Source organism: Erithacus rubecula (genome assembly GCF_903797595.1).
Source record: "Erithacus rubecula genome assembly, chromosome: 2".
Classification (NCBI taxonomy): domain Eukaryota; kingdom Metazoa; phylum Chordata; class Aves; order Passeriformes; family Muscicapidae; genus Erithacus; species Erithacus rubecula.
Genome location: NC_136685.1, coordinates 68990318 through 69111128, shown reverse-complemented (window position 1 = coordinate 69111128; position 120811 = coordinate 68990318). Strand labels below are relative to the sequence as shown.

Here is a 120811-nt window from a genome sequence, read left to right as displayed (position 1 = left end):
GAGGTGGTGGAGTCACTGTCCCTGGAGGTGTTTAAGGAACGAGTGGAAGTGGCACCGGGTGCCATGGTCTAATAGACAGGGTGGTGTTTGGCCATGGCTTGGACTTGATGATCGCAGCGGTCTTTCCCAAACCAATTGATTCCCCCCCGCTGTTTGGGAAACGCCGGTTCCATCAGGACGCTCCCGCCCAAAGGCGCCGCCCGGGCCCTCTCCTGGCCCGCAGGAAGCGGGCACACGCTGCACTGCCTTTTCCAGCGGGAGAGAATTACTCTAGAACATCTCCGTAAACCTGGGCACGGGGCGAGCACAGCCCGGGCTCCACACACGCCCCACCGCCCCTCACAGGCCGGCCCGGCCGGCTGCTCCCCGAGCATGGACCGGCCTGGCCGAGCCCAGGCAGCGCCGGTCCCGGCCAGCACCTCCCGCCAGGCCCGACGCTGCCCCCTGGCGGCCCGCGGGCCCGGCGGCCGTGAGGGGACCCGGGGCGCCGCGGAGAGGGGCCGTCAACGTGTACTAAAGGGTGCGTGGGGAGAGGGTTCAGCCGGGATCTTCTCGGGGACAAGAGGCAACGGGAAGAAACTGATGCACAGGAAATTCCACCTGAAATGAGGAAGAACTTCACTGTGCAGGCTGTGGATTCTCTCTCACTGGAGATGTTCAGGAACATCTGTGAACAGAACAACCCTGTGCCAGGTGCTCTGGGATGACCCTGCTTGAGCAGGGAGCTTGGACCAGATGAGCCTCTGTGGTTCCTTCCAGCCTGACCCATTCTGTGGTTTAATGTGCAGTATATACAGCATACCCTCCCAGCAGTGCATTATTCAGGGCAGGAAGGCTGGGTGTGGGAAAGGAGCAGAGCCAGGTGCTGGGCTGAGGCTGTGGAGCTACTGCCCTTGCACTGCCGGCCTCCTGCGAGGAAGATTTGTGTGAATTCACTCAAGTACCAAGGGATGTTTACATGAATTCACTCAAGTACCAAGGGAGGTTTATGCTAATTCACTCAAATATCAAGGGAAACTGCTCCAGTGATTTTCCCAGGATGAGGCTCCGTTCTTCAGCACTGTCGCTGGGTGTGTTAACCCCTTGATTTCCCTAAATACTGGGAATTTGGCTATATCATTTGCAGTAGCAAAAGACTGTTCATGTTTTCTCGTGATCTTTTAATACCATTTTACTCATTTGTACACTTCAAGGTCTGATTGTTCAAACCACTGTGGCAAACCTAGTCTCACAAACTGATGTTAATTAATTTATACAGAAGCTTGACCCAACATTTAAAATTGAAGTATAAGTATCCCTGTACTGGGGACTCTGATGAGGAAAACAGGACAGTCAGTTCCCTGCTCTGGTTGCTGGTACTGTGTGGCCTCAGGAAAGTGGTTTCTTTTAAATCATGTTTGGGGCAGGAAATTGTTTGGTAAATGGTTCACACCCTGAGCGGTGATATGTGAAGAAAATAGTAATGCTAAGGGGTAGAAAGAGACCATCAAGACCATTTAGTCCCAACCCCCCTGCCATAGGCAGAGACACTTACGACTGTACGAGAGCTCCACCACAGCTGGCCTTAAACATTTCCAGGGATGGAGCATCCAGGACTTCTCTGAGTAACCTGTTACAGTATCTCACCACCCTCACACTAAAGAATTTCTTTCTAACATCTATCCTAAATTTCCCCTCTTTCTGTTTGAGCCCGTTAGTCCTTCTAATGCTGTGTGCTCCAACCCAAGCACGGCACATAAGGCCAGTTTATATCGATGCTGTAGACACCAGCCTGACCATAGGATCAGCCACATGGTGTCCCCGAAAGGCAGCTCTACTCAGGATGGACATTTTCCCTTGTTTGCACTGAGACCAAAGCCAGACACAGGCTGGCAAGGTCCAGTGGCCAGCCTGAGATGGCCAGACATACTGTGACCCATGCAGGCCTGGAAGGGAGGAACAGGGAAGGGGGCCAAGTCCCTGCTTCCTTCTCCCGGGATCTGCTGCCTCAGCTCCCGTCCCGTCCCAGGTGGGTGTCTGCCATCACTGGGCAGGGCAGGGCAGGCTCAAACAATCAGAGACTTGTTGGCGTTGGATGGGACCGCTGGAGATCTTCCAGTGCAGCCCCATGGCAAGGCAGGGTCGCCTCGAGCAGGTGACACAGGAACACGTCCACGTGGGTTTTTAATGTCTGCAGACAGGGAAAATCTGCAAGTTCCCTGGGCAGCCTATGCCAGTGCTCTGCCACCCTCGACGCAAAGTTCTTCCTCACACTGAGACGGAACTTCTTATGCTTTCAGTTATGGCACTGCTCCTCGCTGTCTCACAGGGCACCACTGAAAACAGTCTGGCACCATGCTCTTGGCACCTGCCTTTGAGATATTTATACGCATTGGCGAGAACCCCTGTGTCTCCTCGGGCGCCATGTCGGCAGTCCCGGGCCCCCTCCCGCGCCTTCCCCGGGCCGGGCGGCGGCAGAGGGCGCTGGCCGTGGCGGCCGGGAGGAGGCCGGCAGCCGCACCTTATCAGCGCGCCGCAGGCCGGGCCGGGCCCGGGCGGCCGCGGGTTCCCGGCCGCCGGCCCATGGGCGGCGGCGGCGGCTCGGAGGCGCCTCCTCCTCCTCCTCCTCCCGCCGCAGACCCCGCGCGGCGGGGACCTGCGACCGCAGCAGCAGCTCGGGTGCCGCGCCGGCCGCATGGCGGGCTACGCGCCGCGCCTGCCCTGGCTGCTGCCGCTGCTGCGCCGGGCGGCGCCGCCCCCCTGGGCTCGGGCGGCCGCGGGGCTCCGCTCCGCGCCGCTCCCGCCCGGCAGGTGCGGGGCGCACCCCCTGCCGCCGCTGCCGCCGCCGCTGCTGCCGGGCTCCCCGTGCTACCGCCGCCTCCTCCCCGCCGCGGCGGCGGCGGGCGGCGCCCCGCGCTCGCTGAGCTCCGCGGCGGGCTCGGAGCCGCCGCGCGGGGCTGCGGGCGCTCCGCCGCGCTTCGAGGCTCGCAGGCTGCTGGCCCTGGCGCACCCCGAGCGCCGCAGACTGACAGGTACCGGGGCCGCCCCGGGGCTCTGCCCGAGCGGGAGGGGGCGGCGGGCGCCCCCCCGGAGGGGCTGCCGGGGCCGGGGTGCGCGGCCGGAGCGGCCGCCGCCGGGGCGAAGGAGAAGGTCGTGTTTCCCTGGAGAACCGGCCCTGCTGGCAGCATCCCAGCACAGCGCGGGTTATGGGAGCGAGCCTTCCAGACGTGTGTAAAGCTAAAAAACATACATTCTTCCCCTCTTCTCACTTTGCCATCACTAAATCTGATGGTTTTTGAAGGGAAGGCAAAAGTTTTGAAAGTTAACAGAACTCGGTTCGGTTTGCTTCTGTGAGTGTTCAGCGTTGGCTTCACAATCTGCCTGCAATAAATTTGGGCCCAAGACTACATGAAATTAAGTAAAAAGGGGAACCTTTTGCACTTATTTATTTTTTTACGTCAGCTGAAATTCTCTTCCCCAAGATATTTTTTTGCCTCAAACTTTTGTAAGATGGTTTGAAAATTGTTTATTTTCTAGTGTCAATGTGTTGAAACCAAAACACCGTGGTTGAAGAAATTACAAGCTTAACACTGATACTTTCAACAGAGTATAAACCAACTTATCTTGACATTGCCTCTCGTGGGTTAATATGATAATAGCTGTTGGTAAGAAAACCATGTCAAATTATTGTGTGGTTCGGGTTTTTTTAAGGCATCTTTATTGGCAGGTAGCATATGTACTGTCTCATGAGTGAAAGGCCTGTAGCCCTCTGTCAAAATTTAGGTAGTTCCCATGGAATGTGTAAATGGTGTTTGAGAGGGGAGGTGAGGTAGGTAGACACATAACAAAGTGGTTTGTGGGAGACAAAGCACTTTGCACAAGATTTTATTCACAGTGGATATGTACAGAGTTTCATTGCATGTTGGTATTATATAGCCAACATAATTTGGGTCCAAATGAATGTTTATAGATTTTAGACTACCTGCTGGTTTTACAATGAAATTTTAAAAGTCTGTGGTTTTCCCATTTAAATTTAATCAAGTATATAAATTATTCTAAGGCTGACTTTTAGGACCCAAGGCTTCTAAATAACTGAAAATTTAATTTATTTCACTTTCCTGGGCACTTGCTGCCAGCTTGTTTATCACAGGGTATGATATGCTTGTTTGTAATTATGTTTTAAAATAGAGCAAAGTATTCTTTGTCTGTGCAGTCTGCTGATGGTTTTATCTAAGCAATCAGCTATCACAGTTACTAAAAACCAGCCATGTACATGCAGTTTTGTCTTTTGAGATAACAAAATGGTCTGAATTAAAGTTTTAAAAAACCCTAACACAACAACTTGATGATATCAAGTAATGAGGATGGAAAAAATATCGCAATGTATTAACTGCTTTTCAGTTCAGTAGGTCCTCATTCTGGGAGAGAAATGAATCCATGTGGGATTCTTCTTTATTGACATTCTGCTTAAGGGAAAAGTTGCAGTTCAGTTGTTATTAGGTGAGGTGATGGAAAAGCTAGCAAGGAAAATGCTTTTGGTCATTATAGAGTGCAGAGATAACAAATATGGGTAAAGTGCATTGTAGGTGGTTGTAGGGAAATTGCATCTACCCATTTTATCTAAAATATGTTAAAATATGTTGCATTTTGTTCCTGTTGCAGTTTTGTACTGAGTAACTAGTCCTTAAAAACCTAGTATGTCTGGGTTTTCTCCATTCAAAAAAGAGGAAGGTTAATGGTTTCACTATATGAAATAGTGATCCAAGGGTAAAATATTTAATTTCCTCTTCATATAACCGTTAAGCAAATGCTGTGAGGTCCCTTCACAGGTCTACAGGTGCTGTTTAGTTCTGCAGGAAAGTTGAGTTCTTCTGGGTTTTTTGTATTTTTTAGAACCAGTGGCTGGTAATAGGGGAGTAGCAGTACCAGTGTGGAGTGCTGTGCACCTTTTCTGGCAATCCACATGGCACGAGCCATGAGCCATGATGGTCTGTCTGCTCCTTGCAGTTGAAATTCACAGTCACAGAAGGTGAAGTGAGGACAGTGGAAGAGAGTGGGAGCAGAGGATGATTTATGAGGGAGTAGAGACTAGCTTCACCCATCTTGGTGTGCTGGGCAAGTGGTGTCAGGTATGGAGGTGAAGGTGACCTGCTCCCCTTGTGATTGGCACCAGCCTCTTCACCATCCAATGGCTCAGGAAGAACCTCTTGCAGAAGGAGCTTCTGACCCTCTGGAGGCTCCTAGGAATGAAAATAAATGTATCAAATATCATACTGTCCAAAAGAAAAAACAAGTATCAGTGTAATATGTTCCATGTCCAGTTACTTCTACAGCAGGGTAGAGCTATGAATATGTTTTAAACGAGACATGTGTGTTAAATTTTGTGGTTTGCAATTAAAGTGGTAAAAAGAATATTGTACTGTGGTACTAAATACTGTGGTGGGAATTCACTCTGTTAGTGACCGTAGTTTTGTGTAGTGATTAGGAGTTTGTAAATCCCATAATACCTCCCAGGTTTAACAAAGGAGAGAAGTAGTTGTAGGAATTCTTTGGCCGATCTGGTGTGGTCAGGTAAGGTAAACCTGCATCTTCAGTTAAATTCAGTTCCTGGGGAAGAGGGCAGGGCCGTTGTTGGAATTATTAAATCCTTCTCTGTGTGTGTGAAACCACAAAAATGCCATTTCAAAATGATCCCTTTTATATCCTCCTGGCTCCTTGTTTTCTCCCCGTGAGAATCTGTCTGTTGCACTTTATCCAAACCACACTCGAAGGAAACAATAATTGTATTGAATTGTAAAGTAAGCACAAGGAACTCTGAAATTTTTAATCCCATAGCAAAGTGTGCCCTTTCCCTGTATAAAACTTTCTGTGCACCGAGTAAGAAGATTTGTTTTGTATATGGGTCTTCTTTTAAGGGCACTCAAGAAATGTTATTTCTTAAGTTTTATTTGGTAATTTTTAGCAAGTTTGTAGTACCTGCTTTCCTATGGATTAAAAATTCAGTTAAATCAGAAGAGCATTGCCTTATTCATAATCAGATTTTATTTTAATATTACACCAGGCGATGCACTTTGATTTTTGGAAGGCAATTCTTGTGGTTTTTAAATCGTAAATATATAAGTATCGTAAGTATATACACTATATGTGTATATACTGTTTTCTGATGTGTGGTACACCAATACAATATAGACTAGGCGCTTTTTATTTTTTCTCCCCCTGGTTGGTATGAAGCCCACAGAGGGTCCAAGCAGCCTTGTAGCTTTACCACAGAGTTTTTCTGTGCCTTATTGGTGACAGTTGTGTAGTTTAAACTGGTGGTGAACTGTTAACGAAGCTGCTTGAGTAAGACATTGCAGAAACAGTAGCTGCTTATCACGGTGATCAGTTAGGTGCTTAGACCTCAATTTGCTTAGGGAGTGTTGTTGCTGCATTATTTGTATGAATTGTGGAGACAGAAGGAGTAATAGCTAGGTTGGTCTGACATAAACACTGTCTTCTATACAAGGTAAAAATAAACAAGTTAAATGTTTTACTGTTAAATGCACGATAAAAAAAAAGAAGCCATACACTCTCGTCTAAACCTAGTTATTCTATTACTTTCTAGCATTTTGTGAACTGTATTTTTTTTTCACAGTAACAGTTGTTCTTAACGTTGTAAGGAGGGTGGCTCTAAAAGGTTCTTGCGTAGTAATAGAAGCAGTGCAGATGTCATGTTTGAATTTACTTTAACACAGAAAGAAAATCACACCACTCATACCTAACCTAGAACTATAGAGAACATCATTAAATGCTCACAGGGTACTCTGGAAGAAGGTTTTTATCTTGTAATAAGTATTTGCAGAACTGACTCTTTGTAGGGTTGGTACCCAAAAATATTGTGGACTAGGGTCCAGAAAAAAGGAAATTAACTTTATTTGACCAACAAAACTAAAATTTACCAGTGCATCTTTCTCCCATAAAAGAACAACTGAAGAGTCCAATCTTTCTGAATGCACATGAAAATGTGGTTAGTTTTATTCATCACTCCAAATGACCTTGGGGAAAGCCAGTCAGTGTTAAGCTTAAAAATTCCCCATATACTAAATAAAACTGCACAGATGACTGGTAAGCGACAGGCGTTCATTGTTATGGGTAGAAGGATATTTCTCACAAATCCAAAGCTTGCTTCTGACCCACTAGTCCCCCATATTTAAAGGAAACCAGTACAACAGCTAAAAGATTTCAGGAGGTAACACTCACAGCTTATGGAATAGTAAAAACTACCTGCTGTGACCTGTTGCTGGGTTACTGTGCACTGCCAGATCTCATCAATACTTCATTTTTCTGTCTTTCATCCCTGATTGGCTTGGATGATCTTAATTCATCTGAGGTAAAATCCTCATGTATCTGTCTTCAGAACAGCCCCTCACCAAACAGACCTGCAAGTATTTTGTCTTCATACACTTCCACATGCTATACTGGGTGAGAAGGGTGCTCTGGTAAGAACCAGCAAAATTAGAAACATTCACTGTCTTGGTATTGTTTCTGTGTGTAGAAAATTAATTTGTGACTCTTTGGAGTCACTTAGTCTGCTTTCTGAAGAGAGGTTTCTGATAGCTCTGCCTAGTTATTGCTTGTGAACATCATGGTTTATCTGTTGGCAGCCTTGTTCTTGAAGGAAGCTGCAGGTCTGCCATCATGAAGCAAGCCCATGTCAGCCTTAACAGAGTCTCTTAACAGTGATAAAGACATCACTTTGTGCAGCAATCTGGATTTCTGTGCAAGTAGACTAGCAAAATGTTTGCCTAACATTTCCAAGAGGACTCAGCTGCTGCTACAGCTAACTTTCCTTGTCATTGCTCCTGCTGCCACTTTGAAGTCCTGGTTTTATAAGTTCCACTCATCTGCCTCACAGTTTCTTTATTGTCATCTCATAGCCTACAAAAAAAATTACTTACAAAAAAACATAAGGGTGTGTTTTGGAAGCTTTGTTTGATGTAATTTTTTTGGGTAACAAAGTAAGCCATGTGAAACTAATACTATAGAGTTTACTCTGACCTTTTTTTTCTATCAGTAACAACCTTAAGTGTCACTGGAGTGTCTTCATATCTGGTTGTTGAATACATTGAACTCCTCCCTTCAGCCAGTTATCAGCATGACAGCTTCTTTGAAGGAGGCAATGCAATGAGTGTTTGCTGGTTCCTATTTTTTCAACTAGTCAACATTTTAAAAGAAACAAGAAAGAGCAGCCACTTGGCAACTGTGCTATTTTCTAGTTGGTCTGCTAGTATAATCAGCATGAGAGTCTCAGTTGGAGAATCTTATTTGGCATGTGATTTGTGATTAAATTGATGAAGACATGTATATTGCTTAATTCAGTAGTTTTCCATTTGCTTTAGGTACTACTATTTGCTCTTCATTCAGTTAAGACTGTTGGAACTAATTACAGTGAAATCTGTACTAGTTTGAATGAAGAAGAGCTGAAGATAAATTCAAGCCTCTAGACAGAAAGCTATGGGAGGTTTTGCTATACAGTCCTCTTCCTTCTGTGACTATATCTGCAGTTCATATGTACTGTTCCATCCATAATGGAGAAATTGTCTGGATGAATGGAGCTGCCATGCAGTACTGTGCTTATAATCAATGCTTTTGTCCATCTCCAGCTGCCTTGGAGACCAACCAGCTTTTTCTGACAGGAAATAACCTGGGTTTTGTTGGATTTTCCCCTGCTGCTTCACAGCTTGAATACACCAGTGCTGCCAGCCTGTTAATAAGGTCATTCATGAATTTTTAGCTAATAAGGAATACCTTATGAGATACGCCTATGCATAGATCAATAAGTTTGCAGCAGAAAATTTCTTATAGTTTCTGTAGGTTCAAATTAAAGATCCAAATCCTGTATCTTTCACACACTTGCTGGCCTGACTGTAACACAAGGGAAAGATTGCAAACAAATCTTGACTTAGAAGCACAGGCTGCAGCCATGCATTGTTTGTACTCTAAATTCTTCCTTAGGAATACACAGATGTGTTTATGCTTCAGTTAAAACTGAAACAAAGCTTTCCACATGTGTATGAAGGTAGTATGAGGTATCAAACCATCTTTGTCAGGTTTTAGCAATGCCCTTACAGCAGTGTGCAATAGGGAGGCTGGCTGCTGTCTTTGTCATAGAAGTGATACAAGAAGCTCAAGACCTTCAGCACAGTATATTTTTGTCTTCAAAGGCATTATTTGCTGGTAGTTTTGCAGCAATCCTGTGAATGGCTCATTTGAGTGTGTGGTTGGTTCTTGGAAAATGATGCTGCATAAATGTCATTGTTTGTTGTGGTTCAGTGGTTTTCATATCAAGTTTGTTCAGTTTTCAATTAAGATGTGGTTTTTTCTAGCTCTCAGCCTTCCAAGCTTGGCTTGCCTTTCTAGAATTAAACTTGTTCTTGGCTCAAGAAATTTCTCTGCAAATTTAAGTCCAAAAGGCTAACTTTTGGTCCAGTGTGATTTTCATACTTTGTGATACACCTTCAAGAAGCTACATAGGCTGTTCCATGGGTGATCTTGCAACTGGAATTCATGAGCTCTGCTCATCAGCAAATGTACTTCTAATTAAGACGTACACTATTTTTCTTATAGACCATCAATAGTAAAGAGTAAAACAAAATTAATGTGTATAAAATTTATCACTTAAGAGGAAATAAAATTTGGGGTTATTTTTTGGTTTCTGGTTTGTTATCTCAAAAACAGATAACTGGAAGCTTCCATACAGTGATAATCACAAATAATAAAACCCAAACCACACAGGAGTTGAAGGTTTATGTGTGAGCATTTGTAACTCTCAATGCTCTCTAAGGACATTATCTTAAAACCTTTTTGGATGGTACTGCTGAAAATTAGACAAGAGAAGCAATTCTGGGACTGGAATTGTGTACAGAGGCTTTTCAGAGTCGTAAAATGTGCCTTCCCTAAGTTAATTTATACAGTGGCTTAAAATAGAACTGGGTGTTAAAGAGTGCTGATTATTTCAATTGGCACTTGCAAGCTTGATAGAAGTTTCAAGTGAAAAATCATTTCATTTGTACTATTAACAATCTTGTAAGTTCAGAATAACTTTCCTTTTTCTTGTTGATTTGCAGCTGCTGTTGGCTTTCTGGCAGTTTCCAGTGTCATTACCATGTCAGCCCCTTTCTTTATGGGGAAAGTTATCGACATAATTTATACAAATCCCAGTGAGGATTTCACTGACAGCCTGACCAGCCTGTGTGCCTTGCTGAGTGGAATATTTTTATGTGGTGCTGCTGCTAATGCTACTCGTGTCTACCTCATGCAGACTGCAGGTAAAAACAGAAGCAAAAGTGGTACTGAGAGTCATCTTGTTTTTCACAGAGTCAGGGTATCTAATGATACTAAACAATTCTTGGCAATGGCCAAGAGATGACTTTGGAATTGGTAGCTTTTTAATCCAGAGCAAAGGAAAACTAATAGTGCAAAGATAAGTATGCTGGAATGATTGCTCATTTTTATTTACTGTTAGGTGAGATCTTAAAGATCTCATCTATCACATCTTATCAGACTCTCTTCTCTGTAATGTGCCTTGTTCAGTGCTGTGATTTTTGTATTGTTGGTGTCTGTGTAAAGTCTCTTCTGTCATGCTTGACTGACTTATGTTTTTGGCAGGACAAAGGATTGTGAAACGTTTGAGAGCAACCATGTTCTCCTCTATTGTGAAGCAAGAAACAGCTTTCTTTGACAAGACCAGAACAGGAGAGCTGATAAACCGCTTATCTTCAGATACAGCCCTTTTGGGCCGCTCAGTGACTGAAAACCTTTCTGATGGGCTCAGGGCAGGAGCACAGGCATCTGTGGGGGTTGGAATGATGGTATGGTGGTCTCCTACTTCCTTGACACTTCTTGTAGTTTTGTGTTTGTGTCAGTTTTATTAGGTGAGTGTGAGTCAGTCCAGGAACGATTGCATGCTCTTCAGTAAAAGTGTATTTCATTGGTTATCTACAACAGATGCAGAGATTATTGCAATAGGTGACATGCCTGTAGCCAGCCACTTGATGTTTACTCACAAGCAAAATTTGGAGGATGATAGACTGACATTAACTACCGTTGCTACCCAGAGTTATCAAGCAAAATGTAGTAGGCAAATCACTGAATTCCATTCTTACTGAAGATACTAAAATCAGTGATAACATTCCCATGGTTGCAGGTAAAATACAGCATGAAGGGCCTGATAGAAAATCTTTAAAGTTAGTTGATTCTGCCTAAAACCTAGGTGGGCAAAGGCAGCACTGTATATCTAATTAATGCTGAGGATTTTTACAAGCATTAGTCTTGTAGGAACCTTGTTAATGAAGGTTTCAGTGCAGGACATCGGTTAATACTCCTTGGTGGTCAGTTGGATTAATGAACATCTGAATTCTCTTGAGGGTTTTTTTTTGTGACATTAATTTTTTTGTTCTTATGCATTGGTTGCAATTATCTTAAATGAAGGTGTAGTAATTTCCACTGTCTACTTGGAGTTAAAGAAAGACAGCAAATAGTCTCCTCATTAAAATAAGCATCTAATATTGTCATTATTAGAAACTGTTAAGAGTTTCCAATATGAGGCATTAAAGCTTTACTATTTTGCCACTGATAAGAATTGCTAATAAGAATGGCTTTCTGTACTCTCTTACAAAGGAAGTCTAAGGTTTTATCTTGCCATAGATAAAATGAGATATCTTTATATAATGTGTTCTGCTCCAAAATACAGCCATGAGATGGTTGTAAGAGGTGGACTATAAAAGCTTGCCAAGAAAAGAAAGAAGATATTATTATGAAATAATTATAAAGCCTCTCAATTATGTTGATTTTGAATATTTCTGGAGATTTTTGTTTTCAGTACAGAAAACAAGTTGAAATTAAAGCACATTAGATCTAATGTCAATAAATCTTATGAAGAGAACCTCTTTAGGTGCTTTGATGATGATTACTACAAACAGTAAGTTTTGCAGCAATAAATTAAGTACTGTGTTCCACCCATTCGTGGGTGCTAGGTGACTCCATCTGTTTGTTCCTCAGTTACCCAGAAGTACTCCATGATATTTCTCTACTCAGAGCTTCTTTATTACACCATCTATTTAATAGTTGTGAAAGCACTTTAGAAACTGTGTAATAGCTTATGTCTTTCAGCACCCCCAAGAGATTTCCTGGTAGGCCTGTTTACTGGCAGGTTAAGATGCTGACTGAGGCCACAGAGTGAACCAGTGAGAAAGCTTGAAATGAAATCCAGACGACTTTGTTTATAGTCCTTTGTTCTAACCTCCCAAACCCTGTGGAAGAATGGATATTTTGCCTGGAAAAAAATTAAAATGTGATAAATTAAAGCATGGCAGCACTAAATCCCTACTAGTTTTAGAAAAGTAGCAAGTGAAGTTGCACTTCAGTACTCTAGAGATTAAACTGAATGCTAAACTCTGACAATACCTTTTTCTTCTAGTTTTTTGTTTCCCCTAGCCTTGCTGCATTTGTTCTGAGCGTTGTGCCACCCTTGGCTGTCCTGGCTGTGATTTATGGCAGATACTTGCGAAAGCTTACTAAAATCACTCAAGATTCTCTTGCAGAAGCAACACAGGTAACCTTTCTAGTTAACTTCAAAGTTGTTCTAATGTATTTAGGTTAATATCTCTAAAGTTACAGATTTACTGAAGACAGTTGTACTGTCTGTACTTCAGTTCTGACCCTGTAGTTTTGCACCTGAGTATGAAAAGTAAATGTCAGTAATACTTACAGATCTCAGAAACAACCATGTTTCCTTTGTCCATAATAACATAATACAGAGAAACCAGGCTTTGGGAATTTGGAAATGTAAAAAATTACAATGATTTTAGGCTTTAGTTTTGTGAGAAGATAAAAAAATAAAAGCCTATGAAGTCCTGTGTCAGTTGGTACCTGGGTTCAAAACCCACTTTTCTTGGATGATGATTTTGAGTTTGAAGCTAATAGGAGCATCCTAAATATATGCTTCCTTTGCTAGCAAGTCTGTCTCTGAAATGCATCCCTAATGATTGACCTTAATGTCAGCTCTTGAGTGTTTATGGGGCCTGCTTCTTAAACATTTTCCTCAAAGGCTTATGGTGGGGAAACATTATTACGAAGCACATAAACATAATTGGGAAATCTGTAGTCAAAATAGTCACAGTTGTCAGCTGTTAGAAACTTGGGCTGTCCTTTGTAGAACTGTGCTAAAGGAAGATTCTGTTTGTCTTCCTTCCTGTGTTGGTGGGAAGCTCGTGCCTTTGTAAACCTGGTGCAGGACTTCATGTGAACAAGCAATTGTTGTGTTCCATTCAAATTTTCAGGTTGAATGGGAGAAGAACGGAGAATTATACTTTTGTACCATACTTTTACTTACAAAAGGGCAACTTGTTTCTTCTAAGACCATCACAATGTCCATTAACAACTTAGTGTAATTGGTTACAATTGAGGTATTTTAGTATTAATACTTTGCTGTTTAGAAGTTAAAATACTGAGTTGAAATGAGACATTAGTAGCTGGGTTAAATTAATTCCCAACATTGCTTTGATCAAATGAGTGGAATTGTTTTAGGAAATAACTGCAGGCTTTTTTGCATGACTTAGTATGGAACAGAATATTCTTTATTTTTTCCCTTCCCACATTGTTATTGCATATTGTGAATAGTAAATTCCCTATGGGTGTTGTTCACCGAATCTCTTAACCCTACTTTTATATTTCTCTGCTGCACATAAGACAATCTTGAGGTTTTTTTTAAACTGCCTGGGCATGCAGTTTGCTTTTAACTTAATAGAATTTTTAAAAACAGTTTGGGGTGGGGAGAGTAAGGCATGAGAAATTTTCCAGTGCTATTCAAAGATAATGAAGATTAGTGAAATGATGCTGGTTTAACTTTCAGAGGTTCTGTAATGTGAGCATTTCAAATTGTATGTCTCTGTGGATCTGTTTTGTACTTTGCTTCGATGCAGTTAGCTGAAGAGCGTATTGGAAACATCAGAACAGTTCGAGCTTTTGGGCAAGAAGTGGCTGAAATGGAGAAGTACACAAATAAAGTTGATTATGTGCTACAGCTGGCTAAAAAAGAGGCACTAGCTCGGGCAGGCTTCTTTGGAGCAGTAAGTATATTTAATGTGTTATGCAAAGTGTCAATTATTTTAAAACTCCTGATGATACTTAAAAATCTGCAAGTAAATGATTGAGAATAAATTCAACCTATATAAAACTGTGGGAAGACTGGACTTAAATCAGTCTAAATTGCTGTGAAACTGCATCTCAAGATGAACCAGTATGATAAAGGCACTTTAAGCCTCTATTTCTGCACCACACCCTATAGCTGCGGACTACTTATCTGAGGTTGCACCTTCTATTCAAGGAATTAAACCAGTGGAAACCTTCCCCTACCCTTAGCATTTAGAGTTTTGGCTCCCCAGTGAGAGGAGCATCAATGCATAGAAGGTGGGGAGTGCACAGGTAGGGGAGGGAGGCTTGGATTTTTCTGTAACTGTTTGTGTAATTGAATTCTAAAACTGGAAGATAGCTGCAGACTATCAATTCTTCCTTGGTGATGATGGTTGAGAATAATGTTGAGTGTTCCTTTCCACCTTGGGGGAAAAAAAATAAGCCAAAAAAGAGTTGATTGCTTTTTGAACTCCTCTTGGATAGTACAGTGCCACTGATGTCTGGCTGGCTTTATGTTAGAATTGTTGAATTTACCTCAGCCCTCCAAAAGCCTGGGTAAACCTATAGTGTGAGAGTTCTTTTCATTATGAGGAAAGTTCTGAAACAGCATTGTAGAGGATGAAATTTAAGATTTATGTGACAAAATCTGCCTTTTCCTTTTTCCTTAGACTGGCCTTTCTGGGAACTTAATTGTCCTCTCAGTGTTATACAAAGGAGGATTACTAATGGGCAGTGCCTACATGACAGTTGGTGAACTCTCATCTTTCCTAATGTATGCTTTCTGGGTTGGCATAAGCATTGGAGGTATGGAATGAGAAATTAGATTTTCTTCACTTTAAAACATTACAGTCATTATAGGGGTGGGAGGGAAGAAGCTCTTAAAAATCTGACTTTCTTAAAAAGTCTTCCAAATGAACTTATCAAGAAATCATAATTATTCCTTTTTTTTCTAAAGAGATAATGAAAACATTAAGCTGTAACTTAATATTAGCCTTCTTTTTCCCCAGAAGAAAGGTCAGTTTTTTCAATATGTGCATGTGACAGTATATATTACTTTAATTTTTTTAGGTCTAAATTAAGATACTTGCTGTATTGTGTAAAGCAATAAAATATGTGGGTCTGTGTTAAGCATACTCTATTTAGAAAGGCATGTAACATTTAGCTGTAATTCAGTATAGAGTGTCCTCAACTGGAAGAGTAGACAAAGTGCCAGCAGAATACTGCACTGGGTGCTAAACTACTGGCTTTCCTTACTCACTGCCTCCTCCTGGGAACCCACGCTCTGTAATCTACTGGCCCAGCAACAAGCTGTTCATCTTTTTGACAGAGCTGTCTTCATGGCAGTGTACAGGCAAAAATGAAGATAAGTTGCTCAGAAGCTCTACAACTTACTGGAAGCATTCTTCTTTAAAATGGGTCTGTTACTTCTGATAGACTAGGAGGGCGATGAAGGTTGCCTGTATTTTTCTTTTTTAAGACTAGGCCTGATATCAGGGGGAGCACAAAGATGAGCTTGAGGGCAAAATTTAACAAACCTTCTTCCTTGTATATCAAAATTCCAGTGGCACCCATTCCAACTACCAGCCCCTTTTCTTCTCTGCTTAAATCATTGAGGTTTGTTTAATGGAGATATATACCTGGCACTTTGGAAACATGGGACAAGCTAATATTAAATAAATGAAGATTAGAAGCAGTGTTAAAAATATAATTTGATGAACTTTTATTTGCAATGAAAACATGTTTTTAAATTCTAGTTCAGATTATTGTAGAATTTAGTTCTGCACAGAGCTCATTCTCATGGGGACTCTGAAGCAGAGGTGTCTTGCCACAAGAGGCCTGCCTTCCTAGATGCCTACAAGGCATATAATTCTTCCAAGTGCTAAGTCTGTATGTCATCAATACATATAGAAGTCGATGCAACAACTGTGAAGGTCACTGCATAATCTGTGACTTTGCCCCTCTTTGTTTTAAGTTTGCCATGTTTTCTTCCAAACTCAGAGCATGGGTTATGAAAAATAAAAACATTTTCTTATTTGTATTTGCTATCCATATTATATAATGGGGTTTTTTAAATGAGTGGTTGTGAATTTGCAAACCTCAGTATTTGAGATTAAAGTTTCTCTCTGAGGCTTATGCCTTCCCCTGCCATGCCCTGCTCTAGGTTTTGGTGCTTTAGCTCTTTTTTCCAAGTAGACAGCTTCTTGCCATGGTTAGTGCTGCAAACTTTCAGGTAGTCCTTAGTAGAAGCATGGTGAAACACCTTGCTCTGCAAAAATAAATAAGTAATCCATTATATATATTTATATATATTTAGATATACATATTTTTATATGCACCTTGCTTTTTCTGCTCTCCTGAAATAACTCTTAACATTGTAAGCACTTCACAGTGTCAGTATGTTTATTCTGTTGAAATTCAAAGATCATGAGACCAGTGTCTTTCTTTTGAAAGCCGCACAAAAATTTAAGAAATGGGATATTTTTTATCTATGTACTACTCCATTTTTAGTTCTGTATTGGTTTCTGTGTTTGTCAGCTGGAAAGCCCTTCAGCCAAGCTACTTTCAAGATGATTCACACAGCTGTTAAGGGCTGAAACCCAGTACTGTGTGCAGGCCTTGTCCTTAGTCTTTGCTTTCTCCAGTATTGTTTGAAATATTCTGGCATGGAAGACACATTTCTTTCCATTGTCCACTCTCCACACACCTCTCAAACATCACTTCAGTCTTAGGTTTTGTGCCCTCTCTCTACTCTGGCTGACTCAGTCAGGCTCCCCTGTAAACCTATCTGACAAGGAAGAGCATTCACAATACTCTGTTCTACTGAATGATCCAGAAATATAGCTGGTTGAATGCAAAGCCATTTTCCTAAAGTTGGATGCTATTCTCCTTGACAGGTGAATAAAAAAGGACATGCAGAAGCTGAGTATTAACATTTTCTTTTCTTCAGAGTGAGATTTGTTTTACAGATATAAGAATGGTGAATAAGGGTTATTGGCAGCTCTCAAATGAGACTAGATTGGATTTACCACATTTAACAGTTTGTTGGAATAAAAGATCCTTTACACATGTGATCCTTCAAGGCTGCTGCTGAAAAGTATAATGCTAATTTGATCTCTTCTATGTCTTCCATTGCATATGGATGCATAATACTGTTCTGCTTTTTCTTTAGGTCTAAGTTCCTTTTATTCTGAGCTAATGAAAGGACTTGGTGCTGGTGGACGTCTTTGGGAACTTATTGAAAGGAAGCCCCAACTTCCATTCAATGGTGGGTTCTTGGTTTGTTACAGTTTAAAGGTTGATTTTCTCTTATGGGTCAGCAACACTTTAGAAGGGTACATGTAACACTTAAAGGTAGTACTGATTTACATTCTTTACAAAGAAGCTAAATATAGTCATAATCCTTCTGACTTTACCTAAGTACAAAACAGATGATGAAAAATTCCTTTAATAAAAAAAATTTAAAAACCAAAAGTTTATTAGTTACTTTTGGTTTTATTGGTTTTTATCTATTTAATCCAGAATATGATTTTAAATCATACTACTTTCTAATTTATGTGACTGAGGACATGGTAATTTCTAGGTATTTGGCATTTTTTGTGGTGTCATCACTATATTCTCTTGATTCAGCTTTAGAGCAAAAAGAGTGGAAAGAAGAAAAAGTAGAGGAGGGAGGAGCTCTGACATGGCTGTATTTCCACTGAACAGTTAACCATGCTGCTCTCTAATGGCTAAGAAATGATCAGAGACACTTTCAAAATCAGGTGGTTTTCATTAAGAGTACTGCAAGCTTACACATTTCATACTGTTCCAGTGAAAATCAGCCTATAGTAAGACATGCTGATTTGAATCCTAACTTGCAAACACACAGTTTGAGACCTTTCAGCAGCAGCACATACTAAACTGAGTTCTTTAGTTGTTCTGTCATAGGTATCAGGGACTGAGGCATGACTGGGGGATAAATGGAAGTAAAGGGTAGGGCTGATAGGGGGACTTCTGCTCCTTGGGATAGTGTGGCTGTGCAGCTACAGCAGGCGTTGCTTCTGGAGTGATTTGCACCCTTCTCCTCACAGCAATACTCCCCACATTTCTTCCTTATTGGGGGGGGGCAAGATTTTATTTTTGCAGAACTCTGGTTGTTGCTGCTGACGGACATCTTGGAAACAAATAATAATTTCTTTTTTCTTGTGTCTAGAATGCAAACAAGAGACAAGTGTGCAGCTTTTAGATATTTTTACAGTGATATATAGAGGAAGGACTTGTGGTAGTAGACTTCCTGTATTGCAGTAGATTCAGAGTTTTGGGCCTTGGACAGACTGTGCAATAACTGGAACTGAGACTTAAGATAAGCGATTACTTGCTACTGTGGTAATAATGAGGGTTATGCTGCTGACACAGGATTTAGCAAATACATTTCTTTCCTCACAAGGAGGTTTAGAGGCTATTGTGGAAACATTACAGTGTGTGTATGTCCATAGGTTAAAGTCAAAGAAGGAATCTGGAATTGTATGCTCTTGCCTTTTCCATTCCAATACTACTATCATTAAACTGAAAGCCTGGAGAAAAAATGGAAACCTGAAAAAAACAAAGAGCAGGATTAGTGAAATCTTGATTGCTACTGATAGGTGTCTTTGTTTCCTATCCACAGTTACTGTTTAACCAAACATTGGTATGTGCTACCCTGTGCTGTGGCTGCTTGGGAGTTACATGTGTGCTACATCTGAAAAGAATTAAGTGTTTGATCTGTGCTTCTCCATAACAAACAAACATGACTCGGGTACTGCTCTAGCACTGCCAGTTTTCACAAAGTCTTTTGGGAATGCAGCCTCACTGTCCAATTAATTTGTTTTGTATGGGTATGTGTCACTGGGTTTTAAAAGGGCTTGAAGAAATTTTGTTTCTTTGTCTTAACTATTTATCAGCTTTTCCTAGTAACGATATTAAGATACTTGTTTAAGTCAAAAGCTGTGTTCCAGAAAGAAGCTGGTTTTATTTAACTTCGGTAGTTGTTCATACATCGTGGTTTCATTAATGGAAAATTTCAGAAACTGGAATTTTCATTTCAGTGAACTGTCGCCTAAGAGTTAGGCCTCTGATAGGTATTTGAATTTATTAAATATGATTTCCATTGAAAGGCAAAAATAAAAACCTAGCAGCAGTTTCATTCCATTAACAGAAATAAAGCTTGTTCAGAGGAGGGTGCTTCAGGTGACTTTTGTGGCTTGGTGAAAGGGCAATAAGTGATTTGCAATGTTTATCTTTGTGTTCTATGGTAGCAGGACTTTGGCCTTCACCAATGTCTTTTTATTTCATTGCTCCTAATTGACAAAGCTTAAATTGTTTATAGTATGTTTACTAATTCAGATAATTCTGCGAGAGGTGATTGTTGTTAGTAGTTAGGTATTAGCAAGATGCAAATTCTCCCTCTTGTTGTAGGTAACCTACAGGTTCAGTGCTGGTGAGCAACCTGAAATTGCATGCAGGAATGATTGGTATACCACACTGATTCACTCATGGCTGAAATATAACCACTGTGGTCCTGAATTGTGGCTTGCAGCTATCCATAGATTGAATGTGGAGATACATATTTCTATTGAATGTCTGTAAAGCAAGCTCTAGGAGAGCTGAGCTAATTTTTGTTTCTGTTGACATTTCTGTATTTTATTCTTTCTTATATAGAGGGAATTACATTAGGCAAAGACATATTCAGAGGTGCTTTGGAATTCAAAAATGTTGAATTTGCATATCCAACACGTCCAGAATCATCAATTTTCAAAGATTTCAGCCTTTCCATTCCAGCTGGCTCTGTTATGGCTCTCGTTGGCCCTAGTGGTACAGGGAAATCGACGATTGTATCCCTTCTGCTGAGGCTGTATGATCCTATCTCAGGTATGGTTTGTGTGTTGCTCTCATTTGCAAGAATTAATGCTTTGCATCTCAGATAAACCTTATAAACAGTTGGGGTTCCTGTGCTTGAGGTCCCTGTTTCCTTCTGGGGTGTATGGTTACCTTATGGTGGTGCCTGGATAGCTTTGCATTTCTGATCCACCTGTACAGCATGCAATTCCCCAGGGGTTGTCATTCTCAGCTGTTCCTTCAGACTCTTTTCAGTATGTGTCAAACACACTTGATTTCACTGTTTCCTGACTTAAGGTACTATCACCGTTGATGGCTTTGATATCCGTCAGTTAAATCCACTGTGGCTGAGGACAAAGATTGGAACAGTAAGTCAGGTAAGGAAGAAAAAAAAAACAAACTTAAGTGGATGAAATAATTTTGTGATCAGGTAGGTTTTCCTCACTTTCATTCTTTATAAAACTACATAATCTTGCTTCTTGGTGAAATTATTCCATCTCACCATAACTAGTGTTACGCATGCTTTGTTCTAAAAATAAGTATTTAGAGCTAGTTCCAGTATTCTGTAGTCTGTTTTTATGTTATCACAGAGATCCAAAATGTTAGTTTACAAGTGTGCATGTGGAGACTGGAAGGTTAATTGCTGTAAATTGTGTAATTTACAATGCTTGCTATAATTTGTTGAAGAAAGTAACAAAAATCTTAACACTTAATTACCTTTTAATATTGATGGAAGTCACACAACCATATTTTAACAGCCATTTAAAAATTGACCTTCTGTGCTCTGAGTAGTTTCCTGGAAAACATAATTATGTAATTATGGTTTCCAGGAAACCATAATTTCCACTAGGAAAGCATGAAAATACAGCACAGTTGGCACTTACTTTTATAGTGCCACCTTCCTAGCAACCTCCAGACTCTAAGTCAATGGTGTCTTGAAAATAAACTATTTCATCAATTAAAGTGTTCATTCCCTTGTCTCCCCAGACACTTCACAGTGCAATTAACTGTTAGGCTGATGTTCTGGTTAAAAGCATAAGAGCAACTGAGTGTTTGTTGCGTTTCAAAACAACTTCTTTATGTAATAATGCCACCAAAAGCTTTTTTGCCAAAATTATTTTCCTGTTGGTACATTAGCACTTTTCTTTTTGAAAGAAAGAATCTATTCCATTTAAATTATCAGTAGGAGGTCAATACTGGTATTCAAAGAACATGATTCTACTTTTTAAACAGACTGACCTTGTTTCAGACATTTTACATCACTTGTCCTATCTCACAGTTCTCTGTTGCAAGCTTGAATACAAATTTAAATGCACTTAATATTATAAAATCTGTGTAGAGGTCAAGAAAAGAATCACCATTTTTGCAAATCGTGGAATAGCTTGGGTTGGAAAGGACCTTTAAATCTCATCTAATCCAATCCCCCATTGAGGATTGCACTGAGGAGGGACATCTTCAACTAGATGTGGTTGATCAGAGCCCCATCCTTGAATGGGCCTAACTTTGAATGTTTCCAAGGATGGGACATCCACCACCTCTCTGGGCAACCTATTCCAGTGTTTCACCACCTGCATTGCAAAAAAGTCTTCCTTATATCTAATCTAAACCAACCTTCCTTTAGTTTAAAACCATCACCCCTTGTCCTATCACAACAGGCCCTGCTAAAAAGACTGTTTCCATCTTTCTTAGAGCTCCCCTTTAAGTCCTGACACCACAGTCAGATCTCTCTGGAGCCTTTTCTTCTCCAGGCTGAACAGCTCCATACCCTCACAGGACAGGTGCTCCACCCCTTCCATTATGATGATATGTGGCAAAGTGCAAAGGAAGGGCTTTTGATTTTTGAATGTATAGCTCTTCCTAAACTCTTCCTAAAATATTAGAAATTGAGAGGTATGTTTTGCCAGTTAAAAAAGCAACTTAATTTTTAATTGGTTTTCACTGTCCATTTTGGTGTTAGGGGAGATTTTTTATTAGTCTTTAATTCAGTTAACTCTAGCTTACATATTCTTTATGTGGATATTGTAAGTGGGATTTATGTTATCTGACATAATAAATAACACATGCATACAATTACAGATCTACCATGTTAGTTATGTGTTTGCATTTGCCAGGAACCAATTCTCTTCTCCTGTTCTATTGCTGAAAATATTGCCTATGGTGCAGAGGATCCTTCTACTGTGACTGCAGAGCAGATTCAGAAAGTTGCTGAAATAGCTAATGCTGCTAGTTTTATCAGAGATTTTCCAAAAGGATTTGACACTGTCGTTGGAGAAAAAGGTGTTTTGCTTTCAGGTACATCTTTATGTTGCTTTTTAAAAAAAAATTTGATATTATTGAGTGACGTAAAAGCTATTTTTTGTTGCCACTTTTTTCTCCAAGATGTAGCCTGCTGTAAGTATTAACAGAATCCACCCTTCACCTCCATTCCCAACTAAAGTACATAGGCCTAATTCTGCTCAGCCCAGGCATTCAGTTAAAATTAGTTGACATCTGTTTTCCTATTTCAATTTATTGTTTCTTTTCCCTCAGGTGGACAGAAGCAAAGAATTGCAATTGCTCGAGCTCTGCTCAAGGTAAGTCAGCACCCAAACTGGTTTATTTAACTACTTCTTGGGGGGAAGAAGGAAGGATTAACAAGGAGGAGCTATTTCAATGAGAGAGGTAGGAAAGTATTTTAAAAAGGGAAAACTGTATCTTTTATGTTAATGAAATTTGAAAGGGCTGAGTGGCTTAACTAATGACAATTTACTTAATGTCAGTGCTTCTTCCTGTCTTTCAGCCATGTTATGTTTTTTGATAGTTCTTGCCAAGAGTGATGATAAAGCATTGTATAATGGCCCACTTCCATAAGATGAGGTCAAGGATGAAGGAAGACTTTAAGAATGTAGTGCTATTAAAAGCATATATGACACGCCTGTGTTCAGATCTCTATCATTCATAGGCTAATTTTTCTTAGTTGCAATTTACTAGTACTTCAGATGCCTCATCTTAGCTTTAAGGGAGGTGGCCTGGATTTGGGACAAGGTGACATTTCAGGCACAGTGTAGTGTCATGTTTTTCTTCTAAGATTGGTATGGATCTAGATTCAGAGCAGCATCTGTGCTGCACACATTTGAGGGGGCTTCTGAGGATCAGAACGACAGAAAATCTGGTTCAGAGACAGCCACTGGGCCTTGCAGGGAGGCAGTTTGGTGCTGATGCTCAGCTGGAAGTTTTGATCCTTGCTCAGCACAGTTTACATTCATGTTAAGCCACACAGATCTCTCTAGCATCCTGGCATGCCCAGTTCTGCTAGATAAATAGGAATTTCATTATATCAGTTCTCTTTTACCACAAATGTGAAAAGCTGATTGTACTTCAAGCCATGCATTGTATACGGTTCAGGGGATTAAAGAGTTTATGTTGTGGAAGTAAAAAGGTTGTAAAAAATAAATGGGTAGTTGATATGCTGGGATAGCTGGGGGTGCAATGGAGTCCCATCTGTCCCAGATGAAGTTTAAAGCTTTTACTCTCCACTTTATCAAGGAAATTTGGGGTTTTTCTGTAATTCAGCAGCGAATTCCAAGAGATTTGAATGCTGGCTTTTTTTTTTTTTTTTTTTTTTTTTTTTTATTAATAATCTAACTGGGAGAAGTTCTAAATGCTAGTTCTTAAGTACTATGTATTTTACCTGTGAGTGAAATACTGCTTTTTGGTAGGGCTTTGATACTTTCAGTTACTCAGACAATTTTATATAGCAGGCTGACTGCAAGCCTGAGCCTCTGAAAGAGCCACATAAGAATGTAGAACTTTTGACAGTGCTGCCACGAAAACCTTAAAAATCATCTCCTGCTTTGTTTGTATATTTCAAATGGTTATCCAGGAATAATATTCTGCTGTTTTAGTTTGAAAAATTTGAAAATGGAGCAGTGTTGTTTCTGTTTTGTCTTCTCAGCGTGTAGATTTCTTACAATAATTCTTAGAATGATGCTCTTTTGATGAAGTAGGTACTCTTACTTGGAGTTTTAAGCTACATAAATCCTGTTCTCTACTGATACAAATATTCAGATCTTGTTTAATTGTTATTACAATCAATTTTACTTTCTTTTTCAGAATCCTAAAATTCTTCTGTTAGATGAAGCAACAAGGTAAGAAGAAAAAGAAACTTAGAAATTATGTACCTGTAAAACTCAGATTTGGGAACTGTCTTTCCATTCTCTCTTTCCTCTCTTTCCTCCCTTTCCTCTCTTTCCTCTCTTTCCTCTCTTTCCTTTTCTTTCTCCCTCTCACTCCCTCAGTCTCCCTCTCTCTTTTTCTCCATGTTATGCATTATCTAGCCCCTTATTGCTCTCTACTCACATGAAGGAATGTGTCTTCTAGAATGTGTGACTTGGTTAGGACACCTATAATAAAAGCTGTTTATGCAAAGCAGAAAGGATAGCTGGTACATTGTGATTTTTCATGGAGTTAAATTCATAATACGTAACATGATTTTCAAACATCTATTTAAGGCTTTTTTATATCTTTAAACTTACACCCTGGTGTAAAAGAGATAGGGTTATTTTGCAATGTAACCGAGTTGTTTTTTTTTTCCATGGACTTAATTTGGTGTTATTTGTCCATGCTTATTTTTGCATATGAGAATATGTAATGCCTAAAACTTGGATGTGTAACTTGAAAGTTCATGAAACTGTCCTGCAGTTCTAGCAGTTCATCTTCACCACAAACAGAGAGGGTTTGCAATTTTGGCAAAATAAGCCTCATGCATACAAAACCAACCTGTCTTACAGTAACAAATATCCTCCTCTCTCCCATCCCCACCCCATTTGTTACCAGTGCTTTGGATGCTGAAAATGAGTATCTAGTGCAAGAAGCTCTGGACCGGCTGATGGAAGGGAGGACAGTCCTAATTATTGCTCATCGTCTGTCTACCATTCAAAATGCTGATTTCGTTGCAGTCCTTGGCCAGGGTAAAATTCTTGAATGTGGGAAACATGAGGAACTACTTGCAAATCCAAATGGACTTTTCAGGAAACTAATGCAGAAACAAGCTTTTCTTCAGAATAGTGATACTTTTGCATTAGATTTACAATCCAGAGAAAAGAATATATTAAAAGAAAATGTATGAGACAAGGTATAAATAATGGAAACTTAAAAACTACAAAGACTATAACTTATGTTTCAGTTATGTAAAGTAAATGTTATATTTTTCCAAAATGTACAAAATATTCTTTTGAAACTTAAATGTGTTTAAACTTTTTATTGAAAGCTTTTTAATAACTATTGTAACTTTTTAAAATATCTGTCACACTGAGGTGGTTTCAGTGCATAAATTTTTCTGCTTGTGTTACTGTGAGACTGTCTAGAATCTTGTTTGTTGTAATGCAAAGTATGAAGATGTGCTCCATTCTCAAGTAAGTTCAGTATTTTAAAGGTAATTAAATGACAATCTTATCATTTTCATATCTTTGTCTTTATCTTTCCAAGGAACTTTCGTGTTTTGTGCTTGTCAGTAGTCTTAAAATGCTGGAATTCAAAAATGCATGACACCAACACACTGAAAGTTCTGTCTGACTTCCACTGCACTGTCCTACCAGTTCCTGTTTGTCCCGAAATGTGATTGTGTCCTGAACTTGACTGTGATCCCCATCTACAGTTCCTGTAGAGAATTACATATTAAAATACATTTTGGAGAGTATGAAAACATGAGTTGGAAGAAAGTTCTTTAATAAAACAAACAACCCAATGGAAAAAAGGCAGCCAAACAAAAAAACTGACTGCATAAGGACAAAGGAAGTGTATTATATATAAAGTCACATAGGAAAATCTAAAATTTGCATGTGTTTTCTTCCCTTTTCTATTTTCCCATTTCTTTAGTTTCATTTCCTTTCTAAGATGACATCCAAAAAGAACATCCTCTCCCATGTATGTTTTTGTTCTTTTTAAAGGCATATGTAAGTTTTGTACTGTTAATTAAAAAAAATTTTAAAATTCAGTGATAGAAATCATGAGTTTTGCCTAACTACTTTATTAGAAACAACTAGTAAACAACCTTCTCAAGGACAATTAGTAAAATAGCAGCATTTCATTAATTTTAATAATTGCAGGGGGATATGTTTGGCAGTGACGAGTTTGCCCTATGTTTCTGATTGAAGAGTCTCTTTCAATGGAATCTCTGAAGATGCAAAACCCCACAAGAAGATTTTAAAAAGCGAGAATCTTCCCAGGTCAGATTAAAACTCATCCATGCTAGGAAGACTTGTTGTTGGCAGACGTTATTGGCAATAGCTGACATGGCTGGGCAAGCTGAAAATCTTAGTGCTGTTAATGCCACCTTGTGGAATATAGTGAAAATATTAGAGAATGAAAAAAAATTACATCTAGGTGTGATTTTATCTTCAGGTAAAATTTGCCTAGAAGCATATGTTGTACTAAAGATATGCAAAAACTACTTCTGACCCAATGTTTAATTTCAGTGTTGACTATTTGTTAATGTACTTAGAGGGGTTTGCATCTTTAATCCTCACTCATGTAATTTCCCCTTACGTGAGATCCAACAAGCTCCTTTATTCCTGTATTTACACAAATTACTTGTAGCTGAACTGGATGAGTGTTCCATGTCTTTTGTTTATTAATTGTCCTGGCAGGTACTGCAGCTGATAGAGAAGTGTGAAAAGCTACACAAAAGCTCTAGTCCACCAAAAGGCAAATGTTTATCATAACAGGTACAGTGGTTAGCAGACTTTGAGTTAGAACCACTCAAAAAACTCCTTGGGATATTTGAGACAGTCCAAAACTGTTAGTCTCTAACTGGTATCAGTACAAATTATTTCTTTGTCAAAAATGAGATTTGAATGTCGAATTGCATCTCCCTCCTGAAGATGGAGCTCTTACAGGGGCTGGGACAGCAAAAGGAAGCCGACTAATTCCCTGAGGAAGTGTAGCTGTGTATAGATAGGGTTCAATCAGCAAAACACAAAGTTCATGCTGCATCATTTTAAATATTTTAGGAATGAGCTGAGAAGAGGAGCTTTCTGTTTTTTAAATAATTTGAATGTCACCAATTGTGAATGTTGGGAAATGGGGATGTTGTCTTGAATTTTCTTCCAGTTTTCTGTATTTTCTTGTTTGTGTGTGCATTTCCTGGTTTGGTTTAGTTTGCTTGTCTTGAAGTGACAGTAAAATTATGATTTAGCATCTTATATATAAAAAAGGCAATATAGAAGGATACTATATTAATGTAACAATATAGTAATGCTCCACTAAATTATGATATTTTGCTTTTTGCATAAAATCAAAGCAGAAGGAGTTTTCTTGAATGAAAAAGACAAAGCACTGGCACTGACACTTGTCTCATACTTCAGTCCTGCCAGATGAACCATCTCAAGTTTATCTCACCTGCATTTGGGTTCAGTAATAGGGGACCACAATCCACACAGAAAGCTTGACAGCCCTGAATCTATTATCAAAGAACACATTTTTGAGAAGTTATGCGATTTTTAAAAATATTCTATTTTTAGTTAGGTTTATTTTAACTGATTTTCTTTAATATACATTCAACTCAACTTCTTCCCCCAGAGGATGGGACATACTTACCTTCTGAAAGCTTTTCCATGCCAAACCAATGCCATTGAGCATTTAGTTCCCCTTGGAAGCTAAAATCTACTTTTATACCATAGAATAGCTGCAGTGCATGGTTATTTTCCATAGATGTGAAAGGTGCCAAGGTTTGCATAGAATATGGTTTTGTGTATTCATTTATTTAATTAATTAGACATTCTGGGGACAAGCACAGGCTATTTTAGAGATAAGGCAACTCTTAGTGGAAAATCAGTAATTCCAAATGGCGTTTGAATAGCTGCTTTTTTATCAAATCCAGCCTTTCCATGCTCCAGCGACTTAGTGCCAGCTAATCGCATGAACTCAGTGAGGAATGGTACCCAAAGCCACCCCTGTGAATCCGCCCGAAGGACCAAGCGTAGCCTCAGGAACACCTGAGCGCAGGCTCCTGTTTCCGTTCCCGCCATTCATCCCTGAGGGCCGGGCCGGGCGCACTGCACGCCTGCCGCGGGGTTTCCGCCGCTCCCGGCAGGGGCCGCTCCGCGCGGGGCTCCGCTCGGCTCCGTTCGGCTCCACCCGGTCGCGCTCGGTTCTGTTCGGCTCCACCCGATCACGCTCGTCTCCGTTCGGCTCCGCCCGGTCGCTCGGCTCTGACGCGCTCAGGGGGCGCCCGGCGGGAGCGCGGGCCGCATCCCCAGCCATGTTCTCGTCGGCTCCCGCCTCGCCGCGGACCCCGGGCGGCTCGGCCCGCAGGCCCCTCGGCAGCGCCGCGCCCAGCCCTCTCTCCCGGCCGGGCGGCAAGAAGGGCCTGCCCGTCGTGGCGGCTGCCGCCTCGCCGGTGCTGTTCTCGCCGGCGGCGCGGAGGAGCGGCTCCCTGTCGGCGCGGTGAGTCCCGCCCCTCGCCGCGCACCGGCCTGACTGCAGTTGTGAGGTGCTCGGGCCGGTGTGGCTTACACTCTAGTACTGTACATTAAAGTACTATCCATTAAAATACCGTAAATATACGGTACCACGGGTTCAGAATTATAAATACCTCTTGCTAGGTTTTGAATTCACGCGTTCCTCAACTATATCTCTGTGTTGTGATACAAGTATGATAGATGAAAATAAGAATTTCCGTATTTAAAAAGAAGAAAGCATAGTTAAAGATCAGAAATTTCACACCCATCTCTCTCCCCAGCTTCCTCTGTCTTCTCCCTTCCATATGGATCAAAACTGAGATACAGCGTGAGCCCCAGATCAGTTTCAGGCTTTATAATCTCTTTTCTCAGGAGCAGCTATTAGTCGGGTTATTGAGATAAAGAGGATCGCCCATGTGCGGTTCTGGGGAGCTTTTACTTCAAGTCTGCTTAATAATTTTTGTAAACCGGGTGTCAGGATTGTCTGCCTGCCCTGTATCAACTTTTGCCATTTCACACGGGGAGGTCTGAGACATCATTTCACTTGTGGGAAGTAAAAAGAGTACAGTAACTTCTAAGAGCAGAGAAAATTGCCTCCCTAATTGTGTTCAAAAGACAATACGGACCTATGCTGTTCCAGAGAGAGAAGGTGGGGAAAGATGCAAAGCAGCTTTTATTAATGATATTGTGAAGCAGGTGGGAAATGCAGTGTCCACAGCAAATCAAGGGTGGTAGAAGTGCTGTTGGATCCAAGCTGCCATGGGTGTTTCAAGTGTTGCACAGTGTGTACTGCCCAGCAGTGCCAGAACTAGGGATGGAAGTAGACCCTGCAGTCAGGGAAGAACTGCTGAGCTTCTTCTGTCATTGTGAATGCCTTTATTCTGTAGATAACCAGGGTGTAGAGAAGTTGAACAGTGAGTTTGTTGCAGGTGGAGTACTGCATGTTCAAAGTCAGTTATTTAAAAATAAAAAATTTGATGACAGGCTAGCAGCTTGTAAGGAAGCCACCAAATTTGCTTTAGGTGGTATTCCCAGAGGAAGCATGTTTATTTCACATTAATTAGTTTCTAAATAGATACTCATGAAGTAAACGTCTGCTGAAACTGATGAAGAGACAATAAAAAATTAATTGTAACTTTTTGTTTTATTTAAGAGCGACTCCTACTAGAGTTATCCAGCTTCCTACAGCAACTGAGACTATTAACTATGATGTTAAGGCTTTTGGATCCTCTCTGCCTGTTAAGGTTATGGAAGCCCTGAAGAAGGCTGGTGGTAAGAATTGATGTTATTTTTCTCCATGAAAATTGACATGTGAGAGAATTCTTAACATGTCATTGATGCCATTGAAATGCTGACTTTGCAAAGGAAGCTAAAACGTCTGTGCCTTGCTTTGAATCCAGCCTATTTGTCAGTGTAACAATAATTATGATAATACCCATGTGGGTGTGAATGCATGGAAATATCCTTCAGGTGCTGCTTATGCAATTTTTTGTAAAAAACCCAGGGTATAGAGAAAGCTAATTGTAAGGTTTTAGTAACTTTTACTTATTGGTGCTTTCTCACCTTTTTTACTTGTTTTGATTTTGCTGTATCCTAGAGTAGATGCTTAATTTTTTTCTTTATTTCAATTCCCATTTGTTATCTCTTCCAAAAGTGATAGTGATACAAGCCTTTGTCTGAGTTCAAGAAATTGGTCTCCTAAGCAATTTTTTCTCTGTGTATATGTTTTTCCTTTATAATAGATGTAAGAGAAACCAAATATGTCTCACTAAAATAATGTTAAAATTGTTGAGTGAATTACAAAGCTATTATAATGGGTTTTAGGGTATTTTCATTCTCAGAGGTTGATGGTTTATCAAATCAATTTTTTAAACTAGGTGTAGTAATTCAGTATTCATCAAATAGATGGAAATTCCAACATGGAAACTAATTTAATAGAAAATAATTCTTATTTTCATATAAAAATGAAAGTTTGTTGGTTTAAAGGTTACTCTGCAGTGTTATAAAAATCCAAATGCTTTAAAAAGTTACTTTTTTATGTAGTTGATGACCGGCTGAGCGTTGAAGTGGATGAAAGTGGATGGGCCTGGCTAGTTCACAAGGAGAGGCTGATTATTTGGAAGATTGGTCAGTCTGCAGTAGCTAAGGTAACTGAAGGGTTGAGATGGAAAGTCTGCATTTTATGCTATTTCAACTGGTTATGCAGTGAGGGGGTTGGGTTTTTTTTCAACTGGAGTTTGTCTGGTTTCCCCTAAAAGCAGCAGGATTGATATGAAGTCATGCTAACAACAGTAATTGAAACTCAAGCTTTTGAGAGAGATTATAATTTTTATATTCCTCTCTTCAGTTTTAGTTGTCACCTTGACACTAAGCTTAATTCTTTGTATTTTAATGGGTGTGGCTCTTAGGCTAGATAGTCTTGCTAAAGCTTATTTTGATAATTAAAATCTAGTTGATGTGTTACAGATTGATTTAGATTATTCTGGGACCCGTTTTTAATTTGCAGCAAACCCCAAAAACACAGGTAGTTTCAGAGATACTGTACATATGTTTTGCCTAGATTTCTTAGGTCAAGTATTTTTGTATCCCCTCTGGACAGTGTTTCTTTCAGGATTGTTTCAGTGACTGATGGTCAAAGAAAAACTGTAGTTACAAAATTAGTTTCTTTCAATCAGGACAATATGTGTTAATTATACAGGTCCTGCACTTAGAGAGGAGTGTCAGGTATACACATTCTGGCACTTGGAGAGATTTTCCAAGGGATTAAATTTTTCTGGTTATTTAGCTTTGAGGGCATAGGGGAGTGAAGAGCATTTCCCTCTCTATCCTGTTGGTACTTACTAAGCTTTCTCAAGCATTTCTAGTTTAATATTTTTTAGAATATTGTATTAAGGCATAGTCTAATAATCTCCAATAGTAATAATCCAATACTGTAGTGTTGTGAGAAGCACTCAGAAATATCTAGAGAAAACCAGTGATGTTTGAAAATTTGAAGATGTTCTTTAGCTGTTTGCTGGTTGTGACAACCTTGTTGAAATTGTTTAGTGACATTTTTTTGGTTCCCTTACACAGTGTCTGGGTTAGTTGAAATGTAATTTTTAGCAGGGTCAAAAAGTCTAAAGATTTTGTGGCAGAGGAATAAGTTCTTCCAGTCTCATATTTGTTATGGCATCTCTTTCTTTCTTTCTTCCAGTTATCTCTGTGCAAGGAATTGCAGCTGCCACCCAGTGACTTCCCATGGAGTTCTAGTTTAGCAGCTATATCTTGCCTCAATTCTTCAGGTGAAGCACCTTCTCTTCAGGTGATCAAATTTTAAATTTTAGTATTTAAAAGCACCTTAAGAATAACTTTTAATATGTCTTTTTAAATCAAAAGAATATAATCAAAGTATTTGAAAACATTTGTTAGTATGCTGTCTATTTAAAGGTTAGGGTTGGTAGTTGGCAGTAAGTACCTTTGAAGTAAACAAACTTCTGCTAGTCCTTTTCAATTGCACTATGTGCATCTTATAGGATCAGATTAAATAATAGTTTTCCCAAGGATTACTTGACATGCTTTCATAACAAACAAAAACACAGTAAACAGAGAGGTGTTGTGTTAGCAAACACCAGAGTGATCAAAATTGGGGTCTGACCAAGTGCAGTTTAAGTGCTGGCTGAAAACGCTGTTCAGTGAATTAATTGCCAGTGTCCATAGATGAGAGGCAAACCCCAGCACCCTCCCTTGGCTGGTCAGGAAGGTGGCACTGGAAGGACAGACTTAATCTGTCTTGATAGATTGGTTTACTAAGTGGCTTTTTGTAAGTTACTGTGCTAGTGGGTGAGGTTCCAAGATTGGTTGTGTTCTGAAAGTGTGTTAAGGTGACTATTACTATCATTCATGAAAAGAACCTCTCATTTTCAGCTTAGATTTCACTTAATATACATGATGCTCTGATAAAACTGGCTAAGAAGCTGTCCTTGGAAGTAAGCAGCAGCACAGAATATGTAATAGGATCTTTTATTTTGATCTGTTGTTGTGTTACTCTTCCAGATGATAAAAAGCAATCTTAGTATTTTGGGATTATTTCACAAAACCTGAAATGTCCTGAATTAGTAATATCCAAAGAAGTTAAGAGGAAGTAATACACCAACCCCTAATACTTTATTTATTGTATTTTTAAATTTCATTGTTCTTTAGCTTGTGAACTGAAAGTCAATGTCTAGTAAAAAATTGGTTTGTAAAGTCCAAGAAGCTCAATAGCAACTCCCAGCCACAGTTCTTCTATTGTTCTGTAATTTTTACATATTTTTTAAACTACCAGTAGATTAAGTACAATGCTTTTCTCTAAATCTCTACCTGAACAGAGCCACCATGTGATTTGATATTTCTCTTAAAGACACTAGAGCAGTTTCTTTGCTACATTGTAGTCTGCAATTGAAGTCTTCTTTAGTAGCTTTTAACTCTTGGTGTCTTAAATTCTTCACCAGCCCTTTTCTGTTTTACAACAATAGGCTGCATTGCAGCAGCAGACCCTGAATTATTAGGAACAAGAAGCATTAGGAAAATAAACAAGTGTAACATTCCCTGCACAAATTATGTTGTGCTGCAGAATGTTTTTGTGATTCAGTTTCAGGTTTGTCAGTATACATCCATATGTATTTACTACTTTGTTGTGTCTTTGTCACCCACAATCTTGATATGTAAAAGAACATGTTTTAGTTAAAGCTGCAGTCTGATTTGATATTATTATTCTCATCATCATCTTGCCTATTTTCTTCACTACTTTTTCACTTCAAGTCTCTAGCAATAATGGTTGCTACCCGTGAAGGTTCTGTGCGCTACTGGCCCAATCTTGCTCATGAAGGATCCTATACAGACACTTTCACAGACTTTGGAGGATCTCTGTGCAGTTTCCTCACAGCAGTAAAGGTAAAACAGTATGATTTATATTAAAATATAGACTTTATTCCTAATCTAAAGATGGAAAAGTACGCTCAATTTTATTAGTCTTAAATCTGCAATAAAGGTAGGGTAACACTATTTTTGTCATTACATTCCAAGGATTATGTGAGAGTTTAGTTCTGTTGTTAACTGAAACTGAGTTTCATGGATAAAAATATCACACGAAGCTAAGAAAATTAGTCTCTGCCAGTGCTAAGTACCTGTGAGATTTTTGTCTTTTTCTAAGGATGTCTTGTGTCTTGTTCAGCATTTACCCATGTCAGCTGACATAAAGAATTTGAGCTGACAGTAGAGTTTTTTGAATGTGATTTTAATTTTTTTTAATGTAGTTGCTTTCTCTTTTTGCTAGGGAGGAAGCTTTATTTTATCATCTTCCAGAGGTCAACTAGTCCGATTGATACCTGATAGCTCTGGCAAGATTCATCAGCATGCCCTGCCACACGGGCAGGGCATGTTTTCTGGAATTGGTAGGAAGGTTTCTTCTCTCCTGGGTATATTATCTCCTGGAAATGATGCTGTGGTAAGCTTGAGAAACGTTCATCTTTTTTAATTTCTCTTTGTAATTTCTTGCCTGTGTTTAGGAAAGGAAAAAGAAGAGATTGTATAGGGGTGTGTGATGACAAAAAAGACAAGACTCAGCTCATTTATGTTACTTATATTTCTTTGAAATTTGAAACAAAGGCAGAAACCAGATAAATCTGTATGTTTTGTGAAGGTAAATACTGGCTTACTCTTTAGCTCTGAATAAAAGGAGACTTTGGAATAATAGTCCTTCCTGGAGAATATGCAGTGGTTGCATGTCCTACCCCTTTCTAGTGATAGCCTCATTACTAATTGAAGAAACCAGCCTGTAGTTCTTCTTTCCAGATTTAGCACTGCCAAGGGTTGGTGATTGGGTTGAGTTTTATCGATGAACTCCACAGAGGTTGGCAGGAAGTACAAGAAATGTATTTAATATAGATGGTTTTTTATCTATAAAATAAGACTCCTCTTGAAAGTTATCATAATGCTCCTCTTGAGTCCAACTTTTGTAGATTGCCCAAGGAAGTGACTCTTCGTGGACTGAGAGTGATTTAGATTATTCTATCCAAATATTCAGGCTTTCCTTTAACCTTTTTAGCTTTTTCACTTTTTAAATACAGATTTCTAATGTTCTTTGGGATGGAGAGAGATCAAGCTTTTACATGCTAACAAGTTCAAGTCTAAACAAGTGGGAGATTGATGATTCATCAGAACGTTACATTTTCAGCTGGGATATCAACAAGATCCTGAAAGAGCATATTACAGATGCAATTTGGGTAAGAGCCAGCCTGACTGGAAAGTGTTAATCTGTTTGTTTTAATTGCTAGCATGTTTATATACAGTTACACAACAGATGTATTTCTTTTTTTTAGGGATCTGAAAGTAACTATGAAGATATTAAAGGAGGAGTAAATGTACAATACATGGATTTGCAACAGAATCGGTAAGGAAGTGCACTGGCATCTGGTAAGACCTTCATTAGTGAGATAAATCTGTTCTGTTTTCCTGCAAAAACTTCATGTAATTGCAATTTCAATTTCATTTTACTGGTGTGGAACTGTTGATAAAGCAAGCACCTTATATTAGGTAATTAGGTTATCCTGTATTTCATGCTATCATCTTTTTAGCATTACAAATCTTTTACATGATAATAATTCCCTTTGCTTTTTTAAATGTCATTTTATCAGGATTGTGTATTTGTTTTGTCTTGATTTTACAAAGACAAAAAATGAGCAAGTGTAACTTGTTCTAGCAGATGGCAGAGAATTTACTATCTCCTGCATTTGATTTAATTGCATGAAATTACAACTGCCTTGGTTCAGTTTTGTACTGCAGTATGAATGCTGTTAATAAAGAAGAACAAACAGTATAGGTTTTCTTTCTAAAAGAGTAAAAAAGATTGAACAATGCCTGGGTGAGATTGTAGTTAATTTTTTTTTTTTGAGTGGTAGTGTTTGAGCAAGTAAAATAAGTAGTAATCATCTCTCAATGGTGTGATATCTGTTGTTGAATAGTGATGGACTGGTCATGCTTGCTGCAGCATGGCATCCTGGAGATCGTCCATGTCTTGTCTACTACACTCTGATAACAGTAGAAGACAAAGGCTGTCAGATGTCTGATGATGTTGTTGTGGAGGTCACACAATATAATCCATCTTTTCAGGTATGCTAATTGAGGTTCTGATACTGACTTTAAAAAGTGTTTCAGAGTATTCCTATATGTAAATCATGTGTCAGGTTTTTGTCTAAAGGAAAATCAGTTCCCCTTGGAAGTATATATTTGTAATACTCTTGAGGAAAATGTGTATCAGCATCTCTTAATGTTTAATGCTAACTGTATTTAAAGTTTATGCTTTGCATTTTAAGTTATAAGATCTTCAAAAAGAAGTCTAATCTGACTCCAACTGATTTATTTTAGTTTTTGTGTGTCTGTGAAAGTTTCTACAGAGCAATTTTATCGTACGCTCTTGTAATCCGTCTAGGACAGATGTCAAACTCTGAGACTCTTGTTGCAGGACAAAGAATTATGAGATGTGCTTTTTGGTCCCTGCTAGGCAGCTGGCTTGCTGGGAGGGGAGGACACATGGCTGTCTGTGGAATACATTGTCTGTGCTGTGTCTTCTGGAAGCATAAACCTGGGGATTAGATTGCTTTGGTAAACTTCTGCCACTCTTCCCCCTCTCCCCAGTGTCTGCAATGGCATCTTAAAGCTCAGAGATGGAAGAAAAATATGAAACCTGTTGAATAATTAATGTGTTTACTTATGTCTCCATGTGAAATTAGCAAGAATGTTATGCATATGGAAGGGGAAAAAACTCCAGAATCTAAAATTTTAGGGCAAATTAAAAGCGATTTTGTTTAGTTTTTCAGGTTGTAAGATGCATCGATACCTCATTGTTAAAAATAAAAACAAGTTCAGGCAGCATGGATTAGCATTTAAAATTTTAAATGTTTAAGGGATTGATTATATATGTGATATTGTTTGTATTCAACACTTTCAGTCAGAAGATGAAGTGTTGTGCTGCCTGGTAGTCCCAGATTACTTCAGCCATGCTGCTTACCTTTATAAGGAAGATGAAGTGTTTGCTTGTTCCACTGGAACTGGCAGAATTTCCTTACCACAGGAAAAAATCATATTTGGTGTACAAGGTAACGTGCTATGGAGAAAAAACACATTTTGTTGGTGTCTTCCAATTCAGTATTTTTACAGTATTTAGATATCTCAGCAGTGTCATGCTTGTGCTCCTTTATTAAATGTTTCAAGGTGGGAATTTCTCATAGGTGTGTGGAGAAGTGCTGATGTGACATCCAGTATTGTTACTCTACAATAGCAGAGTAATTTCAAGTGTTTCAAATGAAGATGAAGCAGATCCCTGTCCTTGGTATATGAAAGGATGGGGGTTTTGCTTGTGGGGCTTTTTCCTTGGTTTTTCTCTTTCCTAACATTCACCATGAGTTGGTTTTTCCCTTGAATTTAACTCCGTGCCAGATGTCTCTAAGTATATTATCCATGACTTTAAAGATGTTTTCAAATACAGCAGGAATATTGGTCCTTAGGTAGAATTTTAATTAACTGAATCCTGAATTTTTTCTTCTTTTCTTCTCTTTTCTTCCTTTTTTTTTTTTTTTTTTTTAATTTTAACACTTGCAGTATCTGAAAGTCTAGATTTAGAGTAGCAAATAGTTTCACTACTTTTCTATGTCAGGTGCAGTTATCAATTGCTATTGGCTGATTAATGGCAAAAGTCAGCAACTGTCTATGAAACTCTCATGTTTTGGTTTTTAAATGAAGTGGTAATTACGTGCTTTTTTTCCCTCTCCTTATTTTAGGAGATAGTATTTTAGGAGCAGGTTCCTGTAATAGCCTTCCCATCTTCTTTGCCAAAAAAAGTGGACTCCTAACTATCTTGTCCAGGGAAAATATTTCTGTGCTTCCTGAAGACCTTGAAGATGCCCTGTCCTCTTCTATTGCTGGACCAAGAAGTGAGGTAATGATTATTTGCCTGGTTGAAAACAGGGTACAAATAAATTGGTTTTTTTAATGTAGATTTTGAATTTTCACTTTGGAAATCCCAACTTGAGTTTCTTGTTGTTTTTTTTTTTTTAATAGAGACTCAAACACTTCAGATGAAGGCAGTTTTCAAAACAAAAAATTTTATGTCTGTCAGTTTGGGTAGCTTTTTTTGTTTTACTTTGTTTCACAGTTGAGGTTTCCATGAAATTTTTTTCCTTGTAGATGTGTTGCTGTCTATCACTAGGCCTAATATAACACTATAATCAATTGTATTATTAACTAGTATTTTAGTGGAAGGCCTTTGTGTGATTGCTCTGATGAAACTGGTTTTCTTCACAAACTAGTTTCTAGTTAAGTTTGTCTGCAGTTAAACTGTTTCTGTGGATGATAGTATTCAGGAATACCTTTTAAATCCTGTCAAAAATTAATAAACACAGCTGCTTCCAGGTGGTGATTTTATTTTAAACCTGTGGCATTACTACTTAAAAAAATTGTTTTCATTTCATAATGAGGATTAATATTTGTCTTTCAGCTGAAGTTTTTATTTTGCATTTTCAGAGTCCTGCATTTGATACAACTGGTAGGCTAGAAATCATAGCTCAAGAAGATAAAACCAAATTATTGAAAGCTGCTTTTCTACAGTACTGCAGGTAGTAAGTTGCATTTTGTTTTTGAGACTTCATTTGCTGTTTTTGAAGGCACTCTGGTATTTGAGTAAGAGATTCTCTTAGGGTATTTCTGTACTATTTTAGTTGTAGATATTTTAATGACACACATCTTTATTAGGAAAATATTGAATATGCCTTAAGCTAGTGAAGAGGGATATGTGCTAGAAAAGAGCAGACTTCTGTAATCTCAATCACTTGTCACTTACTCTGTAAATTCTATGGAAGATTAACTGGCATGGCAGACTTTGGGCAGGATGATTTTTTTTTTTTTTTTAATTGACTGATATGTAAGAATGAGTGGAAAAAAATACCCTGTTTGTCAAACATTCCTGATTATAACAGTTGGAGTGTGGGGAGACATGCAATGGTCCTGAAAAGTTGAGATGAGTGATGCAAACAAAGGAAGAAAAGGAGAAAGAAGATTAAGATCTGTAGGCTTAGATTGATTTATTTAGAGGAGTTTGTTTTCAATATTTATGGATTTAAAATACAAACAACCCACAAACCCTCTTAGGACTATTCTCCTAAGGAGTGTTAAAACTTGGAAAGAACGGGTTTAAGGTAACGAGAGGTGGGAGTGCTTTTGCCATAGAACTTCATGTGAGGTAAAAGATAGTGAAGGGCATTAGGCACAGAGGATAAAGGATAGCAATACAAGATCTGTAAACAGAGACAATTTAGATAAATTCTGCAGGTGTTCAGAAGTGTCATTAAACAGAAGTGCTGCTGGCTGGAATAGCTGTGGTCTGAGAGCACAGTTAACAAACATGTCATTGAGGATGTGTACAAGGGGATTGGAAACAGAAGGAACTGGCAGCTAGTAAGGAAAACTGTGAAACAGTATGAAAGTTGGAAGTTATTTCAATAAAAATATATTTATAGGGTTATATTTATGAAACCAGAAGAAAATAATAATTTTATTTATAGAGTAGTTATTCTAATTCTTTTTTTCTGGAAAAAATAGTCTGGTAAAATGAGCAGAGCAGTCTCCACAGAACAGATGTAGCAGTGGCCTGTCCAGATGGCCAGTGAGTTGATACAGACCAAATAATGGAAGGTTGTGCAGCCCCTGGAATCGTAAAGTGTACCAGCTGTACAGTGAGCTCTAGCAGCATTACAGACCTGGTGGTCTTTAGAGGGGATAGGAAGTTCTATGGAAAGATCAAGATGACCCTTTCTGAGAGCACTTCATGATTTTTGAAGGAGCTAATAAAATCCTATGTGATCTCCTTAGAAACACATCCTGCTGGGTAGTAAAGATGGCTTGTTTTTTTAATAGAAGATCCAGTATATTCCAGTTTTTCAAAAGTATCCTTTACTTTAGTTTATCTTTATGCAATTTCTGGATGCAATGCTGAGTTGGTTTGTTTTTTGGTTTTTTTTTTAATTTGTTGGCATCTTGATCATGTAAGTGTTCAAACTGAAAGTTTCATGAAAAATATAAATACGTCCAATATTGGACTCACAATATCCCTTCTCAGTTGGAATACTATAATTTTTTAGTCATGACACCAAATCCCTGGGTTTTGTGTATATTGCATTATTCTTACATAGAAGTACAACTTCATACCTTGTAAGTCTGCGTTTGGTTACTTCTTGTTCTTTTACTAATTGATATGAATAAGAGAAGATTCTTTGAAATTATAGGAAATAGAAATATTGCATTCTATTTCCTGAAGCATTTTCCTGAGAGTTTTGATGAGCTTCACCTCAATTGCCATTAGTTGGAGTGATTGACAAAATATTAAAGCAAGCAATAGAAATGTGTTGACTTAACTACCAGATATATCCAGGCTTAGCTCTGTGTGATTAGTCCTTTCTCTTAAATAATAATAATAGTGGTAATAAAAAAAATGTGTGTCTTGACTCCTAGCTTATACTTTTTTGATTTATAAGTCGTGCAGCCTACTTGCTTTTAAAGGTTTGGAATACCTTTTATCCACAGTTTAGAGAGAGTGCCAAAAATGCTTGCTGTATATAATCTAAAGCACTTCACTTAAGTGTAAAAAGTGTACCAGAAAAGCCTGCTGAGGGGTTCTTTTTTCTATAATCCTGTCAGTTGATTTTATTTAGCATACTTTGTTTCATTTATTTCAGGAAAGATATAGTCAATGCACAAACCATGGTAATGGAGCTCTTCCCAAGTAATGCAGATCTGGATTCTGATACTGAACTGGATAGAGCAGTGACTCAGATCAGTGTGGACTTAATGGATGATTACCCTGCCTCTGATCCAAGATGGGCTGAATCTGTACCTGAAGGTAAATGTAATGTATTGGGTTTTTAGCTTTTTGGTTTGTTCTTTGGGGGTTTTGTTGTTGTTATTGTTGGTTTTGGCTTGTTTTTTTCTTTTTTTTCTGAAATAGTATCTATAATATTCTAGGTAACATTATACTTAAAGCTTTGCAAAGAACGCATAGATGTCCCTGGCCCTCTATCACCACTAGATACATTTCCAGAAAGACTTGGAGGCATCTTTTGCATCTTTAAACTTGCAGTCTGTTGTGATTAGTTCTTGACTTCATACAGTAAATGCAAATAACAAAGAAAACATATTTCTGAGAAAGGTACTTCATGCAAGGATGAGGTGGTGTCGCTTTAGTATTTCCATGATTCCTTGTAGTTTTGAATCATTTTCCAAAAAACAAATGTGTTAAGATAAATAGCTTATTTGTTCATTCTTAATCTTTCTGTCAGTGGGACTGCACAGCTTCTGGTCACCTCAGATCCTGGGTAGAGTGAGCTCGTATTCCTCTGGCTTTGGTATTTATGTCTGCCTGAAAGAGGACTAGAGAAATCGATTTACAAGCATTTGTTGTACATAAAGGAGTAAACCAGACATGTTTTCAGCAAGAAACTTCTTTGTTCATAATTTGGTGTCTCTTACAAGTTGTAATTTGAAAGTGTCCTCAAACCTCTAGGTGGTAATTGCCAGTTACAGGATAGAGGCTTAATTTGAGTTCATTTGACTAGTTACAGATGAATGACATTTCCTGATGTTGTTTATATGGGGCAGCCAGTTGAAAATTGTCTGGCATGAGATCCTCACTATTTTCTGAATCAACTTTATTTTTGATTTGGCAGCCTGTCTGTGTTTATTACTGACTAAAGCCAGAAATGAAAATTGATAGCTTCTTGGAAATTGTCTTGCTAATTTTACTCAGTGATAGCTCTTCCAAATTTTTTGTCTTGATATTATAAGCACACTTAGTTTATACAAAAAATCTGGATGAAGAGTCAATTAGATCTGAATGCCTGTTAACGCTGTAGTTTCTAGTAGCTGTGGTCTAGGGCATAGTGAATTTTGCAATAGCTAGTCCACCATGAGGATAAAAATATGAGTCTGAATCCTACTAAAACTAGAAGGTGCTCGTGAGCTGCTATTTTAGCAGCACAGTAGTACTAGTAGTTCAAAATAGTACTGGTCTAAAGATACTTTACTTCTTCTAAAAGCTTTACTTCAGCCATGATAGACTTGAAAAAAACAGATTAAAAAGAGCATGGTAAGCAATGTAAATGTGTGTGCATATACTATAAAAAGTACCACTGTGGTACCACTATAAAAACTGACAGATCAATTTATCTCAGAGGCAAAACACATAGTTACCCAGAAATAAAGATATCAAGTGCTCTGACCTAAGATTTTGTTTTATTTAGAAGCAGCTGGTTTCAGCAACACATCACTCATTCTTCTTCATCAGCTAGAGGATAAGACAAAAGCACACTCCTTCTTCATTGATTTTCTTCATCAGGTAAATCCTACTGTTCTTTTAGTATCAACACACACAGTTTATTACTTTGTCTTGATTCCTCTAGAACACTGTTTAAAGTGCATGAGGTCTTTTGTTTTTTGGGTTTTTTTTGTAAAAGGTTGGTGCATTTGAACGTCTGGGCAGTTTTCCAGTGCGAGGGATGCCGATGGCCACTCGACTGTTGCTCTGTGAGCATGCAGAGAAACTGGCAGCAGCTATTGTACTCAAGAATCACCACTCTAGGCTGCCTGAGCTGGTGAATGCTGCTATACTGATTGCATTAAACAAAAGGGAATGTGATGTTCCACCAAGCCTTACTCCTGCTGATGTGTTCTTCAGGGAGGTAAGAAGCCTGTTGTTTCTGAATTGCCGTGTAGCCTTCCATGTAGTAAATATTACAGTGCTTTGAAATGTACTTAAAAACTTTTCCCAGTAAAACTGTAAAAATCAATTCAACTTTGCACAACTACAATAGGGATGATGTGCTAGTATTTTCCTCACTTTACTGTATGTATTTTTTTTTGTCTGCGGCTGAAACATGAATTCTGACAAATTTTATTTAGCAGAAGTAAAGTTGTTACAATTTCCAACTACCTAACATGGATAAGCGATGAAAAAGACAGCTGAAATTCTCTGACACATAAGAAGATGCATACTAAATTATAATTTTTAAGGGATGAACTGAGGAATATGAAGCTTTCCAGACAGGAGAGCTGCTTTGATGAGCTGTCCTGGATGGAACTGTATTAATTCAGTCACTTATAATTTTTGTCCTCTCTAACATTAGTCAAGCTAAGTTAGCTCTCAGTTTATTCTGCGTTCCAGTCAAGTGCTCCGTCTTTATTTCTTTCTTCCTTCTTGAGAAGAACTATGCACAAAACATTTATTCTTAGGAAGGTTTTACTGCAGAGAACAATAGTTGCTAAGGGAGAAAAATAAATATAAAAGAAAACAGAACTAATAGTCTGCTATTTTAAAGCAAATGTGTTATCCAGTATACTATATCCAATAAAGATTCTGTTGCCAAGTATTTCAGAAGATGATGGAGTAATATGCCAAATGGAATTGTACAGAGTTGTCTTCAGAAATGAAGATTTTTTCTTTTCCTTTCAGATTTTAGTCCAGAAAGAATTATTTTAATAGTTTTAAGTATTGTATGAACCATAAGCTGGTGATCTCATTATGCATTGCAGTAGTTGATACCTTTTAATATTTTTGACTATTTTTGTGATTTATTCTAATGTACTTACTTTTCTATACAGCTCTTGGCTTTCAGGTATCAGCTGATAGTGGACATGTTTGTGTTTAATATAACTTTTCCTTCTGTCTTCAAGGTGTCCCAAATAGATTCCATCTTTGAATGCTTATTAGAAGAGGAGGAACAAATCCTGAAAGATATGCCTATTGAATCGATTGAGTGGGCCCAGATAGTTGTGAATGTGAATAACATCATTAAGGTACAGAACTGCCTTAACCAAGATGTTTGTGGGAGGGGAAGATAAACATTGAAGAGCACAGAACAAATGGAGTGTAGCACATTCAAGTTACTGACATGAGAAGAGTGAATGTGCTTTTCACATATCCAAATACAGCAGGAAGGAAAAGACAGCCTTGGGCAGAATTAGGGACATTCTTTTTCCTTCTGAGCCTCTGTTAAAGATAATTTAAGGAGTTGCAGCTTTGTTGGAAGTTGTGAATCATGAATATGTAGCAAAGAGTGAAGAGCTTGTGTTCAAGCTCTGAGGTTTCTTGCTCAGTGAGCATGTCCCTTTCTGTCCAGCTGAGAAAGTGGTGTAGAAAGAGTGTGGATATTTAAAGAACATTTCAGAATTACAAAAGACAACATCTTTTGTGGTCTGTGTATACAGAGGTAGACTTTAAAGTACTCACATCCTTACCTTTCCATAGGATATGCTACAAGCTGCCTGTCAGTATCGTCAGTCTAGAGCCTCTTTATATAAAACAGGAGAACTTCCAGAAAGAGAACCTGAATATATTCCATGGACAGGTGAGAAAATACTATTATAAGTTCACAAGTTTCAGAACACATGAATTTCAGTCTGAATTTTAAGCTTAATCTAAAAAGCTGCTACAGAATTGTCAGTGCAAGGAAGTGAAAATGAAGTTTTCATTTGGGGAATTAAATGGTATGCATCAGTGAACACTTAATTTGTCCAGTTCTGGTGATGTTTTTTTAAAACTTGCATTGCAAAATTGGCTATAAAACCACAAGTTTGGGAAACAAAACTAATTTCAGAATTTTTATAATTTTTCTTTTTTTAAATTTTTTAAAATTTTTTTAAAAAAGCATTGGTTCTGGTTGGCAGATCTGTGGGGTACATAACATTAAAATAAATCATAAAATATGATCTATAGTTGTTTTAAAAGGGCTGATGATTCTCTACGTGCATAAATGTGTTTTGTTTTGATTGTTTAATAGTGTGAAAAACTATCAGAGCAACTGTTCTCAGAAGCAAGCACTTTCCAGTTAGTGCTTAAGCTTCCTTGTAGCCTCTACGTGTCAGACATGTTTTTTTAGTGCTTCCAAGACAAAAGTCTTGCAATCCATATTCCTCCTCATGAAAGCAGGACCCATGCAAACTCTTCTGATCTTGTGTTTTGATGACTATATCAAAGTATTTTAATTAGGTTAATAGAAGTTGCCTTTTCCTTGTGTGTGCTCTTTTATTTTGCATAGAAATAGTGCAGGCAATTATTTTCTTCTGGAAGAAGAGCTAATGTTGGTAGTTGGCAGCATGGATCTGCGTAGTTCAGGCTTTTTGTTTACCACATCTTGGCCCAGTTTAATACCTGAAATAGATGGGAGTAGTTGTTTATTGCAGGGTGGAGTGGTGACGGTATTACTTTGGTTTTCAAGCTGAAAACACTTTTTTCCTCGTGTTGTTTTTTTAATTGCCCATAGTAATGTTTTCCTTGTGCTTTTCCATGGATTGCTGCGGTGAGTGGATTTTTGCTTTAGCGTTGCCTGTGCTGTTTTCCCCAGCCTCCAGCAGCGTCCGCGCGGCAATAGCGCGGCAGCACGGCATCATCCTGAAGGTGGTGTATCCTCAGGTGGACAGCAACCTCCGCAGCGTGGTGGCCGAGCAGCTGGTGGCACTCCTGGATTGCTTCCTGGATGGCTACGTGGCCCAGCTGAAGTCTGTGGATCGTCTGGCTGATCAGGAGCGCTACAGCAGCGTGGAAATGGAATATGTCCAGAAGAGATCCGAGCTCTTGTCACCTTTCCGTGAGTGCTCTCCCTGTTCTTTAACGCCAAGATTGAATGGTTCGTTCGATGAGGAAATTGCACCAGTTTGATACAGTAAATGGCATCCATGTGTGAATTCTGCTTGCTTTACACAGTTGCTGTCACAGTACAAGTGACAGGTTTATGATTTAATGAGATAATTACACAAAAAACAAGCAGATTACAAGTTAGCATCCATGCACTTCTTGTGTGTACCTGTTATTAGACACCTGGGTGCTTGAATTTCTGTCTTCCACCAACTTGTTACATTTTTCTGGCAGGATTTTATCTTGTACTGCCTGGCTGAAACTAGCCTGTAAATGGATTCTAAATATTTATACTGTGACAAGTTGAGATAAACTTACATGTCTGAAAGTTTGTTTGGTGTTTATCAGTGAATAGTTACTTTTTGAATACCAGTTATTTAATAATTGTGCCCACTGTTTAATGTGTTGGATGTGGTCAAGTCCTGAATGAGTAAGCCATAGAAAAGCTCCCTTTCAAAATTGAAATAGGTTGGTGTAAATGCATTTTAGTAACTTTGGAAAATTTAATTTTTTTTAGTGAAATAAAGTATATAAGTAGAGCAATCTAATGATAATTTTTGAACATTCATAGTAAAAGCTTCATGAAATTATCATTGTCCGTTTTCCTGACATCCTTTGGCTCTGTCAGCTTATAAATACATTTTATATCATTATGTTTAATATCATTATGTTCAATCTAAGGTTCATATTTCCTTACCAACAAAACTAAGTCTTCTGCTCGTTCTTACATATTTAGTTGAACAAAAAGCAAGATTCTAAGTAGTTTCTCTTCAATGCAAGTCCAATTGTCCTTATTTGTCCTGTCCTTTTCCAAAAGCCTATGGCTGCTGCTTTTTTTGCTTCGTGTATTTAAGTGGCTGTTATTGTAGATGTTAAGTCATGGGTGGAATTCCCTCCCCCAGTGCAAATAGCAGATGATGCTAACTTCCAGAGGAAATAGAAGACATGATGCCATCTAGTATTCCCTTTTTCCCTCTTGTGCTTGGGACAGAGGTGGTAGATCTGTGGGCATGCATGTGCACAGGAGGGGAATGTTCCTTTGGGAATGTGAGAGTATCTCCTCCTTGATTTCATTTTTCTGGTCTCAGACAAAGGCGAGCTTGTTTGATTAAACTTCTTTTTCTTGGTTGCTTAGTTTCCCTGGGACAGTACCAGTTGGCAGCTGCTTTAGCAGAGAAGTACTGTGACTTTGATATCCTGGTGCAAATGTGTGAGCAGACTGACAACCAGGCCAGATTACAACGCTACATGACTCAGTTTGCAGACCAGGCAAGTCTCTTCTATTTCTTTAGATAGTGTTTTATAACAAGTTTGCACCTGAAATGTTGCAAAATTTATTATTTCTTTCTGGGGTTTCTGTTGGCTTTTTTTTTTTTTAATGCATATGTAATTGTGTATACATACAGGGGGAATGTGGAAAATTGAAGTTGATATTCACTGTAAAATATTGAGTAGAGTATTTTACATTGGGAAGGCAAAGCTAGCCAGCAGAAATAAAAGTACTACCTGTATGGGCAGTGCCTTTTCATGGAACCTTTTTGTGCCCCAGACATGTTTCCTCACTCTTAACATTTTTCAGCATTTTGTGGCTTCTTCAAGTGAAGTCACTTCAAGTGACTGAGTGAAGCAAATTCACTCAGGTGCTGTTATCATTACACTGTTTTATTAAACATTATTTTATTAAACTAACATAATATAAAATGGAGAGTAATTTCCAGAAGAGATGAAATTGTTAAATGTATAAATAGAAATGTAATTAATATATAAATTATAAATATAAAAGTAGTTAGGAAGAGTAGTAAGGTAGGTCTATTGGTTTGGGATATTTTGTATTGTCCTGCTACACATTTGTTGGACAGATTTTCCACTGTCTGTTAAAATCTAGTGTAAAAACTAATTGTGCTGAAATATTAGAAAACTTAAGGAAAAGGTGCTAGAGATTACTTGAAATGTGTGGGACTGGAACAAAAGGATCTTAATTTGAGACTGGGTGAGATGAATTTGTTTAGCTTTCCACAACTATTGGGGAAAGAGAAATCCTGCAGTATACGTGTTTCTTAGTAATGAGAGTACATAAAGGTTGTTCTAATAACAAAAACTAGAAGTATCAGTATTAGACAGAAATTACTGTCGTTTCAAATAGTGCATCTTAAATATTCAGCCTGTCAAAGGTGATAAATTATCCTTTTTTTTCCCTCGTCACATGCTTTATTTTGAAGGGGAAATGTAAAACTTCCTGAAAAGAAGTTACTGTGGCAAATGTAGAACTGATTAAACAAGTCTAATGGATGGACTTACATGGCCTCTTCAGACTTCATTTTTGAAATTGCTAATGCAATTAAAATTAAATGCTAGTCTAATAATGTCCTGTAAAGCCTAAATTAAATCTCAAACAGAAATCACAATTAGTTATTTCATATTCAAGTTTTTTGAGGATAAAGTAGGGTGTTTTTTGGTCTTCAAAAGACATAGAAGGAAAGTTGCAGGTTGACTTGTAGGTAGAAGACAATGTTTCAAAACCAGTGGCAGCTGGAGTAAACTTGTTTATGAAAGGAAATAGTAAGTATAGAGGAGGCAAAGAAGCAGTCTGAAAATGAGACAAGAGGAATTGTGATTGATGTGATTTCTGCTCTTGTGTATTAACGTGAACTATTTACTTTTGGCACTTCCATCACTTTGATTGAAGGATTCTATGTTTATCAGCATCTGTTGCAGAGAGCTCATGAATGCTTTAAATCCTTTTTATCAGGACTCACATGGGAATTTTTATCAACACTATTTTGTGGTGTGTGTGTGTGTGTCTCTGGCTTTATCAAGCAGGTTCTTACTATTTTCTTACCAATTGTATCTTGTAAAGCACTTAAAAGGTGAATCAGATACTGAAGTGTAACTTGTTAAAATTTGTTCATATTTCTGTTATGTTCAGAACTTTTCAGATTTCCTGTTTCGCTGGTATCTGGAAAAAGGAAAGCGAGGAAAGCTGTTATCTCAGCCTATTGCTCAGCATGGACAGCTGGCCAGTTTCTTGCAAGCACATGAACATCTGAGCTGGTTACATGACATCAATAGCCAGGATTTGCAAAAGGTAGGGTTTCTTAAATACGGCCAGATGGAAATACCACATGTGGAATAGGTCAGGTACATATTCAAGTAGGTAATTTACCAAGTTATGACTCTTCTCCATCAAAAGACAGCATATCCAGGTGATAAGGGGAAAGGTGGCAGATAATTGATTTGGTGCTTTTGGAATACCAAAAGCCTCCCTTCAGGCACCACCTGGTATCTCATGTTAGCCACTGCACCATGTAATGGAAATTAGGGCTGCTTTTCATCCCTGCCTAGTGGCTAGTACTTTTTGCTTAGAAGGTTTGGTTTGACTATGTGATCACTACTTTGATGGAATTAGGAATTTATAGTGAATATCAATAGCATTACAATATTTTCCAGCCAGGGAAAAACTGAAACTTCTCTTTCAAGACTAAGATCTTAAAGCTGAGGAATTTGGTGGTATCATGAATGCAAAAAAGCTATTGATAACTTTAATCACTTACATTCATAGTTTAAAGTGTTTTTAATAGTAAATGGATATGTGGATGGATTAATGTGACATTGGTTTTAAGCGAGATCATTTGTTACCTTCTGGGCTTTCCAGTTATGTCCCCTCTTCTTGCTGGTCAGTCTTTCCATCCTTCTGCTAGGCTTAAAAATACATTTCTTTAACAGTTAAAAGTATTTCAAATTAAAAATGGCTTCTTTCAATCCACATTCATGTTTGTTAAACATGAAAATCATGGAAACATCTATCCTACTATTATGAACCTATTCTAGGTTCATAATGCTATATCCCTCTTAAAGAAACTACAAAGTCCCACCCACCAACCCCAACCAAAACAAACAAAAACCACTTTGAGAATATTGTAATATTCCATTTGTGTCAATTAAGATTTTCTATGTCATGGCAAAACACTTCAAAGAGGGGGTAAGGATTCTGAAATATGTAGTTTAATTCAGTGTAGATAGTTTCTTTCTGAGTAAGTGCTCAGAAACTGTTCCTTTGTCTGATTAAACAAATTCTTGCCTCTGTATTTGGTTACTGCAGCTGTTAAACACAATTCTAGTTTTTTGAATTCTCAAATTAACAGGTAAATTAATCTACATGCAAAAGCATTCTGTCAAAACATATTTGCCTGGCTTTTATTGCAAAGTACTGAATTATATCCTAAAGATACAATGTGTGCAGTTGCAATTTATCCTGTGAGAATAAGGTAGGGTTTTTTATTAGCAATTAAAAGATTTTTTAAATTATATTGTTGAAGGGGAGAGCCTCTTCTTGAAGAGTGTAAAATTCCATCAAAGAGTTTCACTTGCAAATTGTACAACTTTTGAAATGAAAGGTTATAGTACTTCAAACAAGAAATTACCATGAGACTTCTGTTCAGATTAAATTCTTGTCTGTTAAGCTTCTGATCCTAATTTTCAAAATTGTTTTCCAACATCATTGTTAATTTTAGGCTCACAGAACGTTGCAGACTTTAGCAAATATGGAGACACGATATTTTGCAAAGAAGAAAACTCTTCTTGGCTTGAGCAAATTAGCTGCATTGGCATCAGATTTCTCAGAAGACATATTACAAGAGAAAATAGAAGGTAAAAAATAGAAACAAGGCAAAGTGAAGAAAATACTTACTAAATTACTGAATTAGAATCACATTAATTTTGGAGATTGTTGATTTTTTTTTATGTTGAAGGTGCTGACTTAGGTTGGCAAGGATAAATGGGCTGATGATTTTGCTCATTTCAGGAAGCACAAGGAAGGCAGCAGGAGGCACTAACCTCAGTATTCACTTTCACATTGAATTAGGACTATGAGCATGGCAAATTTGTACCTTTCCACTAACATGTAAAATATTGGCAAAAATAACAATCTGCACCTGTACTTTGAGAAGTGGCTGAAAGTTGTTAACCATTCACATTAAATGTATTTTAATGCATCTGCATTTTATATTTCAAATGCAAGGTAAAACTTAATTAATTTCTTAGAGCCCATTTATAGAATGGCTTTCACTTTTGAATTCTTCTCAAGTCCTGAGGTTCTTAGGCTGTACAAGAAAATCCTGTAACTGTGTTGTAGTACAATAATGCAATTGCAAATATATACAGTTGTGATCAAGAAGTGCCTCAGGGTTTTGCTCTCTGTATCTAGGAGGTTACCATGACAGTGTTTCGTTTTACTCTATCTGAAATGATGTAAACAGGAAAAGTGCTTCACTACCAAATGCAATGGTTCCACTGCTCTGCCATTCATATCTCTTTGGAAAATACTGTTTGTGTAGCACGTGTGCTGTGATTTTGAGAAAAAGCAATTTTGCACTACTGGTTAAATTCTGGCCACCAGGGGGAAGCTCAGGAATATGACTCAGGGTTGCTGCTCAGGATTACTTCTGTTTATCTGCATGTTTATCCATCTATGTGATGAATGATTCTTAAATCCCATTGAAAAAGAATGGCAATAATAAGATTAACTAGGTAGGCTTTAAAATTTATTTTTAGCTCATAATAATAATAATGATGTATTATCTGCCTTTAAGTTGTATAGCGTTGCATGAAATATTGAACTTTAGGTTTGTTTTTTTATCACTGTGAAAATGCCTATGCTGATGTGAAGACTCTCAGCTTTAAATAGGAAGATTTAAAAATGGCAAATGGGATAATCAAAGCTTTATTTCAATGGGCTAAAGGACTTTCAGAATTTGTTCTGGACCTCATTCTGCTACACATTTCTGTGTGGCACATGATGGAGTTTTTAAAGCTTAAACTCTTCGTGTATTACTTCCCTATTGATAAAGAAAGATTAATTATTTCTGCCACATTTTGCTTATTCCTCTAAACAGATATAATGCTCCACAGAATTATTTTCCGTATTCTGACATTCAATGGAAGATGGTGGGAAGGGCAAGGTTTATATAGTGTGGTTGATATTATTCCATTTTTAATATCTCAGATTAGCAAGTTTCTGATCCTAAAGCAGCTCATACTGGCAAGTATGAAACAGTCAAGAATTGAACAGTTCATGAGATGCAACATGTCCATGGCACAGCTCCTTGAAGTTGCAACCAACTCATTTTCCTGTGCAGTCCAACAGCTTCTGTCCATTTCTCTGTATTAATTTTGAAGTTTTGGGGTAAAAGTAGAGTTGTGCATTTTCATTACACTGGGAACATGAGTGGAAAGTAAGAACTAGCTCCCTGGGATGGCAGTATTGAAGTGGAAGTATTTCTTTGGGAATGTGGATGAGAGTCCAAATAGAATGCTTCATAACAAACGCTTGTAGGCTTGAATAATATTGTGACTTGACAGTTATTGTTGTGCCACACAATTTATTATTACATTTTAATAACATGAAACATTCATTTCCTTAAATGACTACAAGAAATATCAGAGCAGGAGCGCTTCTTGTTACATCAGGAGACACTTCCCGAACAACTCCTGGCAGAGAAACAGCTGAACCTCAATGATATGCCAGTGCTGTCTGCATCTCAGCTCATTGATGTAAGTGTCCCATATTTTCGTCATTACACAGGTAAACTTTCAGTATGTTTTCTGCCCCTTTGTGATAATATGAATGAGAAGGTCACAGCTGCCTTTATTCCTTATATGACTTGCTAAGCACCTAAAGATCTGATGTGTGAATTAGTTTAACTTCATTTAGTTTCTACCAGCAAACATCAGAATGATGGGTTTAGTCTCAGCTTTTTTCTGTTGAATGTGTGTTCTGGAGTGCTGCTATAAGAAAAAGCAAATCAGATCAGTGCCAGAAGTTGATTTACTGGTCTAAACCAGTTTTTGGATGTGAGATTGTTTTTACCTTCCTTTACGTTCTTGGTAGGGCAGAACTTGGAAGGCAGAATGAACGATTCTACCTTAGTGGAGAAGGATGCTGCAAGATAGAAAATGGAAAAGTTCTAAAAGCAGGCTTTTGGTCACCTGTTGCAAAGAGGCACCAGAAGTCTTGCTACTTTTGTTTTCTTTTACAAAAATCCAACCCATAACAAAAATAAAAATCTGAACTGTTCCAGCACTAGGATAAGTAATAGTGCCTTCTGCTATCAACCAGGAGCCGGTAGCTGATTCTGCCTTGTTTGCCACATATTTTTATCATTCAGTGATGCACACATAAAAAATTCCATGAATAACAGCAATATATTGTAAAAAAGTCACTTAGGTCTGGGTGGGTTTTTTTCTGTATTTTTCTTTAATCCTGTGGAAAATCAGAAGCTAGCAGGTAAACAAGCATGCTTGTTTGTTCACATTCTCATAATTTTCTGAGAACTCTGCTAAGAGCAGATTGTGAAGTCCTTACCTGTGTCTTAAAGAAAGGCTGTCTGTGGGATTAGGGAAGGGTGGAAATGTCAGTCAGGACTTGATGAGTGCTAGCACCACAGAAGTTTTCCTTCTGAGTTCTCTCTTATTGTCAAACCAGTGTTGATACTTGCTACTTGCAATGCAAAAATGAAACTCAGAAAATGTAAATTAAAAGAGTTTAATGTTAATTTTTCTTCGAACTACTAATTTATAATTGGGAGATATGAAATACTAACGGGAACTTGTTGTTTTTAAGGGTTGAAAGGCAGCACATGTGCTGAAGTACTGCTTTGAGCTTAATTACCAAAATAATTCAGAGAGCTTATTTGTGGAGCTGAGCTCTGGCTACAGTAGTCCAGGAATGTTACAGCCTTAAATGGCACTTAAATTTGAAACCCAGCAGCCTTGTATCCAGTGTCATTTGTCCAGAGACCATTGTCACGTAGGTGGAATGCTGCTTTAAAACCTTAAGTATATTCCTTACTATAAAAATACTAGCAGTTGAATCAAGACATAGTTTCATGAGAAGGTCATGTAAGTAGAAAATACGTGGTGGTCTTCCCATAGTGGGTTGTCCCTGATACCAGTTATGTTAGTTTGTAGGCTAAAAATAATTCTCCATGTTAATCTCTGATTTCATAGATGTTCATATGTGATGAGAACAGAAGAGCCAATGAATATGACTTCAAGAAAGCACTTGATCTGCTGGAATATATTGATGAGGTAGGAAAACTTTCTGAAGGATTTCTAACCTAGAGACTTTTTATTATTATTTAAGCTAGGGTGGTGCATCTGTAGTTGATTAACATATTAGCTTAGTGTATTGTAATTAAAGCAACCCTTGATTTTTTTTTCAGTTTGTTTTTAAGTCACTGGAGACATAATGCCAAATGTGGTTTAGATAATTTAAGAAAAATTGCACTCTTCATCTTCACTTCCCATTTATAGTCGATAGTTTCTTTTTTAGAGCCTTGCTTCCCTGCAGGCTCCAAACAGGACAAAGATCAACTGTTTTTAGTTTAGCTCTTCTGTCTTCTCTCTTAATAGTTTCATTTATTATCATGAGGTAATGTGGGATAGTCACCCACTTGCTAACAAGTAAATATCCTTGAACCACAGATTTGCCATCTGCTTTTTTTCCAACTGTATTTTTTTTTCATCTCAATAAAATAAATGTTACTCTAAACCCATGCAATTTCAATTTTTTTTCCCACAGATATTTAAGTTTCTAACAACTTGTGTAGAACCATTCATCACAAATTGGAGGTGCCAGTTTCTGTGCAGTGAAGAAACTGCTCTTTACAAATCAAATGTTTATCTTTGGAAGCATGTACTAATATATTCATAGAACATGTATCCTAATGTGGATACTAATGCATGTTAGTTAACTTGGCCATACTGACAAAAGAGCTTTGACTCCAGTCATCATTTAGCACATGGTAAAATAAAACTTGCCTAGAATACAATGTTTTACAAATCAGTATTTTAAAATGTGCCCTTTTACAAACTGTGTTAGTTGGTCTTCAGCAGTTGAGAGGTGGTGTAGAAAGTCTGAGTCCATGATTTCAAATAGAAACAAACAGTGTTTGGTGTTTCAACAATCCAATCAGGTCATCTGTTAAAACAGCATATGTTAAAATTATGTTTGATGATTGAAGAATCTAATTCATTGGTGCAATCTGTGTGACAGAGTGATAATTTCTTTGTAAAAACCCTAAAATTTTAATTTGCCTGTCTTTTTCTCCTTATATGAATTGAAGGAAGAAGATGTGGATGTAAATGATCTTAAACTGAAAATTCTCTGTAAGGCTCTCCAGAGAGATGGGTAAGTATAAATTAATTTACTAAGGCACAGCTTTTCCAGAATTATATTTTAGTGTACTACTCTCTAATTCACCAAAAATATTTAATTTCACAGGATAAGGTTAGTGAAGTATAATATGTCTGATCAAAACTTGTATTCTTATTTGTAAAGTGAAACCATAGCAAAAAAAAACCTGCAGTACTTGGTTGGTTTATCTCATTGGCAACCTACTATGCAGTCCTGGCACCTGACACAGAAATTAACCCATACAGCTTTTGTTCTTGAGCCTTTTCCTGAGGTAAAAGGAGTGACCAATGCTGAAGCTTTTTAACCTTTTTTTTTTTTTTTTCCCTTTGAAGCATCTCAAATAGAAGCTTTTTATTAAGGTGGCATACACAGAGGTCACTCCTGCAAGCTTTTATTTCACTTGGGTTTTGCCACTGAACCACACTGGCAATTTCATGATCTTTTTGAGTCAAAACTGCATTCTTGGCTGTAAGAGATCAAAGCCTAAATGGTGCTTAGAAGAGCCACTCTCATGGATGTTCAAAACCAAATACAGGCAGAATCCAGTTGGTCACAAGAATCTTCTCAAGAGAACAGTAGTACTGTTCTCTCCCAGGTTAAATAATGCAAATGGCATTTCCTCCCTTTCCTTTCTAACTTTCGGAAGTCTTCTGAATTTAACTCCCACCTGTATTCCAAAATGGACCTAAGGAAGAAAAGATGAGGAGAGATTACATTCCAAATGCACTGTGCCATTTGTGATTAAAATGGAAATAAGCAGCATTTGGATTCACACATATGTATAGGATAGATTTCAAAGGGCAGTGGTGTCTAGGAAATAATTCCTAATTGCAAGACTGTTAGTCTTCATATAACACAAGTAATTAGCAGAAAGAGATTCACACTATTCCAAGTGTTTTCCCTTCCTGTTATTTTAAAAACAGAAGAATTCAAAATTCTGCATGGCACCAGTCCAGATATTGGTTTATGATCTGTCTACCCTGAACAAGCATGGGGTTTTGAATGTGGTATTTTAAGGGTTCAGACACATACAATACTGTCAAGATTTTGGCCATTCTAGCAGCTAACCAGGGACAATTTGAGATGCAGACTTTACACTGAATAGTGGTAGAAAACTTGATGTCCCAGCTGAGTTTCTAGTCCAGCAAGGTTCACCAAGGCTTACAGAGAGGTGGTGTTAACTTTCATCTGTGTGCAAAAGTAAACATTTGAGATGTGGCAGTACCTACTTGTAAGGATGGCTTGTGATTTCTAACTTGAGGGCCACAGATGCTGGTAAGGTTCTTGGGTAGGATGGAGAGCCTTGCTGAGTGTGCTCCTGATGCTCTGCCAGTGTCCTCACTATCCTCTGTGCCCAAGGGGAGCAAATCCCCCTTCCCTCCCTCCTTTCCTTGCATTCTTCCCAGTGGAATTAAAGATGTAATCCTAGACATTTAGGAGCTGAAGAGACATCCAGGGTAAAACCAGTGAAGTACAGAGGATTTGTCAATAATAACTTCTGGATCCAGGTCCAGATCTGTTACAAGCAAGTCCCACAGGCCTGTGGTGGTTTGGGGAGTGATATGAGAACCAGTTTTGTCTGACAGCTTAGCACATGGAACAGGAAGTTTTAACAAGTGAAAGGTTAGAACCACAGCAAAACAAGTTAGGTTGGTGTTGACTTTAAACTGATGCATATAAAGCTCTGCAAAAATGAAAAATTGTAATTTCAAACAATCTTCCTCTTAGAAAAATCTGTTGTGATTTTTTTTTATCACAGATGAGACTGGTTTTCATGAGCCTTCACATTTAATCACAAAGTAGATAAGCTGTTTTGTGACTGTGTGTGCTATTGCAGGCCTGCAACATAGATTTTGCAAATATTTTTCCCATTTATTTTCTTTGATTTTTGTTTTGATTTTATTTTTTTCACATTAGAGAATTACTTCTCTTGCTTTATTCTACCAAAAAAACAAGTCTACACTTTAATCACCTCAGTTGTAAAATATAATTACTGAGAATAAGTAGTTCTATCTGGATAATACTTTTATTTTATCAAAGAAATAAAGTTGTTTGGTTGGGATTTTTAATGGTTTAGAATATGGAAAACATTGCTCTTCTCCTCCTAACTGGACCACATTATAGTGGTGCAGTTTCATTCCAGTTTTACTGTTGGAATAAAAACTAATTAACACAAGACAGGAAAAAAAACACTTGCTTTGAGCTATAACTAAGCACATAATACTTCCATATGGACATGTATTAATCACCTTTGATAATTTGTCTAATTTTCCTGTGGGATTTTTTTCTTGTTAGTTTTCCTATTATTTTGTCTGTGTAATTCTTTCCCAAATCATTCTTTGACTTGCAGATGGACCTGTTCAGATGGTGGAGATGATCCAATTGAAGCATCTAAAGATAGTATATTTGTGAAAATAATACAAAAGCTATTGAAAGAAGGTAAAGTATACTTAAATATAATTGAGTGTCTTGAAGTGGTTGTTTCAAAAGCTGCTTAAGGTCAACACTAATATGTAAAAAGTAGCATTATTGAATTCTCAGTAATAAAAGATTCATTCCACTAGGCAGTTAAAATCATCTGGAACAAATTCTATCTCTGTAAATTGTTCAGGGGGACAAGAGATGAGCAGATTTCTTGGTTATAATCTTAGTATCTTTAAGGTATTTGCTCAGTAGGGCACTCAACAGATTTTTAGCAGTTGCTTATTCTACAGTGAAGTAGTTCTTCCAGAAGTAAACATGTCTCTCTGGAAGATACAGGATAATAATTAATTGACTGTTGCTCATCAGAAGATCTATTTTAGGCAAATTATTTTTTGCTATTGTTTTCCCTCTCCAAAAGCCAAAACCAAAAAATAAACCTCCCATTCTCCACATGAAGTTGACTGTAGGAAGTTATGGCCATGGAATTTACAGCTGAAGGAGGGAGGGAGGGAAGGGAAGCAACTATGATTCAAAGTTTTAAATATTACTGCATAGAACTTTCTGCAGAACACATAAGGCTTCATGTGAAAAAGACCAAACTTTAGTTCTTTAGAACAGTTCCAGTTTTGTGTGTTCAATTACTTCAATTTCCTTGCATTTGTAGGACTTGCCCACCTTAAGCTGGAACTGCTGCAATTGCTTTATTGTTGTTCTATGACTGAACTTTCTTTTCTCTTTCTTTTATTATTTGTTTTTATTTTGTTGAAGTGTTATATAAAGACTTGGATTTTAGGTTTAATCATTAAATTACTGAACTCTGGATTAAAGAAAATTAACTCTCTTTTACAGGCTACTTAAGCTTTATTGTATTTCTTGACTTGTATAATAGAATCATCACTTCCCAATTCCAAGAGTAATTTAGCTCTGAGACAGGTGCAGGTGTTTACTTAAAAATAGTGTTAACTGCTAATGCAAAGTACTTCAATCAGTGTTGTAATAAATGGTTTTGTTTTGTAGGAGTTCAATTAAGTGAGTATTTGCCAGAGGTGAAGGACTTGCTTCAAGCAAACGAACTCGGCAACTTGAAATACAACCCTTACTTCGAATTTGTGTTAAAAGCAAACTATGAACTCTACGTTCAGGGGCAAACATGATTCCCACTTTTAAAATGTTTTTTCTAATAAACTGTTGAATTCATGTTTACTTTTTTATATTCTCTTTGGATTTTTGCTAAAACTTGGTGATAAATTCTGTATGAGTAATATACTTGGTCTTAAATGTATAGACATTGATGCTTTAGTCAGGGGACGCAGTTGTAAGTGAAAATAAAGTTTTCATTTTCTGTGCCTTTGGTAAACTTGCTGTTTTGTTCTGTATCTTGAATAGAATGTGTCCAGTCTGAGACTCCAGGATACACTGACACACAGAGACCCACTGCAGAGTGTGGGAAGCTGGGGCTATGATTTCAGTTCAGAGAGAATACTGAACATACTAATGCAGGGTGCCTGCATACATTACTTAAAAATAAGATGTTATTCTATCAAATAACTCTACTCCTTCTTTGTACATTTTTTTGCTGTAGAAACTAGGTAATTTCAGTTTTGCATTAAAGGCTACTTGCACAAAAATGATAGCTGTGTTGTCCCCGATCACAGCTTGTCTGTGACAGAAAATAATAAAGTGCTGCTCTCATTCTAGGCCTTCTAGGCCAGTAAACATTCCATTCTTTCAGTTTGTATCTGTTAAACTTTTTCCAGACATTTTAGTATTGTATCCGTTTGACTTCCTTTAAGCTATTTCTAGCATACATGTAAAATGGGATTAGCAGCTCACCATGCAGTTATTCACAGCAACTGCTTGTGCCTAGGCTCAGAAGAAACCTCGAAAGCAATTATGAAAGTGTGGGAGTACAGCATGATCTTCCTTACTTCCATGCCTTGGTCTCTACTCATAGGCACTACTAATTTCCTTTTTTCCTTTCTAATCCCACTACCCCAGTTAGTTATCTCTGACATGGGAAAAAGAAAAAAAAAAAAAAAAAAAAAAAGTCAATTTCTCAATTATTCTGATTAACAGCAGAATTTAGTCTTTCAATAAGAGTTACTGCAATCTGATGCGTTGCACCTTTCTTCTGCATGTAGCTGAAGAGCCAGAAACTGACTGCAGAGCAACTTGCATGCCCTTCTGTTTTACTTGTCTGGCTCCATGCCTGCTGCAACAACTTGATCTAACAGCTGAGAAGGTCAGAAGTTAAATTGGTTGAAGAGAATCCAGTTTCTAGTTTTAAAAGCACAGCTCCCCTTCCATGGCTTCCCCTCCTCCCTGTACTAATACAGTAAGCTGGGCTGAGAGTCTGAACATGTTTGGAAGAATAGATTTATGTAGAGAGGTTCCAACTAATATGGGAAAGAAATGCACTAGCAGTCATCTTCTAAGATTGTTCTAGCAGCGAACTTTGCTCTTCTACAGTCTTGCATGGCTGAGAAGTGTGAGTGTAGCTCCCAGCTCCGGCCTCAAAGGAGTCGCTGGTTCAAAGCCTTGGAAGAATTCCACGTGTCCGCCTGAATGTCACTTTGAGAGTGGTTTCACATTGATACACTTAGCAGGGTTTGAGGAGAAAGGCACTAATGGAATAAAGGATTGCTTGCCCCTGCCAAAATATATTCTGCCTTAACTTTTCCTAGACTCCTAGATTTTGCTTGAAGAGGAATCTCTTTAACTGACTGTCCACCATAAATCACTTTGGGGATATCTCATATCTTCCTAGACTGTTGGCCAGATCTCTGTGTTCTCTCAGGAGCAGGAGGGCAAGCCCTGGAAAGCTTGCTCCAGGTGCAGGCGGTTCTGACCACCCTTATCCATTGTTCCTAAGTGCTTGGCTTCTCTGGTCGTGTTTATCGTGGTTGGTGTAAAATCATTCTCCAGGTTTTTGGGAAAGGATGAGCTGTATGGGGTTCTCAACTGTTTTACTCTACTGCTGGGTTGGGAGGCACTTGGCATTTGTACAACGGCTTTCCATCTGACTTTTGCCAAAACAGAAGGCTACTTGCAATGAGTTTACTTAAACAAAGCCTCATTAAAATAACTTCCATGTCTAAACAGATGTTTAATGTTCTTGTACTAGTAGTGTTGAACTGGTTCTCAGTTCTGTTGGAAAGTTTAAAGAGCCTGGGATTCAGGGTTATTCCTCCCCTCTGTCCTCTGCCTCATTATGTAATAAACTGTGCTGGTGCAGAACTCCTGTCTCAGATTACTGCTCCAGGAGGATGCCTTCATTTACCACTGCATATGGAAGGTGGCAAATGCCACAGCTCTAGGTTGTTTCTAAGTGTAACAAAAACAAACTTGTGACAAAAAGATAAGGGTTAAAACTGCCCGAGGGGGATGAATAGTTCCTCCTGAATAAAGACATACGTTGTTTCTTTAACAGTTATTTTCTCAGTAATGGCGAGCACACAAAGTAGGGGAGGTACACATTTAAATCCTTTGTTTTCAACAGAGCAGCTGAAAAGTTTATCAGTTGTCATTTGTGATCAATTTCAGAAGCTATACATGGTGGAAAGTGAGTTCTTTGTGCCCTGTACTGGAAACTAACTCCAACTGCTTTCTGACTTGAGACAAAAACCACATTCATTTAGTGAATTCAGATAAACATCAGATCTACCTGCAGAAAATGATATTTTGCTCAAAAGTGGGAGAATTTAACTTTGCCATTTGGGCACTTTGCTGTAAACTAGATTGGGTTAGAGAAAAAATAAAAGGGTTTAGAGAGTTTAAGAGTGTGTTTATGCTTGCATCATGTTTCATTGCAGGATTAAGGATGTTTATCTTTCAGCGACGTTAGGGTTTCTGTTACTTGATTTCTGATTCAACACAACCGACTGTATTTTTGAAACCACAATGAAGCACTACAGTTCTGTAAATAGATTTAGTGGCTGTGATGCCTTCAAGTACTTTCAGGCTTCCGATTTTTGTACTGTCAGTTGTTGATGACAGAACTGAAGAATAGTAAAAGCTGAGGAACAGGGTGAGAGAAGACCACATTTTAATATAAGAACTTGACAGGAATTTAAAATCTATAGCAGCAGGAATTAGATGGCTGCCAGAGGTGAAGAGAAATGCTGCCAACCTGGAGGATGCAGAAGTTAAACAGAGCAGAAGAAAAGTTGTCTGCTTCTCTCTTGAGCTGTCTGCTCTGCCTTGCAGTGGAGGAAATCACCTGCAGAAGTACCTCCACTTGCAGGATACTCCTCACAGCACAGTGCTCTAGCCTACTATTCCTCTTCCTTCTTGCCTGACTCCCTACATTTTCAAAGGATTTACACTTGACCAGTTGTGCCTTTGGAGAAGACCTTGAATGTTGATTTCATCAAACATAGCGTCAGGGCTGCAAATCTGCTTGCATTACTGCCTCTTCATTCTGTTGGGAACCAAGTATCTGTAAAATCTTCTGAGTGTCCCTCATGGAATCTCTGCTTAAGCACCCACAGCTGAAGGAGATGAACTGTTCCTTTTCACTTGCGCAGTACCTTCAGCTGGTCAGAGATGACTTGCCTGTGAGAGCGGGCTCCTTTTGGGAAGGGTGAGCCACAGGGGTAGCTGAAGGCTCCCGTGCTGCCTGGCCGAGCTCAGCGCCCAGCAATGGGCACTCGTAATGGCACCAGCATTCACGGCTACGTCAGGCTTCTGGGATCAGACCAGGATTAATCCTTTACCGGGCTTCTCTTCAGGCATTTGTCTGACAGATGTTACCCCGTGCATTTATTTTCCATTTTTAAATCGCAACAAGGAAACGACGCACGGCTTAACTTGATGTGCGAAGTTGTGGGTTTTGCTTGGGCTGTCGCCGTGTGCCCTGCAAACCGGGGATCTACCTTGTCATTTCTCTCCCGGTTCCCTTTCTCCCCCTGGGCTCACCTATAGCTATGGGAAGGACCCGGGAGGGGCGCGTTTCCCTTCGCAGCCCGAGCCTCGGCACGTGGTGGCCGCGGAGCCGATGGCCGCTCGCCCCCGGCCGCGCCGAGCCCCGCGGGGCTCCGGCCGCCCCCACCTGCTTTGCCCTTAACGGGGCCGGTGCTGCCGGGGGATTATTTCGGCCCCGGCCGCGGGCGGCGGCGGGGGGGGCTCGGCAGACGCGCCTTATACGGCCGGGCCCGGCTCACCTGGGCCGGGGCCAGGAGCGCCTTCTTTGGGCACCGCCGGGCCGGGGCCGCGCCGGGCCCCACGCCCAAATATGGGGACGGCCGGGGCCGCATTCCTGGGGGCCGGTCGCTGCCGCCGCCCGCCCCGATAAAAGGCTCGGCGGCGGCCGCGGCGGCCACGAGTGACCCGGCGAGGAGCGGGAGCCTCTGTCTCTGCCCGACCAGCACAGGTAAGCCCCGGCCCCGCCGACACCGCCCCGGCTGCCGCCGGCCGTGAGGCTCAGCCCCGCTGCCCTGTGCCCCCGCAGACACAGCCGAGACCATGTGTGACGAGGACGAGACCACCGCGCTCGTGTGCGACAACGGCTCCGGCCTGGTGAAGGCTGGCTTCGCCGGGGACGATGCCCCCAGGGCCGTGTTCCCCTCCATCGTCGGCCGCCCCCGCCATCAGGTACGGCGCGCTTCCCCTCCGAGCCTCCCCGCACGCCCTGCCACAGCGGAGCCCCGCTGCCTTCCAGCCCTCCGCATCCTCCCGTCTTGCTGGGGATTCCCGCGGAGAGGTTGCTGAGCCCCCGCTTTCCTCCCCTGCAGGGCGTCATGGTGGGTATGGGTCAGAAGGACTCCTACGTAGGAGATGAAGCCCAGAGCAAGAGAGGTATCCTGACCCTGAAGTACCCCATTGAACACGGCATCATCACAAACTGGGACGACATGGAGAAGATCTGGCACCACACCTTCTACAACGAGCTGCGTGTCGCCCCAGAGGAGCACCCCACTCTGCTCACTGAGGCCCCCCTTAACCCCAAAGCCAACCGTGAAAAGATGACCCAAATCATGTTTGAGACCTTCAACGTCCCTGCCATGTATGTGGCCATCCAGGCTGTGCTGTCCCTGTACGCCTCTGGCCGTACCACTGGTGAGTGTCAAGTCCTGCTGGCCCCTCTTCCCCAAGCAAGGACGCCCAGGACTGGATCCCTACACCTGATAAGCACTCTGCCCCTAGGGCAGGACCCTCTGTGGGCCACATGTCTCAGATGGCTCTTCTTGTCTCCCCAGGTATCGTGCTGGACTCTGGGGATGGTGTGACACACAATGTCCCCATCTATGAGGGGTACGCCCTGCCCCATGCCATCATGCGCCTGGATCTGGCTGGCCGTGACCTCACGGACTACCTGATGAAGATCCTGACTGAGCGTGGCTATTCCTTTGTCACTACAGGTAAGCACCATTCCCTCCTCCAAAAAGCTCCCTCTTGTTTCCAACCCTCGCACTTCTAGAGATGCTCTCACCCCGTTGCCCCAGAAAGCCCCAGAAAGAGTCCCCAGTGGGAGCTTATGTGTGGCTGGGGGTCTGGAGTTCCAGCAGAGCTATGGAGGCAGTGCAAGTGCTCCCTGCTCCTCTTCTGCCAACACTGATTCCATTGCTTCCCCCTGACAGCTGAACGTGAGATTGTCCGTGACATCAAGGAGAAGCTGTGCTATGTGGCTCTGGACTTTGAGAACGAGATGGCCACTGCTGCCTCTTCCTCCTCCCTGGAGAAGAGCTACGAGCTGCCTGATGGGCAGGTCATCACCATCGGCAATGAGCGTTTCCGCTGCCCAGAGACCCTCTTCCAGCCTTCCTTCATTGGTGCGTGCCCCCCTCCCTCTCTCTTCCCTTGGCAGCTCTCTCCTCTCTCCAGAGCCACCACGCAGAGCTCTTACTTTGCACTTACCCTGTTTCCCCCTGCTGCCCCCAGGTATGGAGTCTGCAGGTATCCATGAGACCACCTACAACAGCATCATGAAGTGCGACATCGACATCAGGAAGGACCTGTACGCCAACAACGTCATGTCTGGTGGTACCACCATGTACCCCGGTATCGCTGACCGCATGCAGAAGGAGATCACAGCCCTGGCCCCCAGCACCATGAAGATCAAGGTAAGGCTGGGGCACGAAGGTGCTGGGAGCAGCCTTCTCTCGCTGCCCTGCAGGGGCTGTGCACAGCCTGGCCCCCGCAGCAGGGGCGTGTTTGCTGACCTCAACTCTTTGTTTTCCAGATCATCGCCCCACCCGAGCGTAAGTACTCTGTCTGGATCGGCGGCTCCATCCTGGCCTCCCTGTCCACCTTCCAGCAGATGTGGATCACAAAGCAGGAATACGATGAAGCCGGCCCATCCATTGTCCACCGCAAATGCTTCTAAACATGTTTACATGATCACTTTGCCAACCACACTCAGGATGACAACCTTCAAGGTTGCAGGCAGCTGAGGGCCTGTAACAGCCATGTAACTTTCTATTTTGTAACAATTTCTGGTTACTGTTGCTGCAAAGCTCCATGTGACACAGTGTATGTAAAGTGTACATAAATTAATTTATTTTATCTCGTTTTGTTTGTTTTTAAAACCAACGCCCTGTGGAAGGAAACAAAAAACTTCAAGAAGCATTAAATCATCAGTCATTCTGTCACGCCCCAATTGCTGTTTGTCGTCATTTGCTCGGGTTCTTCCATCACTTGTGGGCGCAGGGTGTGGGTGGTGGGGCTGAGCTCCCGGGGCAGGAGCAGAGCTGGGACAGGAGGGGACAGGGCAGGACTCTGTGACTCCCGGGGGTGAAGGATGCTTGGTGACTCTGAGGCTGAGTGTTGCATCACGCTGCTGCAAGGGGGATGCCCGACACCCTGCAGTGTGCCAGCCCCAGGCAGGAAAGGGTTACCTGGAGCCTTCGCCTGCAAAATATTTCTTTTGGCTCAGCCTGCCAAAAAAAGTAGCCCTGGCACGCTCCCGAGGAAGGCAAGGCCGGGCTGAGGGCAGGTGGCGGGCGCAGGTTAAATAAAGAGCTTTCCACTCCACTTATGGGAAGCCCACCTGCCATGGAGCTGTCCCCGGGGGGCTGGGGGCAGCCAGGGCCACTTCCTCACCCCGCCTGACACGCTCGCCCTTGCCCGTGGCCAGGCGTGAGGAGCTGTGCCAAGGGACCACCCCTGCTCTGCCCCCTTGAGCCACCCCTTCCCGGGATCACATCCTGCACCCAGGAACTCCCTGGGAGCCCCAAGGAAAATCCCAGGGGCTTCCCCTTGACAAGGGCGTTTGCCTGCCCTGTTTGCTGATGAGGAGGCAGAGCAGAATGGGAGGAGGGAAAGATGCTCCTGGCCTGTCTCATTTCTCTCTTACTGCGGCAAGGGGGCTCTGGGACCCCCCCTTTATAGCCAGCATTCACACACACACACATACACCCTCCCCCCAAGGTGTTCCCTCTGGGAGCCATCCTAAAACATCACCAGGCATGGCCCAGGTTCCTGGGTCAGGACACGTGTGCAGGGACCATCAGCCTTTGAAGGAGGAGGATTTCTGGGGCACAGGACCCCCTGTCATGAAAGCAGTGCCTGAGGTTTGGGGTGCTCTTGTGCTGTGGGAGACAGCAGTACTAGGGAAATAATTGTGATTTTCAGATAAACTTCCAGCCCAAAAGGTTTGTTTCTCTGCTGTGGCTGTGCTAAGGGTGCATGATTTGCATTTTGGCTGGGTTTACTTGTGAGACCCATATATGAGTTCTCTTTTTTGTTTAGCACTATCCCAAAGCAAAAGCCTGTTGGAGGAGCTGACCTGGTTCTTCCCTAGTATCTGAGGGCAGGGAGGGCCACAGGGAAGCCCTAAGGGCTCTCAGTGGCTGGAAATAGACTGGAAACTAGTTGATTCTCAAAAAACAGTTGCTTCTCAAAAGCAAAACACAAACTTTTTTTGCCATTTGTGCAGTGGCACATACTCCATCTGTCAGTTCTCTGCTGGGATTTTGGGAGGTGCTTAACATTAAGTCCTCAGTACTTGACCTCTGATCTCAGGTTCAGTTGTGGCTTAGGTGATGTCATGAGATGGATTTTAGGACCTGATTCTGTTATTTAATGAAAAGACTGTTTGAGAAGCACAGATAAATAATCTCATCCAGCTGAAGATAAATGCCCTAAAGTACATTCTTACAGCTGAAAAAAATTACTGGTTTGGGGTTTTTTTTTTGTTGCTTAATCAGTGAACAGGGATGCCATGAGTCTTAAGCCTACGAAACCACCTTGCTCAGGTTTTATTTTCAAACTTAAACACTCTCTTTGTTCTGAAACCAGCCTTTTATTTGGACTTGGGGTTTTCCTTGATGTTTTTAGCAATTGAAGACACAGATTGTTGGGGGACAGGTAAGTTGGATTTTCATGTGGCTTCCATTGTTGGGAAGGTGTTATGGAAAATTTGGCTTGTGTACCACAACCTGGGTTTGGTCTTTGTCATGCAGTTCTCAATAATGTCATTACCCTCCCTTCACCTCTTACAGTGGTGTTGGCAGCAGGCAAAGGATTCCCAGGACACAAAGGAACCCCAAGACCAGCATCCTCTGTTTTCAGAAAGGCAAAGGGATTAACGGGGCAGCAGAGGAGTAAAAGAGAAGAACAGAGGATATTAAGGAACAGAAGGAAGGATGCAGGACACTTATATGGTGTGGCAGGGAGAGTAATGCAGGGGAGTGGCTCTTGCTGCACCAAAAACATCCTCTGGGGCTGCAGCTCACTGCTGGCTCCACAGCCATCTGGATCCAGGGCTGGAACAGTGCTGGACAACCCTCCATATCTTAGGTCTACATCCAGTGGACAACCCAGGAAGCTGCCCTCGGTCCAGATATCACCAAGGGATGGAAAATTTAAAGAGAGGAGGAGTCCTTGAAAGGACAAATATAATGTGGGGCTGTTTAGATGAGCTTGGGAGGCACAGCCATGACTGGGTTTTGATGTGAGCTGCCCCCAGGTCTGCAGATGCCTGGGCCATTACCTCAATTATATAATGAGGTAAGGGAGCTGGCACCCCAACATGCTTCTCCCCTTGGGTTCCAAAACTGCAGAAACAAAAAGCATTTTAACTCAGTATTTACTGGGCTTGGTTTTGCTGAGAGGACCTGAACACCCCCCCAGACCTGACATCAGTGCAGCCCCACTGTGCACTCCATTGACTGTGTGTCTCCCATGGACTTTTGGCCAGTAATATTTATTCAATGTGTTTCACTAAATGAACAAAACAGAAGCCACTTGAAAATTATCATCACTTTTCACAGGAAACTCCTAAGCAAAAAATTCTGTGGCAATCTTTATTTCTGATAGGGAGGCACTAAAATGAAGACCTCCAAAGATTCAAACTATTTTATTTTATGGGAAAATTTCATGTTGTTTCTATTTCATTACTCCACAGGTAAGAATAATTGAATGAAACATTTCTTGTTCAGGTTTATTTATTTATTTTTTAAGCAAAGAGACATTTTTCTTAAAAATAATAAAAATTAAAGAGCTATGCAGTTGTATAGATTTTTAAGGCTCATTTCCTGGGGCTGGAAAATGGAGTGCACCAGGGTGACTGTAACCTATTGATCAGCCAGTGGATAACTGCAGGCAGTGCTGGTGTGCAGGGTTCCCATGTGGGACAGATGCCAGTCTGCAGGGGCTGTTTCAGCAACAGGACCACTTGAAATATCCCACAGCCTTGAGCATTTTGGGATTTTTGAGCAATTGGGATTTGCTGGCAGCTTGGGGCATCCTCTTCAGACCCTCATGACCAGAACACACTTTGGAGGGACCAAGAGGTTCTGACTGCAGGCTTTGGGAAGCTGTTGTGTTTGCAGCTTGCAGAGACTCTGTTTTTCATTTGTCCAGGATCTGAAGAATTGTGCAGCTGCTGATTGCTATGCAGCAGGGAAAGCTGGAGCACTGCTGGCTCCCACTAGGGCTGTGTGCTGTGTGTGTTGGGGATGAGCAGATGTTGGAGAAATCCTTCATTTCCCCACTTGTCTCCTTCTTCCCCCTTCCAGGGCACCCTGTCCACCTTGAAACTACAGTGCCCTGTGCAGAGCTGGGGCAGCAGGGTGCAAACCCCTGCACTGTGGGGCTCTGGCAGCTCCCTGTGCTTGCAGGGACCACAGCCAACCCCTGTCTTGTCTTGGCTGCTCAAGGCCATGCTCTGAAAATAAAGCTGCAGCTTGGAGGCAGCTCTGGCTGTTGATGTTCAGGGAGTGCCACAGGCAGCCCGGGAATGAGCCTCAATGTAACCCCACCTCAGGGAGCTGCATATATATAGATCCCTGGAAGCAGTTTTCTTCCTTGGCACATCACTCCCTCCATAACTCACTCCAAACAAACACTCCCTGCTCCCCTGTGCCCTCACTGCTTGGCTTCCAGCAGCTTCTCTCTCTTCCAGGGTAAACAAGGCTTTCAAGTTGAGAAATCTGCTGCTGGAGGGAGGAGGGAAAAGGGGGAAGATCGCCTTGTAAGAAGACTCTGACACTTGTTCAGAGATGAGCAGCCCAAAGGCAGCACCAGCAGGCACCAGCCCCTGAGCCTGGCTCACAAAGGCACGAGGACCTGGGCTGTATTTGCTGTGCAGGTCACACCTTGTCACACTTCTGCTGGGTTGTCCTCGTTCCAAAGCAGAAGTGCTGTGAGGCCTCAGGTACAGGTGTGTAAGGAGATTTCTGTATGGAGCTCTGCCTGCCCTGTACTACATTCTGCTCTGGAAATCAGGAGGTCCAGGTGCTAAAGCTGTCCACAAGTTTTTTTTTCTTACCACAAGTTTTTCAGAGTGGTGTGTGAAGACTGAGGCACTTTGGAAAAGGCAGGGTATTTTCTCTATAAGGGTTTTTTGTCCTGGAACCCCTTATACTCAACACTAGGAAAAAAAAAAAAAAAAAAATTTACTAAGGGCTACCAGAAATCCCTTAGCCCAACCATTTTGAAGTGGTGATGGTTTTATTCCTACCTAATCCCAGCAGCACTACAGCAGGTTACTGGCCATGTTTCTGTGACTGCAGGAATCAAGCAGTTCACATTGGAAAATTGGTTTTCTTTATCTTTTCTCCTTTCCCATCCCAAGTCTCCATCACAGTTTTCCTCTGTGACCATGAGCAAGTCACCATTCATAGCTCTGTTTGTTACCAGCAAAGAGGCTTTTCTATTTTCCATCTCAAAGGAAGATAAAGAGGAATAACTAATGTCCATGAAGGGTTTTGAGATGTTGTCATAGAAGGTGTTTGGGGAATGTGAAATACTTGTGATCCTAAATTTAGCTCTGAAAGTCATGCAGCCCAGTTTCCTGGCACAAATACCAGAGAAAGCCTTGAAATCTGAACATTTTCCAATTGCAGCCACAAGCTGGAGGCTGCAGTAGCCACAGGTGGTTCTGGGAATCTCTGGCTGTGCCTGCTGCAAATCCTTTGCCTTGCTGAGAGCCCCGACCTCCCACATCCTCCCAGGCTGTTCCTACCAGCAGCCCAAACCACCAGCAGTTTCTGTCCTTGTTCTGGGTGTGATGCTTCTGTTCTGGGCCTCCAAGAGCCCTTTGTGATAAGATTATTCCTCAAATCTAATAGAAGTGGCAAATTTAGGAGAATTACAGTGTTCCAACCAACCTACTCAGGGAGAATATGCAAAATCTTTCTGGGGATAAATCTTTTAGGAGAAACGTGGTGATTGATTTTAGAGCTTCTACTCTGAAATTTATTCTCTCTTTCCTTAATTTCTGTTAGTCTACTGAAGACAGCCCATCCTGGCCAAGACTGCATGGTCAAGGTGTTATGATTTGTGTTCACATTTGATGGGTTAAATGCCAGACAGGTTAATAAAGAAGATTGGTTCTGCTTAGACAGCAAAATATGGTATTAAGTGGAACTTGGAGCTAAGTTCCAAAGTCAGCTTTAAAAGGGTGTAATCTAATCCTTGAGGTATTTAGCTTCTGCTGACACCTTGCTTTATTTTTTTAGTGCTTGCTACACAAGTTCCTGAGTGGAGAAGCAATTGTTTGAGAGAAAACCGATGTAACTCCTGTCACAAAATCTTGATCAGAATCCAGAAACCAGGTGTAGCTCTGCCCAAACTGAGGTGCTTGCTTTCTTCACCAGTTCCAGCTTCCCATGGCAAAGGCTGCACAGAACTGAGGGCAGCCCAGGGAGTGCACCTGCTGAATGTGCATCACCGTTTAAAAATAAAAAGGGGAGAGAAAAGAATAACATGGAAAATATTGCAAGGCCAGCAGATGGCAGGGGGAGAGCTCATGCCTGGGCAGGGGGATTTGAGCAAGGACAGGACAAATACTGGGATGGAGGCATAGCCACGTAAAGAAGAGGCATCTGGGATGTTCTGCAGCACAGAAGTAATGGAGAAGGCTCTGGGGTGCTGTAGTGACATTACACTCAGTATTCATTTCTACTATTAGTGTGTGTCAGATTGGCTCTATTTCAGCATTGCAGCAAAGTTGCAGCCCGTGTACCCAGTCTCAGATACCCTCTGCTACAATGCAAATGCGCTGGAGCTGATTCAGCCCCACTGAAGCTGGGGGGGACCAGCAGATCTGGTTAATTTTTAAGTGCTTGAATGATCAGATTAAGAAAAAAAACATAGCAATAAAAGCACAAGAGGAAGCAGAAAGGACCAAGAAGGGATAATTAATTTTGCTGTTGTAGATCCAGAACTTGGCATGGTTTGAGGCCATGGAATGTATAGGATGTATGGATTGAATCCATTGCCTGTTCTGTAGAAATTTTATTGCTCAATTTCATAAGGCACATCCATTTTTCTTCATTTTCTGCAGAAGAATCTGTCTGAATTAAGGATCAGTTGAGCAAATGAGGGCATAGAAGAAAACAGAAGAGCAGAAAGACCCAAGTCGGGACCACAGGTGTTCTGTAGGAGTTGTAGTTTTGACGAATAAGATTCATGGATATAAAAAAAAAAAAGCCTTAAAAGAGATGTTTTATGACATAACTGTTATGCCATTGACTTTGTGCTGGGAAAAAGTGCTGAGTTGTAGTGCTGGAGGCTCAAGCTCCAAGGAGATATTTTCCTTTCTGACTCTGGTTTGTTTCTGACCAGCACAACAGTCAGTGGAATAGTTTTGGAGAAAGTAACATTAATACACTGACTGCATATGGGAAGGGTGTTTCTATATGGTCGGTGCAACTGTAAGGAGGGTTTGGTCCTGCTAAATGAATATTTAAAGGAAATGTCTGATAAGTTCTTCATTGTCAGTTTGGCTTGTGAGTCATGTTGCACGGTCCCCAACCATGACCCTCTCTATTTATAAAGTCATGCCTTGCTATATCTGACTGGCTAAATAAGCCTTTTAAGTTGTGGAGGGGATTCTAGTGGCATAGTGTGGGAACCAGGGAATAATTCAGAGGAGTAAGGGAAGTTAGAAAGGACATGACAAATCACTGCATGCTGACTGCCTCTGAAGACCAGATCAAATGTGCTGCTAGGCTTTTCACCATGAAAAAGTCCAGGAGGCAGGGGTGGATGGGTCCAGCCTGCTGGGCACCAGGTGGAGAAAGAAGACTGGAGTGAAGCTGAGCCCCTGCAAGTGTTCCAGGGTGTGTGGATGAGCAGGAGGAGGTTACTCCAGGGAAGCATGCCAACAAACAAAACAGCCAGTGGTTTTCTCCCTGTGCAAAGGCTGGAGGGAGGCTGGGGAGCTGCTGGAACTCCCTGCCTCAGCTATGGAGTGGAGAGGAGCCTCAGTGGGGTCCCTGCTGGCATCTGCTCTGGTTTCTGCCACACCCGGAGCCCTTTCCTGGTCACTGCCCCCGGCTGGCTGCAGCTCTGGGGTGCCTCAGTGCTGACAGGGCTTAGATGTGCAGGACAGGAGGGACACACCTCCACAGCTGCATCATCCTCCCCAGGGCTTCAGCTGGAGCTGCAAAAAGCATGTTTCCAGATGCTGGTACCAGAGTGGTTATTAAGCAGGTGCAGGACAGGAAAGATGAGGCAAAAGGATGTGAGGAATGCAGTGGAAATTGTACTGGGAAGCAGAGCAGGGATGCACTAAAAGTACAGAAGGAAGAGTCCTGACCTGTTTTGTCCATCTCCTCTTTACAGACAGCAGGCAAGGAGGGACAAACACATGCAAATTGCTTTTAAAGAGTGGTTTGGATGAATGCATGATCCTATTTTTTTCCTGTCAGTTGTTTTTCCGTGGTGGTTGTCTGCAAATGGCTGGGCAAATGAGAGATGAGGGCTGAAAGTGGGACACACATACATCCTGAGTCTGCTTTCACAGAAGCAGGGCCCCATCACATGTAATGATACATGGGGAAGCAGATGCCATCACTTCCAGAGTTCTCTCCTTGCTTCTTCTTCACCTTATATACTGACATGATGTCATATGGTCTGGATCATCCCTTTGGTCATTTTGGGTCATCTGTCCTGGCTGTGTCTCCTCCCAGACTCCCATTCTCCCCCAGCTTTCTCACCAGTGTGACAATAGAAACAGTAAAAAAAGCCTTGGCTCTGTGCAAACCCTGCTCAGCAATAAAAAAATATCATTCTATTACCAACCCTGTGTCCTGCACAAATCCAAAACACAGCCCCATACCAGCCAGTGTGAAGAAAATTAGCTCAGCCCAAACCAGCTCCTTGGAAAGCAGGTTGGTGGGGTTACACCATTCCCTGTTTCTGAGACTTTAATAACTGCAGGAACTACTTTTATTTTTGCTCACATCTTTCTGTGTGCAGGAGCTAGCTGCTTTCTGCTGGACATGGTCTGGCTCTGAAGGACTTCACAGGAAGCCAGTTTCTTTCCTGTCCAGCTCATCAAGGCAGCACTGCCATAGTGCTCATTTACCTATCTTGAGTGCCTTCCTCCAAAGAGGTTTTGGAGCAGACAGTGGGTCTGAGCACCACAGGGACAGCATTTGGAAGCAGTCACATAGGGCTCTACAATTACAAATGAATGAGTGTTTAATTCATTTGAGCCAGAGGAAAGCACTTCTCTGGTGGTTTCATTGCAGGGCAATGGGGAGCAGGATTGTGGGGTTGACAAGGATGCCCACACAGCTGTGGGAGTGCCAGAAGCACAAGCTAGAGTCCCACACTCCCAGTCTCCACTCTCAGGAGTAAAGCCAGCTGCCTCACCAGCCACTGCTAGGAAAATGCCCTGCTCAGAAAGCTTCTCCTGTGAGCTTGGCTCAGTGAAGCTTTTTTAGCTCTGTATCCCCCAGTTTCCTCACAGTGCCCATCATCTCTGACCCAGGGCAAGTGGGGCAGCAGGTGGATATTGGTGCTGAGGCAGGATCTGACAAGTTCCACAACTCTTTTTCTGCTCCAGAAACAGCCCTCTACACCATCCTTGGCCCTCTTCAGTGCCAAAACCAGGACATAATTTTGCAGAAGCAACCTGGCTGATGCTTACAGGGTATTCCTGGACATGGATGGCTCCTTTGTGTGGGGTCCAGGGACAAGGGGGTCAGGGCACCACGGTGGGTTTCTGCAGAGAGAAGTCTGGTTCACAGGAGACTCAGGCAGGATTCCCACCAGCAGGCTGAGGAGATGAAAGTCAGCCTAACACCAGTCTCCAGAGCCAACAGGTCCCTGTGCTGAGTGGGTAATTCATTATAAACAATATATGCCGATGTCAGCGCTCTCTAGGGGAGCAGCTCACAAGTGGTGCACAGGTTCTTTTCAAGAGCATCCATTTGTCAAAACCACTCTCAAGATAATTTCTGGTGCCTGGGAGGGATGTTGTGTTTCAAACTGGGGCTTTTCCTGCTGGGCACAGGTTTTGCTTGCTTCCCATCCTCTGAGAACTGAAATATGAGTGCCAAGCTATGTGACAGCAGAATGGGGGTACCCTTCTTGTCGGGTTGCTGCAGGATCCATAGCTGCTTTTTGAGTACAGCTGGCCTTTTTGATGACTGTCCTTGTGAGGAGGCTGCTTTGCTGGAGTGGGTTAGGATGGAGAGCACTAGAGGGGACAAAGAGGTGCCTGGAGACCAACATGTTAAAATTTTAATCTGGAGAGACCTGGGGAAATAGCTGTAATGTTTGCTTTTCTGTATTTTAAATCAGTACTGGGTTTTCTGAACAGCCGGATTTCCTCCCAGGAATTGATGAGGAAACTCTTAAGACACGATGGGTGATTTTACAAGATGCTGTGTGATGTGAGGGGCTGCAGATACACACCCTGCTCCCCACCAAGGTAGGCTGGTGGTTTAACTGCCCTCCCCAGGCTGTCCTGCTTCTCCTCACCTTGCAGCAGCATTCCTACCAGCTCCCCGCCACACGCAGAGCCGGGCGGATGCCGACGCTATTTGCCAGACCCAGAAAGCCCTTTTCCAAAAAGAAAACTGCAAAGCTGGTGAGAGGTCGGTAGCGCTTAGCACGTATGTGAGTGCTCAGGCTGCCGGCCGGGGCTGCTCCCAAGGCAAAGGAAGGGGCACGATAAGACTTTAATCTCCCTCCTCTCCGGGGGATAAAGAACCCTGGCTGCGGTGGCATTTCCCAGCCCGGTAGCCAAAAGGCTGATCACACGCCTTACTCTGGCTGCCGGGAGCTGCTCTCGGGGGGGGTTGCACATCTGCAGACTCCAAGGGGTTAAAAATAGATCCCAGCCCGCGGATGACACATTTTATGTCCATTTAAAGGTGTGCCATGCATTTCCATCCTAGCAGTGCTCAGTGAGACCTGAGCAAATGCTCTCATGGGGATGACATTTTGTTCAAGGCTCTTTCTCCTTCCTAAGCCCGCGGCTGCCCGGGCAGGCTCCCCACTCTGATCGATATTTCGGGGGGCTGCGTTTGCCCCCGGCTGCCCTGTTCTGAACCAGCAACTGCAGTGTGATCGCTGGCGTGTCTGTGTCTGTGTCTGTGTCTGTGTCTGTGTCTGTGTCTGTGTCTGTGTCTGTGGCGCTCCTGGGGCAGCCCTGCCCCGACACACAGTCAGCAGATAATGGGTTTATACTTCTGAGCAACTCAGGGAGCTGCTCTCGAAACAAGTCAATTTCTTTTTTTTTTTTTTAATAATAAGGTAGATAATACCTGCTATAAAAGCACAAATCCTTTCTGCTGCTTGCTCGTGTGGGCCGTGCGGGCTGGCTGCGCTGCCTTTTGGGGAGGACATCCCAGCAGTCGCCACCCGGCACACGTGTTCCTCCGAGCCTCCTCCAGGTGTGCTATAGGAAACATCTGGGGCTGGATGGAGCTCTGTGCTCCGGCTGTGGGAGCCCCAGCCCTGGCCCGGCCCCTTGGAGCTGCAGGGCTCGGCTCCTGCTGTCACCTCCCAGCGCCGGTGGCACGGGTCTGACCTGCGCTGCAGCCCTGATGCAGGTTGGTCCAGCCCTGCTCAGCACTGCAGGTCTGGGAATTTCCTACATATGGGCCAAGGAGCTGCTCAGGGTGTGCGTGGGGTGATTATAGAATACAAATGGGCACCTGAGCGTGTTGAGAAGCAGCAAAATGCAAGAGGAGCTGCTGCTATGGAGAAGGGCAGTGAGTGGGGGCTGGCGTGGTGGCACTGGTCTGCACCCTCTGAGCCATGTGCTGCTGCTGCGTTGGCAGGGAGAGGGGAGCAGGGAGCGAGGCTGGAGCCCATGGCAGGGGATAGCAGCAGGTTTCCTTCCCAGAGAGATGCTGGCAGGAGCTGTGTGCTTGAAAAGGGGCTTTCTTTGCTGGCACCCGCCAGGGCACGCACAGACCAGGCCACCACCTCATGCCACATGAAACCCAAGAAAGCTTGGATAATCTCCAAGCTTGGATGAAATTCCCATATCAAGCAAGCTTCTCTGTAGCTCTGCTGAAGTCCAGGGAGGTTTGCCTTTGTGGGAGGACCTGGGTACTTTTATAAGGGGCTCCATTCCTCCCCCAGGAGCCCCCAGCCAGTCAGAGTGGCTGAGACCATATTAGGGCTGCCTCTCCCTGAGTCTGAACTGTGTTTGCACCACATTCCCCACAGGAAGCTCGCTGCAAGGTTCCCCCCTGCACTGTCTTAAAGAGGCAGTGAAGGGCAGCATCTTTGGGCTGAGAGCAGGGACAACGGGACCCCACTGCTCATCCTCCAAGCCAGCAGTAATCCCAAATGGGTACAAGTGAGCACAAGCCAAGGTGCTAGAGGGGAGAGAGAGGGAACTGTCAGCCTGTGCCCAGTCTACTAATGTGATTTTCCAGCTCGCTTCTGCCGTTCCCACTACTGTTTCCCATTTTTTTCTGCTGCCCCTGTGCAATTTTGGAAGCAGTTTAGAAGTTCTGCTTAGCAGTTGAGCCTTACCCCTGTTCAGAGCTGAACCTTTGATGTGACTGGCTTTATTTGGGATGACGTTTTGCAGGCCCCCACCAAGAGGCTGGGAATCCTGCTCACCTGCAGGGTACTACTGAGGGCAGGTAAACCCCTCTCAGGAGCTCCCTGCATTGTTGTACTCTTGTCCCCACTGTGGCATCCTCCTCCACCCCACGTGCTCATCAGGAGCTGGGGAGTCCTTTGGGACTGCTGCTCTAGGTGGTCTGGGGAAGAACCTCAAAAACATTAGTTTTTCTACACTGGTGCTGGAGGTGCTTCAGAAAAAAAGAGAAGAGATAGGTATACCAACCTTCAGTGAATCATCTCAAAGCACATGGTCATGGCACTGGGATCCACAAAAGGAGTTTATGTTCAGATGAGGGTTTTTTTTGGTGTTGAAGACCCACTTATTTCCAGGGAGAAGAACACTGAGATTAGGTTACAGAGATTTCACAAACTGACAGTGAAATCAGCCCAGAGTCAGCACAGAGCTGCCAATAATTTCTGATGTTTAAAACCAGATTTGGTAATATGAATCAGCCATGAGCCAGTCTTGTTCCCAAGCCTTCTTATTGCAAATTCTGTTTTTCAAGCATTCAATTTTTTTCTACAGATCATTTGTTATTATCCATCAATTTACTGCTTGGGAAACTGATCCATCACTGGGCAGGCTGCTGTTAGATGTAGCACTGGCACTGGGCGACCATACCAGGAATTGTGAGGCACATGGGTTCCTACGCTGGAAGAAACCTTCCAAAGCCATATAAACAGCTTCTGTCCCCATCACCCAGAGGCTGACTAGCCCAGCAGTGATGGTCTGAAGGACTGATCTTTCAAAACTCATCATTTCAGCAGCACTCCCTTACTGCTGTGAGACAGGTGTCCCTATTTTGCCCCTAAAATATTTGTTCTCTCAGTGACAGGTGGGCTCTCAGAAGTAGCCCATGGTGGAGATTTTAAATCCCTTGCTTGTGGCAAGTGCTGTACCAGCCTTTTGGGTGTTATCCAGGGCCAAAAGAAGGAGAAGAATATGTGCCTGGGATTGAAATATGAATATGAGCAGAAACAAAAGCAAAAGTGATCCTGACCAGTGGCCAGATGGCTGCCCCAGAGCTCCAGAGGGAAGGGAGTATGAGCCAAGAGCAGCTTAGGGCAGCCATATGAGCTTGAGATAAGACTGAAGGAAAGTGTGTGGGCTCAGATACTTCTCTATCACCTGTCTCTCCCTGACTGAGTGCACTTGAGCTGCCTCCTGCCTTGACTCTTGGAGTTGGCATCCTGCAGGTTTTATTGGCACCACAAACTCAACAATGTCTTGCATATTGCAAGTGACTGTGTTGTACTCTGCCACTTGGAGCATGATGTGGGTCTGCCTTGATGACTTTTTTGGGAGCCAGATCCCACCACAGGGTGAACTGCCTCAGTCCCTGTTTATCCTTTGTTTCATGGGGAACTTCATAAATGACAAAAGTTATTCCTGACAGACAGTGGTGTGCAGCCTTGCAAAAAAAAAAAAAAAAAAAAAAAAAAGAAAAAAAAACAAACCTGCCGCCAGTATGGACTTTATTCTTTGTAACAATTTAAAATTGGGAGCTGAGCTGTGTTTACACCATGTGGTGTGAACAGCCAGCCCCACTGGGTGCCCAGTACAAGACTCAGGACTGCAGAAGCCAGAAGGCACTCAGGGGTGAGAAAAGCCTCTCCCTGCTCCTGGCCACATTCCTAGCACACAACCCAAGGAGCTCCATCTCTCTTTTCATCTTCCAGCAATGTGGATGGAAAGCATGGACCTTGACAAGAGGAGCAGCAAAGATTGCTGTGAGCTCTGCTGCTGTGAGTGCTTGGAGGCACAGCCACTCAGGTGTAACAGCAGAAAGCTTCAAGCTGCTTCAAGCAAAATGTGAGACTTGCACAAATAACACGATTTGTGATCAGAGCAGCCAGAGAGGGGTTGCAGGTTGTAATTCACAGCAGCTGTGGTCAAGTTTTCCAGAACTTTGGATACCAGGATCGGGCAGTTCTGGGAGACATCTTCAGCCACATGCACTGCTGCTGACTAACCTGCCTCTAAGAGCATTTGAACCAGTTCTTCTGATCCTTCTCCCATGAGAGCATTACCCTGTGGGCAGCTGGTGTAGAGCTAAAAAGGATAATAGCCCACGAAACCAAAGAACCTGCATCTGTAGGATTAACCAGGCTACTACTAACAGTGTGATGGCTTGTTTTGTGACATGATTAGGACAGCTACCCCCAGTATTTGGCAAAGATTCACTGATCTAGATTAAAGAAGAGTTTACAGGTCTGGAAAGACTGTGTTTTTCACTATCTGACAACATTTTCTTGCTAATTGGGAGTTTATGCTGCTAAATACCTTAAAAATGCATTTCTCTTTAAGAAGCAGGTTATTTCTTTTCCCTGGTTTCTTTCTCCTCCAGACTTTACCCAAGCAAACTCTGCAGCCCAGTTTCAGACTCCGACAGCTGCTGATCTGGATGGAAGGCAGTCTGTGGATCTGAAAGATGTGTTGACATGTAATTTTTCCACTCCTACTGCAGATAAACTGTCCACTATTCCCCTTATTGCCTGGAGCTAGGGAGACGGGCAAAGCAAAAGACTGCAAGTCAAAACTGTGTGTAAGCTACCTGTGTGATTACCCAATGTTTTTCTGGACCATACTCTGCAAAATAACATCCATGCTCGTTTTTCACTACTTGCTGCTTTTTGCATAAAACTCAGGCTATCTCTCTGCTCTTGACTTTGCTGTGGTTATTTCAGACAGAAATAAGGCTGTTTCCCAGCCCAGCCTGCTGTCCTCTCTGGTGGGAATGGTGCTGCCATTCAAATGGGGGTAGTGGAGGAAACTGGGGCTCCTGAGGCTTGGCATCTATCAGCCATCATGGATTGGGTCAGAAACTCTTGACCTACCTGGCCCCCTGGTTTACTGTGCATAGAAAGGCAGTAATAGGGATTAAGAGGAGTAAATAAGATCCTCAGGGAAAAAGTGCTTTAAAAGGAAAAAGCATGTCTAGAATTTTGGTGCTATGATTCAAATGGGGTCTTTATTTCATTTTTTAATGAAGGCAAAAATGCAGCAAAGTATACAAGGGAGGAAATGCTAATGTTAGTATCAGCCTCATAAATGATGTACTTCCTCGTTTAGGAATCATTTAATAACTGGCTATTCTCAGTACATGGAAGTCTCTGCCATGAGGTGTTGAAGCCAAAACTCATTAGGATTAAATTAATAATGATGTTTATACAGCTACACTGAGAATATCCAGGGCTGCTGTGTCGAGGACGGGGAATGATTCTTGTCTGGCACACACAGAGCTGCTTGGCTGCAGCTGGAGGGGTGAGGGAGGAGTTGCTCTTCACCCGGGTCGGTCTCAGCATCCTGCCCTGGAGCTGGAATGCCTCTGGAGCTGGTTTGGGATGCTGGGCCCTGTTGTCTGGCATTTGCTGCACTGTACGTGTCCAGATTAGATACTGGCAGGGCATGGGGAAGGTGCCTCCAGCCACATCCAGGCTTTTTCTTGCATCAGCCCCAGGTAATGTGTGAGCTCTGCTGGGTGTCTCTGCTCACTTCTGTCATGAGACTTCTTACACAAGTGGTCCCCAGTCGGTTTCCAAGCCTTGCAGCTCACCTTCCCCCAGGCACTCTGGGATATACATGAGAGCTGTTGGATTGGGAGGGTTGTATCCTGAAGGAGAAACTTGAGCAGGAATGTGAAGGTGCAGCTCACCCCATACCACGAGCAGTTGGGTGCTCATTGTCTTATCAGCAGGAGCACTGCCCTGTGCAGTACAATGGAGAGGATGGGTGGAGGCAGCTGCTAACAACACCGTGTTAATCAGGAAACACTGACACCTTGCAGGCTGTTGAGAAGATTAGATGCCTCCTCTGAAGAGTGCAGAGTTTAGGGAAAAAATATTGCAGAAAATGGGAACTCACAGACTGTGTGCCAGGATCTGGAGCATGTCATGCTGGCATTCCTGTAAGATGGATGAGACATGAATTAATGTCTGGGCAGTAGGTTTATGAGCACCCCAGGTGAAGTTTGATCTGCAAAAGGCAATTTCATCCTGATAGAGAAGCCATCAGAGAGCATCCATATACCTCTGATACCACTGTGTCTTTTTAAACTGATGTCATGGTTCAACCCCAGCTGGCAGCTTAGTCCTTGCCCAATCCTCTCTTTGGTAGGATGGGGAGGAGAAACAGAGAAAAGAACAGGTAAAACTTGTGGGTTGAGGTAAGAACAGCTCAATAATTGAAATAAAGTAAAACGTACTAATACCAATTATAATAATAACAACAGTAACATATAATGATAGCAATAAAAATGCAAGGAAGAGAGACCCAAGAGCAACCAGTGCTGCACAGCACAATTGCTCACCATCCACTGACTGATGCTCAGCCTACCCATGAGCAGTGATCAGTGGCTACTTGGCAACTCCACCCAGTTTATACACTGGGCAGGAAGCTCTATGGTGTGGAATATCCCTTTGGCCAGTTTGGGTCAGCTGTCCTGGCTGTGCTGTCTCCAGGCTTCTGATGCACCTGCTCCCTGGCACAGCATGGGAAACTGAAAAGTCCTTGATTTAGAGTAAATTATAGACATATTGAATCCAAACAACAGTTACTAAGAACAGTTACTCAGCTGAAACCAGGACAACAAGGAACAGAAGTCCTTTGAGAAAGGGAAGATTGATACTATAAAATATGTGGAAAGAAGAGCAGCATTTTCATAACCACAAGTAACCAGCTAAAATTGTGCAGGTTGATTCAAAATTACATTATGTACAAAATAACAATTTATAAAAGGAAAGGAAATTCTAGAATCCCCAAATCTTGCCTGTTTATATGAAATCCACTTAGATTAGGTGTGTAGATTGAGAACAGTATCAGAGTGAGAAACCAGAGCCCAGGTTAACTGGGGAGCAATCTGCTCTCCTCTCTGGACAGCACCACTACAGCTGCTTTCTGTAGTGTTGTCTTCAATTACAGGTGTTTTTTAACCTATTGTTCCCTGTTATTTTTCAAGAAATACCCTCTGTTACGACAGGTGGTGCTGAGGACATGGCTGGACCCCAGTGGGACCACAAAGGGAAAAAGGAGAAGGCATCAGGGACAGCCCAGATGCCACTGGAGCCCTCAGTGGGGGAAAAAACGAGCGAGGCAGCTCCCAAATATAATCCTCAGGATAGCAATGGGTGGGGGCAGAAAACGGCTGCATCTGCCTGGTTTTATTCCAGCAAAGTACGCGGGCAAGGCTCCTGCATGTCTGCCTTGGGCAGGGCACCGTGAGCGTCACGACGCGGAGAGAAGGAGCTCTCAGAGGGAGCTCCTCTCGTTTTTGAGGCTGCTGAGCGGGGGTAGGTGCCCTGCTATTTCTGTGCCTCTCTTCCCGGTAAATACACCGCCCGGACTCTCCTCCCTGGCAGCCCTATCACCACCCACCCCCGAGAGCAGCAGGCTGAAGGGAGCTGGGGAGGTTAGGATGGGTTTTAAATGGAATTCAGCAGGGTTGTGGATGCAGATCTGCAGCGTGTCTGCCTGCAGCACCGGGCGCTGGGTGTCACTGCAATTGGCCTCTCCTGACTGCATTTTGCTGAATCGCAGAGGGACACGCTGGATTTCTCCAACACCCTGCTGTCACGGGGCTGTTGACATAGCTGCAAGGGCTGGAGGGAGATATCCAGGTGCTTCTGCAAAGGTCGAGCAACATCTCTGTCCCCCTCCCTCATGCCTGGGCTCCATGGGGTTGGAAAGCCTGAGCCAGTACACGCAAAACCAGGGCTAAATACTGCTCGATCTGAGCATTGATTAGACTAAGTCAATTTGGTTCTGTTAGCTGTATCGAGGATTGCATCACTCTGCCGCGCAGGCAGAGGTGCTGCGTGTAACACCCGCCCCCTCACCTTAAAGCCACCAACACTTTGTTTCACTGGAAGAGTCTGGGTCAGCCTTTATCATCCTGAGAATCTGTGCCAGTTTGTGGGGTTTTTTTATTTGTGTCAGTCAGGGGTCGCACAGGGCAAGGCAAGGAACAAATACTGTTTGCTACCTTATTAGTCAAAAAAAAAAAAAAAAAAAAAAGAGCAGTTTTCGAGAACTGTTTCTGAAAATCCGTCAGTGCCCCCGTGTGTCGGAGCGGGGCTGGCGAGGAGAGCGTCTGTGCAGAGCCTGCGCATGGCAAGGGCAGTCAGGATTGCAGGTGTCAGAAATAGGGCGCTCGCAGCGGGTGGGGTCACGCTGTCCCCTCCCAGACGGGACTGTGAAGTGAGCGTGGTGCTGTGACAAAAGCTCTGCTGCAAACCATTTTCAAGGACAATGCTGTCCCACGGGACACTATTCCCTGCCATGCCCTAAATACGGTGTGTGAGAGAAGGAAATATCCAGAAATCGCTGCAGAGCCGAGGGTCCGTGTGCAGGAGGGCTGAGCGCGGCTGCAGAGGCCGCCCCGGTTTCTGCATTTGCGTCTATAGAGTTTTGTATCCCCAGGGACGGCGGCCGCCCAGTGCAGGGATGGATTAGGCGAATCCTGTTCTGGCGACGGGTTTTTAAAGCAGATTAGTGCAAAATGGAGAGAGATGCCTGTTGTTGCGGAGGCGCTCGCCTCCCTCCGGCCGGGCCCGGCTGCTGCGCATCCTTTACTCTTAGAGAAGCCGAGCGGGAGGCAGCAGCTCCCCCGGGTTACCCGGCCCGGTGCCCCTCGCAGAAGGCGCTGCTGCAGCTGCTGCATCGATTCTGACGCGCTGCACGGACCCTGAGTTTCAATGCTGGGTTTGTTTCAATGCTGGGTTTGTTTCAATGCTGGGTTTCAATGTGCCCCGACCCAGGCTGCTCCTCAGCCAGAGCCTCACTTGGTGCAGGGATCACCCGGCCTCCAGCACCCCAACTGCTGGGCCCAGGGCTGCGGTGCTTAGGAGTATTTATGATTTATTTTATATTTAATTTCATTTTCATTCTACCTCATCCCGTGCGCCTCCCGTCCCCGTGCCCCCGCTCCAGCGGTCCCTCCCCGCTCGGGGCGGGGCCGGACGCCGCTGTTTGGATTTAAACGTAGCAGCGGGAGGGGGCGGGCTCGGCCGGCGGATCCCGGCTCCCCGATCCCGGCTGCGGCTCCCGGCTCCGCCATGGTGGTGCCGGCGCGGCGGGTGAAGACGGAGTACATGAAGCGCTTCAAGGAGCCCAAGTGGGAGTCGTGCGGCGCCTGCTACCTGGAGCTGCTGCACTACCGGCTGAGCCGGCGGCTGCTGGAGCAGGCGCACCGGCCCTGGCTCTGGGACGGCTGGGAGCAGGACAGCGGCAGCGGCGGCGGCAGCACCGCCGGCTCCCCTTCGCCGCCGGCCGCCGGCAGCCCCGCGGCCGCCAGGGACGAGGAGGAGGAGGCGGCGGGAGCGGCAGCGCCGAGCGAGGCGGGACGGGCGAGCCCCGGTAGGAGCGCGGGGCGGCGGGGGCGCAGCGTGTCCGGGGGGCCGTGCTGCCCTGCCCTTCTCCCGGGGGTGGGCACGGGGGGCTCTGCCCGGGCCGCCCTGCCGCGCCTTGGGGGCCGATCCCCCATCGCGGGGACTCCCGGGCCCGGCGGGGGGACGGTGCGGGGGCACCCGGCCACCGCTGGCCCGTCTGACCCGGCCCATCAGCCGGGCCCCGCTGCCTCCAGCCGGATCCTGGCCAGGCCTGCGGAGAAGCCATGGCTGCGGCACCCGAGGTGTCTCTTTAAAGAGCCGAGTGGTGGCAACTCTCATCCTGAGTCACAGCCACTTATGTAAACTGTTGCCATGGGAGCCGAGCATCTCTGCAATTATATAAGCGGGTTCTCCGGCGAAAGCAGCGGCAAGCTGGACTGCAGGCCGGTGGCTGGCTCTTAACGCGATTGCTCTCCTGGATCTGCACATGTGATCTGTCCCGGCTGAGCATCGGCTCTTAATGCCTGAGGTTTGATCTCGGGTGCGCAGCTGAGTGTGGTCAATCGGCCTCGTAGTCAGAGCAGGCGCTGAGCTGCTAACATCCTGTTCTCTTCTAGCACACAGTAATTCCCTTTTGATGTCTCGCGATCTAAGAGAGTGGTTAGGCAGTCAAGCTTCTCAAGCTGGTTTAATCCCATAAGATACAGTTTCTTACCTGTAGTGAAGGAATACTCTATCTGGCAGCCATTGCTTGATGTTTTGAAATGCCTCTTGAATCAGCTGTCTCTCTGTTGTACAGTAGCAGGGAAAATCCTGTTCAGCTAAGCTGCCTGCTTGTTGGGTGGATTTTTTTAGTTGGTTTGTTTTTTGTTTTGTTTTGGTTGGTTTTTTTAACCAGGAGTTAGATGTGCTTGTTTGGAGTGGGAAAATGAATCTGATCCAATGCCCTTTGGGGCCTAAGCTTTCCAGAATGATCCGTATTCTGATATTCAAGACTAAACTGCATTCATTGATCTTAAGAATACCACATTACACAAAAGCTCCAGGTGTGCTGTCATCTGTTCCCGAGGCTGGGTGTTTCAGAGCATATTACTGATATGGGGTTCTGCAGTCAGCTGGAGGGTGCTGTGGTACCCAGGTCTCACATGGGTGCACGTAGCTGCTGGGGTAATGCACTCCAGCTCCCCAAAGCTGTTCTGATTTCAGCTGGGATAATTTTATGCCTGGTAGCTGATACAGCTCTGTGTGCTGGATTCAGTATGAGAATAATGTTGATAATACTGATGTTTTGAGTAGTTGCTCAGCAGTACTTACCCTAAATCAAGGACTTTTCAGTTTTCCATGCTCTGCCAGGGAGCAGGTGCACCAGAAGCTGTGAGGAAGCACAGGCAGGACAGCTGACCCAAAGGGATATTCCACACCATAGAACACCCTGCCCAGTGTATAAACTGGGTGGAGCTGCCCAGGAGCGACTGACTCTGCATCACTGGTTTTTCTTGGGTATTATTCTTCCCTTTTCATTACTATTATTATTTTTTACTTTATTTCACTTACTGAGCTGCTCTTATCAGCCCATGAAGTTTTTTGATTCCTGTTCCCATCCCCGTGCAGAGGGAGGGACTGTGTGGCTATGTGATACTTCCTCACTGGCTGAGGTTAAACCACAACAGCTGTGCAGGGATGGAAGCAACCCTGCTCACCAGCATGTAAGAGTATTTGTGGGCCTAGTTCTGCTTTCCTCAATCAGGCCTTGAGGAAATTTGACTGGGAGCATATGTGGAAGAACTACACAGTATCTCAGTGAGAAGAGCTAAGGAATTGCAAAAGATCAGGGAATGGTTGCATGGGGAAAGGTGATGCTCTGCAAAGGCTTGGCTCTTAGTGAGAGGAGGTGGAAGTTGTTGAAGCTGCACTCAGAAGCTGGCATTCCCAATTTTTCTGATATTCTTTAAATATGTCCAAGCCTGCAGCAGTTGTCATAGGGACCCGAATTTCTCTTCATTCTTCTTGCTGAGCCCATGGATGGAACACATAAACCTTCTACAATCTAATGGCACTGGAAGTTCCCAAGGCTAGAGGCTGCTGGCCAGGGTGCTCTGCTCACTCATTAGCCTGCTCCCTGATTCCTCTCTAGGGAAAGATCCAGCAGGAGTCACTTGGTAGTCTGATTCTGGTTGGGATTTGGCAGGGAATAACAGCTTGGTAGTCTCATCATTTCAAGGGTGTCTGTGCTCAGTGATGCTGTGTGACTGTCCAGTGCCTCCAGCTGTGTCCTCAGTCCTGCAGCAGTGGCAAAGGGACTGTGCAGCACCAGTGGCCTGCCAGGCTGCAGGGCTTTGGACAACTGTGCTTCTGTAGCTGATACACCTTTGCTATGGATGCTGTAAGGGAATGCCTGGAGTTCTGCTAGGTCCTTGCTATTTTATACTTATAGTGGGAGAAAAATCTGAACTTCACATTCATTTCTTTGCCAAATTGCTCTAGACAAACATTCTTCAGCTTCTGGAAGTATTTGAGAGCTTTATTAAGTCTTTAGCAAAAGGAGAGAAAACAACTGTGCTTGGGCAGCTTGATTTAGTGGATATTTATTGTATCTTAATGCACCTATATAAGGAAGGAGGTGACTCATTTAGTATTGGACAATCATAAGGATGCATTTTTCTTCTGCTTAGTGGCTGCCTAATTAAGGCATGTGGAAGAGATAAGATAGGAACTACCACTCTGAAGCTTCTACTATTAAACTGCCTTTTTTTAAAAAAATACTCTGAAAGAACTTAATTACACTGAAGTGCTGTGGAGGTAGCTGAGTGTGCTCATGTTGATGACATCTTCTGTCTTCTGAATCTGACATCCACCCACATGCTGGAACATCCTAGCTGTTACCTGGCTACTGCTGCTTCCTGCTGTTTAGTGGGGAATCTGATTTCTGCCTGAATTTGGAATTGACAGTGCTTGTTGCAAAGATGGCTGGTCAGCACTAATGTTTAATATCTGATGTAAACACAGCTCCTGATGGCATGGGCCACCCTGGTTTCCTTTTTTACTCTTTGAAATGAGCCTGTGTGTGTTTGTAAAATTGTGAATGCTTCTGGTGTGTGAAGAAGTGGATGGAGGCAGCTTGGCTTTAATGTTCGGTGGTGCTGAAGCAGCACCAGTGAACCGCTGGGGCAGCAGGTGGGACAGAGGTAATTTGTCACTTTGTCACTGTGTCTTGCACTGAAGCTATGGCTGAGTGATACCAAGGTGTGCTCAGAGGTAATTTTGGGTTAATTCCTTCAGGCCCTCCACTTGCAGCAGCTGTTTGTGGGATTGCTCTGTGGAACGTGCCCAGGCACAGATGTGCTTTAAACATAATCCCGTGAAATCTTGACCTAAATCAACTGGTGTAGCTGTGGTGTAGACACATCCTCAAAGCTGTCAACAGAACCCAGTGGGCTGGTAAGTAGAAGACAGAAGCTCTTGGCAGCAGTGCTGCTGTCAGACCTGTTGCTTGTGAAATGACACTGCTGCACACACATGCTGGATGAAGGTGTCTTTCAATCCTTGTTGCCATTTCGCCTTCAGCATTTTTGTGCAGTGGTCTTAAGTGACAGCAGTGACAAGCTGCCATTGCAGGAGTTGCCTCAACAGTATTTGGAAAGTGACTGGTCTGGATTAGTGGAACTAAACAGAAGATCCAATTTCAAACTTGTTCCCTGATCTTGTCTGTCATTGTGTTGCAGGTGCATTTGGTGTCCCCTGTAAGTGGGAAGGAGCAGCTTGTGGTGGGGGAAGAAGGCAAGAGTGTCAATTCAGGGGTTTATAGTACTATTATTTAAAGTTGCTCCCATTTTTCATTTTTCTTTTGGAAACAAGCTTTGCTATCAAGCCAATGCAGTAATTACTTTCCAAACTCTGCTGCAGATGAAGCTTGTGTGAATCTAAAAAGCTCTGAGCTGCTGTGTGGCTGCTACCTCCAGTATTGCCTCACTCAAGATCCCCTTGAAGAAATGATGTTGCAATCTGTTTCATGTGTAGTAACTTACTTTCTGCCCAGCTGTAGTTTGTTGATACAACTGGTTACATAGCCCTTTCAAGAGGTGTGGGAGACCTGCCCGTTTGGTGAGGAGTCGGTACAAAAGCAGAAATCTCCAGCTGTTCCCGCAGCAGTGCGAGCACAAAGTGATGGCCAGCATCTCTGTGCAGAGATAATACTGCTGACCCCTGTGACCTGCCCGTGGGTCTAGTGTGAAGGCTGCTGATACCTGTAGGAAGTAATCAGGGCATGTGAAATGGGGGTCCTGTGTGCCCCCCGGGCCGTGCAGTGATGTGGGACAGAGCAGCTCCCTGAGCTCTTCTCCTGAGCCAGGAGTGGAGCTGTTACACAAGCCAGGGATGCAGCAGGGTTTAAGTGACCCCTTCTGGGCAGGAGCCTCAGCAGCCCTGTTGGGTGGGCCTGACAGGCTTGTTCTGCCTGCTAAGCACTTAATCCCCTCCTATCCATCCAGTGTGCTCTGCTTAGCATCCATGATGCAGTTTTAAATGTTTCTAGCTTTTCCACTCTCCTGTTTAATCCCTGTAATGCTGCAAGCCGGTCAGTTCTGAGTTTCCTGCGTCTGCTGGAGCTCTGCATGAGAGGCAGAAGATGGGTAGGAGTTGCTGGTGCCTGGATTTTCTCCTGAGAAGCTGGCTTTAAGTCTTGCTGTCCACTGCTGCTCTTCTGACTTCATGTGAGATGTGTTGCCTAAGAAATTGGCTTGGATATAAATTGTAGTTTTAAATAAAAGGCTTAAATGACTGCTAGAGATCTTGTGCCTTCACCAGTTGAGTTCTGTGTAAATGCACTGTAGCAGTGGGCTCATGGAAATACCTGCTCTAATAGCAGGTGCTCATAAGTGCTACAGTACACTCTGGCATACAGCATTTACTGTAAGGCTGTGCACAGGACTCTGTGTGCCTTTTACCCATATGCTTTAACTGCTATTTTGGGACAAGCTGGCTCAATCATTTCTGGACCAGCTGGAGCTATATCCTGGTGAGCAGCATCCCCAGGCATGGCTGTTGCCTTGTTTTTTAAAGCTGAACTATCCATGTAATTGCAGAGCCCCCACTTTCCTGTATTTTTAAGTCTCTAAATGCCACTTCTGCTGTTTATGCAGTCAGTGTTGCTCCATCCCCCTTTGCAGTGAAGAAAGATGCCATTTTCCCTTGAATGGAGGATGGAACAGCTTTCCAAAACGAAAGCACTCTTGTTGCAGAATTGACAGCAATATGTTTCCTTTCAGAGTTTAATTTTCTCAAAACAGTTCTTTCTTCTGATAATGGACCTGGGCAGTCCCTCCTTTGGAGTGGCTGTGTAGGGAGATGCTCAGATAATATTTTGTAAGGGGATAACTCTGTGCTGCCTGTTTGCAGCTGTGATGAATGAGATGCCTTGTTTCAGAGGTGAAGCTGTGTGTCCCAGAGCCCAGGGAAAACAAACCAAGTCTAATATCACACTGAGCTCACTGCTGCTGTCTTTTACCAGCCTTGCCTATAATAACTGAAACTACATCCAGCCAATATTTAGGGATGTAAAATTCATCTAGCCATTTTTACTCTCAATATGCCACTGCTTTGGACTTGACTAATTATTTTTTCATTGCTTTGTGGTGTCATTCAACTGAATTCTTAACAAATACAGCTCTGAATACTTTAACATTGCTGGCCACTCTTTTCCAAATACTCAGCTGTACTGCAGTATCATCTGCAGATGAATGCTACACCTGCACATTTTGGAAGATGGGTACAGGCAAGCCTGACCAGGGCCTCTGTGCTGGTTGGCAGCATGTGGGAACTCTGCTAATAGGCTGCAAAAGAGCATAAGACTTGCCTTAGGGGAACTCTGGGGCATGGAACAAGCCTTGATATCTTCACCTTGCAAACTGAAGTGAGTGCTAGAGTAAATGGAACCAGTGTGCCAGGCAGGTAATTCTATTTCATCAGAACTGGATGGGTGCAGAATTGAGATTAAAGCAGTGTCAGATTGGGCATGTACATGCTTGAAATCACAGCAATTATCAGGAGTGGTTGCTATTTTGTCACAGGATTGGCAAGCCCTTCTGCTTTTATGATGAAGACACCTGGAAAAAAACTGCACTGCTTGTCCATGCTCAACCTGTCAATATGTAAGCAAGTCCTAAACCAGAAAAACTCCCTATGACAGTGAAGGAATTCCTTCTGTCCATATCAGTGTATGCTGGAGGTGGCTGAATATGCTGAGGCTTGGAACAGAGACGGCTTGAAGCTGGTCCCCACCAAAAGCAGAAATAGATGGTGTGGTAGAAAACTTACTAGTTTGGTGTGTTTATGTCAGCAGAATTTGAGTGATCACCATGTGAGTCTAGCAGAAGACAGCATCTAATGATCAGACTTGAAAGGAATTGGTTCCTAGTGGACTCCTATGCTCTTAGGTGAATAAAAAGCTTTAGTTCCCTTATGCATAAAAATCATGGTTGACCTAAAAGTCACAGAGATGTCAGATGACAATGTCTACTTGTGCCTGCTCACAATGTTTAGGGGCCAAGTTCAATGTTTTACATACACTTCCAGCTTGTCCACACTTCTGCTGAAGATTTGCTGGAAGGAGAATGAAAACAGGGTTCTTTGTATGTACTTTTTTCCATAGTCATATTTCACTTATGTACTGTAAGCAGTATATTTGATTAACTTGCTCTTTATAGAGTAATGCAATTTAATTGTATTAGTTGTATTGTTTTAGTTGGAAAAGACCTTTAAAATTGAATCCAACCATTAAACCAGTGCTGCCAAATCCACCACTAAGCCATGTCTCAAAGTGACTTGTGTACAGGTCTATAAGAATCTCTGTGCATGAGGACTCAGTCACTTTCCTGGGCAGCCTGTTCCAGTGCCTGACAATGGTTTTAGTGGAGACATTTTTCCTTGCATCTAGTGTTAGCTTCCCCTGATGCAATGTGAGCCATCTCCTCTTGTCATTTCTTACCTGGAAGAAGAGGCCAGATCCCACTGAGCTACAATCTCTGTTCAGGCAGTTGTGGAGAATGACAAGGTGTCCCCTGAGCCTCCTTTTCTCCATGCCAAACAATCCCACCTCCCTCAGCTGCTCTTCATAGGACTTGTGCTCCAGACCCCTCCCCAACTCTATTGCTCTTCCCTGGACATGCTCCAGCACCTCAGTGTCTTTCTTGTAGTAGAGGGTCCAGAACTAAACACAGGATTTGAGGTGTGGCATCACTGATGCAATGAACAAAGGAAAACTAGTTTTTTTCTTGCACTATAGTGCAAGAAGATTTGCTTTCACAGTTGTTTTTCTGTGTTTTTATTAATTAATTATTATTTTATATAATGGCTGATTCACCCTTCAGTGATGATCTAAAACTGTAGTGATTCAGCTTTTAAATTCTCTCTCACAAACTCTACTCTCTATACCCAGTGCCTGGAGGACTATTGCTGGCCCTTGCTGGCCCTTGCTATGGAAAGCTTAAATGTGTGGGATAAATGAGCCTTAGAGAGCAATGTCTGCACAGTGTGGTTCTTTTAATGTACATAGTTCACCAATCAGGTAGAAAAGGTGGGTTTTTGCTTGACACTCTCCTTCATAAGTAGAAAACTGTAAGAGATATATATGTATAAACAGGGGCTTGAAAATGGATCACCTTGTTCAGCAGAAGCTGATAATGTGAGGGGTTTAATATTGCACATACTCTTACCAGACTTCATCTCTGGCTAGCAGCATCTATGTGGCATTCAGTGCTCCATCTGTTTGCTGTCTGGGAGATGCAAGAATGAAATAGTGAAGATAAAAGATCACTGGAAACAGTCTTTAAGTTCTGCCTGAGGCTGTTGGTTATCTGTAACCTCACCAGTGAAAGGCATTTTTAAGTGTATGAAAGCTGTATTGTAGTCACTAAAGAAAGAATGAAGGTATTTCAGCAAGGTGTATGTCTGTTGCTAAGGAAGCAATGACTTCTTGAATTTCTAAAAAAAGCACAGCTTCAATGATGTATTGAGAGGCTCTGTAAATCAGACATTAATATGTTGTCATTGGGAATTTAAAGCATAACTTTTTCTTTTCTTTAGAGAAAGAAAAAGAAGATCAAGAAAAGCAGGAAAAGGAAGAGCCAGAGAAAGCTGTAGAGCACACTGCTGTGAAGGAAGCAGACAAAAGCAGCCGTACAGGACGGCGTCCGAGTCGAAGTGCCTTGTCCAGTCGCAATGATCGAAAATCAGCCAAAAGTCCCCAAAGGACAGATGCACCAAAGGAGAATAAACATCCATTTGCTCTGTATGGGTGGGGAGAACGACAGACAGATACTGGCAGCCAGAAAACTCACAATGTTTGTGCTTCTGCTTCGGTGAATGAAGTAAGTAAGAGCTTCTGTTTCATTGGAAGGCAGAGACTACTTAGTGCCTACAGGTGGCTTAATATTTAGGTAAAACTTCTCAGGGGTCCCTTTATTTGAATTTATGGAGATTCCAGCAGTAGATTCTAGCAATAAACCTGTAGAGTCTTGAGATGTCCAAATAAGAGTTGCTGGTTTGGAAACTTCCCAGGTTTGACGAATACTTGCAAGTTGTAATTAAAACTTGGCTGTGGTGTTTCTGCTGTTACAAAAGTATTTTTGCATTCTTAACTCCATGAAAATGAGAGGAGCAGGCAGGTATAGAAACACTGGGGTAGCACTTGTGCTGTCAAAGAGTGACTGGGGCACTTTCTAGACTAGGAACCTCACTGAGATGGTACAAGTGCTTTTCTGCTAACATGTTCTTGTCTAGCAGCTTGTTTTGGTGGCTTGCCAGTAGGCAATACTGCTTGCAGCAGAATGGTCTATCAGATGGCTGATGGATTACAGAGCTGGTGTAAATATTACCAAAATAGCACAAATTAAATTCATGTGGCCATGGACAGCACCAGGATTCTGCTGTACTGGAGCTCTGTTTCCTAGCTTAGAAACAGCAAGGGAGCATTAGATCCATTTCTTTCTTCTCTATAATTCTCTTAGGCTGGTAAAACGTAATCAATAATGCATCCCTGTCAGTGTCTTGTCCTTATATTACTGCTAATGTAGAGTCTGAATCTGTGACACAAGACACCTGAGGACTGAGGTGGGGGGTGGTCATGCTGTGCAAGATGGAGCTGGCATTTGATGGGCTGTTTTGAAAAAGGGTTTGAAGTCCAGGCTTTTCCTTCCTGGACAGCTCAAACCTTTGAGCAAAAGGAGGAACTTGGGCCTTACAGCTTTGGAAAGAATCCGCTTTTCCTGATAATGGACACTAATGCTGAATTGATAAGCTTTGATCATGCTCAAAGTAGTTGACTGGTGCTTTTGTTGAAGCCTAGAAGAGGCTGAAGCCTTGAGCAGATATATTTATACCTCATCTTAGACTTCTAACATTTCTTATGCTAGAAACAGTAATGGAACACCTCAGCTCGGGTGTTGAGTTAGGACTGAACAGGCAGAACATTTCTGAAACACTCCCAATTATATGGTGTTTTGTCACTGAGGATGTTTCTTTATGTAGCAACCAACTACTTACTGCCTGCTGAAGTTACCTTTTCTTGCATGTTTGAAAGGTGTTATTTTCCCCTAACTGAGATGGGAGATAGAAGCAAATAAACATAGAAACTGGCTCTTCGTACTAAATTTTGAGGGAAATAAGATTATTTATTAATATACAAAGGTATGTAATAGTGTGTTCAGCATATTGTTCAAAATTAAGATCTTGGGTATCTAAGGAATCCTAGAAGGTTTGGTCTTACTAATATGCCTTAGATTTTAAGGGATGCTTGGGCACATTGAGGGGTGTTTAAGATTGTAAATTCTAGAAATAGAGAAATGAAGTTTCTAGAATACATCCGAGTAAGACTTCTGCAATCATTTAATAATTGGAAGTGTGAAAGACCATGCAGAAGAGAATTTGAACTACTTTTCACGAAGAAAAAGAAATCTGTGTTCAGTTAGTGGTACAAATTAGAGAAGAACATAAAACCTCACTCACAATCCTTCAGGATGGGGACTGGGACAAATACAAAGCAATCCTCATCATTCTTGAGGGGTTCCTAAGCTGTTCTCCTGCCATAATGCTAACTCTGGTGTTCTAGATCCACGAATCCGCCCTGCGAGCAAAGAACAGGAGGCAAGTGGAGAAGAGGAAGCTTTCTCAGAGGCGAGTGCGATCAGCAGAGGCAGAAAACACCTGGAGAACAAAGCCCTCCCCAGCAGACAACCCCTGGATGACAGAGTACATGAGATGCTACTCAGCAAGAGCTCTCTGAACCTGGATTCCCCGAGGCATCCTCAGAAGAAGTTGTGCATATCAGGACACTGGTGCAAGGAACCAAATCACTTATGCAAGGTTTTTATAGGGAGTTTCCAGCTGTTAAAATATTTGTTACAATGTTTTTATCTTGGCTACCTACCTCACAGTGGGGTGTATCCTTGGAGCCATAACATTTGAAGAGGCTTTTAGATATAACTACCCAAACTTTTAAACAATTCCCCTTTTGGGAATTTTTCTAATGCTTCAGTTAGTTTGTTTTGAGGGTGGGAGGGGGAACCTTAGCATACATGGAGTCAAAGCAAACACTTTTTTGATCATGGTTACAAATAATCTGTTTTCCCTTATTTAAAGTACAAGTCATGGGGAGATGGTATTGGGGAAAGACTTCAAAGGAGTGATGGAGGTGCCTTTGTATTTATAAAACTATTTAACACTTTTATGAAAATAAGCATATGAAGACAGGCAACAGGAAGCCAGTGTGTCTGGTAATTAGCATTAATAAATATAGATGCTTTAGGCAGGCAAATACCAAGTATTGTCTGTACACAGAAATTTTTAAAACAGCAACAAAAAACGCCAAACAAAATCAAGCTTGTTTGATTAGTGAATCTGCTGATGCTAACTTTTGTCACTGTTTCTAAGGTCATTAGAATAAACCAGTCATTTTCAGGGTAAGAAACAGCTACAGCTACGTTTTGCTGTAGCTGTTCCTGTTGTACCAAATAACTAATGTAGACAATCATTATCTGATAGCTGCCACTCAATAAGCAGTTACTTGTTCTACAAATATAGAGTTGTACCACTGTACTAAGCTTGTGGTCACACTTAGTCTGTACTTAACCATGTAAATGCATTTATTGAAGGAGAGGGCTGGCTCCTTTCTGGTGAGGTCTATTTTTAACACTTCAGAGTATCTATTATGCTCAGTGGGGGTCAGAGTGCAATATGCATTCCACTTGGAGGTATTGTATACTGTTAAAGGATTTAAACTTGAAAATTGTGTTGATAAAACTTGTCCTGAGAAACTTGCTGCCTCCCGAAATTGGTGCAGAACCCCTCACTTATTGGGGGATGGGGAAGGGGTAAGGGCAGGGGATAGGAGGAGTGTATCCTTTAGTAAACAAGAACATATAATGAAGTTTTAGCATTTTTGTTTTGTAGGTCCTACTTCTACATAGTAAGACAGTCAATGTGATATCCTTGGTGGTTTTGTTTCCCTCAGGTGGCTGTAAATTATCTTTTTTTCAGTTTGCTAGCTACACTTTAGGCAGATGATTGCTGTAGTTGTGAGCTTCAAAATTGTGTTCAGATGTGTTGTGTTTTAGTTATGTATGTTGGTTATCCCAGTTTAATTGTTTTAAAGCTTGTGTTTTACAGGCTGGACACATTCTCACAGGAAGCATACTTGCACTTCTGCAGCAGAAACCTGCACTAGTTTTAGCCTCATTCCACAATCTCAGTGAGTAAGGAGGACTCTAGAATTACTATTGCAACAGAGCACACATGCTTAGTGAAAAGTCTGATTGTGTTCTTGATGAAAGCCATTGTGCAAAGGGTCCAAGCACTGCTGCCTCCTTGTGTCTATTACATCACTAAAGGTTTCATCATTCATAATTTTAATTTTGTTAAAATATCCTAGAATCCATGAAATTGTATTATTTTTTAACCTGCCTTTTAAGCATAAAGCTATAAAAATACAGACAACTCTTGCTGAAGGCTACCTATTTAAGATCTTAAAACTTTTAAGTCTGGGAAAGCACAGCATGATTAAGAATGTTTTATACACAGAAAAATCCCTGTATTTCAACTAAGTAAACCACAGGCTAGAACTTCCTGAAACTTTAGAACAGTGCCCAAAACTGGGGAAAACTACTCCAGAGAATGCCTTTACTCCTTATGAGATTCTTTTGATTTCCTTTTATGCTGTATTTTTCCTCTTTAAATAACTGCTGTAAATATGCTTAGCTTGCTTCTGATGCTGTTGCAACTCCAGAAGCCACCCAAGCTTTGCACAACAGTGTCAAAGCACCAACTCAGTAGTGTTTTACCAGCCTTATTCAATAAAAACTTGCCTGTTCCTGTTGCCCACAGGCTTTGTAGGCTTTATGTAACCACAGCAGATGGATTGTGCCCTTGGTGCATTTTGTCATATCCAATAGTTCCCTTGGCTGTGTAGGGCAGGACTCATCTTGCCATGCTTTTGAAGATAGCTTTTACAGTTCTCTCTTCCCACAGGGAATGGAGCAGCCAGGATGACTATGTGCCTGTCTTAAGTACCTGTGTTTGGAAAAGATGTATCTCCCATTAGCTGTTGGTGTTTTCAGTAATTATAGGAGGCCTAAGTGTCTTCTACCTTGGATACTGGGAACCAAACTTAAAACATCTCTAACATCCTGTTCAGGTGATCAAATGAGAATTTTCAACAGCAACAAGGCTGCTGTATACTGAGGAAATTTGTCTACCCCCAATCTTTGTCTGGTCAAGAGCTGTTCCCCACAAAGACCACTTGGTAGAAGACAGCAGAGACACTAACAAGGTCTTGTGAGTGGTTGTTGTGCTTTTTCAAATGATCTGTAGCCAAAACAATCCTGGGTGCTATGTTGGTACTATCTGGGTTTAAGTAATACAATGCCTGAAGTGAGGGTAAATTATTCTGCAAATCAGGGAGCCTTCTTGCATTTGGGCATTATTTGACTAAAAAAGCTACAATTTTGCTTAGACTATAAGAAATAGTATAGTTCTGATCACTGTAAGCTCTATGTGCAAAGTAGTTAATTTGAAATTAACAAATGAAAAGCCACTTAAATTGTAAAGCAGAACTTTTCAGATGTAAAAGCTTTAAGTGTAGTCCATAGATTTCTACAGGAGGTGGCCATTTCCTTCAAATTGGACACACTGAAAAGTAGAAAACCTAGTGAATGTCTCCCTGTCAATTAAGGAATTTCTAAAATTTGTCTTGCATGGACTCTTGAATTTAGCCAAGTGGTGAACACTTCTCACTCCTGTTTTAGAAGTAAAATTTTTGGTAAGAACACAGTAAATACTCAATTGTCCAAAGTCTTCATTAAAATTACTGTTTATTCCTTTGTTTCTGAAAGTACTTAGCTAAGTGAAGCAAGAGTTTTACAAAGTGTAATGCTGCAGTTTAACTATAGTGTTGTGAAGACTAGTGTTTACAGTGTAAAATGTTACCATGAAAACTGCTTAAGAATGTCCTGTAAAATACAGTAGCATGCCTGTTCAGTCACTGCTGTCACATCTTTGCATCTATGAAATACAGACTTTTTCACAGGAAGCTGAGATAGTAGTCAAGGTGATAGCTAAACTTAGAGCCAAGCTTAAGAAAAATGAGGGACAGTTTCTGGTAAGAATTTTATCCAGGTAGCACATGTAAATTTAAATTGAATTTTTAACACATAGGGAAGTGTACTCATTTTTAATGGCATAATGTAGTGCCACTGAACTACAAAGGCCTCTCTGACTTTTTTTTTACTGTGATAGGGACCAAATGCTAGCAATCTGAGGGCCTGGATGTTCCAGTTTCTTCTCCAGCTCAGTTAGTGCACTCAGCAGCAAAGCCATAAACGAAGCCTGACTCAACACCTTGACAAGTAGCCCCATGAAATTAGGGGTGCAAGTGAATGGGAAGCTGCCTCAGCTGTTGTTAGCACTGAATTCACTTTAAAAACAATAGGGAAATACCATCTAAGCTTGAAGCAATATGTGTTTTTTAAAGTTTTTAAACAGTATTTGTTTTTAATGCTTCTGTATTGTCTATTATAATAGTGTAGTGTCAACTTGTACATGTGAATAAAATGAGTGACACAAAGTGCCTGGACTGCTTGTACTGTGCTTTTTGGGATCTCAGATTTTTTTTTCCCCTTACAGGGTACTTTAGTCCCTGTGTGCAAACTATGGCTTCTGCTAATCCCAGAATTTTCTCCTGGAATGTGACAGGCTTCTGTAATGACTAAGAGTGGGTATGAACTTAGATTACAGTTACCATTCCAGTCCCTTGTGTTCCTCTTGTAACTTTCCCAGAGGTTCTTAGCATCCTTTCCCAACTTGAATCACTTTTTTTCCCCCTACTATAAGAAAAAAATCCAGCTATATTAGCTACTTGAAATGCTACGCCTTTGAGAATATAAATGCAAAGCTTTGGAGGAAAAAGGGTAACAGAGAAAAAACAGGAGGCTGTATCACTAATAACATGTATACTCATGGAAACAGGAAAAGTTAAGCTTTTAAAAGCTGGCCACACTGAAGTTCTCATGGGTTCTTCAGTAAATGAATGAGACTATTTTCACTCTGTGGCTTTATAATAGATTTCTTGAGATCTTTATAGCATTAATTCTTCCAGCACATAAAATATAATGGAAATGAGGTGCACAGACTAACCATGTTTTTCGACGGCATTCACTTTTTATAGGTCTTAAGGGAATTCCTGAGCCATAGTGCATACTTATTTGAATTCAAAGAATGAATAAGATGAGGCAACTGTGAATTCTGTGTGAGTTGCTGAATAGTCATGTTATTGACTTCACTTAACAGACAAAACGTGCACAAGTAAACAGGATTTGCTGGAAGAAAATCAAGGAAGATTCTTTATTTGGTGCTAGATACAAGCATTAAATGAAATAGTGTAGGCCAACAGACTCATTAAAAGGCAAGACACAGGCTTTAATAAGACATTTAAATCTCTTAATGGGCTGAACAGCTAAAGCTCCACATCCAATGAAATCTCAGATATAGGTACCTGGTGGTATTTCCCACCCCTCTTGCTTTGGTAAAGTAAGAATTTTACCCTAAAAACATACATAGCCTATTTATAACTTACTGTTCAGGTGAGCTAGGTTTGGATTGCTGTGTCAGCTATGATGCTAAAGCTTGAAATCTACTCCCGGGCTGATATTGGCATGATGTTTATTTTTAGAAATGACCCTCAGAGGAGCAATAGTAAACAATAGAGTTTGCACTGCTGAGAGCTATTGCTTCCAACAGTATTTCTCTAAGGAGCTGCAATTTTAGAAATTTCTTTTTAGAATGTCAGCAAGATATGCAGCATAAAAGGCTGAGATACTATAAAACATGCACATTAACCAGGTTAATGTGTATACAGTGAGAGTATACATTAGAAAATGGTAAAAAAATGTCCAAACTTATTATAATGACACTATTCTTTCCTTCCAGGGAGGAAGGGGACAGCTTTAAGACAGTTACTGAAAGAATAAAATTGCTTACTGCTTTTTGAACCAGAGACACTTGATCAAAATGATCATAAGAACCAAGTATAAAAGAGGCCTTGTATGTAAAAGAGACAGAAAGAAGTAGAAGAAGATCCCTGTGAAACCCCTGAAATTTCTATTTATAAGCAACAGTCCTCTGCTCCTTTCAACTGCTACTGTAATATGGGAAAGAGGTTTTGATCAATAGCCAACACCCCTTCCACCACTCCAGCAGTGACAGGAGAGCAACCTTTAGCTCTGCTTGTGCTGTGTCAGTGCTCAAGAAACCTGATTGGGTTGTGGAAGGGTGTGTGGTGGAACAGACTACCCAGGATCTGATCTTTTCCCAGTATTCCAGAACTGGTTTGGAGTTTTGGAACCAAAACCTCCTCAGCTCTGGCAGACAACATATCCCAATTAATAACTGGCTGTTTGGACTGATGGAGGAGACAGCTCCATCCAACTTCCTACTCCAGAGGTCTTGCTTTTGGTAAGCATTTGCAGGTCTGAAAGCAAAACTGAACTGAGCAAGGATTAGGGCAGGTAAGTTTCTTTAGAGTTCTCTGATGTTCTTGAAAATACAATTATGCTGCTTCAAAAAACACTTCACACTCCTACCAGGAAGAGAATACCACTGGGAATAATTGTTATCAGTTTATAAAAGAAATCCAATCCTAATACAACAATCAGAGGAGTGACATAACATGAAAAATTTTGGGACCCAAAAACCTTTTAAAACCTACACCCAGGCTTTTCAAGTAAAAAGCATACTTAATTCCATTTAATTCAGAGACAACCCAAAGTGCATACTTTTCAGATAAGAATCCATTTGAACCAAAAATGTCAGGACAAAGGGAATAAACAGAACTCTAATTTCATGAAAGATGGTATAGCTCAGTGTAGTATTCCTACTCTGCTTTTGTGCTTTAATTTGCCTTTTGCAACTTGACATATCAGGATACAGAAGTATGGGTCATAACCACACATTAAAAATTGATCCTGTCAACAGCTTGTTAGAATGTGGCAACCAAACAGGAAAAAATAAACCAACAACCCCTCACTGACAGTTGCCAGTGGTTTTATAATTCAGGTTCTAAATACAAACTATTGTGCAACAAACAAATGTGACAAAGCCTACTTCAGTTAAATTTGTTGATACGATAAAAAAATAAAATATTAAACTGCTTATAGTGCAACATTCTAATAGCATACATAAGTATACCATGCTTTGTAAATTTACTGTTACATTATTTACAGTACATTGCAATGCTTTAAACTAGAGGTGGGAAAAAAAAAAACAGGTAATGGAAAACATTTACATACAGGTATGAGCCTTAATATTGTCCACCAAACTATCCAGTTTGCTTTGCAGACGTTTGTGCTGTGCACATTCCTGCCCTCTACCACAGGACACCTTTCTGTCAGCAGTGGTCAGCTCTGCTTGTAGATAGTGGAAAGATGGTTTTGAAAACCGCATAGCCTTTAAGCTTTTCTGTTTCTTCAAACACCATTTGCAAGGACAGCTGTAAAATACGTAAGAACTCCATTAATTACCTGATCAATCTGAAAACTGAGCTCTTGAAATAGAATCAATCAATATTCATTTCTAGAATCATACCAGAGCTGAGCTAAATTAAAGCCCTTTTCCAGCAGTCTCTTAGCTGAAGATTGGCATTTTATAGGAGGAAAGCAGTTCAAGGATTCCTATCAATTAGTGAAATTCTGGGCTTTAACTGGGAGCTAAGCTCTCAGAACATAGCAAAAACACGAGAATATATAATTATGTGCTGCCTTACTTAATGTTCCATAAAGCTTCTGCTGTGTGCACTGCTCAAGCTGATGAATGAATACAGTAAAAGTGATGCAGTAATTATGCCTGATATCACTGTCCTTGTATTAGAGAAATTAGGATTAATTAGAGAAATAAGGATTTATTACAGCAGAATAATTAACTGCACAGGGAGAAAGGACTGTCCTAAGAGCTACTGCATGCTGCAAGGAGTGATGTAAAATCCAGTGACTATTGAGAAGTGTCTCAAAGACAACTGATTATAAGAAAGACTAACCACAGAGCTGCTCTTAGGAGTTTATGTGACTTTTATGACTCTTCCCCTACCACTGCTAAAGGGAAAAAAAATCTTTCCTCACTTTCTCTGAATAACATCTTTAAAAGAACTTCAGAACACTGCACACCAGTTTCCTAGGCTGCAACAGCCCCAGAGGCACTACTTTAGTTGACAACACTGCTTAAGCAGCAAATATTACTATTCTCTTATTTACATTTCTGTAATAGCAGACAGGAATCAGAATCACTTCAGGCTGCTTTTAGGTAGGGGCAAAAAAAGTCAGTGGAAGTTTGAAATTTAGTGTTATCTTTAATTTTTTAGTCTCAGTGTTTACCCTCATTTTCAGAAAAGACTTTGTAAAAGCTTAGGACAAGAATACTGTACCATACATTTTGTGAATGCTTGCTTCTATAATGTTTGTTCCCAATGCAACAGAGCTGATTCACTTTCTCTACAGTGCATTAGATAGCTATTAGGCCTATAATGCATTTCAGGAATACAGAATTTTAAAATGTTTTACACAGCATTACTCAGAGTAAGCTAAGATTTAGAAACACTTCAGTAAGAGCACTAGTCTTCCCAGCAGATGAGAGAAGAAAAATCCAAGTATAAAAACACCAATCCATCCCACTGTGCATTATTTCAACAGATTGTGAAAAAGCCAAGCACCCAATACAGCACATTTATAAAATATGCTAATTTGCCCACCACCCCAAGATTTCTGTAGCCTTACCTTCTGTATCTAAAGTAAGTATTTGGGATTTTGTATTTTGTTTCTCTAACACCCACATTCCTGAGCACTCTGTGCTTGTGCTCTGCGTGGTGATCTCAACTGTCTCAAGGCAGCATCTCCATACTGAATACCTGAGCCCATTCTTTCTGGATCCAATTCTCCTGATGAGAAACAAAAAGGCAACAAGAACATAGATCATGTGCATATAATATATTCCAAATTAACCATTAACATCAGATTTTTAAAAAATGCATAATTATACTCTGATATATTTATGGAGAGATTATCTCAATTCTGTCTACTTCTGGCACTTTCAAATCCAAATAATTTTATCCTGTAATTTAACCATATGCCCTTGTTCATGATGACAAAGCAATCTGTCCCAGAGTTAGGCTGAAAACAAGGAATGCATTTGCACTACTTTAAACAAAAGAAAGGTCTAAAATGTTTTCTGCAAATACAGTTAAAAACTTCCTGCTTTCAGAGGCTCATAAGCAAAGAAAATAGTACTATAGATACCAAGCCAAACAAAAATGAATCAATGTGATAAGAAGATTCCAAAAAGAATTGCTCCCAGGTAAAGTGATCAACCTTTCCAGCCTCTGGTATCTATTTCTGCCTACTTCAAACTCTGTGCCTTCAGAACTTCTCTTATGGCTGTATGGTGGCCTGGCCAAGAGAAACCTCCATAAGCTCCTTACAGTCTCAATTTTCACATGATTCAATGGATGTGTGCTGGCACAGAAAAAGGCAGGAGCAGTTCACAGAAAATAAGACTTAATTCTGTGGTGGCAGTGCCTCTTTAAAGAAGTCATCAAACCACAGTATCATAAGAAACTAGCTAGACATTGTTTTTTCCTTTTGGGTGTGTTTAGGTTCGTTTTGTTTGTCTGTTTAAAATGAAAGCTGTTGTTTGGCATTGATTTGATGCAGTAATCAAAAAATCCCTATGAAAATATAATATTATTTTAATCTAAAAATTTGTGTGTGGAATTGGAAACATGTAATTAGAATCCAAGACAGATTTTTCAATGTGGCCAGTACTTAAAACTTTAAAGATAGCAAGCAGCTAGAAAAGAGAAAAATTGGAATGCAAATTAGCTATAATGACATCTAACACACAGGAGCCTGTCTCCAGCAGAAACCTGCCCACTTGTGTTGAGAAGCTTCTGGTATATTTCTAGATCTGCAGAAGTAAAAATGATTTCAGCTGAGAAGCAGGAAGGTCACTTCAGAGAAACAGTTGCTAGGAAACATCCCTGAAATTTTCAGTATTACTGCTCATACTCGCTTGACTGTATTTCCTGTTAAATATGAGATAAAGAATTTAAAGTTATGACTGCCCTGATAATAGGTTTTTATTCTGGACCACAAAAACTGTCTAATTTCAGGCTTGGTATTTTTAGAGATGCAGCAACCCACAGAACACAGAACCTACACTCAGACCTGACTGCTAAGGTAAACATCACTGACAATTCACACCACCACCCCTTTTAGGATACACAGATCTCACTTAGACATCCATTCCTATTAAAGCATATCAGAAGCAGCTATAAAACAAACAGGTTATTTTAAACAAATAAGTTATTTTACCAAAATGAAATTTTTTGGGTTTGTTTTGTTTGATTCTATTAGAGGACTTTGAATGGTGATATTTCCATGTGCACTTTTATTAGTTTTCAGATAAAAGAAAAGATTTTATAAAGCTTAATTTACCTGATTCAATTTTATTGAGTATTTTCCTTGCACACTGTACAAAGGCCTCTTCAACATTTTCCCCGGTTAGAGCACTTGTTTCCAAGAACATCAGCTCTGCATTTGACATAAAAAAACCCATCATCAATACAAGGCTGGAATATCAGGTACAGTAATTCAAAGCATGAAAGTTAGGAGCAATAAAAATACTTTTACAGAGATCTACAGTCAAAAAGCACAGTCCAGAAAAACTAACTTCTGATGGCAAAACCACAAAAAAATCCTCTAAAATTTAATCTAGAAAACTAGAATCCAAAGATAATATGGGCTGTGCATGCAAATCTGTGCTTGAAACCAAACTTCATACAGTTTCCCATTAATAAGAGGTTATATGCAAAAGTCAGTAACTAGAGTTGCTAGAAAAGACTTTAATTGATTTATAAAAGCAAAACCAGATTTTGCTGATGGCAGGACTGCAGCACAGAAGGCCAGACCAAGATTGGCATTAGCTGACACAGAATCATGCCCTCAGACTAGAAAATTTGAATACTATAGACCAGGTAATAGTTGTCTGGATCCATGCCCTGCACTGAACTCAGTTTTTAATGAGTAAAACTCATTGCTTCAAACTGCAGCACTCCATACAACTTTGTGTATTATCCACAGAGTTTTTTTTTAAGATGCTGAAAAATGGGAATTTATGTCCTTAATTTTCTCCTCAGCTGTTTGGAGACAAGGCAATACCTGAAGCTGCATTACATTTCCTAGAGAATATATCTCCACATAGAGGGTACTCTTAAAGGAGCAGCTGTGAGTGGAAGAACCACTGGTAATGAGACTTAAGTAGCAGATGTAATTTTCACTGCAGGCACTGCCTTTCTGGGCCTCAAGTACTGACAGAACTCTTTTCTGTGACAGGGTACAAAGTACACACTAATTGCACAAAAATGTAAATGATTTAAAGCATTATGCATCTTTGAATGCTACATGAAGGTTTGGTACTACTTACCATTTTCCTGTGCAAACCGGGATGCTTCTAAAAAAGTGACTTCACGATCTGCATCAAGATCCTTTTTGTTTCCACACAGGATTATCACAATGTTTTGACTTGCTAACATTCTTGCATCCGTCAGCCAATTAGTAAGTGCATTGTAGGTTTCCCGGCTGAGCAGGAAATAAAATCCTTTATTAGGACACACTCATTTCTCATGAGCACATCACTGAACCAAAACTCAGACAGTAAATCTGTGTTTGTGGCAAACAAACTGCTGGTAGTCAGGCAAGGCACCTACACATCTCAATGTGCCAGTGCTGAACTGGGCAGAGTATCAAATTCCTTCAGGAAGCTATTTAAAAGCTTGAGTGTTTAAAAATCAAAATTAAATTAATCACAATATATATACACACAATTATAAAATGCTATGTTAATGTGAAAAGCTAAAATTTTAAGTTCTTATCTAGTTCCAACCTTTTGTGCATGACAGTTTGGGACAACAATGAGATATTGTTCCACTTGGAATTCAACTGATACTTAAATTATCAGTGGGATTGTAAGTATTTACAAGGCTTGTGTAGATGTGCATGCCTGAACTTTCACACTGGGGTCAGGACCTACACTGCAGGCAGCCACCCTGCACACATCACTTGCCACTGTAGCAGTGGTCAGGGAGAAAGCTTTCCAGACTGACAGATGACTCCAACTGACCTTGAGTACAGAACACAGATTTCAAAGCCTGCTGAGAGAACCCTTCACTCATAGAACAACAAGCAACAACCTAGTGAATCACCTTAAACAATCCAAAACTCATCTGACAAATATCAGTCACTGGCAGCAAGAAAAATGTGAGCATGTGGTTTTACTGGCTGCCTGTAATATCAAAATATTGAAAGATACAGAGATGAAAAGAATTTTGGCCTACAGTTAAAGAATGTGTAGGCAGAGCTAGATTCTCCAGAGGATGACCTTCTATCCCAGCACATTCATCAGCAGTTTCCACAACAAACATACCACCTTGGTTAAGGGTGGCTAAAATCTGCTCTTTTTTTCTGTGTCAAGGCTTGCTGAGCCAGTCCACCACTACTAGATTAGCAACTGGGGGGCCAATCCCCACAAATTTGTGTAACCCTTTAGGATTGTTCACATTAGACATTCACAATTTCTCAAGTAAGCAAGTTCCAGCTTAAATATGCACTGAAAAATAAGTACTTATACTTAATTTCTTTTCCTCCTGCCCAATCTCAATTAGAGCATTAGGTACTTGGGAAGGAATCATTGTGCATTAATTGGATCTGTCAGACTATGAGCAAAAGAGCTGCTGGCTTTCTTACCTGGTTATATCATAGACAAGCAAAGCACCTGCAGCCCCTCTGTAGTAACTCCTTGTTACAGACCTGAAACAAAATTACAAATATACACTTCTGTGGTGCCTTCACTGTTTAAAATCTGGGTTAATATAACAATCTGTGTTATGAAACAGAATTTTTATTTACATATTTAAAATCAAACATGATTTTTAGACAATGTTATCAGCTGTGCAGCAGCAGACTAATTACAGCCTGGATTTTGATGAAGCATTTTGGATAAATAAAGCTGTACAAGGATTCTCAGAGTCCATTAAGACCTGCGTGGTGCTGAAGGTATACAAATCATCATAACACATTACCAGACACAGAACTAGAGGCTGATATCTGGCCAACACACTGAAGAGACCTTGTTAATGAAGACTACATATCACAGCCCAGCTTTGTTTAGTCAGAAGTATATCCAAAGGGCTTGTCTCATGGAAGACATTTACTTGGATTGCTGCCCATTACTCAGACTTCTACCTTCATACTCACCTTTGTTAAGCAACCCCTTTCCCAAAACAAGGACTCAGATATACACTCTATCCTGTCCAAAATATTAAAAAAAAAAAAAAAAAAAGGATATCCTATTTGATGGTGAATGTACCCAGGAATCCATTATATTTTTACTGAGTTTGATATATGCCTCAGATGTAGAACACTGTTAAAATACAACATTAAAAGTACACTGATTATTATAAGCTGACAAATTGATTGTTTTTTCTCTAAGAAACTTAAGGTATCTCAGTCTTTCTAGAAATATATTTATCTCAATGAATTTGACTGATTTTTTTCTTCCCTAATGAAACTGTATATAATTATACCGTGCAATTGTTTTCATGCAGATTTTGATCAGTTTATAGCTTCCTGACATTTACTTATTCCAACCAATAGAAGGTCTCATAAACATAGAGTTGAGCACATACTCTTAGTTAAAAAACCATTATGCATTTGGTTGGTGAGCAAGATTTTAGCCACCTATTCCACTCATATGCCTTAACTGAAGATACCCAATGAAAGAAAGTACAGAAACTCAGATCCTGCAAGGCATCGCTACCAAAATTGATGGATCTGTGTCACTGTGTCCAGGTTGGAAAATTAATATGAAAGCAGACAAACAATTCCACTGACAAAAAGGTTTGCCAGCTTACAAGCAGAGATAAATAATATCCACCACTCACAGCAGCAATTATAATAACACTTACTAAAATGGCTGAAAAGCTTACCTGAACCGCTCTTGTCCTGCTGTATCCCATATCTGCAATTTTACATATTTACCACCAACATTTATGATCTTTGAACCAAATTCCACTCCTATAGTATGATTTGAGTCATCTTTGACTACAAAAAAGAAAACAAAACTTATTTGAAGAATATTTAGAGAGAATAGCTTTTACATAAAACAGTTTAGATATTAACAAAACTCAATGTTCAAACACAAACTTCCTGAACCATCAAATTCAGTGCTGCCAATAAGCTCACTGCCACCACACAAAATGAATGTTCCTACAATTTTTGACAGTTTAGTCAAACTTACTACTAGACAGGCCTGCTTTAAATAATTTCCAGTTCACATTAGTAAGTAGCAAGATACTTTTTGTACACTTTTTCCAACTGCGTTTTCTAATACTTTGATACCATTTAAGATTAAAATTCATGAGAATGTACATTCTTGACCATGAATACGCAACAGCCAATTGTCCTTTAATGCACAAAGGTAAGATACTTGCTCTATGTATGCTGTTAATATCAAATGATCTCAGCAATTTACAGCTGCCCTTACTAGAAGCAAGGGATTGTTCCAAGTTCACTCAAGAAGCAAGTCATGTTCCTTAGTGCTTACACATAATTGCATTCCTCAAGAGATAAGGTGAATTGCTGATTGGTTAAGGCAACAGCAACTTTAGATTTACAAAGGTTTCTAAATGCATACTATTTTTATTTAATCTTGATGCCAAATGTACAAACCATCAGAAATTTTTATTTTATGTTATCTGCTCATTTCTGAATAACATTCACAATTGAATCTCTATCAGTATTTATCATAGACAACAGCACTTATAACAGCTACTATTTATTTTGAAAACTGCTACAGGCTTCCTAAATCTACTCAAGCAATTCAAGTTTTCTGCATTTTTTTTCTAAAAGATTCAAATCTCTACTATATATCTAGGGAATTTTGTAACTGCAAAAGATATGTCTCACAGAAAGCAAATCTGTATTTTTACCAACATCTTGTTATATTTGAGAGTAACAGGGAATAATGCTCCATATTAGGTTTTAGATTAAAGAAAAACAGTGAGCAATATGAATTTGCAGCCCTGTTCTGAACATAATTCTTTACTAAAATCCTCACCTACACAAATAAGAGAATTAGAGGAGCTTCCATACCAATAATAGGTACTCATGTAGGCAGAGCCTCTACCTGTGGTTCAAGGCAGTGGAGAACTCTTACTGTCCTTCATATATACTTACATTTCTTTTCAATAAATTGGTGTAGCAAACAGGATTTTCCAGTTCCAGCATTTCCTATGACCAAGAACTTAAACAGGAAATCTGAAGATTGAAAGAAAAAGAAAAAAAATGCTATATTTTAGTATGGACTCACATTTTTGTTACAAGACCAAGCTCACAAGCCAGCTATTCTCTTGTAGTTGTTATTTCAAAGAGACGGGATTAGATTACAAAATCAGCAAAATTGCAAAAAATCTGAAGAATTATCCAGTGTCTGCAATAGTGATGTTACACAGTAAGAACTAAGAATTCAGGCAAAAAAGACAAAACAAAGCAAAAACAGCTGAATCTCAGTTCAATTAAAATAGGCTGAATCACAGGTAAATGGCTGGCTTGTATTCCAGTAATGTATTTTAAGAGTGTGTAAGGTATTAATTTTAGTCAACACAAATATATAATGATACCATTTCTCAAAATCTACAATTCCAGAAGTGTGGTTGTTTTGTTGGTTTAAAATTTACATTAATTTGAACTCCTCTATTAACAGCTTAATACTTATACTTTGTTTTTAATCCTTGTACAGCTGGGACAACCACAACATTTCTCTGTAAAATTTAGAGGGAAGAAATAGTTTATATTCTGGGATGCCTAGTTTCACATTTCCCTCACATGTTAAATGAATATACATATATTGCTGTTACCTACTTATGAGCCATTTATAACAATGTTCACTGGTAATACACATTTTCAAGATTTATGGCCCATTTTTATTGTTTTAACAGTTACACAAAATGCTTTAATGCTACCACCACAAATCTCCTTTCAGTTTTGCGAAAGACTGAAGAAAGCTTCCCTATCTTACTGCTTTCAAAAATTCTAAACTGATTAGAAAGCTTACAACTGCTTCCCCTAATACACTGCCACCAAGGCAACCTTCACAGCTCATGCAAGATTTCCCATTAATTTTTCTACCAGCAGAAGCTTTTTACTCTTTATCACACAGTTTCTCTAAGAAACAGAGCAGGTCTCCAGAAGACATCTGGCAAGCATGCAAAGAAAATTATTAAGTTTGCAATATTAACAAAAATCAAAACATTAATTTTGTTAAGAGTGTTCAAAGCTGTCAAGTGGGCTACGTGGGTACTTGCTCAGGGGAGGGCAGAATGAAAAGGAAACTAAATTATGCTAAATAAGTCAAAGAACTGATAAAACCCTCTACCAGGATCCCACTTGAGTACTTAGTTTCAAAAATGGAATTTAAGACACAAATCTATGTGCTCATTCCATTTCATGAAGGAGTTACTTGTTATGGTGTATCATAAACACTCCCTAGCAATGAACAAAACAATGAGCAATTTTCTCAAATGCTAAGAAGATTCCCACTGTTAGAGACAGGGTTATGAGTCCTGGAAATGTCTACCATTCTTCATCTTCAGCTGTCTTCGGGATTTTGTTCATATTTAAAATGAGGTAATATTTTACTGAGGATTTTTGCTTTTTTACATATTGCCCTTCTTGTTTCAAATGCTGTAACAGGCTCAGAATAGATCCTGAATTCTACCTTTCTCAGCAGATGACTGTTTCTTGCTCACAAATATGACCATTTACATGCCCAAGACTTTCAGTTCCAAAACCCTCTCATTCATCACACCCCCACCCAAATGCTCATGCTTTCTGGATCAAAATAAAATTAGTTACAAAACCAATTTTCCTTCAGGTTGTGAATATTTGGTGTTAACTCCTCTAAAGTAGGGTCCTTCATGTCTCCTCAACTGCAAAACATGCTGAAGCTGAGAACCCTTCACTCTACCAAGTCACTGTTGGCATGAAATTGTAGATATCATAAAAAGCCCAAAGTGTTAAGAAAAAATTCATCTCAAAGAAAGCCAAGTTTCAATTTTTATGGATCAAATATCACTGGTTAGCTGCCTTTTACACTATTTTATATATTTAAACTACTGTGTGTGTGTATATAATATCACTGGTTTTACCACTTTTAGAGTATCTCAAAATGCAAGACATTCTGACACACAGACACAATTAAAATAATCTCTTTCTGATTCTGTCATTTTCCCAAACATAAATCTAAAATCCAATCAAAACTGGTTGTACTGTATTTGGTGAATGCTGTTTGTCAGACTTTCTCCTTACAAACAATTATAAAATTCAAGCTTACCTTCTTTTTTTTTTTTTCCCCATGGAAGACACATGCTATTGACAGCAGTACAACTGCAAACCTAAACAAGGGAAAGACTAAAACCAAAACCCTGTTTCCCCACTAATTTGCAGTGTAACTGCAAGCACTGGTTGTCAAATGTGGCTCAGGAAGGCGTTTATGCAACCCACAAACTCACACTGAGCAGCACATTTAACACACTGCTCCCTTCTGCACAGCCAGGCTGCAGGCCAGTCAGGCCTTGGGACAAGCGTGGCACTGCCAGGGACTGATCTGGAAGAGCATCAGAACAGCAGTGTATTTTCCCCTGAGGTGTTTTATATTTTGCTCTGAAAGCAACAGTGCTATTTGGGGATTTTATATTCATGTCTTTAAATTGATAATATATTCTAATAGTGCTTCATAATAGACTCCTAATTCCTATTGAGATTCTATTGTGCCAGACAAATATAAAAGGGAATCTCTCCTACAAATAAATCACTCAGATGCCAGTTCAATGCCTGCTTACTCAGTAGACAAAAAAATAAATTTCCATCTGACAAATCAGCAAATGGGCTTTTTAAGATGAAACCTGAAACTAGTTATAATTTACATTTTCCAAAGTATGAAAGTAAGAGAAATGTGTCACTTCATAAAATGAAAATGTCAGTCTTCTAAGAAAAAAATTAAAACCTTTCTGTACCAAAGGCAGTGTGGTTTCCAAACACACACAGACTCAAATACACTGTTCATTCACAAATATATCCATGTTTCTATCATTTTAAACTCCAATTTTATGTAAATTAATCAAACTACCAAAAAGCTTTTAGACTTATGTTATCAGTTTATCCATGAGCACTGGATATATGGAAATATGGAACACTGTGCACATTTAATCAACTGCTTTGCCAGAAAAAGGCTTTGCCAATGCCAAATGTTAAAACTACCAAGATTTAACAAACTTTTAAGTTCACAGCCTAGCATATTAACAAATAAGATAATTCCAGGTAACATTTTTCATCTTGTTATTCTGCAACTTCCTTCTTACAAGGTCACTCTGTATGACAACTGGTACCACATCAACTACATTTTTATCACTTAACACATGATTTAGGACATGAAATGTTCTCATGTTTGAATATGAAAACAGAGTGTAACAGTGTGAAAACATGTGTTCCTCAGAGAGATTAAAATGCAGGGTTTGAATTAAAGCTTTTAGAGAAATTAAAATATATTAAGCCACACAGACATGAAACAGAGATATAAGTTTTAGTTTTAAGTAAGTAGAAATATTATTAAGTTGCATAGATACGAAGTAGAAGAAAAAAATCTCAGTTTTAAGTAAGTAAAAATATGTTTTAAGTGCCTTAAAAAGCAGAAGCATTAGAATCTAGTGTAGAAAGCAAGTTTCAAAAACAAAGCTGCAGTGAGAACTCAAAAACATAGTTCTAGACATAACAAAAATATAGTAGGAATATTGCTTACATTCTTCAGATAGGCTATATACACAAATTATATGCAAACTTTCATATTACAGAACCAGAATCCTAGTAGGCTTAGAAGAAATGCTTCAGGTCCAAGTTTTTAGTTCACTGGGTAATTTGTAAATAAAAATCTGTGTATTGGAGTGAGAGCTTGCTCGCTCTCTCTCTTCCTCCATCACCACCATCATCACTACCACCACATGAAAGAAGAACAGAATGACCAAAGAAGAAAAGAACAGAAGAAGAAAGGCCAGGGAACATTGAGACTCTGTACCAGGCTGCAGCTTCTATCTCTTGCACCAGAGAGCTGCTTCTGCTTTAACTGGGACTTTATGACAGAAAGATTTAACACAGACTTTATAGCCTTGGACTCTGCCTTTTGAGACTGATGTGCCTTTACAATAAACAACTTTACATCAACCAACAACTGCTCTGCTCTTTTGAAGATATAAACCCATAAGCAATCCTGACAGATTAAGCTTTACAGATTTATGCAACATTTAGCAGTTTGGAAGCACAGAAGTAAATGAGATTGGGCAGACAGCTTCTTTTAGACCATCACTGGACTCAAACTTTATATATTCATTCTTAGCAACTTCAGCAAATGCAATGCACATTCTAGTGTTTGCACTGCTGCTTAATTGCTCTAGTTTTTCTTTTTGGTGTCCTCTTCCCATAGAAGTTAGTTCACTTCATTTCATAGCTTTTTTTTTAATCTCCTTTTTTTTTTTTTCCAACTGACAAAGCAGCTCTGAGCTCCAGCATTCCAGTCAGCTGCCAACGCTGTCACCCTAGAGAAACTTTTCTTTTGAATTCTGTTGTTCCTCCTTCATAGAAAAGCTGAAAAGCAACATCATTCAGATGTTACAAATGCTGGCTAAATGCTGTTAGCCATGCTGGCTGCTGAGAAGGTCTAGAAAAGTTAAAGCACTTTGCCTTTTTATATAAGATCATCTTTATACAGAAGGGATTTAGGATCAAAACTGAACTCTGTGCAAAAGGGAAAAAAGGTTACAAAATATGTACTACAGAAATAATAAGGAGATGAAATGCAGCATAGCATTGCATAGCATGGCTGCTCAACGAAACAAGGCATTATAAAGAATCATCTTACTCCCCTCTGAGAGCTACATGTGACACCTGATCCCAAACTGGGTAGGGGGTGCATGAAATAAAACTTATTTTCTAGCACAAGCAAAAAGGAATAAAATTGTGGCTTCACCCTAAAGATAAACCAGCAGCACAAGCTGCTAAACTACATACATTACATAATGTCTTTTGTGTTTGCTTTTTTCTTTTGGGGGTGGTAGTGCAGTGTGAGCTGAGGGGAATGGAGAAGAGACAATTGTGGGCTTTGACTCAAGCACCAGCAAAAACAGATGGTTGATGTGGCAACCACCCCCAGACATCCAACCTCCTCCTTTCACTGGAGTCTGCTCTAGCAGAAGAAATAGTCAAACAGCTTCTGAGATGCTGTAGCTTAGTCTTTAAAATGCAATAAGAATTAAATTGTTTCCTTTACACTGCTAATACAGTAGGGTAGGGAGGAGACCAAATTGTATCCCCAATCTCAGCCTGAAATCCTTCCAACTCCTTTCTGTGGAGTAGAATTTATATTCACTAATGCTGACCTTTTGGAAATTCTCTCATTCATGGCACAGGTCAGGAGGAGAGTGCTCTGAAGCATTCCTACTGGCACATGCTGCCTCTAAATGAAAGGAGGAGCTATTCCCACTGCTTCTTTTCTCTAGCAGAAAGTTAACAAGATAAACAGGTAGAACAGATCAACCTGGTTCTATTCCAATCTCAAAAAGAATGCTACAAAGAGGGAAGTTCTGCTTCCTTACAATTGAAAGAGCTATGCTCTCTAAGAAATAAAATCAGATTTGAAACAAACTGAAGACCAGGGTGATAAAAGCAAATACCAACAGGTAAATGGCAGGGGATGGGATGCTGAGAAAAGGACGAATCAAATTGTCCAGACCAAAAAGAATTATTTTCAAATGGATGGAAAGACTATTCTCTGCCAATGACACAGATTAGTATACTTATGTGACCAGATTGGGATTTGTAGATGCTGGTGGAAAAAACACAAGGAACTAAGGAGTGAAAAGATTTGACTTGAATTGCACACATTGAATTTATTCAAAGCTCATACAACTTCCATCCTTTTACCATTTAAAATCCAAAGGTTGTTTTGCATTTATTTATTGAGGATAAGTGATTTTTCTGTCAGGCTGTATTTATCACCAAAAAAATGTATTTTTGCACTTGGAAGCAAGTTAAAACATGGATGTGGTGTTACATGGCATATATATTATCAGCAGAAAGGCCATTACATCTCAGAAAACTTGAGTTAAAAGAGTTTTCCTATGAATAAGAGATCTGTTTCCAATGTTAAATGTCAAACTTGTAAAAGAATGACCCTTTCCCCCCTAAAGCAGCAGGAAAATGTTCTTTCTAAACTCAGTCTCCAAATTCATGGAGTTATCTCGTATTCATGTTTTGTTTAGTTTTGGCACTTTGTACAGGAAATAAATTGAACACATAAGAATTGAATAGATATTGAACACATACATAATTGAACAGATAAGAAAGCTAAGAACAGAAGACACGCAATTGATGTAATAGATCTGCAGGAGTGAAAATATGAATTGTAAGCAAAATTTAGTGTCAAGACTGAGAAGCAGCAAGAACTTTGTTAGAAAAGAGGGAAGAAACAAGAATCTCAATAATGGACAGAATGAGTTGTGAAAAGTGAGTGAACAGAAAACCTTCAAAGAAGACAGAATTTGACATGGAGGGAGAAACTAATGGAGGAAAAAACCACAGGAGATATGAAATTAACCATGGTGACCAGAGGAAAGGCTCTTTATTCCCTATGGATTGAGAAAAATATTAAAAAAAATAATCCCCCTTTCAACAGAAAGAGAAGTTAAAATCTCACAGCAAAATTAAAGCCATATACAAGTCAGACAGCAAAATGACATTGGGAAGAAAAACACCAACCCAACCACCAAGCAGTTTCCTGAGCCTATCTGTATGGGATAAAAAGTTTGAGGTTGCATAATTGGAACAGGTCACAATACAGATGACAAGAAAAATCTAATTCATGACTAAGCATTTACAAGCTATAGAGATTCCAGGTGGGGGATACAGTGAACCCCTATCTCAGCCACCAGGGGGAAACTGATCTAATCCTTCTCCCATCCTCCATGGTCATTGTAACAGCTGGTCAGCAACAAAGCACTCTTTGTTAGGACAGTGAGCACATTAAATCCAGAGAGTTCATCTAACACAGAAAATCCATAATTTAATCATGTGGAACTGTTAAATTTCATCTGTCAGTTGGGCTCCTACATACGTGGACAGGACACTGCAAAACTAGTTACTGACTGCTGTTATGGTCAGAGATTGTAGAGCCATTAGTTATATTTTATAGTATAACTTAGCTTTTATTCTTCTGTGTTCTCTAGAATTTAACACTCTGAAGCATTCTAGCTCCGATTTTTTTTGCAGCCTGTGTGTGTGCACAGGACAAACACAGAAACTCCAAAAGGTAATATATCAAACAAGAACAAAACAGCTAACAGGAAGAACCCACAACTACAAAGCTTCCATTTCAAGGGCTTTTTTCTTAGGATACCAAAATAATCGGAAAGTATCAAAAGCTCCAGAGGGCTTACTATCCCTAATCTACATCAATGGAACAAATAAAAAAATGTTTAAATGTTCTGGTTTAAGATATCAATCATCTATGTGCCATACCTAGTATTACAGCATCAAAGGAGGAGCACCCCTGAAATGCTGTAATCTGTGGTTTTCTACCAACCCTTTTGCTCAGAGACCACCATAAGCATAGCCAAAGTGATCCCAGCTCTAGATCACGGGAGTACAGAGCATGAAGAACTTGATTAATGTCAAATCTAGATGGACAAAAGAAACAGGGTTTGAGTATCCTAATATTGGCACTTCAAGAGCTGCCCCACACTCTTGCCTCATTTTGCCCTTTAGTTCTGTGCACTTGCTGTACACTGAAGCAGTAACCAGTAGAACAGAACATCAAGCACTGATGACCACAGTATTGAAAATAAAATTACCTACACAGTAGAAATAATCAGGTCACTTGGCCTACTCCTGATAGCCATCCCAGACTCCAGAACAGTTTCCAGAGTTGTTGGATCCAATTTTGCTTTGATCATTCAATTATTCCATATACAGTTCTGATCCTACTTTCATGGACTATGAATATGAACCTATTATATGGCTTTAGAATGTGTTTATATGAACAACAGCATCTGTAGACTGGAAAATATTACAGAACAGTATGGCATGGAAAGGGTAGAAAAGAAATCTATTTAAAGCAAAGTTTCAAGTAAAATTATAAAGAAAATAAATTAATACTATTCAGTTGCTTCTCACCTCCACCTAGCATGCAATACCAGCTCTGCTTGCCTCTTTGACTCCTCACTCCTCTTTGACGCTTCCCAGCGGCGCACTGGACACACCCTGTCAGCTCCTGCACTCCGACTGACTCCATCGCTGCTCTACCAACGGCACTCAGACACCCGTGACAGCACACGGACACACCAACATTCCCACCGATCTTTTCCACCCAACGCACTCTCACAGTCAACTCTTTTTTACTTCTGCACGTCGAAGACAACATGACCGAAACCTGAACTCGACCCGCAGAAGCGCCCATCTCCAAGCAAGGAACGGGCAGCTCTCCCAGCGGAGTTTCCCTCTGGATGCCCGGACCGAGCACGCAGAGCCAAGCGCTCCCTGCCCGCCCCGGAGGATAACCCGGAGCGCTCCGGCGGGCGGGCCGGGCAGCCACGGGCGGGGCAGCGGCGGGCAGAGGGACCGGCAGAGCCCGGGGAGCCCTCACGTCACAGGGCACTGCCCAGCCCCAGGCCCGCTCCCCGCCGGGGAGAGTGGGATCCCCTCACCCCGCCCCCGGATCCTACCGTAGGTCTCGGACATGGCACTCTGCGACATCCCGGGAGGGGTGACCCCCGCCGCCCCGGCGCTGCTCGCTGCCTGCCCCGCCCGGGCTCGGCGCTGCCGGCGGAGGGAACCCAACAGGCCCCGCCGCCCGGGCCCGGCTCAGCCCCGCTCCGCCCCGCGCCGCCGCGCAGGCGCGCCCGGGCCACGCCCACCTCTCCGCGCAGGCGCGGCTGCCGAGGCCCCGCCCCGGAGGCTCCGCCCCCCAAACAAGGCGCACGTGGCCCGGGCGCTCCCGCCCCGCCGCCCTGCCGGGAAAGCAGCGGCTGGAATGCTGGAATACCGCGGTGCTCTGGGATGCTGCAATACCGCGGTGCTGGTGCTGGCCGCAAGGCGGGCTCGCCATCCCGAGCGCGGCAGTGCCAGTTCACACACCGAGGCGTTCTTCCCGCGGCTCTCCGCTTTTTATTGCAGTCCGCGGCAAGCAGGGAGCCGGGCGGTGGCCACGGAAGGCTGGCTTCTCGTCACCAAAACGCTACGCTGTTTATACGTTTTAACAAGTAAAGGCACCCGCATTCCTTGCTTACAAATTACATAACTTTTCATTTAACGAGTACTCAAACCCTTATTTGCTCGTCATTCCTCTCATTTCTCATGGTAATTATTCCGCAGGCGCAGTTCTGCTCTCCTTCCGAGCCGGGTCTGTTTTCAGTGGGTGCTCAATGAGTCGGTGGTCGTGATCTCCCACTGCCCGAATTACCTTTTCTCCAGGTACTGCTCGGTCCTCCTGACTTCACTCCCGGCGGCTGTCGTGACGGCCCATTCACCCTGGGATTGTCTTCCCTTTTCCTTATAACAAAAGATTAGCCGAGCACACAATGTTTGTTCGTTGTGCAGTTGTTTAATCATAACTAACTGTGCAGCTACAGCTACTGATAACAACAAATAAAGTTGCAAAGTTTGGTTCAGACCTTCAGGGGCTCGGTACCGACAATGCTTGGCTTGTATTATTCTTTGCTGGATGTCTTAACTCCCCTGCCAACCCTGATTAGTCTGGCAGCAAAGGGCACAGTTCCCAGCACAATAGCCCTTCCATCTATGCCATTTCTAAATGGTACTTTCTGTGTATCCTCCACGTTCTCACGTTCTCCTTTCTTCCAGTCCTTAAAAAAATTCCTCTTCTGTTATCTCTGGCTTTTTTTCTTTTTTTTTTTAATTTTAAATCTCGTTGCTCACAGCTTCCCATCCTTTCCACTTCTCATTCATCTCCCACGCTGTAGGAAAAACTGCCTCTGCCTGTCCCAGCCACCCCCTTACCAAGCCCTTAGCTGGTCAGAGGTCAGCTTTGAAGTTCCCATCTCTAATCCGTGGAACAACATGTGCTGACCCAGCAGCAAAAACCCCTCAGAGAATCTGCTGATTATTTTTCCTGTTGTGGATACATACAGACAAAGAAGCTCGCCACAGTTTTCAAAGAACCAACCCCTTAATGAGTTCATACTATTGACAGTAATTGAAGGTTGTATAAACAGGTCCCCAAAGTTAGCACAGCCCTGATGCACAGAGGATGCTGAGGCTTAAAATGTCACATGTGAATGTTTCTCTGGGACATCTGCTCTCCAAAATGCTGTGGAAAGCTAAAGAGCCCCCACATGAGCTGCACAGACCCCAGTATGTCACAGATGTGAGCTTTGTCTCTGAAAGCTGTCCCCTAAAATAGTACATTCCGAGGCTCAGGTTGGGCTTTGAAGAAGTTTTGTCGAACATCACCAAACCCCTGATAGATGTTGGTTATTTTTCTTCAATTCCCCCTGTCTCTGCCCCCAGAAAACAAACTCAACAAATCAAAAAACACCCACCAAACCCAAAAAACCCAAACAGAATGTCTTAACCAAAACAATCCCCAAAGATACTGAAGTAAACAGATTTTACTAGATTACTAAAAACATGTGATGTTATATTCATGTTATATGCAAGAATAAGGAGATTTAGACCTCTTACACTGTATAAACTTTAGGTTAAAGGGTAAATTATTCTTATTTTTAAAAATTCTGTATATCTTACAAGGTGACTTTATTTTATGGAGTATATATTTGATAAATGTGTCATTGTGTTAATACCACATTCCTTTGCTTCCAATAACTCCTGATAAATTCACATGCACCAGCCAATAAAGAACATTAAAACTGTAAAAGTTTCCATGAAAGCCATTAGTTTTGTACTGAAGAGGAAGGTGGAGGTTGGAAAAATGTTAAAGCAAAGACAGGAGTATGTGAGAGATGAATAGGATCTGGTGTTTTAGAAATTTTGCCTTGCAGAATAAATTAATAGTAAAATTCAGAAATAATAAAGACTGCACTAGGCTAGAAAATATATACTGATACCAGAGTAATTGGAGAATGCTTGTTAATAAAATCATTCTTTCTGAGTAATAAAAAATAAGTAGCTAGAATTGGCCTTGACAGTGTTCAAATACAAAGGTGGAAAAAAACCCCAAAGCCAAATGTTTAATTTGCTTGATTTATGATTTCTGTAGGTTATGTCTGCTAGAAACTCTTGGCTTATGTAAAAAGAGATATATTATGTCAAATTGGATCTGCACATCACGCACTTCCTCAAATTACTTTCACTACAGTTATTGTGCCTGTAACTGGTTGTGGTTGTAAAATTGATCCTCAGGAGGCCATGTTAAGGTTTCTCTAAACGTGCTAATCCCCTTTGTTTGCTATTTTTTACTAACCAGTGTACTGTAATAGGAATGGAAGAAGACCCACAAGATCTCATGGGAGCCAGACTCAGGGTGGGGTATTCATGATGTCTCTGCCATGATAAAATGACTCAGGACTTTGAAGATTTGGACACAACTTTTGATGACCTGGCAAGGGGCCAGATCCTTTTGTTTTCTTTTGCCTTTCCTTCCCTTTTTAATGTAGGGGAGCAATTTTCAGTTTGTAGCCGAAGCTGGGCTGTGTTTTTGGCTCCACCACAGGCTGCTGCAGGTGGGATGGGCTTTTCCTTGAGGGATGGCAGGGATGGCTCGCTGTGGTCTGAAGGTGGCACTGCAAGGCTGTGTATGGAAGGCTCTGCAGGAGCTGAGCGCTGCTGCTGTCTCAGTTGCGGCACTCAGCCCAACCTGGCACGCTCGGGTAAAATAGAGAATGATGTATTCTGCTGCTCTTCCCTGCTCCTCGCATGCTGAGTGTGGAAAGCAACCCAGCACATGTGGAAGCCGCTGGCTTCAGCTTGATCTGAAGCAGCAATGAATACAACTCCAGCAACCCAAATGAAATCTGAAGACAAGTGATTTACACTCTGAGGAGCCTCTGAGATTGCCACGACCTCCTTGAACACGGTGCCATTGCTGCTGACTTTATCTGAAAACAGCTGGGACCATCTGAACTTTGTCATCTTGCACAGGAACTGCCCTCAGCCTGTGAACACATTTGTCAATATGAGCATGTGCAGTTCACACTACTAGCACTGAAATCAGCATTAAGCAGACATTACAGCACTCTCTTTCAATACAAAAGTGACATATATCTATTTTAAATAACAAGAGATGTATCAGTCTTTCTTGTTAGATTAGAACCTTGCTTTTAGAAGGACCTCAACCCACTCCACACGGTGTGCAGGTACTCTGAATTCCTGATCTTCAGGGATGCAAGGAGAGTCTGAGGATCCTCAAGGACCAAGAACCTAAAAGGTGTAAGCTGATTCAGTCCCATTTGCCAGAGCAGTGCTGAGGGTATGGGTATTTATTCTGGCACCTCACCAGGGAGAGGGTTCCCTCCCCTTGTACCAAAGCTGTCACCTGCTCATGGCCATCCTGAGGCACAACAAGGAGCCATCAAACCAGTCTGATAACAGGGAATCGCGCTGCTGGGGTTACCAGGGCAGTCTACAAAGACTTACATGTACTCTGTGTTACACTACTAAACTACTAGAAATATCATAGCCAGAGAAATATGATATATAATTGTAGTTCTGTATGGAAATGTATGAGTTGGATACTTCTAAAATCATGGGCTCATCCCTCCACTGCTAGCCCAGAGTGATGAGAGCTGATGGAGGAGACTGCAAA

The 120811-nt window shown here is 41.3% G+C and overlaps 5 protein-coding genes across 5 annotated transcripts; 4 read left to right on the top strand and 1 right to left on the bottom strand.

Moving 5' to 3' along the window:
- Positions 1-2194: 2194 nt before the first annotated feature.
- ABCB10 (ATP binding cassette subfamily B member 10) lies at positions 2195-25446 on the top strand. Its single transcript, XM_079330354.1, has 13 exons — positions 2195-3011; positions 10086-10286; positions 10627-10829; positions 12437-12571; positions 13941-14087; positions 14820-14955; positions 17321-17416; positions 19828-20037; positions 20302-20381; positions 22116-22296; positions 22534-22577; positions 24097-24131; positions 24820-25446. The coding sequence occupies exons 1-13, from the start codon at positions 2210-2212 to the stop codon at positions 25109-25111; spliced, it is 2562 nt and encodes an 853-aa protein (XP_079186480.1). The 5' UTR covers positions 2195-2209; the 3' UTR covers positions 25112-25446.
- Positions 25447-27826: 2380 nt separating this feature from the next.
- Positions 27827-58502, top strand: NUP133 (nucleoporin 133). The gene is made up of 26 exons (XM_079330300.1): positions 27827-28428; positions 29596-29714; positions 30486-30589; positions 31636-31743; positions 33222-33353; positions 33736-33906; positions 34529-34684; positions 34781-34851; positions 35423-35570; positions 36409-36556; positions 37238-37395; positions 37980-38071; positions 40187-40350; positions 41747-41841; positions 41960-42184; positions 43176-43298; positions 43750-43849; positions 44846-45088; positions 46271-46404; positions 48062-48220; positions 49647-49782; positions 51566-51684; positions 53140-53220; positions 54258-54322; positions 56679-56767; positions 57770-58502. Exons 1-26 carry the CDS (start codon positions 27917-27919, stop codon positions 57904-57906), a joined length of 3789 nt encoding a protein of 1262 aa, XP_079186426.1. The 5' UTR covers positions 27827-27916; the 3' UTR covers positions 57907-58502.
- A 3460-nt stretch (positions 58503-61962) lies between these two features.
- Positions 61963-64342, top strand: ACTA1 (actin alpha 1, skeletal muscle). Its single transcript, XM_079330406.1, has 7 exons — positions 61963-62123; positions 62202-62344; positions 62485-62809; positions 62950-63111; positions 63331-63522; positions 63632-63813; positions 63933-64342. Exons 2-7 carry the CDS (start codon positions 62216-62218, stop codon positions 64074-64076), a joined length of 1134 nt encoding a protein of 377 aa, XP_079186532.1. The 5' UTR covers positions 61963-62123; positions 62202-62215; the 3' UTR covers positions 64077-64342.
- Positions 64343-83016: 18674 nt separating this feature from the next.
- CCSAP (centriole, cilia and spindle associated protein) lies at positions 83017-97460 on the top strand. The gene is made up of 3 exons (XM_079330490.1): positions 83017-83375; positions 91427-91710; positions 93450-97460. Exons 1-3 carry the CDS (start codon positions 83075-83077, stop codon positions 93621-93623), a joined length of 759 nt encoding a protein of 252 aa, XP_079186616.1. The 5' UTR covers positions 83017-83074; the 3' UTR covers positions 93624-97460.
- Positions 97461-98204: 744 nt separating this feature from the next.
- RAB4A (RAB4A, member RAS oncogene family) lies at positions 98205-116912 on the bottom strand. The gene is made up of 8 exons (XM_079330500.1): positions 116754-116912; positions 108166-108246; positions 106917-107031; positions 105676-105738; positions 104357-104511; positions 103369-103464; positions 101653-101813; positions 98205-100376 (listed from the first exon to the last, which is right to left on the bottom strand). The coding sequence occupies exons 1-7, from the start codon at positions 116782-116784 to the stop codon at positions 101698-101700; spliced, it is 657 nt and encodes a 218-aa protein (XP_079186626.1). The 5' UTR covers positions 116785-116912; the 3' UTR covers positions 98205-100376; positions 101653-101697.
- Between the last annotated feature and the right edge of the window lie 3899 nt (positions 116913-120811).

What these genes read in the sequence shown, in the direction of transcription:
- ACTA1 (XM_079330406.1), top strand. Translation starts at nt 62,216, where the DNA reads ATGTGTGACGAGGACGAGACCACCGCGCTCGTGTGCGACAACGGCTCC. An exon ending in TCGGCCGCCCCCGCCATCAG is followed by an intron (nt 62,345 to 62,484) that starts GTACGGCGCGCT and finishes CCTCCCCTGCAG; the next exon opens with GGCGTCATGGTGGGTATGGG. An exon ending in CTTCCAGCCTTCCTTCATTG is followed by an intron (nt 63,523 to 63,631) that starts GTGCGTGCCCCC and finishes TGCTGCCCCCAG; the next exon opens with GTATGGAGTCTGCAGGTATC.
- ABCB10 (XM_079330354.1), top strand. Translation starts at nt 2,210, where the DNA reads ATGCCAGTGCTCTGCCACCCTCGACGCAAAGTTCTTCCTCACACTGAG. An exon ending in CTGTGGGGGTTGGAATGATG is followed by an intron (nt 10,830 to 12,436) that starts GTATGGTGGTCT and finishes TTTTTCTTCTAG; the next exon opens with TTTTTTGTTTCCCCTAGCCT. An exon ending in AGATTGGAACAGTAAGTCAG is followed by an intron (nt 20,382 to 22,115) that starts GTAAGGAAGAAA and finishes TGCATTTGCCAG; the next exon opens with GAACCAATTCTCTTCTCCTG.
- CCSAP (XM_079330490.1), top strand. Translation starts at nt 83,075, where the DNA reads ATGGTGGTGCCGGCGCGGCGGGTGAAGACGGAGTACATGAAGCGCTTC. An exon ending in GGCGGGACGGGCGAGCCCCG is followed by an intron (nt 83,376 to 91,426) that starts GTAGGAGCGCGG and finishes TCTTTTCTTTAG; the next exon opens with AGAAAGAAAAAGAAGATCAA. An exon ending in CTTCTGCTTCGGTGAATGAA is followed by an intron (nt 91,711 to 93,449) that starts GTAAGTAAGAGC and finishes CTGGTGTTCTAG; the next exon opens with ATCCACGAATCCGCCCTGCG.
- NUP133 (XM_079330300.1), top strand. Translation starts at nt 27,917, where the DNA reads ATGGTACCCAAAGCCACCCCTGTGAATCCGCCCGAAGGACCAAGCGTA. An exon ending in GTCAGTCTGCAGTAGCTAAG is followed by an intron (nt 30,590 to 31,635) that starts GTAACTGAAGGG and finishes TCTTTCTTCCAG; the next exon opens with TTATCTCTGTGCAAGGAATT. An exon ending in ATATTACAGATGCAATTTGG is followed by an intron (nt 34,685 to 34,780) that starts GTAAGAGCCAGC and finishes TCTTTTTTTTAG; the next exon opens with GGATCTGAAAGTAACTATGA.
- RAB4A (XM_079330500.1), bottom strand. Translation starts at nt 116,784, where the DNA reads ATGTCGCAGAGTGCCATGTCCGAGACCTACG. An exon ending in CCAATTTATTGAAAAGAAAT is followed by an intron (nt 107,032 to 108,165) that starts GTAAGTATATAT and finishes TCTTTTTTGTAG; the next exon opens with TCAAAGATGACTCAAATCAT. An exon ending in ACTCAATAAAATTGAATCAG is followed by an intron (nt 101,814 to 103,368) that starts GTAAATTAAGCT and finishes GTTTCTCATCAG; the next exon opens with GAGAATTGGATCCAGAAAGA.